A 144,179-nucleotide genomic window follows, 5' to 3' on the forward strand; every position below is an offset into this window, starting at 1 on the left:
AAGATGCTCAATGAAAATCTAAACCATAGTGAGGTATTACTTCATACCAACTAGGATGGCTGTAAACAACAAGACTGATACTAACAAGTGTTGGTGAGGAAGTGGTGGTGTGACGCCACACCACACACACACACAGCTTGCTGTTGGGAATGTAAATGATGCAGTCACTTTGGGAAACAATTTGAAAGTTCCTCAAAAAGTTAAAACACAGAATTATCATTTGGCCCAGCAGTTGCACCCTAGATATATATCTGAGAGATTCAAAATCATATGTTCACACAAGAACTTATTTTAAAATGTTCATAGTAGTATTATTTCTAATAGCCAAAGGTAGAAACAAGCATACATCCATCATCATATGAACGGATAAACAAAATTATTTGGCATTTAACAGGAATGGGTTCTGATACATGCTACAGCATGGATAAATACTTGAAAATATTATGTTGAGAGAAGTCAGACCCATGAGGGCACATATTGTGTGATTCCATGATATGAAATTTTCAAAATAGGCAAATCCACAGAGAGTAGTTTTTAGAGTGATGGAAATGTTCTGGGATTAGATAGTGGTGATGGTCTCACAACTTGTTAATACTCAAAAAACCACTGAATTTTATACTTTAAACTGTGGCATTTTATGTCATATGAATTACATAAATCTAAAAAATTATGCAAATATATTTGAAAAATAAGACAAAATGGATAAATTCTTGGAAAAATATAATCTACAAACTTGATTCAAGAAAAAAATGGCAAGCCTAGATAGTCTGATTATTCAAAATAATTGAAGAAGTAGTTAAAATGACTTTATAGGTGGGTTTCACAAAACTTTCAATTAACTCTTCCAGAAAATAAAAACTCTTTCTATGAGACTAGTATAACCTTACAAAAACAAGACAATGACAATATGAAAATGAAAGATTATAAGCTCATTCCACTTGGAAAGATGCATGATTTCTAAATAAGATATTAGCAAATCAAATTCAATAGTTATAAAAAATGGTAATAAACCATGACTAAGATGAGTCTATTCCAGTGTTGCAGGGATGGTTTAATATTATTAAATTAATAGGTGATACTCATTATTGTAAGTAATTGAGAAAAAATTTAAAATACATCAATAGACATGTAAAAATACATGAGGAGAAGGGGACAGTGAAGGACAGATGGTTGGATGGCATCACCAACTCAATGGACATGCATTTGAGCAAGCTCCAGGAGATCATGAAGGACAGGGAAGTCTGGCGTGCTGCAGTCCATGTGGTCGCAAAGAGTCAGACATGACTGAGCAGCTGAACAACAACAACAAATGCTTCCATTTATATAAAATTCTAGCAAATGCAGAAGAAATTATTTAAAAACAAAGCAAGTCAGTAGTTACCCAAATACGGATGAGAAAGAGAGGGATAGGAAGGAGGGACTACAAAAGGTCACAAGGAAAGTTTTGTTGGTAATGGATAATGTTCATTGTCTTAATTTTAGTAATGGGGTCATCAGATTATATCAAATTGCACACTTTAAACAGATGCAGTTTAATTATGTCAAGAAAAAGCACTTGTTGTAACTTGACTCTAGGAGAACAGAATGATTTCATTTTAGGGAGAAAAACCCTTTTTATTCAAACATCTCAATGGGTCTTTTTGGTTGGGAAAGGTGAGGTTCCTTGGGCTGTCCTAGAAGTGGGTGGAGACCACAGGAGAAATCACTTACTCTGTTTTAAAAAAAAATTATAGAAAGTTTTCACTTTATAGAGGAATCCAGAATTAAGAAAAGAGGAGAAAGAAGTCTTCAGAGAAAGTGGGAAGAATCCATAAAACATGTAGCCAGCAGAGCCTATGGAGAAAGATGGCTGCTGAGAAATTCTCTGGGGCAGAGAGGGTGATAGAACTTTGATATTCATATTTAATTTTTTCTTGGGATTTCCCTGGTGGTCCTGTGGTTAGGACTCAGTGCTCTTGCTCCCAGGGTCAGGATTCAGTCCCTGGTCAGGGAACTAAGATCCTGCAAGCTGTGTGTTATAGCCAAATAATTAATTAATTAGTTCAGTTCAGTTCAGTCACTCAGTCGCGTCCAACTCTTTGCGACCCTGTGGATTGCAGCATGCCAGTCCTCCCTGTCCATCACCAACTTCCAGACTTTACTCAAACTCATGTCCATCGAGTCAGTGAGGCCATCCAACCATCTCATCCTCTGTCGTCCCCTTCTCCTCCTGCCTTCAATCTTTCCCAGCATCAGGGTCTTTTCCAATGAGCCAGTTCTTTGCATCATGTGGCCAAAGTATTGGAGTTTCAGCTTTAACATCAGTCCTTCCAATGAATATTCAGGACTGATTTCCTTTAGGATTGACTAGTTGGATCTCCTTGCAGTCCAAGACACTCTGAAGAGTCTTCTCCAACACCACAGTTCAAAAGCATCAATTCTTCGGTGCTCAGTTTTCTTTATAGTCCAACTCTCACATCCATACATGACTACTGGAAAAACTATAGCTTTGACTAGACAGACCTTTGTTGGGAAAGTAATGTCTCTGCTTTTTAACATGCTGCCCAGGTTGGTCATAACTTTCCTTCCAAGGAGTAAGTGTCTTTTAATTTCATGGCTGCAGTCACACCAGCAGCGATTTTGGAGCCCAAAAAATAAAGTCTCTCACTGCTTCCACTGTTTCCCCATCTATTTGTCATGAAGTGATGGGACCAGATGCCATGATCTTAGTTTTCTGAATGTTCAGTTTTAAGCCAATTTTTTCACTCACCTCTTTCACTTTCTTCAAGAGGGTCTTTAGTTCTTCACTTTCTGCCATAAAGGTGGTATCATCTGCATATCTGAGGTTATTGATATTTCTCCCAGTGATCTTGATTCCATCTTGTGCTTCATCCAGTCTGCCATTTTGCATGATGTACTCTGCATATAAGTTAAACAAGCAGGATGACAATATACAGCCCTGACATACTCCTTTCCTGATTTGGAACTAGTCTGTTGTTCCATGTCCAGTTCTAACTGTTGCTTCTTGACCTGCATACAGATTTCTCACGAGGCAGGTTAGGTAGTCTGGTATTCCCATCTCCAAAAATTTTCCACAGTTTGTTGTGACCCACACAGTTAAAGGCTTTGGTGTAGTCAGTAAAGCAGAAGTTGATGTTTTTCTGGAACTCTCTTGCTTTTTTGATGATCCAGCGGATGTTGGCAACTTCATCTCTGGTTCCTCTGCCTTTTCTAAATCCAGCTTGAATATCTGGAAGTTCATGGTTCACATACTATTGAAGCCTGGCTTGGAGAATTTTGAGCATCACTTTGCTAGCTTGTGAGATGTGTGCAATTGTATGGTAGTTTGAACATTCTTTTCTTGAAGAGATCTCTAGTCTTTCCAATTCTATTATTTTCCTCTCTTTCTTTGCACTGATCACTGAGGAAGGCTTTCTTATCTCTCCTTGCTATTCTTTGGAACTCTGCATTCAAATGCTTTCAAACTCTGCATTCTCCTTTGCCTTTAGCTTCTCTTCTTTTCTCAGCTATTTGTAAGGCCAGACAACCATTTGCCTTTTTGCATTTCTTTTTCTTGAGGGTGGTCTTGATCACTGCCTCCTGTACAATGTCATGAACCTCCATCCATAGTTCTTCAGGCTCTCTATCAGGTCTAGTCCCTTGAATCTATTTGTCACTTCCACTGTATAATCGTAAGGGATTTGATTTAGGTCATACCTGAATGGTCTAGTGGTTTTCCCTAAACCTAGTGGTTTTCTTCAATTTCAGTCTGAATTTGGCAATAAGCAGTTCATGTTCTGAGCCACAGTTAGCTCCTGTTCTTGTTTTTGCTGACTGTATAGAGCTTCTCCATCTTTGGCTGCAAAGAATATAATCAATCTGATTTTGGTATTGACCATCTGCTGATGTCCATGTGTAGAGTCTTCTCTTGTGTTGTTGGAGAATGGTGTTTGCTATGACCAGTGCATTCTCTTGGCAAAACTCTGTTAGCCTTTGACCTGCTTTGTTTTGTACTCCAAGGCCAAATTTGCCTGTTACTCCAGGTAGCTCTTGACTTCCTACTTTTGCATTCCAGTCCCCTATAATGAAAAGGACATCTTTTCTGGGTGTTAGTTCTAAAAGGTCTTGTAGGTCTTCATAGAACCATTCAACTTCAGCTTCTTCGGCATTACTGGTTGGGACATAGACTTGGATTGCTGTCATATTGAATGGTTTGCCATGGAAACGAAAAGAGATCATTCTGTCGTTTTTGAGATTGCATCCAAATACTGCATTTCGAACTCTTTTGTTGACTATGATGATAGCTATTTCATTTCGTCTAAGGGATTCTTGCCCATAGTTCAGTTCGGTTCAGTTCAGTTGCTCAGTCGTGTCCAACTCTTTGCAACCCCATGGACTGCAGCATGCCAGGCCTCCCTGTCCATCACCAACTCCTGGAGTTTACTCAAACTCATGTCCATTGAGTTGGTGATGCTATCCAATCATCTCATCCTCTGTCATCCCCTTCTCCTCCTGCCCTCAATCTTTCCCAGAATCAGGGTCTTTTCAAATTAGTCAACTCTTCACATCAGGTGGCCAAAGTGTTGGAGTTTCAGCTTCAACATCAGTCCTTCCAATGAACACCCAGGACTGACCTCCTTTAGGATGGACTGGTTGGCTCTCCTTGCAGTCCAAGGGACTCTCAAGAAGTCTTCTCCAACACCACAGTTCAAAAGCATCAATTCTTTGGTGCTCAGCTTTCTTTACAGTCCAACTCTCACATCCATACATGACTACTGGAAAAACCATAGCCTTGACTAGATGGACCTTTGTTGGCAAAGTAATGTCTCTGCTTTTTAGTATGCTGTCTAGGTTGGTCACAACTTTCCTTTCAAAGAGCAAGCATCTTTTAATTTTATGGCAGCAGTCACCATCTGCAGTGATTTTGGAGCCCCCCAAAATAAAGTCAGCCACTGTTTCCACTGTCTCCCCATCTATTTGCCATGAAGTGATGGGACCGGATGTGATGATGTTAATGATCATCTGAGTTAAATTCACCTATTCCAGTCTATTTTAGTTCACTGATTCCTAAAATGTCAATGTTCACTCTTGCCATCTCTTGTTTGACCACTTCTAATTTGCCTTGATGGAGAAGGCAATGGCACCCCACTCCAGTACTTTTGCCTGGAAAATCCCATGGATGGAGGAGCCTGGTAGGCTGTAGTCCATGGGGTCGCTAGAGTCGGACATGACTGAGCGACTTCACTTTCACTTTTCACTTTTATGCATTGGAGAAGGAAATGGCAACCCACTCCAGTGTTCTTGCTTGGAGAATCCCAGGGATGGGGAATCCTGGTGGGCTGCCGTCTATGGGGTCGCACAGAGTCGGACACGACTGACGTGACTTAGCAGCAGCAACAGCAGCAATTTGCCTTGATTCATTGACTTAACATTCCAGGTTCCTATGCAGTATTGTTCTTTACAGCATCAGACTTTACTTCCATCACCAGTCACATCCACAGCTGGGTGTTGTTTTTGCTTTAGGTCCATCTCTTCATTCTTTCTGGAGTTATTTCTCCATTGATCTCCTGTAGCATATTTGGGAACTACCGACCTGGGGAGTTCATCCTTCAGTGTCCTATTTTTTTGCCTTTTCATGCTTTTCATGGGGCTCTTAAGCAAGAATACTGAAGTGGTTTGCCATTCCCTTCTCCAGTGGAGCATGTTTTGTCAGAACTCTCCACCATGACCCATCCATCTTGGGTGGCCCTCCATGGCATGGCTCATAATTTCATTGAGTTAGACAAGGCTATGGTCCATGTGATCAGTTTGGTTAGTTTTCTGTGATTGTGGTTTTCATCCTGTCTTCACTCTGATGGATAAGGATAAGAGGCTCATGGAAGCTTCCTAGTGGGAGAGACTGACTGAGGGGGAAACTGGGTCTTGTTCTGATGGGCAGGGCCATGCTCAGTAAATCTTTAATACAATTTTCTTTTGATGGGCGAAGCTGTGTTCCCTCCCTGTTGTTTGACCTAAGGCCAAACTGTGATGGAGGTAATGAAGATAACGGCAACTTCTTTCAAAATGTCCCATGCATGCACTGCTGCACTCAGTGCCCCCAACACTGCAGCAGGCCATCGTCGACCCATGCCTCTGCCGGAGACTCCTGGACACTCACAGGCAAGTCTGGGTCAGTCTCTTGTGGGGCCACTGCTCCTTTCTCCTGGGTCCTAGTGTGCACAAGGTTCTGTTTGTGCCCTCCAAGAGTCTGTTTATCCAGTCCTGTGTACGTTCTGGCAGCTCTATGGTGGGGTTAATGGTGACCTCCTCCAAGAGGGCTTATGCCATACCCAGGTCTGCTGCACCCAGAGTCTCTGCCCCAGCAGTAGGCCACTGCTGACCTGTACCTTTGCAGAAGACACTCAAACACAGTTCTGGCTCAGTCTCTGTGGGGTCTCTGGGTCCTGGTGGGCACAAGGTTTGTTTGAGCCCTCCTAGCATCTCTGGTTGGTAAGGGGTTTGATTCTAAACGGGATTTCGCCCCTCCTGCCTTGCTGGGGCTTCTCCTTTGCCCTTGATCATGGGGTGTCTTTTTTTGGTGGGACCCAACATTCTCCAGTTGATGGTTGTTCAGCAACAAGTTGTAGTTTTGGAGTTCTCACAGGAGAAAATGAGCACACATCCTTCTATTCTGCCATCTTATGCCATCAGTTAATTGATTAATTGTTTCCTATTCTGTGATGGAGTCCCCCTCCACAGTCCCCAAATATTTAGCTAAGTGTGTTCCAGTCACTGGCCTTGAGTTAATGGTGTTTTGGGGAATCAAAAAGGGACAGTCCCACAGATTAGGCAAAACACAGAGAGAGGCAGCAGCTGTAGGAATTGTGATATCAGCTAAGATGAGTGGGAAGCAAACTGGAAGCAGGAATTAGAGAAGCAATGGGAAGATATAAGCATTCCCTTTAAGAACTGCTGAAATGCTAGGGCTGGGGGACAGAGCTTTCTGCAGTATCTGGAAATAAGTATGGAGAAATAAGCCATTTCATTCAAGTATTAAAGGAAACAGCGACTGACTCCAGGGACTAGTGAACTTGGGAATATCCAGTTAAACTTAGAACATTCCTTGTGAAAGGCCACTTGACACCATGTGAGCTACCACACAGATGATTCAGTAGGAACTGGGTCACATTCAGATCATGATGTGAACTGCAGACCTTGCAGTTGTCCCTTGTACTGTTAATCCATCCCTGCTCTTGAGGTCAATCCCTCAACCATTCTGATTCCTCAGGTTGTCAATAACCTACCTTTCTTCCCCTCTCTCTCTCCTTCTCATTAGAAAAACCAAAAATGAAAGAAAAAAAAGCTGGAAGAGTTTTTGTATTTTCACTTTCTCCCAAGCTTCTTTCCTTCCCTGACTGGAGCAGGAAATTACCCAACTCTTTTATTCTGCTGCTGCTGCTGCTGCTAAGTCGCTTCAGTCGTGTCCGACTCTGTGAGACCCCATAGACAGCAGCCCACCAGGCTCCCCCATCCCCGGGATTCTCCAGGCAAGAACACTGAAGTGGGTTGCCATTTCCTTTTATCCTAATCACCTCGTATTTCACCCTAAATATGAGCTACCAGATTCCTCTATTATCTACTTTCCAACTTCTCCCAAATCCCCTGCTTTCTCTAATAAAATATGGTTCACTAGAAATTTCAACTGTGAAATGGCAAGAGAGGGAATAACAAGACAGTGGAGATGGAAGGAAGGGGTTGTGGGAAATGCATTTGCTTGAATTGCCAGTCGTTAGCCATTTGTATGTCCAGACAATGGGCTTTGAAGGGCCTTAATGCTGACATTTGAGTTGATCACACCCCTGATAAGATGCCCGTAACAACCATAACGACCATAACACAACCACCTCACATGTGTACAAATGGCTTATAGCTTATCCACAAGTCCACATGTTCAGCTTGTGTTGCTCACACAACTGTGTTTGGCTGTTATATTATTCTCCTTTCTCACATGAGAAGTGGAAGTTCGGGAAGTTTAAATAGCATGCCTAGTTCTTCTGAATCCAAACCATACTCTCTCTTTGCCAGCTAATATGCTATCCCTAAGTAAGCACCGGTTCTATTTTGATCAGAGATTATTAACCTGGACCCCATGGTCAGGGATAGGGGGTGGAGGGTGCAATAACTCTCAAAGCAAGGAGTTCATAAACTTAATCATTTCTAATTATAATTTAGCCTTTCCTTCCATTACGAATATGGGCAACAGCTGCACCTATAACTTTCTCTCCAGTGAAAACCATGGAAATTTTCATATAAAAGCTATTGTTGCAAATGTCTCAAAATACTGTTTATAGTCATCAGGAAGACTATGATTGTTATTACGTTTGTCATAGAATGCATTAACGATAAGCATGTCTATTAATACACTGCCCCTGTAATATTCTAATAACTGTAATTCACTACCACCGACTTCCTTTGAAATCCTATGGATTTAATGCATTTAAAAACATTCTGAGAAAGAATCCATAGATTTCTCATGATTGCCAAAGGGGCTTATGGTCACGTTCACACACAGGCATGTGCACACACAGACTGAGCTCCTTACCTAAAGGATGAAGCACATGGTCATGAATTGCGTGTTCACCTCGTTCCTGTTTACCATATTGTATCATATATATTTATTACCTTTCCTTCCCTGGTAGCCTGTGAGTCCTCACGAAGCAGGAACGGTACCTTATGTTTCATTGGTTCCTCAGTGCCTAGAACAGGGCTCAGCATTTGCTGAGCTACCATTTATAGAGTGTCTATTTTGTGTAAGGCTCAAGTCCATTGGGTGGGGTAGAAGAATGGCGTGATTCAAAGGAGAGCAAAACTTCATTCACACGCTTGTGTGAGCACTCGTTCATTTGTTCATTTAGAGAACTATCCAGTGGTACTCAGGGCCAGCCACTGTGGTAGGCTCTGGGGACAACAGGAAAAATGAAACCCAACTCCTTATTCTCATGGAGCACCCATTCCATCTTATGGAAAGGAGAGAAAACAAGATTTCTGAAGAGAGACAGTGGGAATGACCCCATTTGTTCTGGGGTCATAGTCATGGGGAAACTCTAGTTCTTACACTTATATGCATCAGTTGTTTCTGGATAAAAGGTTCCTGGGAGAGTCCCCACAGAGGTAGAAAACATGGACAACGATGTCTTTCCTAAGAGGACAAGCCTGTGGGATGTGCGTGAGGACAGATTACCTTGTTGTGTGGTTGCTGGTCCTGCCTAGTAAACTGTGAGAAGTTAGCCCTCCATTGCCCTGGGTGTTTCTGGGACCGGCCTGTCTGAAGACAGCAAAAAGGGTATCTGCCCTCTCTGCAGTTCCGTTTTGGTTCAAGGATTCTATGATGCTATCAGTTAGTCAGAATGTTGCCTAGATACCTTGGGGCTTCTCTTTCTCACAAGAAACCAACCCGAGAGACAAGCAGGCCAGGTGACTTCGAACCTGCCAAATGTGTGCTGAAAGACCAGGTGGTGGGAGAATGTGGTGGCACAAATCCCTGAATCTCTGGGCCAGGTCATCCATCCAGGCAGGATGGCAAAGGGGGAGATCCCAGCAGAATCAGGAGAGAAAGGGACTTGGAGCTGGGGGTACCTTAGGAATAGCAGAACTGGGGAAAGGATAATGACAACAAGGTCTGGGGCTAACTAAGCAAAATCTGTTAAGGTGAAACATTTCCCCAAGGAGGCATAACCTCAAAATACAAAAAGATAATTTTAACAAACCCACACAATATCCTTGAGGAGAGGTATTATGCCAACGCAAAAAAAAAGTTCATTTTGGTAAATCTAGAACCTGTCCACAACAGTATCTCCATACCTATTTCATAAATGTGTGAAAAAATATTTCCTAGGGAACTCCCTCATCTGTCCCCAGCCTCAACTAGACTCTCTCTTACCCTCCCTCCAACCTCCTCCGTTCTCTTTGAATGTCTTGCTTTAGCAAATGGAGACAATTAGCACCATTAAGTACATGAAATAAATCAACTTGGATGATCTGGAATATCAAATATCATTCTACTCAGTTTGTTACCCATGATAATGGCCTAAACTTTTTCTAAGAAAAATTTCTTGGAAGACTTTATTTCAATCATGCCTCTATCTAGGAAATATTTAATAGGAATGGCACAGTGCTGGGTTCACTGGGCCAGAACAAAAATGTTTCTAACAAAGCACTTACAATCTACCAGGCCTGATAAGAAATGTGTACAGATAACTCTGTGACTAGGTAGAAGGTTACAGGTGGTTTAGAGAATGGGAAGCAGGGAATTAAATGAATAGAAAGGCAAAGAGAGAGGACATCCAGTGGGAAAAAGTTCAAGGACAGGCCAATTCCTCTTAGTTCTGGAGGGTAGAATAGAGACAGATGGAGCATGTAGGAGGGGCCAAGTTCCAGAGAGGCAGGGGTCAGTTTGGAAGATGGAAGTTCTTCTGGTCAACTCCTGCTGTTCAAAAGCAAGAGCTGTAGGAGCATGTGGTAAAATGCCTTGGTCACAGGAAGTATTCATTCAAATCAAATTCAGATAATTTGTTAAAGATATTATAGAAAATAGTCCATATATTTTCTCCTTGTTGGTAGGGAGTTTAAACTAGAGAGTTTAAACCACAACTTCTGACTCCATGTGTCTCTTCTTCCACCAACAGAGCATGGAGTTCCCAAGTGATGAAATCATTTCATTCCCAGATGAAATATTAAAACTTCATTCAAAGATTCTTGGGAAATCAAATATTTTTTTTTTATTTACTGGATTTCATATACCTGATAGTCCTTTAAAAAGCTATCATGTGCCACCTGTAAAATGATTAACAGGTGCCCCGAACAGCACCCTCCCTGTCACTCACATGTATTGAGAAACAAATCCTATGGGCACTGATATAACTCACTTTAAGCATGAAGAGTTTCCTATGGAGATCCCTGGCAATCATCCTGGGATGATTTCTTCATCCTGGGGCTGAATGCTCCAAAGTTTTTGTTCTCACTTCATGCTCGAAGTCAACATGACAAGTTAGATTAGATCCCCAGGTAATTACATGAGCCCCTATCGTTCTGAAATGTGCATTCCCAGTAGATGGCCCAATCTGCTATACAAGCCATGACTGAAGCATCCCCATAAGGAATTCAGCCAGCCAGGCCACCTGGGCAGATTATGTATTTGCTTCCAAGTCCAGCAGCCACAGGACCCTAAGCCACAGAAAATTAACAGCTCAGGTCTCAAATGAGAAATTTGCTGAAATGGAAGCTCTCGGGACCAATGCTTTGGTTTTACAAGTTGGTCCATCTTTGGTACAAAGATGGCAAATAGAGTCATTTAATGTTGTTGAAAGCCAGTAACAAAATTCTAAGAGTACCCAAGAACCTGGGGTTCTCTTTTGACCATCCAGAAGGTGAAGCCAGCCAGAAGCTTGCGTGTTGGTCTCTGATTAACTCATCTGCCAGAGGAAAGGCTGGTCAGTAGCCGAAGAACACCAGGCCCAACCCCAGGGGGTTCCTAGTGGTCCCTTTGTGCCTGCTGTAACCTCTTGGCCACAGCAGTGATCAGAGCTGCTCCCTTTCCGCTCCCGTCTTCTGACAGCATGAACATCACATCACACTGAGGAGCTAGTTCTTTCACAGTTTCCCGTAGTATCCGAGAAAAGCTACAGAAAAAGAGAAAGAGAAAACACCATTGGCACTTAATTGGAGCATGTGTCCGTGGTTCCTGCCTTTTTATGAGTAACGTTCCACTGTATAGATGTACCACATTTTGTTTATCCACTCATCAGTTGATGATGAAAATGTAAACTTGCATAGCCATTATAGAAAACAGTATGGAGGGTCTTCAAAAATTTAAAAGTAGAACCAGCACATGATCCACTAATTCCACTTCTGGATATTCATCCAAAGAAAACAAAACACTAAATAGAAAAGATACATGTATTCCTAAGGTCACTGCAGCATTATTTACAATAGTCAAAATATGGAAGCAACCCATGTGCCCATCAGTAGATGAATGGATAAAGAAATATGACATGATACATAACACACACATATACACACAATGGTATATTAGTCACAAAAAGGATGAAATCTTGCCATTTGCAAAAAGATGAATGGATCTAGAGGGAATTATGCTAAGTGAAGTAAGTCAAACAAAGAAAGACATACAGCATGATTTCACTTATATGTGAAACAAAAAACAAAACAAAACAAATGAACAAACAAAACAAAACAGAAACAGAGTTACAGATACAGGGAACAAACTACTGGTGGTCGTCAGGAGGGAGGGGACTAGAGGATCAGGCAAAACAGGTGAAGGGTATTAAAAGGTACAAACTTTCAGTTATAAAATAAGTAAGTTAGGGGGATATAATGTACAGCATAGAAAATATAGTCAATAATACTGCAATAACTTTATACAGTGACAGATAGTTACTAGACTTATGGCGGTGATCAATTTGCAATGTATATAAATATCAAATAACTATCCTGTATACCTAAAACTAATATAATATTGCATGTCAACTATACTTCAGTTTAAAAAAAAGATGGTAAGTTGTTCCCTTAACAACATTAAGGCTTTCAATCCACTAGCATAGGATATCTTTCCATTTATTTAAAGTGAAAGTGAAGTCGCTCAGTCGTGTCCGACACTTTGCGACCCATGGACTGTAGCCCACCAAGCTCCTCCATCCATGGGATTCTCCAGGCAAGAATACTGGAGTGGGCTGCCATTTAATTTCAACAATGTTTTGTAGTTTTCAGTGTACAAGTCTTATACCTCTTTTGTTAATTTATTGTTAAGTATTTTATTCTTTTTGATGCTATTTAAATGGAATTGTTTTCTTAATTTCATTTTCAGATTATTTATTGTTAATGCATAGAAATGCAGTTGATTTTTATATACTGATCTTACATCCTGAAACTTGACTGAATTTGTTTCTTAGTTCCAATAGTTTTTTGTGGATTCCTTAGGATTTCTATATGCAAAATCATATCATCTGCAAACAAAGATAGTTATAGTTTTGCTTTTCCAATATAGATGCCTTTTAGTTCTTTTTCTTGCCTAACTGCCTGTCTAGATTTATACTTGATTCTCCCTTTGAAGTCACATAATTTTTTGACCTGGATCCTATAAGCCCCTCCCTTAAATAAAGACTTGACTGAGAGACAAAACCCACACAATCATCTGTAGGCAGTGTTAGAAGCAGTACAATGTTGAAGAACAGTGGCAAGAGTGGACATCCTTGTCTTGTTGCTAATTTTAAGGTGAAATCATCCATCCAGTGCTTCCCCAGTAAGTATGGCATTAGCTGTGTGTTTTCCACAGATGCTCTTATCAGGTTGAAGGAGTTCCTTTATTCTTAGTTTGTTGAGTGCTCTTATCATAAAAGGTGCTCAGTTCAGTTCAGTTGCTCAGTCGTGTCTGACTCTTTGTGACCCCATGGACTGCAGCATGCCAGGCCTCCCAGTCCATCACTAACTCCCGGAGTTTACTCAAACATGTCCATTCAGTCAGTGATGCCATCCAACCATATCATCCTCTGCTGTCCCCTTCATCTCCTGCCTTCAATCTTTCCCAGCATTAGGGTCTTTTCAAATGAGTCAGCTCTTCACATCAGGTGGCCAAAGTATTGGAGTTTCAGCTTCAACATCAGTCCTTCCAGTGAAGAACAAGGACTGATCTCTTTTAGGAGGGACTGGTTGGAAATCCTTGCAGTCCCAGAGACTCTAAAGAGTCTTCTCCAACACCACAGTGCAAAAGCATCAATTCTTTGGTACTCAGCTTTCTTTATAGTCCAACTCTCACATCCATATATGACTACTGGAAAAACCATAGCCTTAGACTAGATGGAGCTTTGTGGACAAAGTAATGTTTCTGCTTTTTAATATGCTGTCTAAGTTGGTCATAACTGTCCTTCCAAGGAGTAAGCGTCTTTTAATTTCATGGCTGCAGTCACCATCTGCAGTGATTTTAAAGCCCCAAAAACATAAAGTCTCTCACTGTTTCCCCATCTATTTGCCATGAAGTGTTGGGACCAGATGCCATGATCTTAGTTTTCTGAATGTTCAGCTTTAAGCCAACTTTTTCACTCTCCGCTTTCACTTTCATCAAGAGGCTCGCTATTTCTTCTTCACTTTCTGTCATAAGTGTGGTGTCATCTGCATATCTGAGGTTATTGATATTTCTCCCAGCAATCTTGATTCCAACTGGTGCTTCATTCAGCCCAGCGCTTCGCATGATGTACTCTGCATATAAGTTAAATAAGCAGGGTGACAATATACAGCCTTGACATACTCCTTTTCCTATTCGGAACCAGTCTGTTGTGCTAGATTTTATCAAAAGTTTTGTCTGCACCTATTGAAATGAACATATAGTTTTTGTCCTTTGGTCAGGTCTTGGTTCAAAGGAAGAGACTTGCAGGAATCACAGCAAAAATATGTGACCTCAAGGGGAGAATCAAGAAAAGATATCAGTCAGTTATCCTGGATAATTAGTCAGCATCTTAGGAAGGGCTAAGCATCAAGGACTACAGTAATAATATGTTTATCTATATATTTCAGCATGATTAGAAAATTTTACAAGCTGGCTAATACCTTTCTTCATCTACCAAGATAAAATGTAAAACATTAAATAAAAATAAAAGTTGTTATCACTGCCGTCTTTGTAATATGTCACATAGTCTACAGACACTGTTTAACTAAATTCTCCTGTCAACTTATGAGGTAGGTACGATTTTTATCATCCTTTTACAGATAAAGAACTAGGGTCAAAGAGGGTAAGAAACTGGCCTTGGGCCTCCCAGCTTCTAAGCAGTGGAGCCAGGATTCAAATTCACTCTTCATCCTTCTGCCTGCTGATTCTGAGCTCACACTTGACACACACTCTGTGATGTGCAAAATACTTAGTTCTCACTGCTCCCTTTGAGGTCAGGTTGGACTGTGTTAATGATAACCACTTGTATTTACTGCATGTGTAAGTTGCTTCAGTCCTATCTGACTCTTTGTGACCCTATGGACTGTAGCTCTCCAGGCTCCTCCATCCATGGGATTCTCCAGGCAAGAATACTGGAGTGGGTTGCCATGCCCTCCTCCAGGGATCTTTCTGACCCACAAATCGAACCCATGTGTCTTATGTCTCCTGCATTGGCAGGTGAGTTCCACTAGCGCCACCCGAGGACTGTGTAAAGCCCTTTACATGTATGAACTCACCCAATCCTCGAGATTATTTCTGCCTGCCTGATACAGATGAGGAGCCTGGGGTTTAGGGAGGGTGATGAGCACGCCCACATCACAGCACTAGGAAGCAGAGCCCCTTTGTCCGTCAGCCCCAATGGGGTCCACATTCAGCCTCAGCCCCCAGCCCTGAGACTCTGGAGCACTCACTGCGGGTGCAGCTTGTACAGGGTGCCATCCACACCCACGGTGATCCTCATGTGCTCGAGTCCCTGGTCTTCCCTCCTCTTCTCCACGATGGCAGCCAGGCCAGCACCATAAAGCTGGGCCGCCCGCCGGGACACAGCACCGCACACCTCCTTCACCACGATACTATCCTCACATGTGCTGTCCAGGCCAAGCTGCTGCAGGATCCTCCTGACCTGGAGGAGGGCCAGCCGGTCGCTGCCAGCAAGCAGAGCAGGATGTCAAGAGCTATTGCTGGGGCCCTGGAACCTGCTCCCCAGGGCTCACAGTCCCCCATCCCTAGGTGCCTGAGCAGGAGAAGAAATGGTCCCAGCAAAGCCAAGGTTGGAGCAGGATGCCTTAGAAGCTGAGATTCGAGAAGGTCTGTCACCCCCAGGAAGTCCCATCATCTTTAAAGAATAAAGTATGAGCACATCATCTTTTCAGAATCAAAAGTGGATCATTTTTTTTTTATTATTTACTTGGCTGCACTGGGTTTTAGTTGCAGCATATGGGATCTATTTTCCTGACCAGGGATGGAACCCAGGCTCCTTGCACTGGGAGCACAGAGGCTTAGCCACCAGACCACCAGGGAAGTCCCTGAAGAGGATCACTTTTTAACCTAACCTAACTCTTCTGTAACCATTTAGGAATCTAGGGGCCCAGATAGGCTTCTGGCTCCTCAGCTGGGTGCTGTGGTACTGATGTAGCTGGAGAGAGGGAGTAGCCCCAGGACGGGCTCTTACTCTCTATTTTTAAATTTCAATCTGCTGGAGCCTGGTGAGACAGCATCATGTCCCAATATAGGGCCTTTTATGTCCAGCAGGTGAAACTGATCATGAGTCACCTTTCAATCTGAGACAAGAACTTGGTTTCAAAGATGCCCCTGGTCCGGAGACGTTCTGAAATCTGGCCGCGGAAGAGGAGACCCTGCTTGGTCAAGTCGATCAGAATCTGCCGCACGATTTCCCCCAGGTACATCCCACTGGTCATTTTCTCGTACCTGTTGAGAGAAAGAGAGACAAGGTGGGTAAGAGCAGGAAAATCAGTGCTGGTGAGTGGTTCCCAAGAGGATCACATGTCAGAGTGCGGAAGGTGTGCCACTGGCATCCACTAGCTGCCTGGGTCACAGTGGTGTGGAGTGGGCAGCAGGCCCAGAGAAGCGCATGCAGGAGATAGTATGATGTGGGAAGGCTGGGCTTTGGAGACATGTTGAGCAGAAGTCAAGTTCCAGCTCGCCACACATTAGCTGCATGACCTGAGTAAGGACTATAAACCATCATTTATGAAACCAGGAGCAAAGCACTGACCCCACAAGACTGTTGGGAGCCAAGCATCTGGTGCACAGTAGACACTAGGCTAAAATAAGTCCCTTTTCTGGCCCCCAAGCTAGTTTACCTTGGCTTTGTATTTGAAGAAATCTTCTCCACTAGATCTTGCGCTCCATGAGATAACACATTTGAAGTGTATACACACACCAAGGGTGGTCCAAAATATGAGCTCCCTTCCCTCTTCCTACCAGGCTGTGAGCTCCATGATGGAAGGTGCAAGAGAAAAAGAAGCTCTACAATCAACAGGCACTGACCAGGCACTCTGCCCAGGTACATGTGACAGTATTAATAACAGTGAGGTGGAGCTGGACTCCCACTGCCTGCAGGGTCAGATGAAAATCCGAGTGTGCCTGAGGCTTACATGCTGGACTTGCGTTCTCTTAACTGCTCAGGATTTCATCAGTCTAAGGAACCAACACTTAGACAAACAATGGGGACAGCAAAGTAAATCCAAGTATATGCCCCCTAACACTCTCCACTCCAGAAATGAGAACCTCCAATGGATTCAGACACAAAACTTGGATGCCCCAACTTGGAATTCAGGTCCCTTGTGATTTTGGCCCCTGGTTCAGCTGGGCTTACGGTAACTTGCCTGCCTCCCAGCTACAAAGACTAGTGCCAAAGGAAGATGTGGGGCCACCAGGGCTGGTCTTGGTCTTGTCAAGCCTCTTCCTACTGAGTGTTCTCAGTTGAATAGTCAGCAAGGCATCTATGACCCAGGCATCCCATCACATTTCCTAGCTCAACTTTTCCACTTGGATATTGTCTCACAGTCAATCTATATTTTCATCTTGTTTTATATAGAAAGACACTGAGCTTAGTCGTGACAAAGACCACATGGCCTGAGAGTAAAACACTACTCTCTGATCCTTTACAGAAAAAGTATGCCAACCCCTGTGGAAATATATGGGCCCAGGCTAATAATCAGTTCCCCCCACGCTAGCTCTACCCCTTTCTCTCCTACTAAAGAAGCTATATGAGAATGCAAATGAAAATGTACTCTGTTTTGTGTTTGTTTTTTTTAACCATTCATTGTTTTCAGTGTTTTTAGTATGGTTAGCAATTGGAATAACCCTTACAAGTGATTGTGACCCATGCTGGGACATGACGTCATGGCTGAGAACCAGGATTCCCATCCTTCACTTGCAGTTACTTCCCCAACCCCAGAACCACAGAGGTCAGCAACCTGGCAGCCTGCTCTTGAAAGACTGAGGATGTCGACCTCTAAACAGGACTTAGTAGAAACCCACCTTGAGAGGCCCACCATGCCCCTGCCGTGTGACATCGAGGCCACGGTGAGTAGACTTCCTGACAACCTTGGCCTCATTTCCAAGGCCACCCCTAGACCCTATGGTAACCTTATGGTAATTAGAAAAAGGCACACCTTCTGTTTGTTGGAAACTGGTCATAAATTTTGCTGCTGCTGTGTCCATGCTCTAGTTGTGTCAGACTCTTTGTGACCCCATGGGCTGTAGCCTGCCAGGTTCCTCTGTCCATGGGATTTCCCAGGCAAGAATACTGAAAGGGGTTGCCATTTCCGTCTCTAGGGAATCTTCCTGACCCAGGGATAGAACCTGTGTCTCTTGCGTCTCTTGCATTGCACGAGGATTCTTTACCGGGCCATCTTTGCTTTTGCTCAAATTAGACACTTCACTGACATCTGACGAGTTGTCATAAATATACAAACTATACAAATATCTCTAATATGAAAAGGGCACCCCCATAGATCTGCTGAAGTTGGATGACCTACAGAAATGGACACACACCCCCTTCTCACCTCTGTTTGCCAGGATTCAAGGACCCCTCATCCACCTCCTTGTCATATTGGGTATGGATATCATCTAGGCAGCCATTATCTCCAAATCCTCCCCACTCGGTATTAATGCACATCTTCCCTTCATCCCCTTCCACCAGTTCAATGTTTCTCATCTCCTCCATGTAGCACATGTTGCTGCCTGTTCCTAGAAGGAATCACAAAGGGACTTTAGTCTTCAGAAGACACCACTAGGTCTTAAAGAGCCAGCAGGGTACAGTAGATAGGAATTTAGGTTTGGAGTCAGATACAACTGGGTGTGGACTTCAGCTTTATATTTATAGTTGGGTGACTACAGGCAAGTATTTCATCTTTCATAGATCCAATTTCTTCATCTGTAAAAAAGGATCTAAAGCCTGCCTTACAGATTTGTTATCAAAAAAAAAAAAAAATGAGATGATGTCTGTAAGTTTTCTCCACATAGAATTTGTACCTGTGATACCATTATCCTCCTCCTCACCCTCCTTATTATTGATAAGCCATAGGCACACAAAGTGAGCCCCAAGTAGTCACAGAGTTAGCGGAGCTGGAAGGGACCATGAGGAACCATCTAGTCTTGGATAAGCAGACACTTGGTATCTGAAAGCCACCCTCTTCTCCTTTGTCCATGACCTGGTCTCAGAACTATTCTCAAGACAACAGTCCAGGTAATTATCATCTTCAATCAAACAAATCTCACCTCTTTGACCTCCCAGATCTAGCCCAACCCTTCCCATGGATAAGGAAGCTCAAGTCCAGACAGAATAAGAACCTGCCCAAGGTCACAAAGCAGGCAAGGTTTAGAGTGAGATGAAACCTCTCCTTGGCACTGAAGACATCTCAGTATATCCCTGTCTCCTTGTGCTATGCACTACTTACCCTCAGGAAACCCAGACAACCAGCTGGAACAACTTTCTCAGATTCTGTGATTACTTAACCAGTGCCTGCCACTTGGAATGCCCACTGCCCCTGTCTCCACATGTTCAAATGCCACCTGTCCCCTCACCACTTACAGTCATTCCCCTGGAATCTACCCTTGCCCTTAATCACCGCCAGACTTTTCTGGAAGACTCCTAAAATGCCTATATCATACCTCAGGCCACTCCCTGCTCCTCTCCTAGGTTTCTTTCCAACTCTTCCCCATCCTGTGCACCTTCTGACAACCAGAAGAGGTCAGAGAACAGAGGAGGTACAAGTTGGAGCTGGAATGAAAATCTAGCTCTCTCAGCTCCAGGCCAACCAACATGATCCAACTATGGTCTCCCTCCACCAAGTAAAATCTGCCCCAAGGCCCAAATGTGAAAGCTCCCTCTTTCTATGTTATTCTCCTTCCTCAACAGAAAGGACAACCTTGGCTTAGAACCCTTAGGGAAAAAGATATTAAGTAAAGACTTGGGAATTAGGAGACCTGAAATCCCAATCTTAACTTCATCTCAGGCATAGACAAAGCTGGCTTCAGAGCCCCTATGTAATGGAACAATGGCCCCCTGCCCCTCAGTATGTTAAAAGGTAACTTCCAAAAGATCTGATGGGAGCAGGCCAATGGGACATGCCTGATCACTTACCTGCAATCAGGCCAACCTCACAATTACTATCTTCATAGCCACAGGTCATCATGGTTCCCACTGTGTCATTCACAACTGCAACTATGTCCAGGTCAAATTCCTGAAAAGGAAGAGAGCTCTGCTGTAAGTAGGATGTGCAGGCCAGTCTCAAGAGGGGCACATCAGACTGAAGTGGGCAGAGGCCAGAGTCGAGGGCTGGTGTCTGATGACAGAGCACAGGGGCCTTGGGGAAGGACAGGTCAGGTATGAGCTTCAATGCCATATCATACATTTCTCCTCTTGATGGCCTCCCTGAGCATATCCACCACATCTTCCCCTTCACAGTCAGTAGCTTTGAAGCCTTTGGTCCACTCAATGAGTGTTCCCTGAAAGAAAGGAAGGCAAATTCATTTGAGCAATAGTTTGCTGGAACCACTGCACAACCTCAGCATCAAATAGATGCAAGGGACCGCAGCTAACTGCTGGTCAAATGCTTTTGACTGTGCTTCTATTTGGATCCCTAACACTGGACCCAAAGGCACCATGAAGCATGATGCTCAGGCAAGGTCTACTGCTGAGTGGAATAACTGCAGAAATTTACATCAACTCACATTCCCTGGCCATGACTGCACAGAACAAAGACCACTTCTGATTTATCCAATCAATCACATCTTCATGATCAAAGATAAAGCTACAAAATGTTCATCAAAGCATTGTTTCACAGGAAAAATGGGTGGCTAAGGCAGCAAAGAATCTGCCTGCAATGCCAGAGATGTGGTTTGATCCCTGGGTTGGGAGGATCCCCTGAAGAAGGGAATGGCTATCCACCCCAGTATTCTTGCCTGGAAAATTCCACGGATGGAGGAGCCTGGTGGGCTATAGTCCATGGGGTCGCAAAGAGTCAGACACAACTGAGCAACTAACACACACACACACACACACACACATTCTGTCTTTCCAACAACATGGATCTATCATTGTATATCAATATAGGAAATGCTCTATAGCCACAAAAATATAATCCTTTAAGAGAATGTTAGCCATTAGAGGAAGATGTTTACCATACACTGTTAAGTGAACTCACATTAAACAAATACAGATGATGAATTATTCTATTAGTCTTTTAAAAACCACACACACACACTCAAATCTGGAAAAAGGTCTCGAACAATGCATACACCAGAGGGTTGACGGTGGTCTCTTTAGGTGTAAGATTATAGGTACCTTTCAGTCTCTCCTTTTTGCTTGTCCATATTTTCTGATTTTCCTAAAATTAATATGTCTAACTTTTTATACTACCAAGGAAAAGTATTTCTAATTTTTAAAAGATGGTTACACTGTTAGCCAGAAGCAAGAGTTATCTAGCCTCAAACTCCACACCCCTAGAGCTGGGGGTGGGTGAGTGCAGGGAAAGCTGGGGTGTCTAGGCCAGGAGAGCAGCTGGGATAGGAGAGATGGCCAGAAACTCTAATGGCAGTACCCCCAACCCCAGGGGATGAACGGCCACCTCACCCTGAGGCCCTCAGCTCCGGGCTCCCCCTCCTCTCCACAGTCCTTGGGAACCTAGGCTTCGTTGCTCCTTTCCTGGTGAATATATGTAGAACCTTAGAGATTCAACCCCAGTTGAAAAATCTTTCTAATTAGTTACAATTATACAAAATCATATTTTTTTAAAGTCTCTCTTTTTTGAAAAACTACTGGTTACCAGAAGGAAGAGGGGTGAGGAGAGGGGCAAAATAGGTGAAAGGGATTTAAAGATATAAATTACTAGGTATAAAATAAATAAGTTACAAGGATGTAATGTACAGCAAGAGAATACAGTCAGTATTTTATAATAATTTTGTATGGAGTACAACCTATAACAATATCAAATTACTATGTTATATACCTGAAACTAATATAGTATTGTAAATCTATATTTCATTTATTTTTTTTAATTTTATTTTATTTTTAAACTTTACAATATTGTGTTAGTTTTGCCAAACATTGAAATGAATCTGCCACGGGTATAATCCGTGCTCCCCATCCTGAACCCTCCTCCCTCCTCCCTCCCCATACCCTCCCTCTGGGTCATCCCAGTGCACCTGCCCCAAGCATCCAGTATCATGCATCGAACCTGGACTGGCGACTCGTTTCATACATGATACTATACATGTTTCAATGCCATTACATTGCATTTATTTTTAAAGAAAGTTTTTTTTTTCTCCTCAGCCATTGGTGTCTTTGCTCCAAGCTCTCCCTTGGTCTCCCTTCCTTCTTAGTTATGTCTTCGTGAACCTGTCAGAACTCCTGGGAGGGAGGCCTGGAGGCCCAGTGCCCCAAGTCAGGAGGAGCAGCTGTGTGCTGGTGCCTGTGGACCACTCAGGACCATGGACAGCAGCACGTGGCTTTTCCCCCCTCCACCCCCAATTTCCATTTCTATGTGTATTAAATTTTAACAGCAGCAGTAATACAAGAATGCATTACCTTTGCAATGTACACTTAAAAACAGCCAAAATGGTAAATGTTATCTAAATTTTACCACAATAAAAGATGGTAAAATAAAACAAAAATAATGTGTACATCATGGAGACACTGACTGGATCAAACAGAGTCTTAAATCTTTGGTGCCATTCTTATTATCGTCATGAGCTCTCTGGCTGCCTTGCTGTGCTGACCAGGGTTCTCTCTGTAAATTGAAAGTGCTGTTCTGCTTTTACACCAGATCAGATAGCTTGACTGACATAAGCCTCTTAGAGAGCAGGAGGGTACTCTGTTCTCCTTGAGCAGGTGAATGGTGCTTTTATCCAAGAAAGTCATGTGATACATGTTTCTAAATTATTATGAACAATTTATTAAAATCATCATCCATGAAGTTCTTCAGTGTCAACAAAATATGTGTCAATGTGATCAATGTCTCCTGAGAGTCTAATATCAGGAAAGAAATGCATTTCTTCAGAAGCATTGGTAAGCTTTTGTTCATCAGACAATAAAAGCCTTTCAATGTACTGTGTTTCCCTGTTTATAATGACCACCCAGGAAGATACATGTAATATTACACACTAAGAGTTTTATAATTTGCCTTAACTGGTCATTCCCTCCTATCTCTTGATAATATGACTTGACCTCTCTTTTAACAATAATTTTATCCATGTGTCTTTTTATACAACCCGAAAGCATCTTGCAAACTTCAATCCATAATACAGTAATAGTGAAAATGGAACACAATAAATAAAAAAAAGTAAATAGTCTAAATTCTTGATCATGTCTCCCCAGCTGCCCTGAACCTGAGACCCCTAAATAAAGTGAACAGTGACTCAGAGCTGCCTTGAGACTCCCCGGGTGCAGGAGGGAGGCCCGCCAGGCTGGACCGTCTTACCTTGTCAATGCTCGCCTGCCTGCAGGGAAATGAGAACGTGAAGCCCAAAGGCAGCTGGGCTCCCTTGAGGCCCATGTAGTCCAGGAAGTCGGCGATGCACTGCACGATGTGGTCAAACAGCTGCAGGGAGAGAGAGAGCAGCAGTCGTACTGGACGTGCACTGGACGGGGTGGATGGCAGGCTGGCCCCCTGGAGGGTGAACCCCCGGCCGGCAGTTACCTCCTCACCCGTGCCCTGCATGATCTCCAGGGGGATGGCGAAGATCTTGTTGTACATCCGCACTGACCGTCGTCCACTTCTGATTTTTACCAGGAGGACCCGGAAGTTGGTTCCCCCCAGATCCAGGGCGAGGAACTTTCCTTTCTCTGTGGTAGAGGAAGTGAGGGTGGCGTTCCACTAGCATGCACTAAGCAGGGCCTCGTGTGCAGGCATTGGGGGAAGAAGAGATGCCGAAAGAGAGCAGGCCTAGAGCCTGTTGGCCTGAGGTTCGGGGGCCAAAGGGGCGTGCTGGTCAGCAAGCATGGTGTCAGAGCCCTGGGCGGGCATCCTGAGCCCATCTGAGGCCAGCCTGCTTTCCTTGGTGTCTGCTAACAGCCACGCATGATACTTATACTCAAGGAACCTCTGAGGGTGAATCCAGGTCAGGCTACCTGACTACAGTAGACTCGGGAAGGTGCGTCCATTCTGTCTGCAGGGCCTAGAGGAACTGCTCATCCCCAGCCTGAAATGATCTCTGTTCCGCTCTTCCCATCCCTGGATTCCCACACCCCCACCAGACTGATAAGAAACCATATCAAGTCCAACACCCATTACTACCCAGGGCAGCGCCTCTTGCTTCTCTGACATCTCAGGGCATCATAGTCTGTTCTGTGTGTCCCTCCTCTCGCTGACTGCCTCATTCACTCTGTTCTAATCACACTGGTCATTTTACTGTTCCTTGAATTTGCCGAAGCCCTCACACCCGGCCAGCTCTCTTACCTCTGACTCTGCTCTATTTGTCCTCATAGCCCTTTATGACATGGCATCATCTGGCGTTTATTTGCTTACTGTCTGTCAGCCCAACAGAGCAAAGGTTCCATAAAGGCAGGGACTGTGTTTTCTTTACTGCTCTGTCCCTGTGCCCACAACAGAGCCTGACCTATAACAGGTACTTAATGAAACTTTGAGGAATGGAAGCAAAAGGAAAAAAGAGATGAAAGAATGAATAATTGAATAGCGTCTTTTCCTGATCTCATTTTCTCCCCCAAGTAGACTCGAAGGATACTAGCCCTGGAAAAGATCTTTGCTGTTGAGAGACTACAAATACAGCTGTGTAACCCTAAGTACGTCACCTAACTTCTCTGAGTCTCCGTTTTGGCATCCATAAAATGGGAATTATTCTCTCTTTACATAACATACAGAGTGGTTGTGAGCACAAAATGAAACTAAAGAGTCAAAAGCAAATTAAAGAGATGAAGCATTTTACAAAGATCAGTATATCTCGGTGAGATTCACGAGATGCAAAGAGATGAATTACTTGTCTAAAGAACTGACTTCACTGTTCTGTAGCTCCTGTCAGCTGAGCACAGAGGACCAGGAAAAGGATCAAGTATCAGAAAAGTCGGGGCAGAAAATGAAGAGAGGGGAGAGGAAGACAGCCAAGCCCCAGGAGAGAAGAAAGCTGGAGGAAAGGGAGGAAGACCAGCCAGACATGCCACGTGTCCAGATGGTAGCTCCCGGGGACAGCATCTGGGTCTTCACACACATGGAACCTAACTTAGGTATTCTTCACTGCCAGTGCCCTGGATCAACCAAAGAACAGATTCAGCAGAGTACTCTCCCTCCCTCCATTATAGAGACGAACACAAGGCTCTTGAAACAAAGATCCTAACTGGGTTTAAGGAGCTTGGATGGAGCTCCGGGTGGCCCATCAGAGAAGGGAGAGGTGCAGGGCCCACCTGTGCCATCCGGCATCCCACAGACGTAGGTGGGCAGCATCTTGACTGTGGCCAGAGGGTGGGTATCTTTCTTCAGCCCGTACTCGAACTCCACCCGCATCTTGTTCCGAATGCCCACAAGTTGTTCTTGGGTCAGCCGGAACAGAGCCAGCACCTTATCAATCTGCTTCCGCTGGGCCTGCAGCCGGGAGGCCACTGCAGTCACCATGGCAGCCCCCTTGGTGCTGCCACTCTCTGACAGGAGGAAGCGGACATCACAGTTCGGGACCAGTTTCCTCACCACCTTGTGCAGGCGTTTCGGGTATCTGGAGGCAGGGGTGATGGCAAAATATGTAAAAACCATAAAGGCCCAGGCCCAGCCAATAGAAACAGATACAGGTGGAGCAGTGGGACAGCATCCTGGGGAGCCCTGCTGGGCCAAGGCTCACCGCTTTAGTTGCTGGATGGAGGGAGATGATGGGGGTGACTAGGGTAGGGTCCAGGTCATCTGAGGGAGTGGAAGGGACCCTTGGAAGCCTCAAAGAAGTGGTTATTTTATCACTAATATTACAACTAGTATATGGGCTTCCGTGGTGACTCAGCAGTAAAGAATCTGCCTGCAATGCAGGAGCTGCAGGTTCGATTCCCAGGTCGGGAAGATCCCCTAGAGGAGGGCATGGCAACCACTCCAGTATTCTTGCCTGGAGAATCCCATGGACAGGGGAGCCTGGTGGGCTACAGTCCATAGGGTCGCAAAGAGTCAGACACAACTGAAGCAATTTAGCATGCATACACTCATAATATATTGATTGAACATCATCTCTGCCCACAAGGAAAAGGTTTTTTCCCCAGCTCTTCCCAGGTGTACATGCCTGACTGAATTACACCTCTGTTAGTCAGAGGGGCTTTCATTCTCCCTACTTCTGTGTTTTCCTTCCGGTATCCTTCATGTGAACACGGCAAACTCTGCCATCCAGTTATTGCCCCATTTATAACTGGACATATCTTATTTTCCTATCTTAACATAGTGAGTATTCAATAATAGATAGATGAATATAGGGATAGATAGATGGATAAGCACATAGATGGATGGCCTTGGTAGTTCAGGCTATTGGCTTTAGCAAAATCTTCCTTTAAGAATGATCCCCTAAAGCAGCCCTGCCAGCTAGATGAATGTAATCTCTGAATTCACCCTTTGCTCTATAATCTCAGAACCATAGAATATGGTTGGTTCTGGAAACCCAGAAAAGCAGCCTAGTTTAGAAAGAAAACTGGACTCTGCTCCAGGGGAGATTGCTTGCGGAGGGTGTGGGCCGGAGACCAGCACTCACTGGGGGTGAATCTTGTAGAGTGTGCCGTCCACGCCCACCGTGGTCCGGAGCCGCACCAGCTTCTTGTTCTCCCGGAGGCGTGTCAGGATGGCTGCCAGGGCGGCTGCGCAGAGATTGGCCGAGCGGAAGGAGACGATGGTGCTGACGTGCTGGACCGCAATGCAGTCTGCATCGGACGGCTCCAGGCCCAAATCTGTCAGAATCTCTCTCGTATTGGCTAGGCCTTCTTTGTACCTGGCCAGGGGACAGGAATGAGAGGATCACACTGCCCCATCCCATGGGAATCCCCCTCAGAGAGAGTGTTCCCACCTCTCGGGACTGTGACCATAAACAGGCTGGCACATCATCTTATAATAATAATGATGATTCAACAATCATCATGGCGGCCACCACTTATTGCTCACTCACTATGGGCCGGGTGCTAGTCTAAGGACTTGACATGTGTGTTAACTTAGTCCTCACAACAAACCTGGGGGGAGGACCGTCATTATCCTACTGTGCTGAAGAGGGATCTGAAGCACAGACAGGGTAGGTAACCTGTCCATGGCACACGGCTGGTGAGTACAAGGGTCAAGATTTGAACCCCGGCAGTTAGATTAAGGAGCCCACCCTTGTAAGCACCCTATACTGCACTGCCTTTCATAGAAACTCAGTCCCTGCCAAGCTCTGCATAAACAGATTCTGGAAGTCAGATGTCACCCTGCTGAGCTCAGAATCTAAGCTGATTGCAAAGCTCAGGGCAGTGCCAGGGTTTCTAACAGGATCTTGAGTCAACCGGGGCCAGTCAGCCTCAGCAGTCAGCTCCCTACTGCACACCTTTGTGTGAGCTCTTCTCTCTAATCACCAAAGCCAAAGCCAAATGCAATCCCTGACAGCAGCAGGTAGAGAAAATTATTGCTGTAGTGGGAATTCTTAACTTGGATTCCACGCTAGGGCCTTAATGGTTCCAAAGATGCCCTGATATTAAGAGCAGAATTGTGTGCAAGTGTGCATTTTGGGGGTAAAGGGTCCAGAACTTAGACTCTCAAAGGGATCTGCAACCCTAAAAAGGTTATATCACCAGTTTAGGGAGGAAAAAGGCAAAATAAGAAGGGGGTAAACCTCCAACAGCAGAAAACCTGGCTATTGAAACCAACCAGAAGCCACATGTGAGGCATGACAGGCACTGCTAATCCACCTGAAGCTGTGCACAGGTCTGAAATCATCCCGGTGAAGAAGAAGATCTGGTTCCTCCTGTGCACCACTCCCATGAGCACACCATGCCTTGGCTGCCCACCTTACCCTCTTCAGAGTCAAGGTGGGAGGGACCCTGCCAGTAGCTCACCTCTCCATGGCAGCCACATGCCGTGTTTCAATCTTGCCCTTAATGTGAAGAGCAGAGGATTTCTCACCGCCAAACAGGAGGCCTGCCTTGGCCATCTTCAGCAAGATGAGCCTGACGAGTTCACCCAAGTATAGGCCGCTGATCATCTTTTCAAACCTACATTTTGGTGAACAGATAAGTAGCAGCAATGCCTTTGGTTATGCAGCATTCCTTTCCCAAGCCCGTGAGCCATGGCCCATGGTCAGGAACACAAGTAGTGGAAAGGCCTCTTTCCGGGTCAGGAGGCCTCAGTCCTTGCCCCACCTTGAGGTGCCCTTCGGAGCCCAGTGCAGCTCTCGGAGCTGCATTATCCCCGCGTATAAAAGAGGAACACTGAACTAGAGGAAACCTATGATTCTTTTCTGATCACAAAGTGCTTGAGTCCAAGAATCTTTATCTCAAATCACACTCAACTGTGGGGTGCCACTCTCAGATATAAGGAATCTCAACTTCAGAGAATTTAGGTACTTTCCCAAGATCACTAACCACAGCATGACAAATCCTAATTTGAAGTTTTTTCCAACTCCTACATGTTTCTGCCCAAGAGAAAAAGATGTTGCGTCTGTTAGTTGGGCTTAGATCGCCTCAGAGAGGTTCCACAATAATATGAGTAAAATAGATAACCAACAAGGACCTACTGTACAGAACAGGGAACTCTATCAATAGTCTGTAATAATCTATATGGGAAAAAATCTGGAAAATAATGAATATATGTATACGTATAATTGAATCACTTTGTTGTACACCTGAAACTAACACTATAAATCAACCATACTCCAATAAAATTTTTAAACATAGTAATAAAATAAAATCTATAGACACACACAAAATAATATGGATGAAATGTCCCACCACGTTACCCACATGTGGACTTTCAGTCTGCATACAACAAGCAATTACTAACTGTTTCCCAAGTAAACTATTAAATATAATTTTTATTCTGCAAACATAATAAAATACAAAATCAAGGACAACCAGTTTCCTAATCAACTTTATCTATTTCATTATAAAAAGTCTTAAAACACTGCAAAAATAGAAGACAATAGAAAGAAATCCCAGCTGAGCTTGGGATAGTGGAATTATGTTAAATGAAATGAATAGTGTGAGGATGCTAAAGTCCTCACAATGGACCCAGTTCCTTAGGCTGTGACTGTTCTGTGTCACCAGCAGAATGGGTGTGTGCTGGGGAACAAGTACATCAAAAGCAGAAATTCGTTCCTCAGATATTCACTTCTAGTGTTGAGTGGTTTCCAGGAGGTACTTAAAATGTTTATTCACCAGGGCTTCTTGGGAAAATGGTTGATTCCATTGCTGGGACTGGGAAAGTACATGGTGAGCCTGGAGCATCTTACTGTGCAAGAAAATAAGGAAGTACTTAAAGAGTGATGGGAACATGTCAAGAGCACTTAGGGACTAGCTTGAGCTTCCACTGGCTAAATCTGAAAAAAAAAAATTGATAGGAAGGAATGATAATGATAGGAAAAAATGATAACTCATTAAATTATAAAAGAATCCATATTAGTATAAGGAGCAACTTCCCTGGTGGCTAAGACAGTAAAGCGTCTGCCTGCAATGTGGGAGACCCAGGTTCGATCCCTGGGTCGGGAAGATCCCTGGAGAAGGAAATGGCAACCCACTCCAGTATCCTTGCCTGGAGAATCCCATGGACGGAGGAGCCTGGTAGGCTACAGTCCACCGGGGTCGCAAAGAGTCGGACATGACTGAGCTACTTCACAGTAGTGATGGGAACATGTCAAAAGCACTTAGGGACTAGCTTGAGCTTCCACTGGCTAAATCTGAAAAAACAAAATTGATAGGAAGGAATGATAAAATAATGATAGGAAAAAATTATAACTCATTAAATTATAAAAGAATCCATATTAGTATAAGAAAGTAAGTAGAGGAGATAGCTCTTCCTTACAGTATTCCTTACAGTAGAATAGCAACTAATAACTGCAGAGAGAATGATGGATCTAGAAATTCATCAATGGGCGCTAAAACTAGAGAGTAAAAGTTTAATGAAACATAGGATAATTGCATAGTCTCGAAGTATCTCTTCACCAGATACTTATTCATTACAGAGGGAATAACCTTGTGGTGGAAAAACCTCTCGAACATTCCCTTAATCAAGTGATTTGAATTTGTGTCACCAGTAACTGAATAAATATTATACACTTCCAGATCTGATGCCCCGGAAGGACACACACCACTTGTGTGATAGTCCTGCTGAAAATGCACCACCTGAATCCAGTCATGAGAAACGTCAGCTACAAGCTGAGAGACATGCTGTGAAACACATGGTCTGTATTCTTGAAGACCACGAAAAGCAAAAATATATTACAGAAGATTGAAAGAGGCTGAAAGAGATACGGCAGCAACATATAATGTGTGATCCTGGACCTGGACAAGTTTTCTTTTTAAATAAAGGACATTAGTGGGGCAGCTGGTGAGTTTTGAGTAAGATCTATAAATTAGATATTAGAACTGATTAAATGCTAATGTTCTAATTTTGATAATTACACTTTGGTTATATAAGCGAATGCACTTGTTCTCAGGTAATACTCTGAAGTATTTAGGGGTGAAGGGATACTACATTTGCAATTGTAGTCTCAGATGGTTCAGAAAAATGATTTCATTCAGACATGTGTTTATACAGGTGTATGTTTTATACAGGTGTATATTGTATGTGTCTGTGTATATACATATACACACAGATCGAATGTTACTGTTTGGGAATTTGACTGAAAGTTGTACTATTCTCACTACTTTTCTATAAATCTGAAATTATTTTTTAAAATCGCAAACATTTTTTCATTCAACAGACACTTTTTGTTTGTTTTTTAACAAACACTTAAAGCTGCAACAATGTGTAAAGACGCTATGTGTAGAAAGGAAAGGAATTCCCAAGTGTAGCTGCCTTCAGGGAGCTTAGCATACAGTCAGAGCTGAGGCAGACCCTGAAGGCTTATACCACTTGTGGGTGTGGGATGAGAGTGCAGGAAGTCTCCATGAGACCTGAGGCTGGGAGGGACTCACACCAGGTGCTTTGCGATGAGGCCTAGGAGACAGTGAGGTGCAGGGGAGCCCTGAAACACAAATGAGGAATGTGTGCTTCCTCGGGCTGCACTGATTTGCTCTGTGACCATTCATTCCAATGGGCCAAAAAGGCAGGACTTGAGTCACCGGGTTCACAGCTGTTTCTCCCCTGCCTCTGGATTGAATTTGATCAGGGATATGACCTGGGAGAAGTCACTCAGTTTCTTTGGCTTCCCTTTCCTCATCTATCTGGTGAAACTGAAATATCAATACACGCCTTGCCTCTTAAACTCCCTGTGACGGAGAACAAGCGACAGCTAAGGAGTCTCCCAGGTATGAAGCGTACCTGAGTGAGTGGACAGTCACTGGTGCCGATGCCCAGATTACAGCACAGGGTACTCACAGCTGCTTCCCGGGGTTAAGAGAGCCGAGGTCCAGCTCCCGGTCGAACTCAGTGCGGATGTCCTCCAGGGCCCCGTCGTCCCCGAAGGCCCCCCACTCGGTGTTGACGCACATCCTCCCCTCGTCACCCTCCACCAGGTCGATGTTGCTCATGTCCTCCATGTAGCACGCGTTGGTGCCGGTACCTGGACGAGGGAGCAGAGAGAAAACGGACAGACGCGAGGGCTCCCAGCTGGGCAAAGACAGAGGAAGCCCTCAACCGCCCGAGAGTCCTCTGAAAGCGCCACAAAGTGCTTTTGATGCACTCCCGGGGCTGGTTCCTGCTGAGGGAAGCAGCTTTGGCAAGCCCGGGAGTTCATGAGGAATGAAGCTGACATGTCAAGTCCACACTTGTCGGGGTGTTAATGGTGTGCTGTTATGAATGGAGTCAATTGTGAAGAAGTCCCGATGAATATGTATGAAAGCTGACTGAGCACATTTACCGAGAGGACGATGAGTAAACTGAATCTCATGTTTTTAAAAATTCACCGACTCACTAATATTTTTAATCCTTTCCCTGTGCCACTTAGCCTCTTCTCTATTTGATACTAAAAATATTCCTTACTCATAGCTTGCCACAAATTGTTCCTAGCATAAGCTACATCCTTATCTTTGACAGTGATGAGCTATCACATAAGAGAGCAACATGCATTATTCAAACATAAATTCGCTCCAAGGAAATGCCTCAAACACTTGAGTAGTGAGGAGTGGCTGCAGATAGGTACAACCTGTTTGAGATATATTGGGATGATGGAAGCGTTCCAGCTGGACTGTGGTGATGATTACAAAACTCTATAAATTCACTAAAATCACTTATTATTACCTAAATGAGAGGGTTTTTATGCTTCAAACCCCATGCTTCAAAGGTAGTCTTTGTTTGGCCGTGACACGTGGCATGTGGGATCTTAGTTGGCCAACCAGGGGCCAAATCTGTGCCCCCTGCAGTGGAAATGTGGGGTCTTAGCCACAGGATTACCAGGGAAGTCCCAGTAAAGCTATTTTTGTTGTTGTTGTTATTGTTGTTTTAATTTTAAGTATCTTTCCCTGGCTGATGTTTAGTCTCAGGATTTTAAAGGCAACATGAGAAATAAGAGACGTAGGCAATCAGATTGTAATACAATATCCGGAAAAGGCTTTTCTCAGAAAAGTACAGACACTGGCACCCACTTAGCAGGTTATCAGACAGTCAGTAAGACAGACACAGCCGACCGTGGCAGGTGCCATGCGGGGCAAGCGCCAGGCCCATTCTGAGGTGTGAGGCTCCAGGAACTGGAAGGCAAATCAAGACCCCCAGATGTAAAGATCCTACTCTTTGGGAAAGTCAGACTGAGGAGAGTGAGATGCAAATTAGGAAAAAACAAGTCAGAAAACTTTCCCCAATAGTAGTAAAGGAATAGGAGGGTTGAAGAGACATTTGAGAATAGCCTATAAATCCAGTCCATTTGGCCTTACTGACCCCACACAGCCCTTTTCATGGACCCCTCCGGGAGGGCCCCCTTCCAGCTCAGGTGTTGAGACCACCCACGGACACTCCCACTTTGCTGTGGCCCCCCTGGTCCTGCGCCACAGAATGCAGTGGCCTCTTGGCTGGCCTTAGCCCCAGTAGTCGATTCTCTACACAGCAGCCAAACGAGCTTTTCCAAAATGCACACCCCACTTGTCCATCCACCATCCAAGGTCCTCTAGTGCCTTCTCTCCCGTGGGTTTAAAGTCAAAGACCTTCCAGGGACTGTGTCCCACGTCCTAGTTGATCTGCCCAGTCCCAGCCACTCTTTCTCACCCGAGTGGCCTCACTCGCTTTGATTCACAACCATTCAGCCTTTTAGGGCTCCTCAAGCAGCCCAGACTCATTCCCCTCTCACAGGCCACAGGATTTGCTTCCTCTCCATCTCTGCTTTGCTCCCTCCTGCTCATCACGGAGGTCCCTGCTCAAATGTCAGCCCTCGGTGAGGTCTCACCTCACAACCCCACTGCCCTCCCTCTCAGTCACATCACCCTGGTTTATATTCCTCATCACACTAACCACCTGAAATGTGATTTGTTTAGGCCATTTTGGTCTCTCACCCACCTCTGCACTGAAAATTTCACTGAGTACAGGAATCTTTGGGACTCTCACCATCGAGAATCCAACACAGAGCCCAAGGCCTAGCACACAATGGTAACTCAGTAAACACTTGTTGAATGAATGCGTGTATTAATTTTCTATCTCCCTATGTTGCTTCTTCTAAGTAGAAACCACCAATACTCTTCCCACAGAATTTACTCAGAGTTTCCTGAAACTAAGCCCCAAACCAGCCCCTTTCAACCCACCTCCAAAGAGCAAGGCAAATTGAGTTACCAATGATGACACCAACTTCGCAGTAGGGATCGTCATAGGCACACGTCATCATGGTCCCCACGGTGTCGTTGACCAAAGCCAGGATGTCCACATCTAAGTCCTGTTGGAACACAAGTCCCAGAGGGCATCAGTGTGTGGGAGAGAGGCACTATTTCCTTATTTTTCCCCATAGGGGAAGCAAAAGTAACGAAGGTGCCTGGCTGAGAGAATCACTAGATCCTGTCTTCTGGGCCTGCCTGTAAGAAAAAAGGCCTTTGCCCCACAGCCGTTGTCTGCCTTCAGTCAAGACGTTCTGACTTTTCCTGCTGACCCCTAGATCCTACACACCTGTGACTCAAGATGAACTAGCAAAACAGGAAAGAACTGTTAGGGAAATTAAAATGGAGGTAGTCTTGTTCGAGATTCAAAATTAGGGGAGCAGGCCTCTGACTGACTTCCGACCTTGGCAGAACTACATGTCTGCTTGCAAGCACACTGGTGGTTACCAGCAAGTCAAGTGGCACTTTAGATAAGAAAAGGAGTGGGTCTTGGACTTTCTTAAGCCCCTGGAGACCTCACTAGTCCCCCAGGGTCTAAGGAATCTTAAGATTCACAAGTTGAAATGAATAGCATGTAAAAGTTAAAGGAAAACCAGAGCTGCATTTTCATGAGAAAAACGGTTAATAGTATTAGTTTGCAGGCTGGAATTATAAGCAGAAGCCCCTGCTTATAAGCAGAACTGCGATTTGAAGTCTCACCCATGGTGCGGATGCACCACCTTGGACCCTTTTCCCAGCTGGGGCTCCAGATTGCTATTACTTGGGACTTCCCAGTGTCATTCAAGTGTGGACGTAGGTTGTCGGCCCAATTTGGTGATGTATACACTGTTATTCCTCTCTATTGTTTCTGTTTCTTCTAATGACCGTATATTGAAATTAAGTTATATAATCTTCTAGAAAAAATTTAAATTGTTAAAAAAAAGAAAGAAGGACTTTGTCAAGGTTTAAGGTTCAGGGGAGAAAAAGAGCAATTGAGACTAAAGAGTGAATGAAACCCATGCTCCTGTTTCATGGGTGAAGACCTCTGAGCAATGAAAACATGAGGGACAGATCTCCAGGACTCCAGCCAGTGTTTGAAGAACGCTGAGGAATCATGTTTATCCTAGGAGGAATGGTGCCTCCAGGAGAAAACACCAAAGTCCTCGCCCACAGGGACATTTTAACCAGCCGCAGCCAAGTCCTCTCCGTGAGCAGCACGAGGGGTTTTCTGTTCTATCAAGTCAACTAGGGTTATTGCACCACGGTTCCACAATGTTTGGGAGAGCATTTTAAAGCAAAATGAAAACAATAAGAGAAAAAGTATACAAAAGACTATGATAGCAACTTTAAAGAGAAAAAAGACTGGAAGGGTATACTTCAAAATATTTCTCACATTGTCAGTGTAACAAGTCAACTGGGTTAATTTGTGTACTCAGCTCAGCCAGGAGCATGGCTTGCTTTAATAGTTCTTTAAATTATTGTAAAATGTATCCAACAAATAGAGATATTCAGTGAGTAGGGTGCGGAAAATGGGACAGAGAACCAGACAGGAAAGAAAATGACCTTTCATGCTTCAGAGAGGAAAGGTGAGGGCTGGAGCATCACGCAGCATCAAGTCTAACCAAGACCCCCTGAAGAGGCTGTGGCAGCTGGGGAGGTCCCAGGGAAGTATTGGGTCACCCTTCAACAGTAACTGCCACATACCAGGCCCACAGGAGGGTTTATCCAAATTGGCCACATCTGTGCTACAGTGAGAACTTTCTTAAGATCAAGTCCCTCTCTGATTCTCCTTCGAGGGCAGACACGGCAGGAGACAACCCTTCCCCACCCCCACAAGAGATAAGGGCCAGAACTAGGGGAGCTCCCCACACTCAGATGGGTTCCTTACCTGGTGTCTTTTCATAGCATTCGTCAGAGAGCTCACTACGTCTGTGCCCTGAACTCCCCTCGCCTTAAACTTCTTCGTCCATGAAAGCAGGATACCCTGGGGGAAGATATTAGATCCAGACAAAATAAAGAAGGCACGCAGTTCTGAAAATGAGCTGCAGAAATTTCATGCTTACTACAGTGGGTCCTCTGTAGCCTTCTGTTTAAGTTGAGTCACACCAATTCTTTCATTTCCTTAGAGGCCTTTTCTAATAATTTTGACATGTGTATTACTCTCATCTGAGCAGTTTAAAATATTATACACAGGGGCAGAAAGAACAATGGCTGCAGAGTCAGAATGCTTGGGGTCACAATACACTGTTCAAATAATTTAACCTCCCTGAGCCTCAGTTTACTCATCTGGAAATGGAAACATCACCTCCCTGCCACAGGAGTGTTCTGATGGAAGTGCCCGGAATGTGGCAGACACATGATGTGTGCAGAATGTCTAGTTTGCCAGGTCCACAAACAGAACCAACGTGTTACCTTGTAAGACTCTTCTGGGGACTTAATTCCAACTTGGAAAAATGGATCTCAATATGCATTATCAATTATCTGCTTACAAGTGGTATTTCTCAAAGAGTTTCATGTCTAACATAGCAAATAATCACAGGATTTTTCAGACTGAAGGAGAACTTGCAGATTAAAAAATGCCCAAGGTTACCTAGTGGAGAGGAGTTGAGCCCAAACTTACAAACTCCCTGACTAGCCCCACCCCCTCAGCTTATGAATAAAGCAGACAAGCTTCAGAAAAGAAGGAAGATGCTCCAAGTCTCGTAGTCAGTGAAGGAGACAGCCCAATTGGTATGCAGGTTTCTGAAACTAACCCCCTCCCCCACACCCCTCTAACCCCCCACCCCCACTTCAGAGATCAGGTTTTTTTCCCTGCACCACAGCGCTACCTAGTGGTAGCTCCCCCTAACTTCTGCCCTCTTGGGCTATGGTAACTCCTGCCCCGCTGGACAGAGGAGTGAGAGATTGTTTGGTGGTATCCCCTCAAAAAGGATGCCAGGGACAATGTGGGACCTGTTAAGGGGAGATATATGGCGGAGTGGGGAATAAATGCATGTGACATAGTGTTAAGTGGGGAAAAAAAGCTGTACATACAGCATAGCACCAGTATTCAATATAGATACAATTGCAAGGGGCTCAGACAGAAAAGAATCTGCCTGCAATTCAGGAAGCCCAGGCTCAGTCTCTGGTTGAGGAAGATCCCCTGGAGACGGGAATGGTTACCCACGCCAGTATTCTTGCCTGGATATTTCCATGGACAGAGGAGGCTAACAGGCTATAGTCCATGGGATCCCAAAGAGTCAGACACGACGGAGTGACTAACACTTTCATGACTGCAAGGAAAACCCAATAATTCTAGTAGTGGCTATCTCTGAAGGTTGGGATTAGAGGAGATTTCTATTTTCTTCTTTAAAGTTTTCAATTCCGACCTTCTTTTCTCTCTCTTTCCCCCCCTACCTTTAAGAAATATTGCCATTTTATCATCAGAAACATACATACACACACAGAAATTTTTCTTTGATTAAGACTTTTCTGTTTCCTCATTTAAACAAACAAAACAACAACAAAATGACCTTGTCCTTTAAGTCCAATGCCCTGATCTTCTTTAATCGTTTTTTAGTGTCACAAAGAATCCTCCTCAGTCACACCCCCTCATGAAGTCTTCCCTTTCCCACCTCCTTCTGTACCTACATGGTTGATCAGACTGCACCTTCTCCAAAGCCCTTATTTTCATGTCACAAATTTACATGCAGCAAAATCATGGTTAAACAGCTATGCCCACTCTTGGTTGTTATTACTAATGCATTTCCTTATGACTGAAACTTTTCTGCTTTAGACTTCTCTGAAAGGCAACCTGGGAGGAAATTTTATAAAATGCAAGTAATTCAACTAGACTTGGAAGAGAAACATTTGCACCTTTACTTGATATAATCAAGCCACCCTTTCCTAGTTTAAATGTCATCCGAAAACTCTCCTTGGGATGCAACACAAAATGGGTCAAAATGCTTTCAGGCACCTGTTGGTATTTTTTTAAAAACAACTGTATTTACTTACTTCTGGGCGGGGGGTGTGTGGCATGCTGCACAGCATGTAAAAATCTTAGTTCTCTGACCACTGATCAAGCCTGCACCCCCCTACACTGGGAGCAGAGAGAATAAACCACTGGATCACCAGGGAGTCGCCTGGTGGCATTTTAAACAACATTCTAGAGCTCTGTCTTTTTGGAAAATCAGTGTGGTCAGAGAGTTTGTGAGCTTGGGCTGAGCAATTCTTGGCTGTGTGGCCTTGGATAAGTCTCTTAACCTCTCTGAACTGCAGTTTCTTCAAATATAAAATTGAAATAATTTTATCTGCCTCATACGATTGCTTTGGGATTTTAATGAGGTTATACACATGGAGGGTTCAACACAGCACAAGTGTAAAAATCTGAGGTGTAGTCTATCATCATTATCATAACCTTCCTTCTTCTTAAGGTCTCTGTTCCTAAGCTCAAATAAGAGGTGTTTAACTATCTGGAGAATTGAGGCCTGATTTCCTGACTCCCCCCACTGCCCCTACTGACTTGGGGGAACTCTGTCCTTTAAACTTGCAAAGACAAGCAAAGCTCCACCTGGCCTCTTCTAACTTTCCTGAAACCTTTACACTATTTCCACCCCCCACCAATTCTTTCTTTAGAAAATAACTAATCAGTAAACCTTAGCCCATATCCTGTATAGATAGATAATGGTAAATTCCCATTCAATGGAACCCGGTAAAAGATTGATTACACCTTTCAATTGTCAGATAGTTATCAAGCAGCTATTAAATATAAGACACTGCGCTTGAAACCCTAGAAATGGACAGGAAGAACAATATAAAATAGTGCCTGCCCTCCAGAAATATCTGTTCAGTTGAGGGACAAGGTACAAAAGCATGAAGAGACAAGTTGTATGGGGACATTCATTAAAACTGAAGCTACCATTGATGCACCAGGCGCAGTGCTCAGCACATTACAGAAGCTTTGTCTAAGCTTCACCTCAGCCCAGCGAGTAGACAGTATCCCTGTTTTACAGATAAGAAAACAAGGGACCCAAGAAGTTAAGTAACTTGCCCAGGGGACACAACAGGTCCTGAGCCATGATTCAAAGCCAGGTCTATTAAATGTGAAAACCCACTCCCTTTCCACTATCCCATAATCAATAAACGTCTCAAGGCAACAACATCAAACACATCCCAAGTCAAGGTGGGTCCATGGATTGGCTGTGAGCTGGGTGCCATGACCTGTCTGGGCAGCAAGAGTTCAGGGACCATCACCCCAGGCAGGAGACCTGACTCAAGACAATAGCCTCCTGGCCCCAGAAAGCTCCCTGTCCTGTTATATGGCCCCTTATTTATTTTCACAGATTCACGTAAGATCAGGTTTACCTTCTCCCCATTTACAAACTGATAATCTGAGGCACAGAGAGGTGGATTACCCGAGTGCCCAGCTGGCTAATTGCACAGCTAAGAGTACATCCCAGACACCAGGTCTGCTCAGTAACACTGTCACTCCAGGGACCCCACCTCAGCCCTCCTCCTAAGGGTTCACTGTAGAGGGAGACTCCCCCAGCCTTCCCCTTCTTATTCTAGTTAACTGTGTCAGTGCTTCCGAGTGTGGTCGCCAGACCAACAACATCCATACCACCCAGTGAATATTAAAAATACAAATCTAAGGCTCCATTGGTTAAGAAACTCCTGCATGGGGCCCAGCAATCTGTGTTTAACAAGCCCACCAGGGGTTCTGACTAAACCAAGGTCTGAGAACCACTGAGCTTGGTGGTGAAACCATTTCATTCCTTGTGCTGCGCCCAGGGTAAATGTAAACTCAGGGCAGCCGTGGTACCATATTCTCTGCCTCACTGTTTAAAAACAAAGAAAAAACAAACAAGAAAACTCCTGCTGATCTTTCCTGTTCCCAGCCTGACCCCCGCACATGCCACATTCTCCAGCCCCAAACCCAAATCCTACACAGCTTATTCCCTCCCTTGCACCAGTCTTACCTCTTCTAATTTAGTCTGTTTGCAGGGAAAGGAAAAGGTTAGGCCAAGAGGTAATTTCTTCTGCATCAGTTCTTTGGTCTTCATGAAATCTGCCAGACAGTCAGCTACATATTCAAACAGCTGCAGGGAAGAGAAAGCATAACACACAGGGCTAAGGTCATCCAGAAACTTGGTACCAAGGACCACCTTCACAGAGCCCCCGGCCTTGGTACCTCTGTGCCATTCCCTCGGATGATTTCATTGGGTGTTGGGTAAAACTGACTCTCCATCTGGACATTTCGTTTCCCCTCTTCAGAGACTTGTACCTTCAAGACTCGAAACTTGGATCCTCCAAGATCCAGGGAGAGAAATTCCCCATTTTCTATGAAAAATATAAACCCCCAAAAGTTATCATTTACTGAGAGTCTGCTATACACAAGCTCTGCATTAGAAGTTGGACTGTGATAAATACGAACTCTCACACCCCCACAAGCCAGGTATGCCCGTGTGCCAAGATTCTAGAAGTGTGACTGTTGATTTGCACCCTCCCAGTGAAGGGCAAAGTTGGGGTGTGACCCAAGTCTGCCTGCCTCTGGCGCCTCAGCCGTGCCCACTGGGAATAAATGTGTTCACTGGGAGAGGGGAAATGTGAATGCACTTTTGGCAGGCGGTAATAGAAATGTGCCTTGAGAGACTTCTCTGGTGGTACAGTGGATAAGAATCCGCCTGCTGATGCAAGGGACACGGGTTCAATCCCTGGTCTGGGAAGATTCCACATGCTGCAGAGCAACTAAGGCCACGCACCACTACTGAGCCCACGCACTGTAACTACCGAAGCCCATCATACAGAGCCTGTGCTCCGCATCAGGGGAAACTGCTGCAATGAGAAGCCTACCGAAGCCCATCATACAGAGCCTGTGCTCCGCATCAGGGGAAACTGCTGCAATGAGAAGCCTGCAGGCATCAGGGGAAACTGCTGCAAAAAGAGCCCATCATACAAGCCAGAAATTAAAGCCCATCATACAGAGCCTGTGCTCCGCATCAGGGGAAGATGCAATGAGAAGCCCGCACACCGCAACTAGAGAAAGCCTGCAGGCAGCAAAAAGACCCAGCACAACCAGAAATTAAAAAAGAAAGAAAGAAACGAGCCTCGAGGATGGAGCTTATTCTGGCACACCACAACCACCACAACCAGGAAGGGAGAGTTGATACTCCACAAAACGCAAATAAGGCAGAAAAGACAGGAGGATTTCAGGCAAGAGAAACCAGCTTCATACAAGCCTCAGTCTCACGGACAGAGAAAATACTCTAGGAGGGAAGGGAGACAAACACCTAATCCTGGCCCTTAAGGAGCCAAGGATGCTTAATATTTTGGGCCAGAGTCATTCCAAAAGGAGAAAATGTAACATGACCTAGCCCAGTATAAGACAGATGCTATTAATAAGATGGCAGAAATGACACACGTGTTGGGGTGGGGTGGCCCACCCTGATGACTTCAACTCAGTCATCAGCATCCAGCCAGCCAGAATTCCTGCCTAGGACCCTGCCAGTGTCTTTAGCATCAGCCACAGATATGGGATGAGAGCTCATGTGTGCAGACCCTTGAACCAACAAGTCTTTGTACAAAATTAACTGTGCTGGAAAACTGGCTGCACATGACCAGGCATACTTCATGACATATACCCAAGGCATGTATAAATGAAACTCCATGCACACCAATCTGGTCACCCAAATGGCCTTTTTTTGGTACCATGTGACCCTAGACACAGCTGCCTGAATCTAAGGGACCAGCTGGCCATTCGGATTCATTCCTTGTAAAATGTGAAATAAAACACAGAGGGAAATTGCTAGTAAAAACAGAAATGGAAGTGTCCTGCACATCAGAGATCAGCTGGTAGCCAAGGTGGCCGCATGGTACACTGAAACCATAGACATTGGGCTTTCCTGCCCTGGCTTGTGCTATGTCTGGCTTGTGCCCCTCTTCCTTCTCCACTCTCTAGTGCAGCATCTCCCAAAGGTGCACAGGGACTGAACGAGTAGATTTCTGGAGATTCACGATCTCCAAGGGGAGAAGCCTGGGAAACTGTATATTTAGGAATTACCCATTGAAGTGAAAGTGAAGTCGCTCAGTTGTGTCTGACTCTTTGTGACCCCATGGACTGTAGCCTACCTGGCTCCTCCATCCATGGGATTTTCCAGGCAAGAGTACAGGACTGGGCTACCATTTTCTTCTCCAGGGGATCTTCCTAACCCAGGGATCGAACCCAGGTCTCCCGCATTGTAGGCAGACACTTAACCGTCTGAGCTACCTGGGAAGTCCCCCAGGAGCTTAGGCAAGTGTGGAACCTTTGCCCCAGTGCAGACGTCTGGGGCCATCAGCTGATAACACAGAGGCGGCTGGTCTCACCCACAAGGCTTAGCCTCCAGGCAACCTAGGAGGCTGCCTGGAGGCAGAGGTCAAGAAGAGAGGCCACTGGAGAGGGGCCTAAAGAATCACTGACACATTCAAATCACAAGATGGGCACTTCCTGCCCCCCTTCCCTTGTGACTGGTGGAGAAGAAGGCACAAATCACAACCATGCTTTTAAGGCTCTTGTAAGAACAGTCAAGTGCAGCTCCCCGACTGACAGCTGGGAGGTAACTAAGGCTCTATCAGCTTACCCGCCTCAGGCAGGTGCAGATGGAGGAGGGGAAACTAGAGAGTGGGCCAGCTCTGAAGGATTTCTTCTGGAAACTGCACACATTTCAGAAATGGAGGCCCCAAGAGATTAGGAAATAATCCTAAAATCAGATCAGGAGCTCACAGGAGCTCCATAGCACTTGGGACATCTTGGAGAGTTTCGAGCATTCCTTGTACATGACCTCATCTGATGCTACCAAACCTACAAGTTGGTGGACAAACTGGCCACATCTCTTTTACTAATGAGAACAGGGGTACAGTGGTTCTGGGACTTTACAAAGGCATATGGCTCCATAAGGACTCTGGGCCCAGGGACCTCACTGCTGCAGAATCCCTGGTGAGACCGATTGTGTTAGTGAGAGGCTCTGAGGAGACCATGAAGACAGGAGGTGGCATCTCCTGGCCTGATGAGGAGGTAATTTCTAAAACTTGGTCAGTTTCACTTCCAAACCTTCCTGAAGCAGCCAGCAGCCTCCAGACCATTGAAGGCCACTTTCCCTTGCTTCTGGGGACACACCTCCACAAGAAGAGCCAAAGCACTGGAAGCCAGGAGGACTCTGAGCTGGTGCTCCCAACACACACATACCTTATGACCAGGTGCTTCTCTGAATGGCCCCAGAGGACCCATCAAGGACCACAGTCTTCTCAGCATTCTCAAAGAGCAGTGTCAGAACTCAGCAGAGATTTCAAAGCAGGACTGTCTCTCTTCAGAGCTTGTGTTTCTCCACATGGTACAGTGCCCATGCCGCACAACCCCCACCAGCGAGGGAACGGGTCTTTCCCATCACAGTTCCCAGGAGCCTCTCACATGGCAGAGTCAAGCAACTTTGGCCTATGTGTTCTCCCAGAGGGGCCCAGAGCCCTGCTAATCCAATCAAACATCCCTGAGAGCTCCCTAAACTTTAGTCCTTGCTCCCTCGAAAGCCCCAAAGCCCCTGCTGGAGCTTGGTTGGAGCACTGAGACTCTGACATTGGGGGGAACCCCTTGGCCCTCATTGCTCTCATCTGAGTTGGGGATAAGAGCTCCACCATGGGGTTCCTATGGGGATTGTATGAGACAGCGAGTCCCTAGCATCCCATGACCACAGGAGGTGTGTAGTAGATACCAATTTCTTTCCTTCCTATGGCTTTACCCAGAGGCTGAGAGTAGAGCAGTTTGATGGCAAAATAATAGTTCCCACAAGATGTTTACATCCTGATCATGGGTCCTATGAATATATTAAGTTCTGTGATAAGAAGGAACGAAGGTTGCTGATAGAATCAAAACTGTTCATCAGTTGGCCTAATGTAATCACAGGGTTTTAAAGTATGCAAGAGGGAGGCAGAAGGGTCAGAGTCAGAGATCTGAAGATGCTACACTGGGGCTTGAAGATGGGAAGTGCATGAGCCAGTGAACATAGGAAAAGCTGGGAAATGCGAGGAAACAGAGAGACTCTTCCCTAAAGCCTCCGCAAGGAATGCAGCTCAGCCACATCTTGATGATAGCCCTTGATTATAGACCCATCTCAGACTTCTGACCTCTGGGGCTGCAAGAGAATAAATGTGTGTTGTTTAGAGCTACTAAGTGTGTGCTAACTTATTATAGCACCAAGAGAGAACACATTTTACAGATAGAAAAATCAAAGCTAAACATTTTGCCAAAGGTCAGTGATCAATGACAGATCTGGGCCTAGAACTCAGGTTTCTTCAATTACCATTTAGTATTTTTTCCACTATTCTGTCTTCCACTACTTGCTATCTGTAGCCCAGAACCTAGGTACTTAGGAGTGAAATGCCATTTACTATCCGTTCTGCAAACATTTCAGGCCTAGTCTGCATCCAGGACTATGCAGCACCAAAGCACTGTTTGAAGAAGATGCAGACTCTGCCCTCAGGTCGCATTGGTCCTGTGGCGAGACTCGCATACACAGCAGGGTGACAAGCGCCTAACCCAGCATGGGTTGCTTCCCAGGTGGTCAGTGATCTCTACACTCAGGTGGGAAGGCCAGGTTGGTGTTCATTAAGGGGAAGAGTGTTGGGATGCTCCAGCAGGAGAGGGAACAGAATGTGTAGGGCCAAGGCAGGCAGGGAGAAAGCAAGATGTATTGGAACTTTGGCTCCAAACTTTTGATATGGAACATTACTGGAGTCGGGAAGGTGGGAGGGGGGAATGTGGAGAGAGGGCTTGGAGAGGTAAGCCAGGAAACAGGAGACAACTTCAGGTACCCATCAGCCAAAAGGGAGCCAGGAGGAGCAGTGTCCCTGGCCGCCCCCAGCCTCACTCACCCGAGCCGTCTGGAATGGCCCTGACGAAGGTGGGCAGCATCTTCACCGAGGCTGTGGGGTTGGTGTCCTTCCCCAGGCCCTTCTGCATTTCTGCCTGGAACCGAGCCATGATGTCCAAAAGGGTCTCATCGGAGAGGCGCATGTGGTACAGGAACCTGTCCACCTGGAACAGAGTGCAGAGTGATCAGGGTTGGCTGCTGGGGGCACCTGCCCTCCATTCAAGGCTATTAATTCCCACTCCAGGCAGAAAGCTGCATTCCTGACTCAGGACAGCTTCTTTTTTTTTTTTTTTTTTAAAATTTATTTATTTATTTTTGGCTCTGCCAAGTCTTCGTTGCTGTGCACGGGCTTTCTCCAGTTGCGGAGAGCAGGGGTCACTCTCCAGCTGTGGCGTGCAGGTTTTTCACTGTGATGGCTTCTCCCGAGGAGCACAGGCTCTAGGCTGAGTAGCTGTTGCTCGTGGGCTCAGCTGCCACACAGCATGTGGGATCCCCCCGAAGCAGGAACTGAACCCATGTCCCCCGCATCAGCAGGCAGACTCTCAACCACTGGACCACCAGGGAAGTCCCTGGGACAGCTTCTTGATATGGATCCCCAAAGGTCCCTTGCCTGACCCCTCGCTGAGCTTAGAACAGAATTGAATGGAAAACTGAGGGGTGAGGGGTAGGGACTTCTTCTTCTGAAGGACAAGCCCTGAGGAAAAAATGGTTCCCCCACTTTTCTGATGGGACAATAGAGGGGCAAAAACAAGGACTCGATTTCTAATTCCTAGTTCAAGGTCCTCACCATTTTCCCATTGGCTCTCCACTGGAAGAGACTAGCTTATAGAGTGAACCTCAAATTCCAAAACAAGGAAGCTTTCTTTTATGCAGTGATAATAATAGCTATTCACATGTCTCCCCTTGTTTATGGGCTGCTAGGAAGCTCAAAGCCAAATTCAGTTTCCAAGTACAATCTCTGAAAGTGAAGTTGCTCAGTCGTGTCCGACTCTTTGCGACCCCATGGATTGTAGCCTACCAGGTTTCTCCATCCATGGGATTTTCCAGGCAAGAATACTGGAGTGGGTTGCCATTTCCTTCTCTTGGGTATCTTCCCATCCCAGGGGTCGAACCCAGGTCTCCTGCATTGTAGGCAGACGCTTTACCCTCTGAGCCACCAGGGAAGTCACAATCTCTGAAGTCCAGTGCTTTAAATTTCCTTTTTAACTGAGGTTGTTTTAACTAAGATGAAGTTTAATTTTTAAAGCCAGCTCAAATTGCTATTAGAAATGAGTGGATGTCACTCACATAATCAGAAAATTGGGACAAAGGACAAACACCCCAATGGAGGAAAGATAAAAATTATTCTTGCTGTACACAGTCCATTTTAAGGTAGGAGTCACATCTTACTACCTGCCTCCCCATGCTAACACGAGTCACTCGGTGGTGTGGCTTGGACTCCCAGGACTCGCTGGGTTGGAGAATCAGAAGGGACAGTGGGACAGGCGCCTTGTAGTGCCACCCTGCTTTATATACTGAACAGCCTTGCTATTCATCCAAGTCACAAGAAGGCTTAATCTGGGCACATTCCTGTAGGAATTGCTTCCCCACACTTTTCCCTAAGGCTAAGAACATTGGTTGCAGTCTGAAAAATGCTTTTGTGTGTGATACCTCATCTAATCTCCAAGATATCCATTTGAGTCTCTTGCATTGTGGGCAGATTCTTTACCATCTGAGCCACCAGGGAAGCCCCTTGAGGCAGCCAGGTAAGGCCAAAATGATGGCTCCTAATTGAGAGATGGGGACTCCAAGGCTCAGAGCCATTAGGAGAGCTGTATGTCAGGGGCAGCACTGGGATTCTAATTCCTCCATGTTCCTCACTCCAATGGCCTGGTTTTGCTTCACAGCTTTGTGCAGGACCCACGAGTCCAACAGACAAATTATACCAAAGCCAGGGGTCACATGACCTTTATCATAAGACAGGTACCCAGCCTTCAGCCAAGCCTAGAGGGCAGGCATCTCAGTTCAGTCCAGAGCCAATATGGAGTCCTAAGCCAGTGAAGTGGTCCATGGCTTTTGGGAGCCTGGGGGCCAGAAAGAGGCCAGAAGACCATCAGAGAGCCATTAACAAAAGAGGACAATTGGGCTGTCAGCATATTTGAGGAGATAGGATGGAACCAGGTCATGCTTCATTAAGGGCTTTCTGTTCGCTCGGAGTCTGTTTATGACTAATTGGTTGGCACAGCAACAGACAAGGAGACAGCCGACAGAAAGGACATGACCCAAGTAATTGGGGCTCAGAGAAGGGTGAGATGTGCCCCTCAGAAACTAAACTTGCTCTTTTACCACCCCAAGGCCCTTCAGACAGTGGCCCTGAACCTACTGCTCATTTCTTCCCATCCCCAGAGTATAATGAGCTTCTCTAGGCATTCCCATAGCATCATCCTTTGTAAGTAAGGAATGGTTTTGAGACCCTTTGGAGTCATTTGCCAGCTGATGTTTAAAAGAGTCATTCAGGACTTGGGGTTACTACTCCTGCTGTTTCAATAAGTTAAAGTTATGTCCAAAAAAAATGTCAACTGGTATGGCTTTCTTGTTTTGTATATATATTTTTTATCTTCCACAACACCTGGTAAAGTAGCTAGAAAAGAAGAATGAAACCTATGTTGGGACAACAATGCTATATTTTAAACCCAAACAGGTGATTTGAGGACTGTATAACCAGGAACACACATTGCAGGCACCAAAGAAGGTACCTGAGGGCCTACTCAAGTGAGTCACTCACTTGTGAGTCACTCCAAGCCTACTCTTGGAGTGACTCACAAATCATACGACATGAGATATTTTCTAAACAAAAGAACCAACAAGTAGCACATTTAACATACAAAGAGCAAATTCAAAAATGTAAGCTCAAAGCTGCTGAATTACAGAATGTGGGAGCTGGAAGGGACTTTACAGATCACTTAGTCCAAAGGTCCCATATTATGAAGCTAGAGTCATAAAATGGTTCAACTCTTGGACCCAGTGATTTCACTTCTGGAAACCTACCCTTAGGAAACAATCCCAAATATGGAGAAAATTAAATGCATGCCTGTGTTTAACATAGCAATACTTTAATTGGCAAAAAGTGTTTGTGAAAGTAGCTGAATGTCCAAAAAGATGGGGAAGTTTAAATTATGGCATATCCAACTTGATTGAATATTGTTATTATTTAGTCACTAAGACTCTTTTGCAACCCCATGAACTGTAGCCCAATGGCTCCTCTATCCAAGGAATTTTCTGGGCAAGAATATTGGAGTGGGTTGCCATATCCTTCTCCAGGGGATCTTTCTGACCCAGAATTGAACCCACATCTCCTGCATTGGGAGATGGATTCTCTTTTTAAAATTTTATTTATTTTTTAATCGTGGCAGGTGGATTCTTTACCATTGAGCCACCAGGAAAGCCTGAACAGAATATTAGAAAGGTCTTAAAATGATAATTATGGAGAAATCTATATACATGGTTACGATATAACAGTAAGTGAAGGACACAGATCCAGAACAATATGCACCATATAACTATAAAAACATCCACTGTGAAAAAAGACTACAAAGTCTTCCACATGGCAAATATGACAGTGTTTATGAGAAGGATGGGACTAAAGGTAACATCTCTACTTTTTGCAATGTTGACTTACTAAACTGTAAAAAGTACACATAGAAAACCCTAGCCAGTCCTCTCTTTTATGAATGTACAATCTACAGGTCAGTGACCAAACTCAGCTCAATGCTATCCCTAGGTCAAATAATGTCAATGCATGGAATTGGAAAAGCAGCTGTAAGAGTGGTTTCTCCTCTCTCTTCTTATCTTCCCTCTCTCTTTCCCTTTATTCTTCCTTTCTGTTTTATTTTCATTTTAATGTTGGTATAAGCAGGTTTCAAAAATCGTCCCAGGTTTTGAATACTAACACTTGCGGGCAAGTAGGGCCCAGGATCTTGACAACTCTCAAGGAAGGAAGCACAGAAACTCTGGAGGGGACTGGCTGCTTGACCAGGAGGGAGAACGAGCCTGTGCCTTTTGACCAGATGTATTGTCACCATGAGGAGGCTGAATGAGTTGTTCTTTCTCTAAACCTGTGACTCATCCAGGCAGCTCATAAAACCTTGCTATGCCAGACACCTGCTGGCCCACTCACTCCAGGTGGCTGGAAAATGTTCCTGAATATCCTTGCTCACCTCACTCTTAACTTTCTCCCCAGAGAGAGAGGGGTCACCTCCAGGCCTTGACAAACACCGATCCTCCTCCCAGAAGGACCGAGAATAGATTGTTGGAGGCTGCGTACCTTGCCTCCTGGGCCTGCACCTGTGCTGGTGGACAAACACGTCCAGCCTGATTCCAGGGTGTGACTAAAGGTTAACCACCACAACGGGGCCCAAGGAAATGAAACTCATTTGCTAGAATTGGAGGTATAGAGGTTGCAAAGGCTCCCCTTGGGGGCTGGAGAGACACCATGCAGCTTGCATCTTGATTAAGAAGTAAATGAATTCTTAAGCAGTGCTGTTTAGCACTTTTCCACCTCCTTAAGCTAGTAGAGGGCTCCATGAATCTAATTGATAAATGAAAAGTCAGATAACTTAACTCTGACTGATTTACAATATTTCCGGAGAAGCAAGTCAGCTCCCTAATGAATGTAGGGAGGGAGGTTATCCCACCCAGTGCAGGAGGGCTGCCCAAAGGTGCCATGCTTCCTTCCTTCCAGTTTGAAAGGCTAGGAAGCATCATGACACAATGGAAAGAATGCTGGAGGAGGAGTCAGAAGCTTGGGTTTAATCCCTACTCCACCTTAAATACCTGGGTAATCTTGGCTAAACCAACCTACTGGCAGAAGGAGAAGAGGAAAACAGAGGATGAGATGATTGAATGGCATCACCAACCTGATGGACATGAGTTTGAGCAAGCTCCAGAAGTCGGTGATGGAAGTCGGGAATTGGGAAGCCTGGCATGCTGCAGTTCATGGGGTCGCAAAGAGTCAGACACGACTGAGCAACAGAACTGAACTGACCTGCTGGGAGGACCTCTGGTCTCTAGATTCTTGTGCCCAGAGCCCTGCCATTGGTATGGCTAGAGTGGCAGGCTGGCCTCATTCCAGGCTGCCAAGAGAGAATGCTGTTGGCCTCCAGCCTTGGCAACTTTTAATCAGCCCACCTTGGAATCAGTTCCATAGATAGGTTTCTTGGGCAAAGTGGCAAAATAATGCACATCATTAACAGCACACACACCCCTGGCAAACAGCACATACCAATAATTTATATTTTGATTACTATACGTGGAATCTCACACCCCTTTTGGTGTTTGCATTTATATCTTTTCAAGCACGTGAAGAATCACGTGAATTACTTCTAAAGTTCTCAAAGTCTTTAAAAAAACAAAACAAAATGATTCTCCTTTGTATCCCTCCCTCCTAAACATCTCTCACATCAAACACAATCATCTCCAGGCTTTCTACAGACTTTCTCCTCATCCCCTTCCCGTCTGGTGTCTGCCAGGAATTTTTGAGTGAAACTGAAGGCTCAGGACACTATGCAATGTACAGCTGGTGGGAGATTTACCTCTTTGTCCCCTTCTGTGAGTTTTTTTTTTTTTTTTTTTTAACCACTCCTGTGTCCCTTGTGCCTACTCTAATAAGCTCTCTTAAATCTTTTTACACGTAGGGGCCAGTTTATCAGGGAAGACAGAACCAGGTGTCTCTCAGCTCTGAGAGTGCTTACCTTCTTGATCTGGTCCTCCTTCAGCTTGGTGAAGTAAAACGCCATCAAGTGTACCGCAAACATTTTCTCCAAGTATGGTTTCTCCTGAGGTGAGCAGAGGTTTCCGTGCCGTGTTACTCCCACGTCTCTGGAGAGCTGCCCACTTCCAGTCCAGCCTGGAGGCTTCCGGGGAACTAGGTGCTACAGATTAAATACTTGTGGGCTGCTCAGTTCAATGATTAAACTTCGCCCCCAGTCTCTGGTCCCTCCCTCCAGCACGCACTAGATTGTCTAATAGGAGGCTTGAGGTGGTAGCTGAAGGTTGGTGGAGGGCAGGCAAGGGGTGAGTTGCTTGAGTCTTTGAGAACTGGGTGTCACAAAATCTCGTTGCTAAGCAACGTGCTCAAGCTAGTGCCCCACCAAGCCCACTCAGCTGAGGAAAATCTTCTGAGGAGTTGACCATTAAACAAAGCCAACTCCCAACCGGCTGAGCTGCTCTGCAAAAGTCTAGTCTCAGGCTTTTCTCTTCGGTCCTTTCTTCTCAACACAGGGACGTAACTCTTGGATCCCTGCTCTTCTAGAGCACTACCTTAATTAAGACTAAGTATTGCCCTGGTCAGAGATTTCAAGAATGTTGGGGCAAATTCCTTCATTTGTGACAGATCAAGATCTCTTAGCTAACAGCCTGTGGTAATGGAAAAAAAAATCAATAAAGGTTTATCTTTTCAGAATGGCAAGCCAGAAAACCTTCATTTCCCAGATAAGGAACTAGGGGGAAAATATCCATGAGAAGGAATGAAATCACCTGTATTCATTGTACTCACTGTGCTATTGGCGAGAAAAATCGAAGTCACAAGCAGGAAATGTCTCAGGCCACTAGGATATTTGGTTCATGTATCTCACGCATCATACTTGATGTGAGAAGGGCCCATAAAGGAGCCAACATATGGGTACGACAGACCTTGCATTCTTCCTAGAGTCGTTGGTCAGCTAATAAAACCAACAACAACAATGTTAACAACAGTAGCTAACATGGATGGAACACTTACTATTTCCATTTTATAAACGTGAACACTGAGGCCCAGAAAGGTTAATTTACTCAAAATCACAAAGCTTGCAAACAGTACAATGAAGAATCGAATCCAGGAGTTTCATTTCAGGGCCCAGCTTTTAACCAATACATAGCATTGCCTTTCTTCTTTTTCCACATGATAGATAATTAATAGCTACTACTAGCAGCAGCGTTCTGTTGGGTTATTGTCAAGAATTCCAACTCCAGTTGACCCTTGAATAACATGGGGTTTGAACTGCATGGGTTCACTTATATGTGGATTTTTTTCAACAGTAAATACTACAGTACTCCATGATCCAGGGCTGGTTGAATCCTGCAGGTGTGGAATCGCAGATACGGGGGAACCACATACATGGTGGGCTGGCTGTTAACTGTTAAATTTTAGACTGCATGGAAGATCTGGTGCCCCTAACCTCTGAGTTGTTCAAGGGTCAACAGTACTCGGAAAACTAAACACAGAGGTATCACTACAACAGGATCTTCCCAGTGGCGGGAAATGGCTAAATAAGGAAATTTCTGAGCACAAGGTCCCAAACACTAACCAAACGCTTCCTAAAATTAGCAACTGCCTGATGTAAATGACGGTCAGATGGGCACCCCAGTGTTTCTCTGCTCCCATAGGCACCTGCTCTACAATACAAAGGGAAAACACTGTTTCCTGGTCAGCTCAACAGCCTCAGTTTTGTTTGCTTTTCAGCAGCATAATCTCATTAACCAAAACAATTTCCAGACAATTGCCAGGGTGAGAACCTTCGACAGCTGCCTCTTCAGAAGGCATTGATTCTCCAGTCAGTGCTCACTGCCCATCCATCATGTGGATAGCCACTAGAGGTCTAGCTTGAGCCCAGGATGCTCGATTACAATTACTCAAATGCTTTTCTCAGATTGATATAAAACCCTCTCCCAGACTGAGAAACTATCCTTTTCAGTGTGTTTACCCCTCAGACTCTGAATGCTTTCAGCTCCCCTGTCATTCCTACAAGCAAGCAAAGGTTAATCTTCTGTTGTTGACACTCCTCGGCATGTGGAATTGTTGGTTTCCTGAGACAGATCGTGTTGTCCCTGAGTCTACACTGGCTGAGGATAACATCCCAGGCAGGTCACCTGCCCATGAGGGATAACAGCATTGTCCTAATTCCTTCATTGAAAAAGTAACCTCTGAGGTGCAGTGTGGCACCGAGATCATCGATCTACTCGACATGGGAATAAAGGGTTACGATGACTCGTGGACAAAAGGAACGAAGCTATAACCAAAGATCTCTGCAATCTTGTGGTTGCTTCTATGTGCCAGATAGGCAGCCTCTGGAATTTTAATCAGGCAAAAGACACCTGAGGATTTTCATCTGCTGTATCATTCCATTTTTTAATCTAAGCACATTAGCATCGATTCATACATTCCAGGTCTGAGTTGGATGACTAAATCAAGAAGCTTAATGACTATAAAAGTCATATGTATTTGGAGTCATCTAGCTCAGCCCTCTCAACTTATAAACACTGAATAATTAGATTGTTTTGCCATCCTTCATCTGATTATTTCAGTATAACCGTTGGAATTATTCACCCTTATTAGAGCTCTGTGGGGGACTTCCCTGGCAGTCCAGTGGTTAAGACTCCACACTGCCACTGCTGGGAGCACAGGTTCAGTCCCTGGTCAGGGAATTAAGATCTTGCCACAGCAAAATTAAAAAAAAAAAAAAAAAAAAAAGCTCCATGTAGCTATACACAAGTCTTATAAGCACTTAGATTTTGCTTAAGAACACCATTTGAGGGTTGGCCAGCTAAGTGACAATTTTTTTTCTTTTTGTTCAGTCGCTAAGTCATGTTCGACTCTTTTACAACCCCATGGACTACACTGCCAGGCTCCTCTGTCCATGGGATTTCCCAGGCAAGAACACTGGAGTGTGTTGCCATTTCCTTCTCCAGGGGATCTTCCTGACACAGGTATCAAACCCACTGTTTGCTACATTGGCAGGTGGATTTTTCATGGCTGAGCCACCAGGGAAACCGAGTAACATTTCAGTGAAAATGTATTATCTGTCTGGCCCAAACCTTCCGTGTAAGAAGGAACTTTGACATCTATACACACTTCTGTTTCCATAGAGCTGGCCCCTAGGGGAAGGCCTAAAGACAATATCTACTTTCCTTTAAGTACTGAGCATAGCAGAAAGATAAGAAATCCAGCAGAATTTACCTATTATTTAGTAAACCCTTGTGTAATGTTTACTGGGTGTTTTACAATACTAATTCCCATAGCAACTATCATTCTCTTCTATTTTACAAATAAACAGGCACAGAGCCCGAGTGGTACATGGAATAGATATTTAAATGCAGGCAGTATGGCTTCATCTTCATCAAGAGGCTTTTTAGTTCCTCTTCACTTTCTGCCATTAGGGTAGTGTCATCTGCATATCTGAGTTTATTGATATTTCTCCGGCAATCTTGATTCCAGCTTGTGCTTCTTCCAGCCCAGCATTTATCATGATGTACTCTGCATATAAGTTAAATAAGCAGGGTGACAATATACAGCCTTGACGTACTCCTTTTCCTATTTGGAACCAGTCTGTGAAGAAAGCTGAGCGCCAAAGAATTGATGCTTTTGAACTGTGATGTTGGAGAAGACTCTTGAGAGTCCCTTGGACTGCAGGGAGATCCAACCAGTCCATTCTGAAGGAGATCAGCCCTGGGATTTCTTTGGAAGGAATGATGCTAAAGCTGAAACTACAGTACTTTGGCCACCTCATGCGAAGAGTTGACTCATTGGAAAAGACTCTGATGCTGGGAGGGATTGGGGCAGGAGGAGAAGGGGAAGACAGAGGATGAGATGGCTGGATGGCATCACTGCCTCGATGGACATGAGTCTGAGTGAACTCCGGGAGTTGGTGATGGACAGGGAGGCCTGGCGTGCTGCGATTCATGGGGTCGCAAAGAGTCGGACACGACTGAGCAACTGAACTGAACTGAAATGAACTGAGTGTGGCTTCAGGGTCCATGCTTATCCACTGTCCTCCACTGGCTCTTGCTAACCCGGAAGCAAAGCACAGGGGAAATACGGAACCCAAGCTAGGGAAACGGGCCCAGTGGAAAGTGCACAAGCCCTGGGTTCCCAGTTTGGCTCTGCCCTGTTTGAAGACAAAGGGTCCAAGTTTGAATGTGTAAAGTGTTCATAGTTCCCTCAGTGGTCATTTGGAAAATAAAAGTAAATGAGATCACATAGGAGAAGTCATGCATCCCACAGTGGACACGCTAAAAGCATCTCTTTAAGCCGTCACCTAGCTACAAACCCCTTCTTAAAATTGCTGTTTCATCTCATCCCATTTAAGCCCTTAGGATAAGAAAATACATGGCAGCCCTTTCAGTACATTCAGTAAAACATAACTACAAACCATGATATTACTTATTTATGGAATCCAAAATATAAATTAGTGAATAAAACAAAAAGGAAACAGACTCACAGATATGGAAGATAAACTAGTGATTATCTCAGAGGAGAGAGAAGGGGGGAGAGAAGATAGGAGTAGGGGGAATACAAACTACCATGTATGACATAAATGCAAATTTTAAAAAAAGTCTAAGGTGAAAGTTCCATGGCAGAGACTCCTAGAAAACAGTAAAGGATAATAAAGGTCTAGTGAAATCATTATAAAAAAAGGGAGAAAGAAATGAGCTATGAGGATATATTGTATACCACAGGGAATGTAGCTAATATTTTATAATAACTACAAATGGAATGTAATCTTTTAAAAATTGTGACTTGCTAGTTGTACACCCGAAACTTGTATATAATATTGTACATCAGTGATACCTCAATAATAAATATTAATAAATAACTTGAATAAACCTAAAAAATATTCCATAACCAAAACCACTAAAAGTTACTAGTTTCACTTACTGGAATTATAGAAACAATTAGTAATTTTATAATTATTTTATTCCTGTTACTAAAGAAAACAGGTCTTGAATTCTGTCCTTGATTTTTTTTTAAATAATATGTACAAAGTTAAGATGCCCCTAATATAAGTCAGTCTGACGTGCTGGTATTCCACTTGCTGCCAAAGAATAAGAAAGAGAGTGTGTGAAAGAGCAAACTACCATAAAAGAAAGTCAGTGCAGAAACTTCCAAACTCTGCCAGCAGTTGCAGTTGCTATGGTGTTTCCATGGGAGCAACCACAAATGAAGCTGAAATGTTAACTTCAGCAAGTTTCAAAAAAATACTACTGATAGTTTATTTATTTATTTTTTTACAGGTTTATTCCTGACCCAAGAGCATCCAGGGAACACTCATGAAGAAATGAGCATGTATATTAACTATAGTTCTAAAAAAAATAATTAAATAATACAGCTCTATGTACAGTTGTGATAAAAACAATGTACAGTTGATTTCTTTCTTTTTTATTAATTTTAAAAATAGGTACATATTATACAGATAAATGATACCTAAATTTGAGTAAAGACAAAAAAGAAATCAACTGTACATTATTTTTTATCACAACTATACATTAAGAGCTGTATTTGCAAAATACATAAGCATGGCATAAATCCACACAAACAAGAGAACTTAACTGATTTTGGAAGACAGAAAGCTGACAGAGAAGATTAGCAGGGGAAACACTGATACCTAAGTGCCTGCAGAGAGTGATTCCACCAAGAAATGAGTAATGACATCTATAACTCTAGAACTGCTCAGAAACTGGAGGCCTTGATACTTCAGAAAAGCGAGAGGAGAGGAAAAAAGAGATTGGCTAAAACTGTATATAACAAGGCAATTAGGTCCCAGGTATGCTCCTCTGCCTAGAGCAATGAGTGACCATCGCATCCCACCCCCTAGAGGAGAACAGGTGTTTATTCTTTGGAGAGATTGAATCCAACAACCTCTGGACCTGGGACCATTAGGCACCATGGGAAGTGGGAATGAGGTATGAGACAGAAAATATGGCCATCAAATTAAACCCTCAAGTCAACAGTGAGACCCTAAACCACTTATTTCCAATTTCCACCACCAAATATTTATCTGAATATATCCCTTTCTTCCCCCACTGGGAGGAGTTGGGGAATCCAGTTTTTCTTCTGGTAAAATTAAATGACCTCAGATATGGAAAAGGCAAAACAGTAGAGAGTAAACAGACCAGTGGTTGCAAGGGGCTGGAGAGGAGGACTGAGTAAGGGAAGCACCGAGAAGTTTTTAGGGCAGTGAAGCTCTTCTGTGTGATCTGTAATGGTAAGTACATGACACAAGGGTGCTCGGGGCTGGTGCACCGGGATGACCCAGAGGGATGCGATGGGGAGGGAGCTGGGAGGGGGCTGCAGGATGGGGAAAAATAAAAAAAATAAAATAAAACAAAAAAAATACATTTGTCAAAATCCATACAACTTTATAGCATGAAGAGTGAATTTAATGTATGTGAATCTAAGAGAATACTTAGGAGATGATGGATGTAATGGGAATGACAAAATAACACTATTATAAATGTATAAATAGCCTCCCTGAAGGGGATGGGAAGAAAAGACACTGACCTGAGTAACTTTGGAAATGAGTGAGTCCTATGGTTGGTAAAGTTGCTTTCCCCAAGAGCATGACTTAATAATTCTGGAATCATACATGTACAGTCATCTCTTAGTATCTGTGGGGGATTAGTTCCATGACCCCTCAAAAATACCCAGGAGACTTACCCGATACCATTCACAAAAATGAACTCAAAATCAATACCTGAAGCCATAAAACTCCCAGAAGAAAACATAGGGGAAAAGATCCTTGACATTGGTCCGGGCAGTGATTTCCTAGATTAGTCACTAAAACACAGGAAACAAAAACTAAAATAAACAAGTGGGACTACATTAAACTAAACAGCTTCTGAATAGCAAAGGAAACAATCAATAAATTGAAAAGACAACCTATAGAATGGGAGAAAATATTCATAAACTATGTATCTGATAAAGCACTAATAACCAAAATATATAAAGAACTCATGCAATTCAACAGCAAAAAAAGAAAATAATCTAATAAAAAATGGGCAAAGGACCTGAATAGGCATTTTTCCAAAGGAGACATACAAATGTCCAACAGATCTATGAAAACATGGCCAATATCACTAATCATCAGTGATATGCAAACCAAAACCACAGTGAGATTTCATCTCACACCTGTCAGGATGGCTTTTTGAAAAAGACAAGAGATAACAACATTGGTGAGGATATGGAAAAAAGGAGAGCCTTGTGCATGGTTGGTGGGATTATAAATTGAGACAACCATTATAATGGAAAACAGTATGGCAGTTTCTCAAAAAAACTAAAAACTGAACTACCATATGATCCAACAATCCCATTCCTGGGTATTCATCCAAAGGGATTGAAATCAGTATCTCGAAAGCATATCTGCACACCCAGTTCATTGTATCTTTACTCACAATAGCCAAGATATGAAAACAGTCTAAGTGTCGGTCAGCAGTTGAATGTATAAAGAAGATGTGGTATATTTATACAACAGAATATTATATGGCCATGCTGCTGCTGCTGCTGCTAAGTCGCTTCATTCGTGTCTGACTCTGTGCGACGCCAGAGACGGAAGCCCACCAGGCTCCCCTGTCCTTGGGATTCTCCAGGCAAGAACACTGGAGTGGGTTGCCATTTCCTTCTCCAATGCATGAAAGTGAAAAGTGAAAGTAACGTTGCTCAGTTGTGTCCAACTCTTTGCGACCCCATGGACTGAAGCCCACCAGGGTCCTCCATCCATGGGAGTTTCCAGGCAAGAGTACTGGAGTGGGGTGCCATTGCCTTCTCCACAATCAATCTGCATCAAAACCCAAAGCATTACCCATGTAAACAGAGCTTCCTATTAGCTTGCTGCTACTGCTAAGTCACTTCAGTCGTGTCCAACTCTGTGTGATCCCACAGACGGCAGCCACCAGGCTCCCCCGTCCCTGGGATTCTCCAGGCAAGAACACTGGAGTGGGTTGCCATTTCCTTCTCCAATGCATGAAAGTGAAAAGTGAAAGGGAAGTTGCTCAGTCGTGTCCGACTCTTAGCGACCCCATGGACTGCAGCCTACCAAGCTCCTCCATCCATGGGATTTTCCAGGCAAAGTACTGGAGTGGGGTGCCATTGCCTATTAGCTTAATTTACTTTTAAATAGGAACATAGCCAAAGACTACTAGACACTCAAGACAAGTTTCCAACAACAAAGGCAGAAACCACACAAGAAAGAAAAAGGAAACAAGAAAATTTAAGACAAAAACTATAATATCATTAGGTAAATAAAGAGATTGATTGCATTCATGAAACAAGAACAAGATGATAACCAAAAATAAGAGTGGGAGCAGGGAGTGGGAGAGGAATTATATGACACACACAAAAAAATTCTGTACTTTTTCCTTAGCAAGAATTTTAAGCTCAAAATGAGAAATTTATCTTTGAGCCATAACTGATAAAAAGTTTATATGAATTTTTAGAGAACATCCTAATAAAACTTCAGAGAATAAAGATACACTCTAACAAATTTTCCAATTATTTTTGATAGTATTAAACTTTCATATTCTCTGGTTACATTTTACAGCTTTTAATTAGCTTTGCACAGTTTAAATTCTGCTAGTAAGATAATGGCCTCTGAGAAATACTATACTGTACCAGGACTGTCTGCAAATGAAATAGGGATAAGACATGCACCCATACATTGTAAACTTTAACAATACAAGATATGATGTATTAAGTTGGTAAGGGAAGAAGAGCCTTACCCTAGAAAATAAGCATGCTCAGCTGCTTCAGTTGTGTCCAACTCTTTAAGACACTATAGACTGTTCCTGCCAGGCTCCCCTCTCCATGGGATTCTCCAGGCAAGAACACTAGAGTGGGTTTCCATGTCCTTCTCCAGGGGATCTTCCTGATTCAGGGATCTAAGCTGGGTCTCCTGCATTGCAGGTGGATTCTTTACCACCGAGCCACCAGGGAAGCCCAGAAAATAAGCAAGAAAAGCTAAAATCTTTCAAGATCAGGGCAAGAATTATAGTTAAAAGAATATGTGAAAACACATGAGTTCTAATATTACTAAAAATTAAATAGCAGGAGTCAGAACTGATAATTCAGCTGAAATAATTTATGTGAATTTATATATATCATTGGATAAAAAGTCACAGTATATGGACCAGGTGGTGATGAAATTAAATCATTGTGCAGAATTTAGGAGACTACATCACGGGAGGTTATTCTTCTATCACCACAAGACAGAGACTCTGCTCGTGGCTGACAGCCACCAAGAAAAGGCCAGTGCTGAAAGTACCTCCTGTCTAAGAACTCGGGACTGTCAGAATGCCAGTATTCTCAAAGCAACCTTCCTACACTGTTGGTAAGAATATAAATTGGTATAGTCACTATGGGGAACAGTTGGAGGTTCCTTAAAACAAAAAAAAAAAAAAAAAAATTACCATAGGATTCAAGGATCTCACTTCTGGGCACATATCCGTAGAAAACCATAATTTGAAAATATACCATGCACCCCAATGTTTACTGCAGCACTGTTTACAACAGGCAAGACATGGAAGCAACCTAAGTGTCCACTAACAAATGAATAGATTAAAGAGGATATGGTAAATATATACAATAGAATATTACTGAGCCATAAAAAAGAATGAAATAATGCCATTTGAAGCAACATGATCGACCTAGAGATTATTATACTAAGTGAAGCCAGCCAAAATATCAAATATCATATGATAATGCTTATATGTAGAATCTAAAAAAAAATGAAACAAATGCACTTATGTACAAAACAGAAATAGACTCACAGACATAGAAAACAAAACTTATGGTTACCAAAGGGGAAAGGAAGGGGGAAGAATAAATTAGGAATTTGGGATTAACACATTCACACTACTATATACAAAACAAATAACCAATGAGGACCTCCTATATAGCACAGGGAACTATAGTCAATATTTTGTTATAACCTATAAGAGAAAAGAATCTGGAAAAATATATGTGTATATATATGTATGTATGTGTGTGTGTGTATATATATATATAATATTATATATTATATTTATATTATAAATATTATTTATAATATATATTTTTATTATTAATATAATTAATACAATATATTATATTATAATTATATACTATAATTAATATATTTATATATTATAATATATATATAAAATATAAATATATATATTTTTATATATATAAAAACTGAATCACTTTGCTATACACCTGAAACACAAGATTGTAAATCAACTATACTTCCATTTTTTTTTTTAAAATGCCAATATTCTCATAACAAGCCACAAAAGTCTTACCTTTTTTCTCTCAATTGCCATACTCCCCTTTATTCTTCTGAATTGTGATTCTTAGCAAATGTGTATCTGAATCTCTCCTCAGACGCAGACATTACACTGTTTATTGTCACTCCTCTTATTTTCAAAATAAAAAGGAACTATCAAATAATAAGGATGTCTAAGAAATGAAAACTCTCACAGAAAAAATTAAATCTTCAAGGGGTTAAAATTGGAGACATTGCCTAGAAAGTAGCCAAAAGGTCACAAACACAATTTTAAACACGGATTTAAAATTAATAACTAATTTATTTAATTAACTTATTAATAACAAAACAAAAAGGAATAATAGCTATATCAAAAGAGAAATGGAGAAAAGGAGCAATTTAAGAAAGCTAAATCCTCATCTAATATAACAAGAAATCAGTAGCTAATGCTTTAAAATGATGACGAAAGAGTTAGCAGAGGATGTATATTATGCAGTCAATGAGGTAAATATGAGACGAAATAGATAACAGAGTTGAAAGTGATTGTGGTTTTTAAAGCTGTGTATGTATTCCTTTGACAAGAATTACTTTTAAAAAAGTGGCTTAAGCTTCCTTGGCTTATGTGTATAGCTAGAGGTAAGCTAATGTACACAAGTGTGACTTAGGGGGAAGTTCTTACTTTCAAGGGAGCTTTGTTTTGAATTTCTATTATACAGTACTTTTAAATACATGTGATCAACATCTATTTATCAATTTTTAAAGAATAACAGTGAGTGATGAACATGTTAAGAAAATGAAAATGTAGCTGTTAAGAGGAAAGAAAAAGGCAATTTGTGGACATTACAAATTACTTAAGGGACTTTAAAAAATATATATGATCTCGACCTAATTACAAGCACTTGAGAAAAAAGCGATTTCCCAGCAGGAAATTATCAGTTTCGCTGCATTTTACAGGTGTGTCAAAAAGCAGTTCAAAGTAGTCACCGGGTTACAAGCCTTTACCAAAGCCTCTACCAAAGCCTCTATAAGCACCAGAGGCTTTTCAAGGGCCTGGACTGCTTAGGGAGCACTTGATATTGAGACTCTGGGCGGATTCTAGGAGTGTAGCCTAAAGGACTTCAAAATCGCCTCTTCAACCCAAATTTGCCAGAAGTAACTTCTTAAATTCAGTCTTCAAAGCCTGATCCTATTTGCAAAGCTTTTTTCCCCCCGTCTCTGGCATCTTTTTGCCCATAAAGACAACTGTCGCTTATCACCTCTATGTGGAAGTGTCCTACTATGTTGAGTGACAGGCTTTTAGATAATAGTGCTAATTCAGAAGGATGTTTACAAACATTGCTATCTCTGTTCAAGTGTATGTATTTTATAACCTTTGAAATACAGAAAGGAAATAGCCTAATTCATTTATCCATTTTCTTCTCTTATTAAACCACAACTTTTCATTATATACTCATAGGTTTGTTTCGAATTGGACAAAGAATGACTACATCATTACAGATTCCCAATTTCGAGGTGTTAAGAATCATTGGTGGTTCCTGATGATAGCTTTGTGATTCACAAGAAGTCATTTTTCAAAAGGCTCAATTCCATTTTGTAGATTCACATTTGTCCCTAAACACAACGTACAATGCTTTACAAGTCATTGGTTATTATTGTTAACCAGTAATGTATTAACCACATTTTACTAAGTTCAGTTCAGTTCAGTCGCTCAGTCGTGTCCGACTCCGCGACCCCATGAATCACAGCACACCAGGCCTCCCTGTTCATCACCAACTCCCGGAGTTCACTCAGACTCACATCCATCAAGTCGGTGATGCCATCCAGCCATCTCATCCTCTGTCGTCCCCTTCTCCTCCTGCCCCCAATCCCTCCCAGCATCAGAGTCTTTTCCAATGAGTCAACTCTTCGCATGAGGTGGCCAAAGTACTGGAGTTTCAGCTTTAGCATCATTCCTCCAAAGAAATCCCAGGGCTGATCTCCTTCAGAATGGACTGGTTGCATCTCCTTGCAGTCCAAGGGACTCTCAAGAGTCTTCTCCAACACCACAGTTCAAAAGTATCAATTCTTCGATGCTCAGCCTTCTTCACAGTCCAACTCTCACATCCATATATGACCACAGGAAAAACCATAGCCTTGACCAGACGGACCTTTGTTGGCAAAGTCATGTCTCTGCTTTTACTACGTTCCCTAGATCTATACTGACAGAACTGAAGTCAGTATCTGAGTCTCAGTCCATATTCAGTGCTGATGTTGAGCTGAATCCACGATAGTTCAAGGAGGGTTTTCAGACAAGTGTTTCAAAACCTGTTAGAAAACTTCAAGAACAAAAAAAGTTGTGTTTTGGAAAGACTGAAAACAGGACCAGCTTGCCCATAAGGCCAAAAAGAAAGTGACACGTCCAACTTTTAGCAGAGAAGAAAGATTTGTTTTCACAGTGACAATTTTAAACATACTGCAGAGAATTAATTAGGACCACTCCAATTATATTTTTCCTTTTTTGTTTCATCTGATTTCATCTTTCTTTAATCTTATTCTGCCTAACCACAGAGCTCTTTCCCCCCACAGACAGGACAGGTAAAAAGTAAACTATCACTAGTATTTATAAATACACTTTAGCTCAATGTTCGAGCAGCTAACAGCACCCCCTCTCCCCACCCCTTTTATCTGAGGCTTCACTAACATTTAAACTTGCCTGAGTTTGCAAGTGTCTTGCCTAAAGTGTCTTCTCTGACTTACCAATTCGGACTTCCAAACTGGAGAGAGTGGGAGAATTAATAACACGCTAAGTGACGTACATGGGCATGCGTGTGCAGTCCTGTCTGACTCTTTGTGACCCCATGGACTGTAGCCCGCCAGGCTCCTCCGTCTATGGGATTCTCCAAGCAAGAATACTGCAGTGGGTTGCCATGACCTCCTCCATGGGACCTTGCCGACCCAAGGATCGAACCCACGTCTCTTATGTTTCCTGCATTGGCAGGCAGGTTCTCTACCACTAGTAACACCTGGGAAGCCCAAGTGATGTATATCCTCACTTAAATATGAAACCAAATCCATTATCCAATTCAGTTCACAGGTATCTTTTGACACCACTTAGGCAAGAAAGGGCTATGTCTGCTACGATGTAAGTCACAGTGGAAAGCAAGTTCCATAAGTTAAAGTTGCTCAAACACAAAATATTAAAAGAAACATGCCCTTCCAGGCATTTCACTACTGATTATACACAAGTAAGGGAGAAAGATAGTCAGTGCCACCTGTTCAGCTTTTACTTCTATAAAGGCAAAGGTTAGAAAAATAAAGATTGCTATCTCAATTAAATACCATCTGAACTCTGAACTATTGAAGAAAAAGTCAGAGAGAGATGACTAACTGCAAACTTGGCTATTCCTTGACCCAAATGGAACCAAATCACTTTAATCCCCAGGCTGTAATCAGCCTCAACTTAGCAGTTGCTCAAGAAATAAGTTCTTCCAATGACCTAAGAGCTCAATTCACAGCCCAGAATGAACTCAAACCTTCAGGTTCCTTTATAAAACACTTCCTATATACCAGGACTTTAATGTCATGAGATGCCATTTAACCTCCCAAACAACTCTAAGTAGGCATTACTAGCCATCTTTTTTGAATGTAAGGACCAAGCCATAGAGAGGGCAAGGTCACTGAGCTGGTAGTGATGACAGAAGCTAAACCACGGTGTGTCCAACCCCAAAGCCTGTGTCTTTAAGCTCCTATTAGCTGTGTCTCCAACCAAAGCTTAAAACACTACTGGACAAGTGAAGGCCGCTATGCATCAGACTGGCCTTTGGACATGAGAAGACCCCTCATTCCACGTGATATACCCCACCAACTACTCCCATTTGCTTTCCTTATTCTATGACTTTCTAGCATTTATCTCTGAAATCACATCTATTAATTTCACATTCATTTGTGCTTCTACTCTATTCTAGGCACCATACATATAGCTGTGAACTATACAGACAACAATATTTGCCCTCATAGAGCTGACGTTGTTTATTTGTTAACTTATTCTTATCTGTCACCATACCAAATATAATCTCCATGAGGGCATGGATATAATGTTTCATTTATTACATATTTACAGCACAGAGAAGAGCCTCTGGTATGTGGGTACAACAGACAGCAATGTTTGCCAAAGAATTCCACCTGTGACATCCTCGCAAAGGTGTAGGGAAACTGGTCAAAACAATTCACCATGCTGATTTTATCCCCATGCAGAGTTCCTCAGAATGCATTGTCTTAGTGCTATACTACAAATGGCCATTAAATAAAGCTTTGAATAAACCTCTAAGACATGAAACAAATAGTTCAGTTATCTTTAAGAGTTCATTTTTCTTAGCCAAAAACGCAGTAAAAGATAGCCACAAAACCACAGCAGGCAGTAAATGCATGTAAAGATAAAAGGAGCTTAAAATATTTTTATTTGTAAAAATAGAAATCAAACTAATCTGAATCAGGTTCTTTCTTCTTTCTTCTTGTCCCTTTTAAGGAAGTCCCAGTTTCTAGTCTTCCTTTGCCCTGTTCGGTTTTTTGTGTCATCCACTCTCTTTCCAGCTGTTTCAGCATGTCTGCAGTGAGGAGTCCTTGCTGCACCAACCTGGAAGCAAGGGATTTCTCTTCTGCATCAGGGCCGAGGGGCTCAGCAGCTTTACTCCCCAAAGCTTTGGTGCCCCGATTCCTTCTGCTTTGGCTCTTTGCTGCAGCTGACAGACGGGACTGGCTCTCTGCTGACAAGTTCTGCAAATTCAGCAGTTTGTGTGTCTCTGAAATTTTAATCAGTTTGGTGATGTTGTGTACACCATCTTGGATAATGCCATCTAGTTCTTTCTGGAGCTCTCGAACCAGGCTGGCATCTGGAAACATATCTAAAAACCGGTAGCTGGAAAGAAAAAAAACACATTACATGATAGGAAGAGTTCTTAGGGCAGTTGCTGGACTACTGTCAATGAAGTGACTAAATCTTGATACTGATTCATTCCAAATATTCTGTTCTTGCAAACTGTGTCCAGTGCCTTTGCTCAACCTTTATTTCTGCCCCCAGCTCATGTAAGGAATATGTTGTTATGAGAGTTGCTCACCACTCCTATCTTAAGTGATTCTGATCTGCTTCCCTAGTGGGACATGCCCCTCCTTTGGGAATGACTGATCTACAGCAGTCCCTCTTAAATCATGATACAGACATGAATCACCTTGAAATTTTATTAAAATGTAGAGTTTTATTAAAGCTGGAGTAGGCCCAATATTCTCTATTTTTAACAAGTTTCCAATCAATACCAATGCTTTTGGTCCAGGGACTACTATTTGCATAGGATTTAGTAGAGTTTCTCACCTACTTAACTAGAATCATAAGAACTCTTAAGTCATTTTTGGAATGGGTATAAACCAGGCTCAGCTGCCTAAATGGACAATAAAACACCTTGCAAGTATGTGCCTAATTTGAAAGTGTAAAAGACCATCATAAAAACTTTTGATTTGTCCTATTACTTGGAAAAAATGAGGCGCATAATGGAAAAATTTGGTACCTTAGCCATAGGTAAAGATCCAAGACATCGTGGACAGCTTCAAGATCCATGAGGTCTTTAATATTCTTAGGTGGAAGTAATGGCCATTTAATATATCGGCGTAACCATGAGAAGGTTAGGGGCTCATTCCTGCTATACTGTCTGGCAAACTAAGACAGAAGAAAGGAATTTGGCAAAAGAATCAGAATTCACTTTAGTCTGTGACCCTCCCCCGCCCCCCAAAAAAAGACAGCATAATAAAATGTTAACTGTGGCTGTTATCTCAATAGGCAGGCTGGTTTCTCTCCTTCTTTACACTTTTCTATATTTTAAAGAACATTTCATGCTCTTTAAAGTTTGTGTTTTGTTTTTGTCATTGAAAGGAATGATTTCCTTCTTTTTCCAAAACCAGGGCAATAAAACGCCTATGAACTAACCTTCCAGGGACTGCCTGTTAACATTTACGAACATTTTATGTTCTAAGTTCCAAGTTACAGGCAGACAGTACCCAGAGACTTCTGTCCCTTCATGTAATAGTCCTATAGCCTTAAATAGGAGCTTGTATTTTGTCAATATCATCCCTTATTATATTAAAAAGTCTTTGAGGGATTTCCCTGGCGGTCCAGAGGTTCAGACTCCATGGTTCCACTCCAAGGGTGTTGGTTTCGATCCCTGGTTGGGGAACTAAGTTTCCCTATGCCACATGGCATGGCCAAAAAAAGAAAAAGAAACTCTTTAAGCTGACTTGGTACAAGGTTGGCCATGAGTCAATCAAACTAGTAAAGAGACTCTGCCTCTTCACTAGTCGTATGGTTATAGAGTTCTGGCCAAGTCACCACTGTGATTCAACTTCTTCAATACCATATCACCACACCTTCTTGAACCCCAAGACATTCAAATCATGCTGCCTCCCAAACAACGCTAGATGCTATTATGCATCACAATATCTATAGGAGATAATAAAATTATGCAAAAACTAGCAAGCATAAGTTTACAATCTTTAGCTTCAAGGATAAGGTGATTTTTGAAAGGTTCATTTCTTAATTAGGGAAAATTATCTCTAAATATTTAACCTAAGCAAGATCAAAACTTTAGAAATGCAGGATAGTTTTCAAATAACTGTGATTAAATGTTACAATTTTATTTGTTTCAGTCTGGTTCATTCTGCTGTTTAATACATGCCAGGTAAGAATGGCCATGAAGAATGGAAACGTGACCACGTTAACCTGCTAATAAGCTGCTTCTGCTGCTGCTAAGTTGCTTCAGTTGTGTCCGACTCTGTGAGACCCCATGGACAGCAGCCTACTAGGCTCCCCCATCCCTGGGATTCTCCAGGCAAGAATACTGGAGTGGGTTGCCATTTCCTTCTCCAATGCATGAAAGTGAAAAGTGAAAGTGAAGTCGCTCAGTCGTGCCCGACTCTTAGCAACCCCATGGACTGGAGCCCACCAGGCTCCTCCGTCCATGGGATTTTCCAGGCAAGAGTACTGGAGTGGGGTGCCAACATGCCAAAACACAGTTCTCTTACAAAAGCAGTGGTTTACCATTTAGGCCACAAACAACTAGCGGAAGCCCAGTATGTGAGTATGGAGCTGCTGAGAGACAGAGAGGGAGAGAGACCCATCCAAGAGCCAGCCCTAAAGGAGCTCCAGGGAACAGTTCCTAAACTACTTCCTAAGGGGCATCAGAGACCATTAGCGGAATTGAGCTCTTTTATTCAGTAATAATGGAGATAAGGAAAATCTCCAGATTTCACATTTTAACCTGTAAACACAACACATAAGCAACTATTGGCTTCTAGACTCCTTACTCCTTAGTAACATGCTGCTATTTTATTAGAGAGCAGTTTGAAGGATGGTTTAAATGGGGTCAGGCCCGTGGGCTCCAGTTCCATCCAGGTCAGTTCTTTGCTATGTTTTTAATATTTGGCAGCACTGCACAGCATGTGAGATCAGTTCCCCAACCAGGGATCAAATCCACACCCCTTGTACTGGCAGCACAGAGTCTTAATCACCGGACTACCAAGGAAGTCCTCGGGTCTTTTAAGTTTAAGCCTTTGTTCCATAAACTTCAATCTTATGCTGGTTAGCTCTCTCACAAACACCAGCTCTAAGAAACATATTTCTTAGGTAAATACCTGGACATGGAACACCTCTAAGACATATTCAAGGAAAAAGACAAACTGCAGACTACTTCATTATGGCATTTATGGAAGAACACACCCACCCAACAAAAACTAGAATTTCTACTCCTATGGGTATGTAGGCAAATGTAACAGAAAAGGTCTGCAAGAATAGCTGATATCAGCTATTACAGCAAAGCTGATAACAGCACTTATGTCAGGGTGGCAGCCCAATTTAACCTTCTCTAATGTTTTAATTTTGTGCAAAAAAGTACTTGTGTATTATTTATAAAATTTTAAAATAATTTAAAACATAAACTTAGATTTGATCCAAACAAAGCTAATAAGCAGAATGTTAACAGCTATAAAAAAAGATGGCAGTGAAATGACATCAATGAATCAGGAAAAGATTTAAAGAGACGACCTCTGGGCGTAGTGGGGCAGGGAGAGCGTGCAGAGCCAACAGGGGGAGCAATGGCCCAGAGACAGCAGAGAACACGGCGAGACTGCAAGTTTAGCTTCTGCTGCCTTTGCCCACCCCTTGTTTGGGTGACTCTTGGGATCAGAAGTCAGAGATGTGTCTCTCTACCCAAATGAGTTAAAAGAAAAGGGGCTGGAACCTTGGCACCAAATTCACACAAAGAGCCATCCCTGACGGTTAACAGAACTGATACTGCTGCCGCCATTGACTCCTAAGCCCCATCCCTTCCAGAATACATGCCCCAACACCAACAAGGAAAAAGTGTATCTACCATCAGGCAGACTCCTTTCGCTCAAAATATTATGTTTAATTATTTTTATTTTAGCTTCTGCAAAAAGGCTACCACATAAAACCAAATACAAAGCAAGAATTCTCTCCCCACCCCCAAAACTATCTGAAAGAACAAAAGAGTCATGTTTTATTTAAGTTCTTACACAGTGTTTCATATAAAAGGGTACACTGTCTTATTTCTTTATTCTGATTAACAAAATATTGTTTGGGGAAAATGCATCAACCCGAAACAACTCAAAATATCAAAAAGATAAAGGCTTACCTGCAACAATGAAGAACAGACGAAAGGCTGCTTCTTGTTGATAGGGGCTGTGCAGAAAACATACCTCACTCGGAGACTTAACGGAATATGCTGGATCAACTCTGCAGAAAATTTAAAATCATCCATATTGCAGACAAAATACTGCCCATCAACTTGTGAAAAGTCTACAAAAATATCCTGGGAGGGAAAAATACATTAATTACTGGACTACCTAGCTGGGCATGAATAAAGTACTCAAGTCTGTAAGAGACAATCACTTTAATACGTTAACAGACGTCTAGAAAGGCTTGCTTAATTCACTGCCTCCTCAAGCTAACAGACGTCCTTATCAGCCTTCTCAACCTGAAATACTCAGAAAATTCCTCAGGATAAAAGCCCTAAAACTTCTGAGAGAAAGTTTCCACTTTCAAGATAAACTTCATGAATAGCAACTTCACAAAAACAGACTATCCAGTCATGTTCACAAGGTTAACCAGTAATTGTCTGACACACCAACTTTTAAATGTTTTTATTTTTCCCAACAAACGACTGAACTCATGCCCCTGCATTGGGAGCACAGAGTCTTAACCATCAGGGAAATCACATACTGACTTTTTTAGAAAAGAGATTTAGGAGTTTCTACTTACAATGAGATTAGAAAGCGTTGTGTCAGGGAGATGGTAGGCAAACATTTCAATCTGTTCAGCAGTTGGATGAAGACCAGCTGCCTTGAGTAAAAGAAAAAACAACCATAAGCTTATTTTTTTTAAGCGTAAGTTTTCTTAAGTTATTTCAAGATAAAGTCCTATATTTGGGATAGGCCCTTGCCAAATGAGTTAAGGGACAAGAATTTGAGTAAAACAGAGACAAGCATCATATTTTGCCATTTATTACCAACTACCAAGTACATCCACTACGGAATTAATTTTCTGCTTATATTTTACTTATATTCCTAAACTCTCTGGTGATCTGACAGCACACACAAGTACACATAGCGCTTTCCAGGGTCTCAATTCTCTCCATTGAACAAAACAAAAAAGGAAAACCCAATCACTTTAACCAGGGCAAAAAAACTGACATACATATATAGAAGAGAAAATGTCTAAACTGGAGACCAGTTATCTCTTTACCTGAATATTCATAATGTCAAGAATTGCCCACAGTTAGAGCCAGACATCCTGGAATGTGAAGTCAGGTAGGCCTTAGAAAGCATCACTACAAACAAAGCTAGTGGAGGTGATGGAATTCCAGTTGAGCTATTTCAAATCCTGAAGGATGATGCTGTGAAAATGCTGCACTCAATATGCCAGCAAATTTGAAAAACTCAGCAGTGGCCACAGGACTGGAAAAGGTCAGTTTTCATTCCAATCCCAAAGAAAGGCAATGCCAAAGAATGCTCAAACTACCACACAATTGCACTCATCTCACACGCTAGTAAAGTAACGCTCAAAATTCTCCAAGCCAGGCTTCAGCAATACGTGAACTGTGAACTTCCAGATTTTCAAGCTGGTTTTAGAAAAGGCAGAGGAACCAGAGATCAAATTCCCAACATCTGCTGGATCATTGAAAAAGCAAGAGAGTTCCAGAAAGACATCTATTTCTGCTTTATTGACTATGCCAAGCCTTTGACTGTGTGGATCACAACGAACTGTGGAAAATTCTGAAAGAGATGGGAATACCAGACCACCTGACCTGCCTCTTCTGAAATCTGTGTGCAGGTCAGGAAGCAACAGTTAAAACTGGACATGGAACAACAGACTGGTTCCAAACAGGAAAAGGAGTATGTCAAGGCTGTATATTGTCACCCTGCTTATTTAACTTATATGCAGAGTACATCATGAGAAATGCTGGGCTGGAGGAAGCACAAGCTGGAATCAAGATTGCTGGGAGAAATATCAATAACCTCAGATATGCAGATGACACCACACTTATGGCAGAAAGTGAAGAGGAACTCAAAAGCCTCTTGATGAAAGTGAAAGAGGAGAGTGAAAAAGTTGGCTTAAAGCTCAACATGCAGAAAATGAAGATCATGGCATCCAGTCCCATCACTTCATGGGAAATAGACGGGCAACAGTGGAAACAGTGTCAGACTTTATTTTTTTGGGCTCCAAAATCACTGCAAATGGTGATTGCAGCCATGAAATTAGAAGACGCTTACTCCTTGGAAGGAAAGTTATGACCAACCTAGATAGCATGTGCAAAAGCAGAGACATTACTTTGCCAAAAAGGTCCCTCTAGTCAAGGCTATGGTTTTTCCAGTAGTCATGTATGGATGTGAGAGTTGGACTATAAAGAAAGCTGAGCGCCAAACAATTGGTGCTTTTGAACTGTGGTGTTGGAGAAGACTCTTGAGAGTCCCTTGGACTGCAAGGAGATCCAACCAGTCCATCCTAAAGGAGATCAGTCCTGAATATTCATTGGAAGGAATGATGCTGAAGCTGAAACTCCAATACTTTGGCCACCTGATGCAAAGAGCTGACTCATTGGAAAAGACTCTGATGCTGGGAGGGATTGGGGGCAGGAGGAGAAGGGGACGACAGAGGATGAGATGGCTGGATGGCATCACTGCCTCGATGGACATGAGTCTGAGTGAACTCCGGGTGTGGGTGATGGACAGGGAGGCCTGGCGTGCTGCAATTCATGGGGTCGCAAAGAGTCGGACACGACTGAGCGACTGAACTGAACTGAACTGAAGCATTAGAAAGAAAAAAAGAAAGAGAATGGGAAAAACAAAGAGGAAAAGAAGAGAGAGATGAATCATGGGAGGGAGGAAGAGAATAAACACAAGAAAGGAGGTACCCAGGAGATGGGGAGGTCCATTATCAGCTGCACTCTTTTTTTTAAACATTTAAAAAAATATATTTATTTGGCCACATCAGGTCTTAATGGTAGCACATGGGATGTAGTTCCCTGACCTGGGATAGAATCTGGGCCCACTGCATTGAGTCTTAGCCATCAAACCACCAGGGAAGTCCCACAGTTATACTCTTAACAAAAGCTACAGAAATGATTCCAGCCACAGCTGTCCTCCAGGAACTTTCCCTCATGTTATCTCATTCATATACCCTTTTACTTGAGATCCCTAAGAGTAAGATAAGCCCTATTAAGTGAATTTTCCAGGCAAACTTTAAATTGTAATAGTTTGTTTAAAATACATACATGTCTGCCTCATTAACTGCACTAACCAAAACTTAACCTTGCCCTTAATGATTCAAAGCTGTATAGCTCAATGCTGTTTTTACCCAACATGCAAAGGTTTCTTCTACTGTCAAGTTTCTGGCAATTTTCAGTCTGCTGACAAAGCTATGTGCCCACCTGAAGCAACCAGGCCCCAATCCCCACCTGTTAAATTACAGGAAGAATTAACGTAAAATCAGGTTTACTAAACTCGTTACATTATTGCTACGTTTATAAAATCTGGATCTTTCACTTGCATACCATTCTCTAACCAGGGGCTCTCTATTAGGCCTCTCAAAAGCAATAAAGCAGGGTTTTCTTTCATTTTAAATGTTTTTCTTTATTTCGTTGCACCGGGTCTTAGTTAGCACGTGCGGGATCTCTTAGTTGTGGCATGTGGGATCTAGTTCCCTGACCAGGGATCGAACCCAGGCCCCCTGCACCGGGAGCATGGAGTCTTGGCCACTGGACCATCAGGGAAGTTCCGAAGCAGGGCTTTCTTGACATGATTTTCACGGCACAAAATTTTCTTTGGCTTATTTGTTTCCAGGTATCTGAGGTGAAAGTCTGGAAAGGGAGTGAAGGAAGGAAGGACTGTCCTTCACAGAGAAGAGGTAATTAATTACTATGTTAATTAAACCTTACCTTTATAGGATCCACAGGCCTATTCAAAATTTCCTTTAATAAACTGAGGTCTTCTCGATTCATTGTTGTAACCTCTCCTTCTTTAAATTTTGAACTGAACCTACCAGCTCTGCCAGCAATCTGCAAGGCTTGAGAGGTGGTGATTGGTTCTATTTCTTTCTCTCCCTTTTCATTGATACTTGGCTTCATAAGGGAGTAAAAAATAATTCTTCTTATGCTCCTGAAATAGAAATAAAGATGATCTCATGAGCTGCTATCTGAAAAGTCGTCCATCATTTGGTTCATTGTACAAAGGCTCACTCTAATTCTAGTTAGGCCTACTTGCAATATTGCCCACTGTTTACAAAGTAAGGTAAAGGGGTTTGTCAGTAATTATTTTTCTTTCCCTTAAATAGCATTTTTTACTAAAAATCATCAAATTATTCATTTAAGTGGGTGAAAAGTATAATACATAAATTATACTTCAGTAAGGCTCTAGAAAATAACTCTTTTTACAAATAAACCATACAAGGTCTTCTTAGGCTACTTTTAAATGCTGCTGCTGCTAAGTCGCTTCAGTCGTGTCCGACTCTGTGCGACCCCATAGACGGCAGCCCACCAGGCTCCACTGTCCCTGGGATTCTCCAGGCAAGAACACTGGAGTGGGTTGCCATTTCCTTCTCCAATGCATGAAAGTGAAAAGTGAAAGTGAAGTCACTCAGTTGTGTCCGACTGTTATCGACCCCATGGACTGTAGCCCACCAGCCTCCTCCGTCCATGGGATTTTCCAGGCAAGAGTACTGGAGTGGGGTGCCATTGCCTTCTCTGACTTTTAAATGCTAGCTTCTATTAATGGCTTTGAATAGCTCATCCATAAAGGTATAGCTGTTTTCATTTCCCACAGAGGAATATTTATGTTTAATATTGTTAACCCCTGAAGATAATGGCTAGCCCCACATGCCGACTGAGACACTGAAAATAAAGTGAGGTAACATAATAGGTATTAAGATATTAAGAAGAGGTGGCAAGAATACACAGAAGAACTGTACAAAAAAGATCTTCACAACCCAGATAATCATGATGGTGTGATCATCAACCTAGAGCCAGACATCCTGGAATGCGAAGTCAAGTGGGCCTTAGAAAGCATGACTATGAACAAAACTAGTGGAGGTGACAGAATTCCAGTTGAGCTATTTCAAATCCTAAAAGATGATGCTGTGAAAGTGCTGCACTCAATATGCCAGCAAATTTGGAAAACTCAGCAGTGGCCACAGGACTGGAAAAGGTCAGTTTTCATTCCAATCCCAAAGAAAGGCACAGACAAAGAATGCTCAAACTACCACACAATTGCACTCATCTCACACACTAGTAAAGTAATGCTCAAAATTCTCCAAGCCAGCCTTCAACAGTCCATGAACTGTGAACTTCCAGATGTTCAAGCTGGATTTAGAAAAGGCAGAGGAACCAGAGATCAAATTGCCGACATCCACTGGATCATTGAAAAAGCAAGAGAGTTCCAAAAACACATCTACTTCTGCTTTATTGACTATGCCAAAGCCTTTGACTGTGTGGATCACAACAAACTGTGGAAAATTCTGAAAGAGATGGGAATACCAGACCACCTGACCTGCCTCCTGAAAAATGTGTATGCAGGTCAAGAAGTTAGAACTGCAGTTAGAACTGGACATGGAACACAGACTGGTTCCAAATCGGGAAAGGAATATGTCAAGGCTGTATATTGTCACCCTGCTTATATAACTTATATGCAGTGTACACCATGAGAAATGCCGGGCTGGAGGAAGTACAAGCTGGAATCAAGACTGCTGGGAGAAATATCAATAACCTCAGATATGCAGATGACACCACACTTATGGAAGAAAGTGAAGAAGAAATAAAGAGCCTCTTGATCAAAGTGAAAGAGGAGAGTGAAAAAGTTGGCTTAAAACTGAACATTCAGAAAACTAAGATCATGGCATCTGGTCCCATCACTTCATGGCAAATAGATGGGGAAACAGTGGAAACAGTGACAGACTTTATTTTGGGGGGCTCCAAAATCACTGCAGATGGTGACTGCGGCCATGAAATTAAAAGACACTTTACTCTTTGGAAGAAAAGTTATGACCAAACTAGACAGCATATTAAAAGCAGAGACATTACTTTGCCAATAAAGGTCCATCTAGTCAAAGCAATGGATTTTCCAGTAGTCATGCATGGATGTGAGAGTTGGACTATTAGGAAAGCTGAGCACCAAAGAATTGATGCTTTTGAACTGTGGTGTTGGAGAAGACTCTTGGGAGTCCCTTGGACTGCAAGGAGATGTAACCAGCCCATCCTAAAGGAAATCAGTCCTGAATATTCATTGGAAGGACTGATGCTGAAGCTGCAACTTCAATACTTTGGCCACCTGATGCCAAGAACTGACTCATTGGAAAAGGCCCTGATGTTGTGAAAGACTGAGGGCAGGAGGAGAAGGGGATGACAGAGGTTGAGATGGTTGGATGGCATCACCGACTCAATGGACATGAGTTTGAGTAAACTCTGGGAGTTGGTGACGGATAGGGAGGCCTAGCGTGCCGCAGTCCATGGGGTCACAGAGTTGGACACGACTGAGCGACTGAACTGAATTGAACTGAACATAATAGGTTAGCAGTGGTAGGGAGCAGCACTTAAAAGTCCAAGTGTTATGTGATATTTTAATTTTATTCCTTTAGGTGTGAGCAAGATAAATCTAGGATCTATACTACAATACCCATTCACCTAAGCCAAAGAGTTTGGTCATTCTAATGCCATTGAGAAGTGTTTAAATTGCTATCTAACCCACTGAATATCCACGATTATTAAAAACAAATTACTTACAAATTAAGTCCCATGCCAATTGCATCTGTAGCAACCAGGATTTTGCATGGATCATCAGGATCATTAAACTTTTTTGCTTGAGCAAGTTTGGTCCCTAAAATAAGAACAGTTTATGTTAAATTAATGTTCTCTGTCTTTTACTACATCACACTAAGTAGTATCTTGTAGTGTCTTGGAAACCCTCACCTCCAACTGTCCATTTTATGGATAAAACTCTCACTGTTTCAAACTTAAATATTATTCTCAAATAGTCACTTATTCTTTTATTTCTATTCCTCTAAATAACCTCACAAAGAGCAACACAGTCCCCTACCACACTAGCTATATCATTTCTGAGGACACTTTTAACAGATTTCTGGTAATATTTTAAGAATATTACCAGGATCATATTTTAGTGACATTTCTGTAAGAAAATCATCAGCTCAACATTTAAAATACAGTCTACTAATAACAACAATTAACAAGAGCTATAGATAATCAAAATACTTCTATCATCATAAAGATGACTAGAGAAGTATGTGCTTTATATCACAAATTATACACCAAGCAACTTAATTCAGTAGCTCACTGTGTTATCGATACGTATCTCAAAATACATGGCAAAAACAAGAGACTTCATATCCTATCATGAGGAAAGTCAATAATTACCAGGAGGGAGACTGCCATATATAACAGCTGATTCCAATCCCCGAATTTCAATCTGTCGACTCACAGAATAAATATCATTCTTGCTAAAACAGACAATGCAGTCCCCGGGCCGAAGGTTGTCTAAGGATTCTAGTGCGTGATCCAGCACAGAAATGGGGGTAAGCCTTTTATAGGTTCGAACCTATAATAAAAGACACGATACTGTAAAATAGCATACCTAACGGAACTTCTTATGACTAAGCATTGTGAAAAACTCACAAAGCAGTCAAGTAGCTAAAAACTGCTAAAGTTAGACAAGTTCCAACATTTTCAAGAGAAAACACAGAAAAACATTTATTTTGGTATTATAAGTGTTACCATCAGTTCTCATTGGTATTTCTAAATTAGTAAAGTGTTACAGAGAATTTCATAAATTTTCAAAGCACTTTCATATATATTTGATTTGTACAGGAACTTGCTAAGTTCAGAAGGGTTATTAACTGTTACTTCCAGTTTATGAACAAGCAAAATAGAGTCTAATAAGTGATCAAGCCAAAAAAAAGAAAAGATCAGGTCTGATGAGGATTTTTCCAGCTGTAGCCTTTTGTGATTTGCCTAAAAACACAAAGTGAGTTAACAGCAAAACCAAGACTGAAACCCAGAATTTCTTCCACTATACTCCACTATCTCTCCTTGAAAACTGAGTACAAAACTAAAGTAATGGACCAGTTTTTAAATATTTCATTTTATTATAGAAGTCTGGTAAAGAAAGCAAAAAGTAGGAGTAAGCAGAAATGAGTTGCTTCCTATTCTAGGAATGTGAAAAAAGGATACAAACCATCTCTAGCAATTAGATATCTATCAGAGTACCCAGTATCTGACATTTGAGACTTTGAAAATTACAAACTTTTGCTGAGCCTCCAATTTCTAACATTCCAGATTTACTTAATTCTAAAGAGATCTGTTCAAATTCCAAAAGGTTCTGTCAAGAAAAGGTAAGGAATCTGCTTGGACTTTTGAAGACTTAGGGTGTGAGAACCACTCGGTCAGAACTTTAGATCATGAGGTTCAACCAACTATGCATGATCTAGTCAACTACAGGGCAATGAAGCTGATCTTTCAAGTTCTCACTTTGCCATCGTCTGGGGCCTATGAAGCCACTGCCTGGGTACTCTGGGTACTTGCTATGCCACCTTGAGAACAAGGCATATAATTGAGTACCTCCACATCCTCCCCAGTTGTGTACATAAGCTCGGTAACCATGTCAATTGCAGCAGATTCTCCACACAAATGGATTTCTTCAGCACAGAGTCCTGTTAAGTGCAAAATTGGGATTTTTTTTTAAATTTTAAAGATACAAAAGTAAATATGTAATACTTCACATACCCAAAATACTTTGCTTACCTACTGCTTTACAACTTTAAGAAGGGTTATCATAAATGCGATCTCTGTGATTCAACCCTGAAAACAAAAATCTTCTAGTGGGCAAAATTATCACCATTTTTACAAATCTTAGGGTTTTTAAGCTGCTGGGGCCAAGGTTTTGAGTCTACTAGATGGTGAAGCCAGTCTGAACTAGAATCTGGCATTTTGATGGTTAGCACTGAACATTAGTCCTATACTTTTCTTTTCAAATCAGGCTCCATGGAATCACTGAGGTGACTTGGGGGTGGGGGGTAGGGGCTGGTGGGTAGAAGAAACTCCAAGATCCTTACCACTTAGCATATACACTTTCATCCATTTTATATTACAGGTTTTTGTGTACACTCTTGGTTTAAAGAAAGAGTTCACCTATTTGTTTGTAAATTTGAAAACACCTGCCCTACAGCATGCTGATCAAAAATTCACTCCAAAGATCAAGCAGGAGAAATGTTCATTCATGTCCGTGGACTTTAAGAAGTCCACTTCCAGGAGCCTATCTTAAAGAAATAATAAATAAAAAGTTATGGCTACAGAGATTTTTTTATTGCATCACTAATAATAGGGAAAAATGTTCAACTCTTTAGGACAAATTACAACTGGTCTCCCACGTCCACAGGCTTGACATTGCAGATTCAACCAGTGGTGGATCCCCTGGTTGAATTCATGGATGCAGAACCCATCCACCTGGAAGGGATCTGAGCATCTGCAGAGGTCCAGGGACCAATATTCCACAGATACTGAAGGAAGACTATAGCACAGCTCTTCAATGGATAATATACAACATTAGTATGTAGTATGAAAAAAAAGTCTATGAAAAAGCACTGAAAAAAAAAGCAAGATACAAAATTTATATATTCACAAAACACCATAAAAATGAGAAAAAAAGATTGTCAGGAAACACCAAAAGGTTACTAGTGGTTGCGTAAATATGATAATATTTGAACACTTTTATTAAATGATTATGTTTTATAATATAAAAAATAGACCTATAATTAAAATATTTAGAAAATTAAAACTCACACCTAGCTGACTTTTTTGTTTCGTTTGTGTCAAGACAGGATCTAGCTGGCTCTATTTGGCAATGCCCAGCACATAAATGCCTCCCAGTGCAGATGTCACAAAGCACAGATTTTACAGTATTAACCACCAACCTAGCAGCGCCCTGGTCCACGCCCATCCTCTGGCTGGATCTTTAATCATCTGAATTTCATCAATCACGGCCACTTCATCTTAAAATAGAAAGTTATCGTGAGCAAGACAATCTACTTCAATAGTATTACAAACAAATCACAATATCAAAATTCAAGCTTTCAACACCACCATAATCATCATCATTACTTACTATGTGCTTCTTTGCTGGCAGGCTTGTTCTAAGCGCTTTAAAACTGCAACTCATTTAATCCTCACAATACACCCACTAAGTGTCATCATTACTTACATTTCCTTTTTTTAAAAATCTCATACTTGTATTTTTAATTAAAAAAAGAAAATTGGGGGGCGGGGGGTGGGCAACTTCCCTGGTGGTCCGGTGGCTAAAAGTCTGAGCTCCCAGAGCAGGGGCCTCAAGTTCAATCCTTGGTCAGGAAACTGGATCCCACATGCTGCACCTAACAGTTCACCTGCCACACTGAAGCTCAAAGACCCCATGTGCCACAATTAAGACCCAATGCAGCCAAATAAATGATTAAATTTTGGCAGCACCATCCGGCGTGCAGGATCTTAGTTCCTTGAACAAGGATTGAACCCATACCCTCGGCAGTGAAAGTGCGGTGTCCTAAAACACTGGACTGCCAGGGACTTCCCCTACATTTACATTTTAAAGAAGAATAAACTGAGACCCAGAGAAGTTAAATCACTCCAAAGATCAACCAGGAGAAACGTTCATTCATGTCCGTGGACTTCAAGAAGTCCACTTCCAGGAGCCCATCTTAAAGAAATAATAAAAAGTGATGGCTAAAAAGATTTTTTATTGCATCACTAATAAAAGGGAAAAATGACCAAAGTGTAATATTTTGAAACATAAAATTCAAACCCAGACCGTCTCTACTCCACTGTCTCCCAAACTGAGCATGTTCAATTGTCCTATTTTTTGCAATCTCAGAAGAAACCTGGAGAATCTGCCCAATAAGAATATATCCATACAGCAGTGAAAGCAGCTCCCAGGACCAAGGAATAGATAACCCTGCTGTAAATGAAGCACCTTAGGAACCCAGATGGGTGTTAGGAGAAGCGGAGTGGAAAGTGTAATTCCCTGAGCTATAGCTCTGCTCATTCTTTGGGGTTTTAAAGTTCATTACTATGATAAAAAAAAAAAAAAAAGCCTCATTTTATTTTCTAATGCCAAAATGCTTCCAACCATATTATATTTTTCTTTTTAAGTCACATAAATTATATTTTAGTTCTCTTCCCAAAATACCAAAGATTTGAGAGGAACATGTTTTAAAGAAAAATTTAATATGCCCACAATGACACTGAGGAAACAAAAGAAAGCTAATTTTATACTGAAAAACCATTAGATTAAAAATTACTTAGCATATCTGAGTGTATACAAATAAGATTAGAAAAGAGGGGGGCAGAAGAGGGAATTTTGATTTATAAGTGCTATTTTAATATTTATAATGTATTACTTTTAGAATATATTGATTTTTAAAAACTATCCATTTACTCAGAAAGTTAAGATTATTAAAATGAAAAAAGCAAGCTACTAAACAGTACATAATGTATAATCCCCATTTTAATATACACACCCCCAATGCACATGTAAGCATATGCATATGAACACAACCTAGAAAAACATACCACAGAATTAATACTTATTGATTCTGGATGGATGGAATTGGGAGATTAATATTTTTTTCTTCTCTTTGCATTTATTTTTACATTTTCTACAATGAAGGAACGATTGTCTATATAGTAAGGAAAAAGTTAATTTTCACTTTAAATGTTTTTAAAACTACCGTACTTATACAGAAGTTCATTGTGGTACTATATATAATAGTGAAAAACTTTAAAACAACCTAAATACTATTTAGTAGAAGAATAAGGAATAAATACATTTAGTCATAATATGGAATATGTAACATTTTAAATGAATATATGCGATATATATATATTTATGATACATATACATGTAAATAAGACTAGATCTAAATACATGTGTAGAAAAAAAAGCAAGTTGTGGAGCAATAATACAATATGATTGTCGTGTAAACATTTTAAAACACAAACTATAGTATTGATAGGTAATATATAATAGTGACGCCAAAAAAGACAGGAAAGGTATATACCAAATATTTGACAGCAACTGGATCACAGAGGGGAGAGGAATTGAACTGTGGAGTGACACAAAGGAAAATTCATGTGTTAATATTTCAGTTCTTTTAAGAGAAAAAGGGAAAGAAAATTCAAGAGCAAACATGATGGAAAGTTTGGCATTTTTAAGTAGTAGCAGCAAATACTGGGTATTTGCTGTTACTAGTCTTTGCCTCAATTACAAATTTTTTTCACAATAAAAAACACATTCCACATGTTCATCTGTATTTTAAAATTAAAAAAAGACTGAACCATAAAGTTCTAAAATAGTAGATACATACAAGGAGTTGTAACGCTGCACATCTCGACAGTACAGGCAACATGGGCAGCCTGTTTACCATCTGGGTCTACTGAGACACGCTCTTCACCTGTTACCAAGTCACACGGCACCCCCTAGGATGACAAAAAGAAAACTGGAATTATCTCCACCTTGAAAACCACAGCAAAAAGAAGATGTGGATGTTTAATAGAGTATTCCTTCTATTAAATATAGAGTATTTAATAGAGTAGGTCAGCAAGGTCCTCCAGAGAAGGGAATGGCTCCCCACTCCAGTATTCTTGCCTGGAGAATTCCAAGGATGGAGGAGCCTGGCAGGCTACATACAGTCCACGGGGTCGCAAAGGGTTGGACTCGACTGAGTGATTAATGCTTGCACTTGTTTTTCTTTTCACTTCCTTCCATTACATCAAATTTATTTGTCTAATACTTGAAACAAATATTCCCAATCCTCTAAAAAAATTTTTAGTAAAAAATAAAAGCCACTTTCATATAACCTATGTACACTTGGAACATCTCAAATCAGCTAAATTCTCAGGTAACAAAAGCAATTGAAGCACTTTTATTTTTTAAACTTTGTACTGAATTTTCTTGGTGGCACACTCGATGGGAATCTGCCTGCCAATGCAGGGGACAAAGGTTCGATTCCTGGTCCAAGAAGATTCCACATGCCATGGAGCAACTGAGCCAGTGATCTAGGGCCCCTGAGCCCCAACTACTGAGTCTGAGCGCTGCAACTAAAGAAGCCCACATGCCTAGAGCTCATGCTCTGCAACAAGAGCCTTCCGAACCAAGGCAATGGTGCAACTAACTAAATAAACTCTGTATTATGTCAATAGTTCCTGTACTATTTTAGCTTATTAAAATGAAATTGTTTCTATGTTCAAGAAAAACATTATGAGTAAAATTTAAGAATATAAAGACTTGCTAATATATTTCTTTGAGAAAGACTCATATCAGTGCTATGGTACATATGTGAGTAGCCAACTACCCCAATCCACTCAGAACCGAGGGATAACTCAGGACAAAGACCATTTGGTAATAAATCTGGGAAAGTCCAGGCAAACTGGAACAGCTGGTCTCCCTAATGGCCTGAAACTAACGAGGAAACATCAGACATCCAAACTGAGGGACAGCTTACAACACGACTGACCTGTAATCTTTCCAGCTGTACCAGTTACGAAACACAAAGACTGAGGAACTGTCCCAGATTAATGGGGAAACTGGAGACATGACAATACATACAGCAGAAGTCCCTGAAGGGAATGCTGGAGGTGGCGGGGGCACAGCGGGGAGGGGAAGCGGAGTAGTGGTGGTGTTACTGAACAACTGGCAAAATTTGAGTATGGACAGTGGATTAAATAATGGCATTCTATCAATATTAAATGTCCTGCTTCACATGAATATCCTGAAGGTTTGTAAAAGAAAGTCTTTGTTTTGCAGAAATACTTCTAAGTATTTATAAACAAGAAGGTATTATGTATGCAAATTATACAAATTATCCAGAACATGATGCAAACTATCTACAAAACTGGTTAATCTCACATTATAAAGTCATAATAAAACAATGAACCAAAATGTGGCCCCTTTTCTGAAATGATGCCTCAGACCACAGACCATTCAGTCCTTTTCAGGTTGGAAAGCTGGCTTCAGTCTTTGTCATTAGTTCTAGCAATTACATCAAAGGTTTAATCGTAAAAAAAAAAGGTAAATTGAATACAACATAGTGGGTAACTCTGAGGGGGTAAAGGAGGGGTTCAGAGAGAGTTTCATCTGTATCAATAATATTTTATTTCCTGCTTTTTTTTTTTTCTGGTTATGCCACACAGCTTGTGGGATCTTAGTTCTAACCAGGGGTTGAACCCAGGCCCACGGCAGTGAAAGCATGGAGTCCTAACCACAGGACCACCAGGAAATTCCCCAATATTTTATTTCTTAAAAAAGTTAAAAAAATAAGTAAGTATGGCAAAATGTTAGACTCTGATGGGAGCTGGGTAGTGGACCCAAGTTATTTGAATGTTACTCCTTCATTTCTCTGTATATGTGAAATACTCTAATATTGTATTTCACTCATTCTAATACACATATTTTTTCACATTTTAGTATCTCTAAAACCAGGATATCTCTTAACAATGGGTGGCATGTCAGAATTCAGTTGGCAGCATCAGCTTCTTTCTCAGTTTTGCATAAAATAATAGTACATCTTACACTTGATGGCCTTAAGTTAAAGGCAATGAAATATGGCACTTTTTGTTGATAGTAAATTACTACTACACACACCCTCTCCCTTCACCCACTACACTCTACATTCCCCCAAATTAGCAAGAAAAAGAGAATATTTGGTAATATACTAACAGCAGCATTACTCTTTTCGAAGATCTCATGTGCCAGTAGTTTTAAAGGGCCACAATACACTCCAGATTTTGCTGACAAGTATTTCTGGATTGCATGATAAGTCTTTCCACTGTTTGTGGGACCTGAATGGAATATTATCTTCCGATGTATGGCTCTAGCTTCTGGGTACCTAAAACATGAGTAGAGAAACTGCTTAATTCCATTAACCTCCAAATCCTGGCAAAGGTATTAACTGAAAAAACTTCCAATGAAACATCCTCTTAACATTCACAAAATAGCAGCATCTTTGAAAAACTAAATTAAATGGTGAGTTTCATGTCCACACCAAAATGACTGCTTTCCAAGAATGGCATTTACTAACTAGAGGACAGAAAAACCCAAATGCAAATTAATTTCTTGGATATTCTTGCCATTGTACAAATTCCTTTTCCCCAAGAGTTACTTAAAATAAATTTAAACTGCTATCAGCTCCAGAGATATGTTCACATTATTTTCACATTCTCTACATATGCCCTAGAAGTAAATATTCCCAGGCTTCTGAATTTTAGCATACACAATAAAATGACTGAATCTGCTGCTTCTGGCCATGATGAATGGTACTGGACTTGACCTATCATGATAAACAACTACAAAACTGGACAAAATAGATATAGCAGCTCCCTGGGGATATGGACAAGAGGCAGTGCAGGACTATAAGCTCCAAAAGAAAGAAACACTTGAGATGAGCCCTACTGGACCCCAAGAGGCACAGGGAGGTGGAACCCAAGCAAGTTAAAATAGTCCCACTGAGCTGAGCAGTAGAGATCAAGATTAAAGCTGCTGAAGCAGCTGGAATCTGAAGGCCTGAGTGTGGAAGAGAAGAAAGGTGCAATAGAGAGGGAGCCTTGTAAGTCTGTGTGGGGGTTCCTTGGGTCCTTGGCCAATGGCTGGGCTGAACACACGCAGGGCTTAGTAGTGGACAGCTTGCTAAGAGTTTAAGTAGAAAGTCTCAAAGAAATGGCAAAGTGCTAGGAGATGTTAGAGTTCCAGGCACGGTGGTGGTGGAGGGAACTGATTAACAGCATATTCAGTTGAGACACCAGAAAGGTCCCACTTGAATTCTAAGGACAACCAAAAGACCTACTCTAGATCTGCCCTAATAAAACCTTAAACCAAGCTTGATTAGGATTTAGGAGGAGATACCAGCTAACTGCCTACCAAAACTCATCGTGTATTTTTCTAGAAAAAACAAAACAATCTAGACTATTTGATTTATCATCTAGTATACAATAAAAAAATATATAGTGTTCACTAATCTCCCAAGATCAGAAACTGAAAATTTCAAATCCACAATAAAGAAACTAACCAGTTAGGTGGTATTCTTAGGTCACTGATTTTTCGTAGATCATCCTTACATTCCAACACAGGAAATATTTGTTTTGCATGTCTCAAGAAAAATGGAAATAAGTCATCCACGTGAGCTGGAAAATAAAACACTGCATTAATCTGTGCAAGCTAAATGTTATTCACAACTGAACTTAATGAAAGCTTTATTCTTAGTGAGCTAAGTTAAGGGGACATTGTCAGGAAAAAAGGTAAACCCTAGAACAAGGAATGCTATCCTTTCCTGAGATCCTGCTTTGCCTTATGTTTTCTTCCTTATTTCACTTGTATTTTCTAGGAAAGCAGAAAACTTTGGCTGTCAACAACCATGTTCCACTTGTTCAATGCACCAGCGCTGATGATCAGCACTGATGAAAGTTAAAGTGAAAACAAAGAACCTTGGGGTAACTCCCTGAGAGTCCAGTGCTTAGGGCCCAGTGCTCACACTGTCAGTGCCCTGGGATCTATTCCTGGTTGGGAAGGTAGGATCATGGACAGCAAAAAACAAAACAAAACAAAAAACCTGGGAATATACATTAGCAAGAAGGCTCCACGGTTACTGAAGCAAAATACAGGACCCAGATGCAAGTAGTTTTTAAACTACAGATACCACTGAGAAACAAAATGTGAAAGTGAACTGACTTCTCAGCCAGGAGTCACCACACCTTATGGCTTTGAGGCGGGGGCTGAGTTCCATTCTGCTCTGTGTCCCGGTTCTACCTCAGTGCCTGGCCCAGGGCAATGTTCTAACAGTCAAATACAGAAAAACATAACCAAAGTCAAACCGCCCTTAGGAATAAAATAATGATATTTCTACATTTTTTTCTTTTACAGCAAGAGGTCTGTCAAAGTTTGAGGGAGAAAGAAGTCAGTGGCAAAAACTGATGGAATCTGTATTGTATTAATTCTACCCTGTGTGAGAGTTCATTTCACCGAGGCCTATACTAGTGAAGAGCAGATGGTGACAGATCGAGGTCCCAGTCCTCCTCCAGTCTAAGACACATAGGTGACTTAGTAACCAACCCAGGCCTGCTATAAAGCAAAAAGACCTAGAAGGCCTCCTATGAAAGCACCGAATTATTTACAGAGGATGCTAACAGGGCTTATTCTAAAGCAAATAAGCTAATGAGAAAAAAACAAAAGAAATAGCAAGTATGTTCAGAGGATTTTAAAAAGTCTCTAAACACTTGCCTGCACTGAAGCAAATATCATTCAAAATAATGTGAATGTCCACATCCAGAGAATGAGACTGCATGATATAGTTTCGAAAGCTTATGAATGCTTGGTGGAAGAGACGAGCTGTGGGAAACACAAAATCAAAACAGGTAGGACTTAGTTTTCATTTTATTTTTCATTTCATTTTCATTTTCTCATTTTAAAAAGTACATACACACATCACACATAACTCGTCGAAGTGTCTTTTTCCTTTCTTGTAGTACAGCTGGTTTGTTATGATCTGGGCTAAAACTGAAATTCTAGTACAACACGAAGGAAAGCTGAACACACAGCTGCTTTGCCATGTGTCTGGCTCACCAACTGCATACTGACGATCTCCTGCCCAGACAGAGGCAAAAGTCAGGGACGTTCTCCATATTATAACTATGAACTTATGTTCAGGCCACACAAGGTCCCACACAATAATGAAAAAGCTGTAATCTAAGCAGCAATAAGGTATCTCTAATGGAAATGGTATTAGCCTTACCATCGAGTCCGTAATCAGCACTCAGTTTCTGAATTTCTTTCCTCTTGTAAAACTTGTCTAAGACCTTCTTTACTTCATCTGGAAGAAAGATAACAAAATTGAACATACGTTTAACATTTGTCTTCTAGATAGAGAAATACCCCCAAAGTAAAAGAAATTTGGAAGTCCTAACACTCAAGGCAGTGGTCTACTGAGTGTTGCAAGAACTTGAAGGTGGGTTAGTTGATCACAAACTTTTTATGGTTTAATAGTGTCAAGAAAAAGTATAAAGTCCAACAATGCAATCAACATTCCCGTTATACTGCAGAAGTCTAAGCAAGGTGCCATAGGACTGGCATCACCCTATCCTCCACCGGGCCACTGTTAGATACACATGTTCTGTTTGGTTTACTCACAACCATTCTGCACATCTAATAGTGAGCAGCGAAAGGCTATCTTTTAGCTGAAAGATAACCAATACTGCAAGGGGCAGATCCTCATGCTTTTATGTGAATGACTAAAGGAGCCACGGATAACCTTTAGCTTGAAGATGATTTGAGGGAGAACAAATTAGTGGCATAACTAAAGTCAGTGGGAAGTGAGGGAAACAGATTTCGGTGGAATTTATACAAGAACTTCCTAATAATTAGAATAAGAAAAGGGGTTGCCTGACAAAAGTACCAGCTGTACTCAAGGAAGGCTTAGATGACTGTATTTCAAGGGTGACAGCAGAGAAATTACTATGCTGCAAAGGAGATTGAATTAGATGCCTGCTGAAATGCCACTATCAATCACTGATTTTACAGGTGAAAATACTTTAAATTAATCAAGCTTAGATTGCATTAACAACTTAAAAAAAGAGAGAGGTTTAGAACATTTATTTATACAGTAACCTAAAAATACTTATTTTGTTAAATCCTCACATCAACCTATGTTATATAGTTGGGGTAGACTATCTGGCCTCCTAGGGAAACAGTTTTCCCAGCTTCCACACATCAGATTCTACTGTAGGGTAATTCCATTTTTTAAATAGCAAATGTTTAGTACAAGTGATACTAATTTACACTTATTCATCCCTTCACACTTTTCAAAGTGCTTTGCCAAACATGTTATAATGATTTTCACAATCCAGAGATACAGGCAGAGAAAATATTATTTATATTTTAGCATTTGGGAAATGGACAAAAGGTAAGTAAACTGTAAATTGTTCCAGTCAGTTAAGTGATGTATGACTATCACAAATGTGCAACATTTTCTGCTTGTAGTCAGTCTACCCTTACTTGCCTAAGTGTATTATGATCAACCAGAAAAAAAATGATATATACATTTACCTATATATGTGTATATATATATCGGAGAAGGCAATGGCACCCCACTCCAGTACACTTGCCTGGAAAACCCCATGGACGGAGGAGCCTGGTAGGCTGCAGTCAGTGGGGTCGCTAAGAGTCGGACCCGACTGAGCGACTTCACTTTCACTTTTCACTGTCATGCATTGGAGAAGGAAATGGCAATCCACTCCGGTGTTCTTGCCTGGAGAATCCCAGGGACAGCGGAGCCTGGTGGGCTGCCGTCTATGGGGTCACACAGAGTTGGACACGACTGAAGTGACGTAGCAGCAGCAGCAGTGTATATATATGATATATACATATACTTATATATGTGTGTTACAATCAACCAGAAAAATGTGTATATTTTATACATATATATTATTATATGTAACTTTCATATATATATATATATACACACACACACACATACATAGGCACCTACTTGTGTGACTAGAAGAGTGCTTGGAAAGTAGCACATAGTAGGTATTCAATAAGATTTGTCGAGGATAAAAACTGTACTTCATAAGGGTTTTTAGGAAGATTAAATGGGCCACATGTTTAAAACAGTACCTGTCTCTAACACTCAGTGTTAGCCAATGTTATTTTTTAGAAAAAGAAGGAACCACAGAGATATTCTAGGCAGTGGGAGTAGCATTATGTAAAAAGCCCTGGAGCACAAGTGCCCATTTCATCAATCTGGCTGAAAGGAGGAGAGTGGTGTGCAACAAAGCTTCTCCAAGAGCTACCCAGGCCAGATCAGGCAGGGAGTGAGGACCCTTTCAAACTGGGGACAATGGAAAAGCATTAAGCAATTTTTTGCAGGGGAGCCACAGGATTAGATCTTGCCATTTGCTGATGCTAAGCGAGAGCTTTCTCTCTGGAGCCCTGGATGATCAGGGTACCTTCCACCTTTGGTAAGCTCACCCTTATTGTGTTCTACCTTGTAGCATAGTTGGTCATCCATCGGTCCTTCCTCCCACAAGGCTGTAAGTTTCTGGAGCGGAAGAGATCTGGATCTGAGTCTGGTTCCTCTTTGCAACCACCATACAGCCTAACAGTGTCTGGTTTGCGTAGGTACCCAGTCAATGACAAAAAGTCCTGAAAGAAGTCTTCCTCTGGCTTTTCACCACCCCACTCCCTTGTCCCTTCTGGGAGCAATAGTAATAAGCAGCGGGCGGGGGGTGGGGGTGGGGGTGGGGAGACTATACTAGAAAGTCAGTCGTGCACCCAACGGCTCAAAAAAGATGAATCGTCCCGTCACAAGGGGACTTAGATCATTCCCAGGGGAACAGTGAAAGGGAGAATGCCAGTTCAAGGGCAGCACATCAAAGGATCAATCAGACACAATCCCAAGCCTTGAGGGGCTCAAAACCAGCAAGGGAGGCAGGCACTGAGGCACAATGACAAAGTTCGAAGGGACCTGGGTCTCCAGGGGATGGAAAAGCAGCTTCCTCGGAGAAGCGTCTCAGCCCTGCACCAGCCACCCTCGCCGCCCTCTCCAGCTCCTGCACTCACTCTTGTCCAGAGGGCGGGTTAGCTCAGCCCCGACGTCGCCATCTGCGCTAGGACCCTGAGGTTTCACAGTCAGCGGCACGAACAAGGACGTGTTTGGAGCTTTGGAGCCTCCGGAGGCAGAGGAAGAGGCGCAGGCAATAGCAGGAACGCGTCCCAGAGCCCCAGGAAAGGGCCCGGTGTGGGCGCGAAGGGCAGAGCAGACGGCTGCCCGGTGGCCAGCCTGGCGCCCCGCGGGGAGCCGAGCCCACAACAGGGCACACCGCGGTAAGGACATCGAGACTGCAGGCTCCAAAGGAGGCGGGCTGGAGCAGCCTGGGGACGCGGCGGCGGACAGTGACGCGCGGCCACCGACAGTGACGCAAACCGCCAGTGCCTGAAGCTCTCAAAGACCCAGAGCAGGGGAGCTGCCCAAGAAGAGGCCCGATCAATAAGGAAAAAGCAGAGCCGGAAAATTGCTCATAAAGGGGAGTAAAAACTTCGAAGTGAAAATCAGAAAAGATACGTTCCTGTAAGTCCTTGTTTTCTTTTATCGGAGATTGGCGACAGCTTTCTTTAAAGAAAATAATCAGGCACCTTTGGGGATGTCACACATGAGAGACGGGGGCCGGTGAAGTGTGTCACGTGATGTTAGCAAGCTGGCCCTGAACGGGTAAGTGTTCAAAGCACGTGGGCAGTGCTGTGAGCTGTGTGGGTGCCACTGGTGGAGATGCGGGTGCCTAGGATGTAGCGCCAGCGTTCCTTGCGGATTGGAAACTCTGAAGAGCATTTCCCTTAAGTTCTTTGGATAATTAACTTTAGTTTCCGGATAGAGTAGCGTTAGAGAACATATCTTGATCTACCCTCAGGACCGTAGAAGTTCTATGAATTGCTAAGGAATTCTATGAGTTCTTAGGTAAACCCTTTGTATGACATGCGTGTAAATTCTTGTACTTTAATAGGAGCAGTGTACATCATCTGCTGCTATGTTACAAGCGCGTAGCAAAAATATGTCCTACCCAGGCCAAAGTTGTTTCTTTTGCATTAGTTGGATACTGTTTCATATGAAGTTGAAACATATTAAATTCAAGGTAGGCCGTTGCATTTTCCATATCTCTTTATTATACTTAAAACATCAATGCCTTGCAACTTGAAGGAATATGTCACGTGACCTTTAATAAGTGTGTGTCAAGCAGGATTTCAGTAACAACGTTATATGCCTTTTATTCACTGGATACTTTTTAAACATCAGGGATTCAAGTAGACAGCCTCTTGCCCTCAAAGAGATTCTGATCTGGTTTTGGTCATATGAAGGGTTAACGTTAACTAATGGAAATATTTATTATACAATATATAAGTTAAGTATATGATTATATAATATATAAGCTAATTATTATATAATATATAAGCTAATGAGAGGTCAAAGAACAATTCACGTCAAAACTACAGGCCAGTTGTTAGTTATGTCATCATTTCTCAAGTCCATACCTCATAGGGTGCCAGGTGCAACTGCTGTCACAGGGCTAAAATTGTATCGTAATTGTGTCTCAAGTAGTTCTCAAGCTTTAGGGGCGTTTAAGAGTCATCTGGAAATTTTGTTAAAATTGTTAGGGCCCTACTTCTGGAGTTTCTGATTCAGAATGTTTGGGGTAGTGCCTAAGATTGGAATTTATGTTTTCAGGTGGTACTGATCCTGATGGTTTGGGGACCACACTTTGAGAACCAGTGCTCTGGGTTACCGGAGAAGGCAATGGCAACCCACTCCAGTACTCTTGCCAGGAAAATCCCATGGATGGAGCAGCCTGGTGGGCTACAGTCCATGGGGTTGCTAAGAGTCGGACACTACTGAGCGACTTCACTTTCACTTTTCACTTTCATGCATTGGAGAAGGAGATGGCAACCCACTGCAGTGTTCTTGCCTGGAGAATCCCAGGGATGGGGGAGCCTGGTGGGCTGCCATCTATGGGGTCGCACAGACTCGGACACAACTGAAGCGACTTAGCAGCAGCTCTGGGTTATAGTTCCTTCAGGGTAGGGCCAGGGCCAATAAAATAGCACTCAAGAAGCACTCAGGAAAATGCTGAATGTGTGTGTGAAAACAAATAAATGTGGAACAGGGAAGGGAAGTGGGAGAAATGAAGATATCTCTTGTGGTGCGGAATAAAATAAGCAAGTTCTCTCTTCTTTGCCTTTGCTGTTAACAAAACCTGGTTTATGAAGTTTCACAAAATGCATTCTAGATTTCTCCCCCTCACATCTCCCTACAAATTCTGTACTTTGACATTTCTGGCATTTTTCTAATGTAAGGTTATCATGATCTAGATACCAAATTGTTCATCATGGAAGGGGTCTCAGAGCTTATCTGGTCCAGTTTCCCTATCTTAGGAAGGGAGCCAACTATCAAATGCATTTGTAGAACTTGTAGTGTCCACATGGTCCTGCTCTGCTGTCTTGCTTTCTCTCCAGGACCAGATAAGACTCCTAGAATCTAGTCTATTTCCTTTATTCTAAGTTGCATTAACAGTTCTTACCATAATGTTACTACATGTAGGCAGTTTTTTCTTCTAAAGGAGGCCACTTTAATTTTATAATCACTCTCTGGGAAAATAAGTGTCATCCATTTTCTCAAATATTTTAATGTGCAGATAAGCACAAAGTATAGCAAAACAAAACAGGCTGAACCCCCATGAGCTATACTAAGTCCATACAATTAAAAAGTCTTCTAAAAGTGGGGTTAACAGTCTTGGAGATGTGCCTGGCATGACTTGTCAACATAACAAAGGGACATGTAACACTTTGACTTAAGATACGGAGATGGTGTCAGACAAAAATGGCCTGGAGAGTCTTAACTGAAGGGCTGGCATAAGGGAATGAATTCTCCAAGGAGTCTGGCTAACTGGAGCTGAAGGTGTTGTGTAATAAAGAATTAGAACTTTTCCTGCAATTGAGTCACTAAAAGATTTTGATCAGCGGAGTGACTTAAGAATTACGCTCACAGAAGACCTCAAGCCTAAAAAACAATGTTGTTTAAGGGTGCATATTTTCCTCACTCTGCCTTTATCTGATTTGAAACTGTAAAATGTTACATTTCAATCCAGGTGCATATAAACCTGCTGGAGAGGGCCTTTATGTATGTCCAGATTCAGCTGAATATAAAAGGAATTAAAGACTTTGCTAACTCAGAGGGTAATTAGAATATTCCAGCTACTTGATCCACATTAAAGGGATCCAGAATACATCACTGTGGCATAAAATTTTTAATAGAATGCATTTGAGTTCCTGAAATCCTGTCTGCCTAAATGCAGAGCGTCCCAGAACTCCACTGGCATTAAATCCCCTCACAGGGAGCAAACTGGAAGGATTAACTCATCACCATGAGAAACTGGCGTTAACACCTAAACGGACTTTGGTTACAGAGTGCTCCTATCTACCACCTGTTCTCCTAAGGACCCTTTATCTTTCCTAAAAGTCACCCACTTTCCCATTAGTGCTCTTTTCTCCCCACAGCTTCCCCTACTAAGTCAGTTTAAGTGTCCTTCGCCCCCATTCCCCAGCAAGATGGTAAACAACCCCCAAATTCTAACCACTCCTGTAAGTCACATTTTTGTGAACATCCTCTAACTCAATTAGAATCCTTTTCTTTTGCTAATCTATCCGTTTAATAGTAGGCTCTCAAACACAAAAGAGAGCAGAGAGAAGTTTTTCCTCCCTAGCAATTCAGAACAATGAAAACTTCACCAGTGAGAGAAATAACTAATTAAATGGTTCGAACAGTGGTTCTCGATCCTGGGTGGTTTTTAAACGCTGATGTCCGAGCCCCTGAAATTCTGATTTTATTGGCCTGAATAGGATCTGGCATGATTATTTTTTAAAACTCCTAAAAGTGATTTGACCATGCAGCCAGGGTTGAGAACCACTGCATTAGATATTGTATTCTAACAGACACAATTTTTTTTCAGTTCATTTCTAATTAACTGGTTAACTTTTTTACAGTTCACCAAATACTGTTCAAATTTTTATTTTTCAAATTGGTTATGCACGAAGTCTCAAGCAAGCTGAATAAGCATCCTATTTATGACAGTGTTTTAAGCCACCTAGTTAAAAGTAATTATAATAGATATTTAAAAGTGAAATTATTTGTAAAAACTTCTAATTATCACAATTACAGCTTCTTAAACTAGTGAGCAATTTTGTCCTCAAAGATAAATATGACAATGAGAAGATATTTCAGAATATAAATATTTTAATCATTCAAATAGCAAGCTTAATATCTGTTTCAAATTCTTTATTATACATCATGGTTGCACAATTTGAGGCTGGTTAAATACAATTGGTTTCCAATTTTTCTTTGAATATTTTCCAGATTACTACATGCAAGTGACCATGAAAATATTTGGCATTTTAAAATTTTGAAACTCTGAACAGGCACTTACATGAAGGAAAACATTTTCATTCACAGATATCCACATTTATAACCGGTGCTCCAGCACATGGAACTTTTTGCCAGTTAAGAAGTTGGTTACTAACCATTTTTCAAAGAGCCACAGTAGTAAAATAGGCTTAAAGAAATGTAATTTGGGTTACTTAGTTTACTCATAAAGTAAGGTTAACTGACAAGACTTGCACTGAAGTGTATAAAAAAATATTTGTACAAAAACCAATGAACCATAAGTGAAAGCAGTTTCATACATCAGGTTTTAGTTCCTACACCCCGTATTTAGTGTATCTGAGATCAGACCCCATGCATAGCATAAAAACAGATGACTGCAACCTTCTTTTTTAGAGGCTCTGAACAATGCTTGAATTTAATGTTAAAAGAATTTAAACATAATGGACAAAGAAGTTTAAATTTGGGTTTGAACTAGTCAAGGTTCTGATTTAACAATGTGAAATTGTCCAGATCTGGGTAACTACATGCTTCACCAGTTCTCCTGAGTGCCCTCATCCTCGAATTTTCTCCTGAAAAGAGAATATTTGCAAGAAAGTTTATATTTGCATACATGTGCTAAAAAGATTCCTTAAATCAAAAGAATTGTTTTCAAAGTATTATGGAACAATCATATAATTTTAACAAATTCTAAACTGCCAACATAGAATCCACTCCACACTGCAGAAAACATACAGTGGTACCTGTTGGATAGCAGTAGCAAAATGGTTACTTAATATGGTCCCCCCCCTCAAAAAAAAGCTGCAATGACATGCTACATAATCCCTTAGGGGAAAAATTTAATATACCACAGAAGGTTTCAAAGAGAACAAAATTCAGGAAGCCATGGAATGGTAGACTCAGATGCACCTACAGTGAAACACTCGTATGCACGTCTCAAACACATATAGAAAAACATAAATGTAGTTTTCAAAAATATTGAGATGCCGTGTTTTAAATCTTTGCAGGCTGTAAGGGCCACTCAGGTTTTCTAATTTTATTTGAATACAAATTTTTTTGCATGTAGAAAGAGCAAGAGGTAATCATTAGCATGAAAAAGGAGAAGAAAAGAATTTATAATCAACATTATGCAGAAAAAAAGCACAAGTACAAATACCAACCTACTCACATGAAAATATAATGTTTATGCTGATGTATATCTGAGTGCTTATTATCAAATCAAAGTGTGCAGTTAAAAAAACAAATAAACAAAAAAACGGCAGTTTAAGAAAGTTCCAGTGTTTCAAAGAAAGCACTTTTTAAAATGTATATACACGAAGAACAGTTATGTTGTAAAATAAATTCAGCACTGTAAGATAAAGGAAGACTATCATAAATGGAGTTTTGGCCTTTTCCCTGCCCTACACGCTGCAACCATCTTTAACCTGCCAAACCTAAATCTCAACGGATATAGGAGGTTTTTTTTCTTTTTTTTCTCCCATTCAGTTCACATTTCAGGCTGCTCAGCAGATGCCTGTGATTCTGGTGATTCAAATCGCTGGTGAAAGTTTGTTCTCTGTTTCCTCAGTTTTTCAGGAGCTTTTCTCCACAAAATGATCTCCTAGAAAACAAATGCATGATAACAAATTAACATCCTCAAATTAATATTCTTGTATTATGCCTTAAATTTTCACCACAGAAATAATGCACTTCAATTTTAACCATAACAAAACTAACTTCTTCCCTACAAAAGCTCTCTTCCTGATGGACCTACTTTCTTCCAATTCTAATAATGGGTCTCCCCTTCTGCCAAGTCTGCACCCCCAACAACATCTATGTACACCACCACTATGAATCCAAACTGAAACAAAGGTCTAGCTGCTACTGCTTTAAAGAATTCCTAAAATCTGTCTTTTAGTTTGTTTCCCCTGTCCTTACCCAAATTCAAGCCCCTGTCACTAAATACTTCAGCTTTCTGATAGATGGCTCTCCCTCCCTTGCCTGAAACCCTTTTTTAACCTGTCCTACCCATCATTGCCAGACTAGTCTAAAACATTGCTTGGATGACTCTTCAGTAGCTCTCAGTTCCTCCAGGATAAATCTCCAACCCAGTGTTCAAGGTCCTCCGCAACTTTTATCCAATTTACTAATATCACTCTTCCCTACCAAGGTCCCAGTACCCAGCCAGCCGAACTGGGTTACTCTCTGCCCTTAGAGGCACTTCAAATTAAACTTTCCCTCCATCCTCCCCTTTATATTCTTCAAATTTCTATTCCTCTGCCTGTCTTACCCTAACCAATCCTTCCTGAGAGCTCTTCTCAACTCTTTTTGAAAAACAGTAATTTATTTTTGGCCGTGCTTGGTCTTTGTTGCTGTGCAGCCTTTTTCTCAAGTTTCAGTGAGCAGGTGGTGGTGGTGTAGCCGCTCAGTCGTGTCCGACTCTTGTGACCCCATGGACTGTAGCCCGCCAGGCTCCTCTGTCCGTGGGATTTTCTCCAGGCAAGAATACTGGAGTGGGTTGCCATTTCCTTCTCCAGGGGATCTTCCTGACCCAGGGATCGAACCCCAGTCTCCCATGTTGCAGGCAGATTCTTTACCAACTAAGCTAGGAGGGAAGCCCTTTCTAGTTGCTGTATACAGGCTTCTCATTGTGGTGACTTCTATTGTTGCGAAGCACAGGCTATAGGGCACATGGGCTCTAGAGCACAGGCTCAATAGTTGTGGCACACAGGCTTAGTTGCTCCTCGGCATTTGGGATTTTCCCAGACCAGGGACCAAACACTGCATCGGCAGGCAGATTCTTTATCACTGAGCCACCAGGGAGGTCCATCTTCTCAATTCTTTAAATTACTTGCTCCATGAAGTCATGGCAGGCTGTTTGTTTTTTAACCAACATAGCAGAATTTAAACATCTAAATGAATGACTATGGGAGGCATATACTATTCAATAGGGTCATAATATGTAATTGATTTGAAAATTGTAAATTTCACATAAACTAATTTGAAGTTATAAATCACTTATGTTTAACTATATAGCATTATGGCAACATTAGCAAAGTAAGTTTTCTCTCTTCCAAATTGCTGTCAAACCATTATTTAAGTTTTCCATTAATTATATAATTTTTTTTCCCACAAATATGCAATGTGAGAATTGTGAGGAAAAACTATGTTTAAAAAGGTGGCTTTTATATTCTTCACAGTCCTCAGCACAGAAGGCTTTCTTTTTTCCCCCTAGAATAATTTCCAATTTAGCTTTGAACACTCAACTGACATTCAAATATTTATTACTCTGATACAGAACAGAGAAGACCATTCTAATCACAGGCTTTACTCAAAATTCACCAAAAGCTTTTAATTGATTTTCAAATAAGAACAAGTTTTATGATAAATGTATTTAAAAAGTAATAGATTTGGGTCATCTCAAAGACATTTATAAAAGGATTGTTTAATTAGGGAAAAATGGAAAACTGAAATCCATCAAGTGGATGCAGTCATGAAAAATGAAAGGAAATCTTTATTTGTTGATAAAGGAAATCTATTCAAGACACTATTGAATGAAAAAGCAAATTAAAGATCAATATGATATGATCTAAAAACAAATATGATCTAAAACATAGATATGATCTAAATCATAATATGATCTAAAAACAAATATGATCTAATATGATCATATATGAGCATAATATGATCTAAAAACAAATATACAAATTTGTCTGGAAAACTATCACAATGGTGGTGGAATTTTTTTTGACCTTTATTTTACTGTTTTTTGCCTGGTTTTTTAAAAAAACAAATACCAGATATTGTTTTTATAAAAAACAAAAGTTTCAAGAGAAAAAAAATAGAAGCCCTGCCAAATTATAGCCCATCCTGGAGTCCTGCAGAATGACTGATCACAACAGAGATCCATTCATGCCTTACTTCTGTGTCACACTTTCAGTGTTTTCACTTACGTAGAAACCCCCGCTTGCTCAGTACAATAAAGCTTAGAAAAGTGAGTGCTTTCCAGGTGCTTTTAGAACCACCACAGAACAAAATACCATGTAGGTGGCACCATACCTGCTGCTTGAAGTACCTTCTGTCTTCTTCATCAACAAGGACTAGATTCAAAAAGTACCTTACTGAAAATTTTTTGTTCACATCTCTCATTGTTGGAGTTGGGTCATATCCTGCTAAAAATAGTCTTATTGGAATTGATTCACCTGAAAGAAAAGCAATTTCTATTTAGTTCTAAAGGATGACCAAATACAGTTACATAACACCTAAAACTAAGTATTATAAAGACACTAATGCTTCGGTTCCTCCTGAGACAGGAGCGTAACAAAAACTTTAGACCAGAGTTTCTTAGTCTTGACACTACTGACATTTTAGGCCTAATAATTCTATGTTGTGGGTAAGGTCATATACACTGTAGGAAGTTCAGGGCATTCCTGGTCTCTGCCCATAAGATGCCAGTTAACAGTCCCCAAACATGACAACCAAATGTCTCCAGACATTGCCAAATTTCCTGTGGGGAGGAGGGGGTAAAAGTGCACCTAGTTGAGAACCACCAGCTCTAAAGTCAAATGCCTGGATTCGAATTCTAACTCCAGTCAAGTATGTCCATCCTATAAAGGGTCTATAAGGACTATATGGACTGACATATGTAAAAGCTTAAAACAGTGCCAGCAGTTAAGTTCCACTCTAGCACTTTTGTCACTTTCAAGCTTTCATGAATTTTGCCATTTCTCATCATGTGTGTAAATTCTTGAATACTTATTACTGACTAGATTGCTATTTTTGGTGACTTGATAGCTTCTCTTTTCCTAAGAGTAATTATTGGCATATTCTGTTTTGAATTCTTTTTATGTAATACTTTTCTTATGTGTATCTATTTCCTTAAAGATATACAACCGAGGGCATGGAAAGGGAACCAGGGAGAAACCTCAGGTGAAACAAACATGCCCTGCTCCAGACCAATCATGGGTGCTAGCCCTAATTTATATAGGGCAGGCTGGGGGGAGGAGACAGAAAGTACAAAAAGAGGGAGCCAGATGGGTTGGGGCCACTCCTTCAGGGGTCAGCCCACCCTCATGCCTTGAGGGGTGTACTATCCTTTGTTTACCAAGTAAAACTAAGCTGTAACCAGAGGCGGGGAAAAAGGATATACAACCGATTTCTTTACATAAAAACTTGTGGCTGCTGGAATTTTACTAAGTAATGCTGCATAACACACAAGTACACAGGCATGAGTTTCGAAGTCAGAAAGGCCCAGGCTCAAACGCCAACTCTGCAATGATTAGCTCTTGAAGGAAACCAGAATATGTCACCAAAAAATGTGCCTCTTTGACATTAAAATTATTCGTGAGCTGAAGGCAATTAAGCAGCAGTGAAAGCAAAAAAGAATTCCCCTATTCTGCCTAAAGGCAGGATATCAATTATTTTATTGGCGACACCCTCTCTTTAGCCCAGGGATGGCACCAGAGGAATCTGCAAACAAGCCGACTCTGCTAGCTTCCTCCCTCATATTTACCTTCCCATAGTCTGTGCCCTTGGAAGCCTAAGCTGCTTTCCTTTTGCCCAGTTGTTTCTCTCCAAATTTACTGTTCTTTTGAAGATGCTATATAAGCTGAAATGCTAAGTTACTGCTTTGAGTTACTTTTTTGTTTTTTTTTTCTCCTTCATGAGGAGAAGGCAATGGCACCCCACTCCAGTACTCTTGCCTGGAAAATCCCATGGACGGAGGAGCCTGGTAGCCTGCTCCTGAGCGACTGAGCGACTTCACTTTCACGCTCCTGCGTGATATGCACTGCATGCATTAATAAACTGTTTCTCTCTCATTAATTCTGTTAAACAATTCTAGCTGAAAATCTAAGTGGGTAGAGGTAGTTCTGCCTACCTTAAGTTTTTAACCTCTACATCTCAGTTTCAGGGATAAAATAAGGGTTGCTGCTGCTGCTGCAAAGTCGCTTCAGCCGTGTCTGACTCTGTGCGACCCCATAGACGGCAGCCCACCAGGCTCCCCCGTCCCTGGGATTCTCCAGGCAAGAACACTGGAGTGGGTACCACTACCTACCTCAAAGTGTATATGGAAGGGAACTTCAGAGCGCCTGAGAGTACAATGCCTCATCAGTAGCTGGCACTCAATAAATGGTTAACTGCTTTTTGAAGTAATTACTAACAGAGTAAGAAAAGCCAAAGACATAAATTTAAAATGATAAATACTGGCTTCATTATCTTAGATACTAAAAATTATTTAGTAAGGGAGCTGCTTATTTTCTTGGGGGCTGTACAGAATTCCAAAATCCCACAGAATGAATGCTCAGCTATACTGTACCTTATGTTCAGCATGAGTAAAAAAAGATTTACAGAGAAACTCTTTTAACAGAAGACAAAATATTATAAATTCAGAACTAGGGAACAGATATACATCAAAGTCTTTCCTAAATTCTAAATTTAAGCTGCATAAGAAAATTAAACCTTATTTCAAACCAGAAAGTACTACTACAGTCTCCTCAGTATTTATACAAAGATGATCTTAAAAATCATTGTAAAAATCATTTTAAGAATTCACATATTCACACTGAATAAATACTTTCAAGCTAAACTGCCATGAACACTGCTATCTGCACTCCCTATAACACAAGAGAAGCAAAAGAAAAGCTCATTACCTTTAACTGGTGCGCCATCCATTATTTCATATTTAGCGATTGTTTCTGTTTCTGTTGTGGTACTGGGTCCTAGGCAATAATGTAAATGATATCAATTTAAATATTGCTAGAATATAATTTCCAGGCTTATACCTTCTTCCTATTTTCTGACTACATTATTTTAGTCCTAACTGACTTTCCCCCTTTTGTGAAAATGTTGATCATTCTTTTCTATTTCTTGATGTACACTTATTTACCACCCAACTGAGGTCTCAGTCCCTTCTTCTCAAAGGTAATTCAGTAGACGCCTGAAGAACTGCAGGGGCTGAAGTGCTTCACTGTACACACATGAAAACCTGCATGTAATTTACAGTCCCTTCTCTGTATCCTCCACTCCTCCCTATGCACAGTTCCTTCCTATGCAGATTCAGCCAACTGCAGATCATAAAGCTCGTAAAATCTACTACTAAACAAAATCCACTGTAAGTGGACTCACGCATTTCAAACCTCATGTTATTCACAGGTCAACTGTATACAGCTCAGAAATAATAAGGAAGTCTCCAAAGACTTCCTTCCATCATTTCTAATATCTGCTAAAATAGAAACCAGGAAGGCACAGCAGTGCACTGACATGCTAGTTTTCTCTGTAACACCCAAAATGTCTTTTCTTGTTAACTTTAACAGAGATAAAATATCAAAGTGAATGCTTAATTGACAGTTGTTTTGAAGAGTCAATGACACAAGTTTTAAAAGTACACCAAAACACATGGTAATGATCCCAATGTTGTAAAGTATATAACATGCAAAGACTAAGCTCTGTTCTGGATTATGAGTACAAATATTTCTTATTTAAAATTTTCTAGAACACCCAAACATAATTTTTATAACTAGAAAAAATGTTTAAATAACTTTTTTAAACAACAAATGGGAAACTGAAGTTTGGTTTTAATATCTTTAAATCACTTTAGCAGATAAAAAATGGAGATTAAGAAATTACAGATGTTTATGACTATCAATTACAAATTCTTAAAAAGTGGTGCCTAAAATTCTTTTTAGCAGAAAACCAGGAAAATTAAAGGGAACAAATTAAATCTATATACTAATTAAAACTAGGGGGAAAAAACAGGCAATTCCTTGGCGATCCAGTGGTTAACACTTTTCACTTCCACTGCAGGGGGCATGGGTTTGATCCCTGGTCAAGGAACTGAGATCTCAGAAGCCCCATAGTGCAGCCAAAAAAAAAGGAAAAATTAAAAAGCAGTTATGAACCAATAAATGATTTAGGGTAACTCATTAGCTATCTGGAGAAAAGTAAAGCTGGATCCATAAATTCCAAATCAATTAAAACTTTAAACAAAATTCCTAAACTACAATATATTACTTTAGTAGAATCAAGCACAGAAGATTATTTTTATAACCTCAATGTAAAAAAGGCCTTTCTCACTGTGGCACAAAACTCAGAATCCGTAAAAGGAAAAACTGACACAGGTGACTTACACAAACATCAAGAACTTCTACATGGTAAAAACTACCACAAGCAAGACCAATGGGAAATTTTGCTGCTCTTAATACAGAGAATGGGGTTGATTTCTCTAACATATAAAGAGTTTCTACACTTCAAAAGGAAAAGACTAATAATCCAATAGAGATGCGGCAAAGGATACGGATAGGCAGTTTATAGGAAAGAAATACAAATGGCTTTTATACACATGAAAACATACTCACCCTCACTCGAATGAGAAAAATGAATCAAAAGTACAATGGGGAGCCTTTTCCCCATGAGACCAGGAAGCTTTATAACACTGTGCTTATGAGAACACACGGAAAAAAGGCACCTTCCTACATTCATTGCTGGCAGTAATGCAAATTGGTACGGTCCATAAAGAGGACAAACTGATAGTATTAATCAAAATTACAAATGAATAAACCCTTGGAAACAGCAACTCCACTTCTCAGATTTTATTCTGCATGTAAACCAACACACGTGAAATGATATTATTAACTGGAGTGTCTCTAAAGTACGCACTGCACATAACCACTTGACTAAAAGGAAGGGTGTAATAAAGAGGCACCTGCATGTGTATGAATAAATGTTTAAACGATTTTAAAACTTGTATCACCTATGAGTAGCTGGAATGCATAAATAGGACACTTTTTACTGTATAATCATTCATATTTTATTTTTAAACCATGTGAATTATCTACTCAAAAACTAATTTTTAAAAAACATAAATGAGTAACTCACTGCCAGCAATATTAAATATCAAAGTTAGTATCCAAGGTAGATATTTAAGTTTAAACAGTATTTTAAGATTTTAAAATTTCAACTAAAATGAACTTCAATTCAAGAACCCTTTAACTTACCAATTCCTGTGATCTCTTTTTTAATCAGTTGTAACTCCATATGTTGGATTTTTATTCTTACTAATAAGAAGTAAATTTTTCCAACAATCACATCCTTTAAATGATACCTTTAAGGGAAAGAATATTTGTCATTTACTAAATATCAGTTTACAAAACAAAGAGTGAAATATGTCCTGAAAAGGTTTATTAGGTATCTATAGGATAATTACTATTTAAGAATACCATTCTGACTATTCATGTATTTAATGTTCCTTTTTTTCAAGAGTATTCATCATTTTACTATAAAAATTAGGAAAAAAACTTTTACTTATCATCAATAAACCTCAGAGGGTAAACTTAGCCAGAGTAATTGTTAGTCACCTATTTAGAGGTCAACTTCATTTCTAAAGAACTTAAGCGAGGAAAATTAAGATTTTTATGCCTGAAAATGTTTGGCATATGAAGATGTTCCGAACATTAAAAACTTTATACATGTGTTTAGTGTATTACTCCAAGTGCTAGAATAGCACAGTTAAAAAATCACCTGGTCACAAAGAGACCTTCTCTAGGTTTGAATCTCAAAATAATATCCCAAGAGTTGACTAATGCAATTATGTCTCTCTGAAGGGAGACTTCCAGTGACAAGTTTTAGGTCCTAAACTAATAATTTTATCAACAATATAATTTAAGACTCTGAACACATGTGTATCACAATTTCAGTGATATAAACTGGGACATGACAAGCAATAAATATCATGTAGTGCTTCCCAATGGTTAAGAATTCACCTTGCAATCCATACGACACAGGTTTGATCCCTGGTCTGGGAACATCTCACATGCTATGGGGCAACTAAGCCTGTGAGTCCCAGCTACTGAGGCATGCTCACCATGAAGCCCAGGCTCCACAACAACAGAATCCACTGCAATGAGAGGCCCACACACCTCAACTAGAGAGGAGACCCCCCACAGCAACAAAGAGCCAGCACAGTCAACAACAAATAGATATATTTTTTAAAAATTCATATACCAGAAGAGTGCACAGGAAGAAGATAAAAGAATGAACATTCATTTCTTCAACAAACTTTAATGAAAAAATAAATAAAAGGGAAAACAAACAGATTTAAGTATCAAAAAACCAAATGTTTTTTGATTAGTGTGTTTGTTAAGTGAGTTTGCATCCACTGGATTTGAACAAATCGTTTGGATACCGACAGGAACAAACTTTTATAAGTCATTTAAGGAAATGAATACTTACTAGATATGTGAACATGTTAAGAAATTATTAATATTTTTAGATATATACTTTGGTGAAAGTTTAAAAAGACAATAAATAAAATAAGAGCCCATTTCTGAAAAAACACAATATATATAAATACATATACCCCCTCCCATGGAAAGCTATACAAAAGGATATTAATAGTGGTTAAGTGGTAAAGGTGAAAATACGTGGTATTTTTATTTCCCTTGACTTTTCTACATTGTCAATTTTTTTAATAATAAAAAGGTATTGTTCATGTAGTCAGAAAAAAGCATTTTTGCTTATTTTAAAGAGATGACCAGCTGAAATGATGCCAAGACAGTAAGATAAACTTTCACAGATTTACAGGATTAGCTGCCTTCTGAGATGGTGAGATCCTCTATTAAAAAATGGCCAAGCGGAGTCTTACCATAGAATATGAAAGACATCCGCACCAAGTCAAATTCCTACTAAAACAAAACCAAATTCCTTCTAAAGTTTCTTTCTTTCAGTTCAGAGATTCTGATGGTCTCTTAACATCAGATTAATGTTGACTCTATCCTTTCTTTGACCAATTTACAAAGACATAAAAGGTTTATTTCTTAATTTTCCCTGACCATTTATCTGTTTGTAAAAGGTACTTACTTTGATTTATTATATTCAAATTCAATGTGTAGACAATCTTCAATGCCCACTTCCATCTTAATCGAGTTGTTGACATCAGGATAGGTAGCAAGCTGGTGAACAATAAGATCATACTCTTTTACCAAATCTGTCAGTCTTCTTACTATGGTCACTTTAAGAAAATACCTACAAAAGTCAATGGAGAGGACAAGTTAAACCTCCTGTGAGATATCTCAGTGTTTTAAATAAGCAAACTTTAGCTTTCTCCTTCCTGAAATTCCTTAGGGATCAATTTACTCCATTTGCTTCATGAAGAAATTTTCATTTTTAAATAAATGCCTTCACCATGGAAAAAATACAAAGTTCAATTTTAAGAATAGTGGACATACGTTTTAGATCAATTTGGAGTACTACCATCAAGCTTATTTGAGGACATCTCTCTGGATGGATTCTTTTTTTCTTTTTTTTCTACATCACTTTTTAACCATAAACTAAATGAGATTCATTGAGAAACTAATGGATTTAGAGGGTAATTCCACTTACAAGACAAATGAAGTATCTAAGAAACTAAGGTACATACAAGGGAAGTATGTGACTAAAACTTCTCATAATGGGATCCTCTGAATCCTATAGAGGGCTCCCCAGGTGGCACAGTGGTAAAGAATCTGCCTGCCAATGCAGGAGACCCAAGAGATGCAGGTTCGATCCCTGGGTCAGGAGGATCCCCTAGAGTAGGAAATGGCAACCCACTCTGGTATTCCTCCCTAGAAATTTCCATGGACAGAGGAGCCAGCAGGCTATAGTCCATGGGGTCGCAAAGAGTTGCACATGACTGAGCATGCGTGCGTGCACACGCACACACACACGAACACACACACAAATCTGATAGAAGGATCTTATTACATCAGATCTGCATTAGCCAGAAAAAAAAAAATATATATATATATATTTGACAGAATTTTCAAAATCTTAAGTCTTCCAGTCCAAAATTATAATTAGAATTTCAAGACATTCAACAGTAGTCATTACTTTCTGTTTTGTGTATCATAAACTGTAGACAAAGTCCATTCATACCTTAAGCGGACATTGGCACCGATGTAAGATTCATATGGCTTTTCAACTTGCATAAATTCAAAATCATAACTTCTGCTCTGAGTCAGTTCTCCAGGTAAGGCTAGTTCTTTCACTAGGTTTACAAATTCGTGAGTATTACTCTTGTCATTGAAAAGCTCTAAGAAATTTAAAAAAGTGAAAGACCAATTATGTTTGATATCCATCTCATCAAAACCCAAACTTCTACTTCCAGAGCAAGTAATTTTTATCAAAAGAATTTCTTGGATTTGCCTTCATTTTAAATACCAGAGCTATGATCTGAATTCCATTATCCTATTTCACTCCACATGGGCTTAAAAAAATTCAAGTGGCATAGCAAAATAAAAATTTCTGTTATGAAAGAATTCAATCCTTTAGTGTAGTTAGGTAGGCTTTGCCCAATAATAAGCTGTTTAAATTGCTACATTTCCAGCAATTATTTGAACTTCATCCCTTCAAGACAAAAAATGCTTTGTTGTTTTGCTTTAGTTAGGCAAATATATTACCCTGATAAAACTATACTAAGTAAAAGACTAAAATCAACTATCAGTTAATTACCATAATTTGCCCCTTAAGTATAATCTCATCCAAAATAGATATCTAAACAAACATCTACCCATTCCAATTTTGATACTTTCAAAATAGACAGTAAAACTTAGAAAGCTAGGATCTATTTTCTTTTCTCGTTCTGCATCTGCAGTACCCAAAGATTTATATAGTTTAACTCCTGCTAAAGCAAGAAATATATGTATGGAAACATACACAAGTTGATCTAAGTCAAGAAGAAATTACAACTTTCCTTTTCACAGGGAATTTTCTGTTAACAGGTGAGTCTGGCTACAGGTATAAACTAAGTTAGGAAGACAAATGGCATGAGTAATTAGCAGGTGAAGGATGAAGGTGACACTGCTAATTGTGAATACAGCTGGTGAAAAACCTAGGCAGATGGAAATTTCAGGGAGTCAACTAATTTACTTGAATTATTTTTCAAGGCTGGTAGCTTACATAACTCCTTTCACTTTTAATAATCAGATTTCATCACAAGTAAAGGCAGCATGAGTCAAATATCATTTAATATAATTAAAAGAAACATGATTATTTAATGTTTATAAAATAAATCCTTTTATTATGCAAAATCAATTCCTTCTTTCCATAAAACTAAACTCTAATTCAATTATTTAACTGCCATATCAAACTCTCTTCAAACTCAGTTAACAACAAAAAAAGTAATACTATTTTAAAACTCACCAATTTGACCTACAAATTCAATTCTAATTCCTTGGTGCTCTAGCCTCTTTCCAGGTTGCTTAAAGGCTAGGTTCACCTGCCAAAACATGAAATTTTAAGAAATGTTAACAATCCTTTGTGGGCCTACTAGCAGATTCCTTCCAGATGAATGTAATATATAAATACTTCAGGTGTTCATTTCTGAAGTCTGAGAAACCACCACATACCTAGATTATGATGATCTTGTACCTCCAGAGAAGGTAAAACTTACTCCTCTACAATCACTAATGAACTTATACGTACATTTAAAGCATCTGCTTTGTTAGGAAGCAGTGTTTCTTTAGAGCTGGAGAACTACAAAGAATCAATAAAAGGGAAAACTTTCGACTATTCAAATACGTTTTCTGGTCAAATAAACAATTCTATAATAGCATTTTAATATAAAGGTTATTAATAATTCCAAAAACTGACCTAAAAGATCACTTTCAGCTTTTTATAACCAACCATATATTGCTATAATTTTTGATATTAAAAGCAACAGTTATTGCCCTGAGTCTGCTATTCATCCTAAAAATAGAATGTCTAAAGATTTAAATTTTAAGTATGATATATCTTACATACTTTTGAAATAAAGTATATAATCTAAAATCCCTAAATTTGTATCTGCTAAATGGAAACCTTATTACACATTTTAATTTGACAAAATATAAAGTACACAAATATTAAAAACAAAATTTCAACCATTTAAAGATTAGCTAAAAAACAAAAAAACACATACTTCCAGGTTTGTTCTTTACTGTAAAAAATATTGGTAATGTGACTCTTAAAAGCTGTTCTTTCAAACAATGCTTCTCAATAGAAATCAAGGACCAATAAAAAGAAGTTCAAATACTTGTTTATAAACTATGTAATTAAAATATTCATACTACTATATCTTCAACATCTATAACCAGGGTGGGTTTAGTTATTCACCTTCCAAATTAATATGTCAGAAAAAGAAGTAAATAATTAAATTGGAGTATATCACATGATGGAGTATAATTAAAATAATAAGGTCAAAGAATTTTTAATGATGTGAGAAGATGTGCATGATATGTTACATGTAGGAAGCATGGTCAAACTGTATACAAGTATAATGCCAATTATATCTTTTAAACTACAGAAAATAAAAATTCTATGGGTAATTTTGTTTCCTTCTTTACACCTGTTTTTTTTTTGACAAACAGCAATTAAGTTTAACTTTAAAAAGTATATGCTACAGGAGTCCCAAGACAATTCAATGGGGAAAGAATATTCTTTTCAACAAACGGTAGTAGAACAACTCAATCTCACCATACAAAACAAAGAAACTGGATCCCTACCTCACATCACACACAAATATTAATTCAAAATGTAGCAAAGACCTAAATGTAAGAGCTACAGTTATGAAATTCTTAGAAGAAAACACAGGTGTAAATCTTCATTATCTTGGATGGGAAACTGTTTCTCAAATGACACCAAAAGCATGAGAAGTGAAATTTAAAAAAAAGATAAATTGGACATCATCAAACAAAAAACTTGTGCTTCAAGATACCATCAAGAAAATGAAAAGACAACTCACAGAAAATGTCTGCAAAATATTACTGATAAAGGACTTGTATCTAGACTACATAAAGAACTCTTACAACTCAATGATCAAAAGACAGACAACCCAATTAAAAATGGTCAAATGATATGAACAGACTTTCCCCAGAGATGATATACAAACAGCAATAAGCACATGAAAAGATGCTCAGTATTACTCATCATTAAAGGAAATGCAAATCAAAACCATATGACCACTTTTCACCCACAAAAAAATAATACAGACAATAATAAGTATTGCCAAGAACGTGAAGAAACTGGAACTCTCATACATTGCTGGAGAGAATATAAAATGGCACAGCTGCTCTGGAAAAGTCTGGAAGTTCCCCTAAAAGCTAACACATGACCCAGCAATTCCATTCCTAAGTCTACACTCCAGAGAAATGAAAACAGTCACACAAAAACGTATACACAAATGTACAGAAATATTCTTAATAGTCAATAAATAGAAACCCAAGTATACTTAACTGGAATGTCCTCAACTGAAGGATGAAGAAATGTACATCCACATACTAGACAGATATATACTAAAACATCATTCAGCCATAAAAAAGAATCGTGCTTTGATAAATGCTACAACATGAAAGAACTTTGAAAACATTATGCTACATGAAATGAGGCAGACACAGACAGATCCTGTATAACCACTTATAGGAAATAGAAGAAGCCCAGAACAGGCAAATTTACAGGGAAAAACAGTAGACTAGAGGTATCCATGGACTGGGAGAAAAGGGAAAAGGACAGCTATTGCTTAATGAGTACAAAGTTTCTGTTCGAGATGATGAAAAAATTTCAAAATAGTGGTGATGATTGTACAACACTGTGAATGTGATTAAGGCTACTGAATTATAAACATTAAAAATGGTTAAAATAGCAAACTGTATTATATTTTTGACCAAAAATTTTCTTAAAAGTAATAAACCTTGAAGACATCATGCTAAGTGAAAGGAGCCGAACACAGGCCACACGTTGTATGATTCTATTTATACGGAATGTCCAGAATAGGCCAAATCCACAGAGAAAGAAAGCACATCTGTAGATTAGTGGATGCTAGGTGTCTTAGTTCACTCACGCTGCTGTAACAAAAAACCACAGACTAGGTGGCTTAAAAACAACATAAATTTACTGCTAACAGTTCTGGAAGCTGTGAAGTTCAAGATTAAAGCACCAGCAGATTTGCTGTCTGGGAGAGTTTGCTTTCTGGTTCACAGATGGCTGCCTTTTCACTATGTCCTCATATGTCAGAAGGTGCACACAAGATATCTCTGAGGACACTAATCCCATTCATGAGGGCACAGCCCTCATGACCTAATCATTTCCCAAAGCCACTCCCCCTCCCCCTCCACTCGGCCCCACCCCACCTACAAGTACATCATACTAAGGATTAAGTTTTAACACACAAATCTTACATACAAACATTTAGTATATGGTGCCAAGTGAATGACTGCTAATGTTATGGTTTCTGGGTGATGAAAACATTATGGAATGAGCTAGTGATGACAGCTGCACAACTGTGCAAAAGTAGTAAAAATCTCTTAACTGTATATACTCAGTAGGGTAAACTTATGTGAATTATAACTCAATAAAGCTATTTTTTTTAATAGAAATGAAAGTATATATCACAAATAAAACAATGGAATAGAACAGAGAGGCTGAAACAGACTCACACAACCTCTGGTTACTGACAGAGGTGATGCTACAATGCAGTGGTGGAATGGATGGCTTTTTCAGTACATGTCCTGGATCAATTAGATATCCATATGGGGAAAAAAATAATAAGTAGTCTTGACTCTTATGTCATAAAGACAAAATCAATTTCAAAAAACAGAGAATCTAAATGTGAAATATAAAACTACTTAAAATTATAGGAGGAACAGGAGAATATCTTCATGACCATAAGGTAGGCAAAGATGTCTTAAATAGGATACAAAAAGCACTACCAAAAAGGAAACACAACATTTGTAGAGTATATTATTATTATTATATATTATACATTATACATTTGTCCAAACCCATAGAATATACATCACCACAAGTGAACCCGTAGGTAAACTACAAACTTTGGGTGACTATAATGTGTCAATGTATGTTCATCCTTGATCAAAACTGTACCATTCTAGGCACTGATGTCGATAATGGGAAACCTCTATACCTCCCTCTCAATTTTACGTAAATCTAAAACTACTCTTAGAAAAAAACCTGGAAAAAAAAAAAAAGGTATACATAAAAAAAAAAAAGTATACATAGACAGCTCACATGTCACGAATATTCTTGCTCTAGGTAGGATGTCAGGTCTTCCAGTCTCTAAGATTTTTTTTTTCTAATACATGAAGTATTCTTCCTACAATGCATAACAAAGTTTGGAAACCAATGATTTAGTCCAACCTCAACTTACAGGTGAGATCCAGAAAGTTAAATGACTGCCCAGAGCTACCTATCAAGACCGTGGTAAAGTCCAAGGCTAGATCTTCCAACCCCAGCCCAATGATCTTTTAACTATATTCAGACATTTTACAAAGCCTAGACTAGTGTGGTAAGACTTGTTTTTGGTGGTGTTATGTCTATAAATTTTGAAAATCTGAGGTTCAGTCTCTCCCTAGAAAAACTAGATTGGTATCTCTACCCCTTCTACTCAAAGTGAAGTCGCTCAGTCGTGTCCAACTCTTTGGGACCCCGTGGACTGTAGCCCACCAGGCTCCTCCATCCATGGAATTTTCTAGGCAAGCATACTGGAGTGGGTTGCCATTTCCCTCTCCATGGGATCTTCCCAACCCATGGATTGAACCCAGGTCTCCTGTATTGCAGGACCCTTCATATAAGGTCTTTATATTTATGTATAAAATGTCTGTATTACTAAAGATATGGGGATATATTACAAGCAATTTGAAAAACAGAAATGAGTTAAATATCCAACAGTAGGGAAAAGGTATGCTTAATATATTACCTATACATAAACATTAATTAATGCAGAGAGACTAGGAAGAAACACATTCAAATTTTAATAGTGAGTTATTTCCATATGATGGGACTATAGATAATTATAATTATTTTATAATTATTTTATTTCCCAAACTGTTTACCATGTGTATGTATTACCTTAACGAACAGGAGAGAAAAACTCTTAATATTTTTTTAATCATTTATATTTAGAAAAATTATTTCAAACATTTTATGATTTGATTTTATCTAGGATATTACCATTCTTCAGTATCACAAATTAATGAGTAGTAATCATATTCTGTAAGGTATAAGAATAATTCTTGGTAAGGAAAAGGGGGAAAAAGTTAAACCACAGAAGGTATCACAAATGTATCTGACCATGCATGGACACATTCTAAATGTGCTTAAATCCTCTACAGAGTATCAAGAAATGAGATACAGACACAACGGCAGTAGTACAGACTGATAACCTATAAAGATGAGAAAAAACTTTTAGAAAGCTGTCCGTCTAGTCAAGGCTATGGTTTTTCCTGTGGTCATGTATGGATGTGAGAGTTGGACTGTGAAGAAAGCTGAGCGCCGAAGAATTGATGCTTTTGAACTGTGGTATTGGAGAAGACTCTTGAGAATCCCTTGGACTGCAAGATCCAACCAGTCCATCCTAAAGATCAGTCCTGGGTGTTCAGTGGAAGGACTAATGCTGAAGCTGAAACTCCAATACTTTGGCCACCTCATGCGAAGAGTTGACTCATTGGAAAAGACTCTGATGCTGGGAAGGATTGGGGGCAGGAGGAGAAGGGGACGACAGAGGATGAGATGGCTGGGTGGCATCACCGACTCAATGGACATGAGTTTGAGTGAACTCTGGGAGTTGGTGATGGACGGGGAGGCCTGGCGTGCTGTGATTCATGGGGTCGCAAAAAGTCGGACACGACTGAGCCACTGAACTGAACTGGAGAATTATCCCCAATCTCCATAACTCAATTAAAGGAGAAACAAACTTTGAGTGGATCACAGCCCCACTGTAGAAACTGTCTTATGTTAAACAGACTCACATGGTCACAAACACAAAATTCTGCACACAGTTTAATTTAGACTCTGCCCAGTAACCATTCCTGCAAGTGTTCTGTTGAATCAAAGCTTCCAGCTGACATTCTGAAAAACATTTTCCATCTCTAATAAAATCATTCAAATTTAGATACAGCACAAGCCACTTTCATGACTAATTCTAATATTCTACAACTAGATAATTCTCCAAACAGAATATTTACCTTTCCTGAAACAGATTCTCCATCATAGAAAAGATAGTGCTTTTCTACTTTGCCATCTTCAGTTTTCATTTCCGCCATTTTCCTGGTTTCCCCATCATTAAGGACAACGTCGATCTCACAAATGGGACCAAAAAATCCTCCAAGAAAACTCTAAAATAAAAGAAAAATTCTCACAATTGTTTTGTCAGCACTACAGTTTAAAATTCAAACTTGATTACCTATAACCTGAAGTTAACCTATGAATTCAGGATGAAGTAAGAATTCATACCAAATACTGCATCAAAACTAAATAAATTTCATACAATATACATAAAGCTAATGCTGCACTGTACCCTTAAAAATTTATTGCAGATAAATTTGTTCTCTACCACAATAAAATAGCGCCCCCCAAAACTAAAGAAATTGAAACACACTATAATTTCAATCATTTCTACAAGTAACCACTATAATCAAATTCTAACATATACCAAAAATCTAAAAAATTAATCTTAACATCTGGATTGAAAGTTACCTTTAGTTATACATCTTTGAGGTTCTTTCATTATACTGCTATAATGAAACTCATACAATCCCAATTACTCATGAATTATTACAATGTACTACTTATGGAAAGCCTACTGCTATATAAGTCTGAACAGGATATGTTACATTGTGTAAACCCTTGAAATAAAACTGGCTCTATTTCAAGGGTTTACACAATGTAACATATCCTGTTCAGACTTATATAGCAGTAGGCTTTCCATAAGCAGTACACTGTAATATAGAACAGTCTTATGGACTCTGTGGGAGAGGGAGAGGGTGGGAAGATTTGGGAGAATGGCATTGAAACATGTATAATATCATGTATGAAACGAGTTGCCAGTCCAGGTTTGATGCATGATACTGGATGCTTGGGGCTGGTGCACTGGGATGACCCAGAGGGAGGGTATGGGGAGGGAGGAGGGTTCAGGATGGGGAACACATGTATACTTGTGGCAGATCCACTTCGATATTTGGCAAAACTAATACAATATTGTACAGTTTAAAAATAAAATAAAATTAGATTGGGTACCTAAAAAAAAAAAAAAAAAAAAACTGGCTCTAATAGAGGAGACTAATTAAATTTGTTAATTTTTCTAAACAAAGTGTATAAGCCTTGTTCTGTAAATCCTGAATATGACAGAAGTAAAAGAGACAAAGATCAATTGCTTATGAATGGCAAAACACATTAGCTAGAAATAATACAGAATCCATTGGCTATTCCAATGTCAGATATAGTTGTGGATTATTTTTTGCCTGCTATAAAAGCTAGTTTTCTAGTCTTTTTAAAAATTTACACAGAGTTATCTCTTAAAAACATAAATCTGGGGACTTCCCTGGAGGCCCAGCGGTTAGGACGTCATGCTTCCATTGTACCGGCACAGGTTCAATCCTTGGTTGGGGAACTAAGATTTGGAATGCTGTGCAGTGCAACAGAAAAAAATAAATAAATAAACCCAATCATATCCTTCAATATGCTGGTGGCAGTATAAATTGGAACAACTACTTTAGAAAATAGTTGGCATTATCTGGTACAGCTAAAGATATATATATACATCAATGATCCAGGAATTATACCCCTAGGTATCTACCCTAAACAGAAACTTACACACATAAACCAGGAGACCAATATAAGAATGTTCATAATATCATTGTTCACAACTGGCCCAATTAGGAAATAATCCAAATATTTATCAATGAGAAAATGGATACATATATTTTTATCTATATTCATACAGTGGGCAATGGAATCAATTACAGGACAGAAAACAAAGATGAATCTCACATACACATTGAGTGAAGAGACCAGACACAAAAATACACACTGTATTATTCCGTTTACTAAAAAATCAAAAACATGATGCACATTATAGTGGTATTAGAAGTCAGGAAGTAGCTGGAAGAAAGCACTGGGGTACTATTAATGTTCTGTTTGGTTTTATCTGAGTGCTTAATACACAGGTATATTGACTTTGTGAAAGTTCATCAGGCTGTACACTTACTTGTGTACTTTTCTATAGTTAACACTTACTTTAATGAAATGCTATTTTAAACATACACATATACAATGTATTCCATAACATGGCCTATACATATCTTGCTCTATTCATCCCTCCAGCCACACCAGCCTCAAATGATCCAAGTTCTCAAATACGCCCAGTCTCCTCCTTGTCCTAGACCAAGGAATCCTAACAAAGTCATCCTTTCACTGTGACTCACCTCCACAAAGAGGCCTTCCCTAACTTCCTAATCAAAACTGAATTCTCCAAATTTGGGAAGTGCAACACCATGTAGGTTTACTTCATCATTTATTATAAAAATGTTAGTCGCTCAGTCATGTCCAACTCTGCAACCCCATGGACTGTAGCCCACCAGGCTTCTCTGTCCATGAAATTTTCCAGGCAAGCGTACTGGAGTGGGTTGCCATTTCCCTCTCCATGGGATCTTCCCAACCCATGGATTGAACCCAGGTCTCCTGCCTTGCAGGCAAACTCTTTACTGTCTGAGCCACCAGGGAAGCCCATTTATTTTAATCTGTGTATTTACTGAGTACCTGACTCCCCAACTGAACTATAAACTTCATGAGGACAGAGCCCTTATCCTTTGCTCAACACTGAAGACTCAGTGGCCAGGGGCAGCACGTGGCATTTAGTAGAAGGCATTCAAACACTTGTTGATTGTTAATTCTGAGTAAAACACATACTGTCCTGATAATAAAAAATAAATGGATACATAAAAGAAATGAGCTAAAACTTGGCATGTTTGGTAAGACCCGCCCTCCCCCAGGAAATTGGCATTGATGCAGTAGTAAAGTCTAGAGCAAGGAGCTTGAGTTAAGGCTCAGTTCTGTGCTCAGGAGGAAGGGTAACAGCAAACAAGCTAACAATCCTGCTAAGGCTATGTGGATCACAGGGTGATACAACTAATATGATGGACGGAGACTGTTTTCCTAAATTCTGAGCTTGCTTCTTTGTTTTTTGGGTTTTTTTTTTTTTTGGCTACACCACACTGCTTGTGGCACGTTGGTTATCAAACCTGGGCCCTTGGCAGTGAAAACACAGAGTCCCAACCACTGGACCACAAGGAAAGGATTATAATTTCAAGAAAGCAACTCAATGAATTACCAGATTAGTACTTATACTCCAAATATATAAAAAGCAAATTTTCCTTTTGACAAGATGTTTTGTCCCTTCCTAGTTAGCTTTCATACCCCCAAGTTTTAAACTCAAAACTTGCTCAAAATGGTATACATTCTCCTAAGAGCTACAAATATGAGAATGTACAGCAGGTCAAAATCAGTCAGCTGGTATTTACTAATCATCAACTACCTGCAAAGCACTGATCCAGCAAAGGGGGCAGGTAGTGGGGAGCTGCTGTGAGAGAAACAATTATGAAAGAATAGATGATGTCAGTCTCAAAATTTTAATTATAAAACCGAGGCAGGAAAATAAAATTTATTTTTTTTATTCCCCCTTAATACTTCCTAGAGTTAGTTCCAGGAAAAATGAGATTTGAAAACTGTAAGAACTGTTTTACAAATGAAACAAAATATTATGGTCACTTTTTCCCACATACATAATGCTTAACATATACAACTGAACTGGGATTTGAAAGTTTATATTAAAATATCAATAATCAAAAATAAAATGTCAAAGTTGCCACTAATTAAAATGGTATAAAACAGACTTAAAAGTACATAAACTTCACAATTAACTAACGACAATTAGTAATTGTAAACAATAAGTCTTGTTTTGACCCCATATGTAAAACTTAAAAATTGTTAGGCACTAAAAATATATAAAAACTATCTGTTGTCCTCAATCATTTTCTGCATGCACGAAGTATTTCATAAATAGTGGTTAGGACTCAGCACTTTCACTGCCAAGGGCACAGGTTTGATCCATCCCTGGTCAGGGATCTAAGATCCCACAAGCCACCTCGTGTGGCCAAAAATTAAACAAATAAAGTTTGTATTTCAAGATGTGCATCTTCTTGCACATCCTATCATTTCAAACAAAATGTTACAAAATTTAAATCTTTTAAAAATTATTCACAGTCAAATGATAATACTTCTAATTTATATAAAGAGAGAAAAATACAGAATTGTCAGAATGGTGAGGACTACAAGGCAAAGGAATAAAAGCCGTAAAGAAGGTTAGGATATATTAACATACACTTCTGCTGAAATTACAAGAGGCACTTCTGAAATCTTAAGAGAAAGACTGCCAAGATCTTTTAGAAAAGATACCTTCAAGTATGTATTCAAAATGTGGGATTTTCAGGAGCAATATTAGAAATTATACAAATTAAAACTCTTAGGTAGCCTTTAAATAAAAAGATTTTTCACGTAATTTGTAACCCAACATTGAGCATTACTATCTAGCAAAATTACAAGTGGATGTTAAAAGATGAATTTTATAGCCCTCACTGAAGAAATTTCACTACATCCTTTGGGTGTAAAGAAACGCAACTCAAGGTGAGGCAGAAGAGAAGCTCTCAAAATTTATTCACTTAGTGCATACAGGAGCAATGAAACAGCAAATTTTCATACATATATTATTACACTTGTGCCTATTTCAGTGTTTCCGAGCTTTACAATTGTATTTGTTTCACGAGTAACTTGAAAATAAAAATTGTTCTTGAAAATAATGCGTTAAAAGTAGTAATTCTAAATGTAAGCAAAAAATAGGGCCTTTTACGTTTTCTTTGCAAATTATATTCAATTAAAGAAGCCATCTCTAAGCCCCTGACTAGTCAAGGTCCCCCAATACTTCCTTCTTATCACAGCTGTTTTGTTTCCACGTTAAACAAGACAAATGTTTATCTCCTTCTGGACTACAAGCTATAAGAGAGCAAGGGCTGATTCAGTCTTGCTCAGAGCCCCTGGGAGCGCCTAAGTATATCTGATGAAAAAAAGAGAAAAGGGCTCGAAGTTTAAGAATGAACATTTTCTGTGCTCCTTTCTTTTTTAAATTTAAAACAACTCGATTCCTGACTTTAAAATGTATTCATCAAATGTAACTTTTTCAAAAAATAAACCTAGCTTAGTCTTTAAGCCAAAAGTCTCAAGCAGCTTACGGAACTGGGTGAGCTCTGGGAAACCAAGTACTATTAAATGAAAGTACACAGTAGGCGCTCAACATATGCATGCTAAGTGAACCAAGTAAATGAATACTACCATACAATGAGTGAAATGAGATCCAATCTAGAGGAAATCGCCAACACACACAAAGCTAAATGCCATCGTGCTCACGCTTGTGCTTCCCACTAACTGTGGTTAAAGTACTGATTTCCCTCCCTCCTCTGCTCCCTAGGCCACTTCAACATCCCGAAGAGATAAGTTTCCAGAATGGCTTGGTGAAGGAAATGAGAGCCAACGTTTAAACCAGGGGGCACGAAACTACTGCCTTTGACTTAAAAACGTCCTCCCCTCCAACGTCCTTTTCTTTTTCTCTCTCATTCTACAAATGTCAACGTTAAGGCTAACCTGGGGTCAGGAAATCGCAGGGTATCACCATATGCTAGTTTAAAAAGAAAAAAAAAAGACTCAAGGAGCTTGGTAAATTCAACGTTTACCAAGCTCCTGATCAACACTGGAAGAGAGTGACCAAGTCCACCGAGTCCCGAACTGGGGGACTCTTGGGTCACCCCATCTGAAAGGAAGTGAGGCTGCCCAGGAGGAGCAGAAGGTCTGGCTACCTTGGAAGGGGAGGCGGTGGCGGGCCCGCAGAGGCGGGATCCGAGTACCCAGCCACGGCCCCCCATAGCCGATCGAAGAACGCTGGCAGAGGCTCCGACATGGCCAGGAGAACGCCTCGTCACCCGCAGGTAGTCGGGCCTCGCCGAGACCGGGAAGAAGCGGCGCAGCCCGCTCTTCCCTAGCCCCGCGGCGGCCAGACAGGCCTAACCCGGCTCCCCGCCCTGCCCGCCTACCCTCTCCTGCCGCTCCCAAGAGCCGTTCCCGCGACATCGGGCCCGCCGTTGGCCGTTCCGCCGCACGCTCCGGGACAAAGGCTGCGGGCGAGCGCGCGGGCGGCCGTGCACTCACCATTGTCAGCGCTGCCGCCGCCGCCGCGTCCCCCCCACTTCACGCCTCTTCCTTTAGGAGAACTCCTAGCCCCAGTTCCCTCCTCCCAGGCGCCCGTCACGTGACCTCAGGCCGCCGGCCGCACGTGACCCGTCCTCTCCTTTCCTGCCCTCCCCTAGAGCAGGCCCCCTCTGGGCCTCTCGCCCCACCCTACTGGCCAGACTGGCCCTCCGAGGGGAGGCCGTTTGGAGGAGGGGCCTCGTGCTCCACCCCACGGCGGAGGGGGCGGGGTCACTGGGACGGCGTCAAGGGGGCGGGGCCAGGGCGGACCAAGGCTCCCCAGGTCCTCCGCGCCCTCCTGTCATGTGACAGGCGGTTCCCTGACTGACTTTTTTTTTTTGCCACACCCAGTTCCTCTTCTTGGTGGAAATTTGAGCTGCTGGGAAAGAAGGTAGAAAGAAGGTTCTTGCGGGAGGCTGTCCCTGCGGATGGGTTATGGGGCCGCGGAGTTGAAGGGTAGCTGTTACCCGAGGCCTTGTTTCGTTAGACCTTGCAGGAGACTGGCTCCCTCAATTCAGGAAAGAGGCATTCTGCCACCATTCTCGAGCTTTGCCTAACTTATATCCTCTCCCTCAGACAGCTTCTGAGTTTTGAGAATTTATTAGCTTTGTCACCTCTGACAGTCCCCACCCCCGAAAAAGAGTACTACATCCGTTGCTTCGAGAGATACACAGATGGCTGGTGAAGTATCAGTCTCGAGCTGTGCCGGACTCAGAACAGTTGTACCGCCCTGCCATTCCGTCACGGGTAGAAAGCGTTCCTGAACAGTCCGATGATGCTGCTCGAAAGTACTTTCAGTTCAGTCGCTTAGTCGTGTCCGACTTTGCGACCCCGTGGACTGCAGCAGGGTGACAATATACAGCCTTGAGGTACTCCTTTCTTGAAGCGCGTCCTAATCATTGTAGTGGAAGTTTAGAGGACATATCCCTGAGTGGAATACTGTTTTAAGATATCAGAATTTAGTGTTGCGCTACCACAGCGCACTCTATCTATACAAGACCAAAGCAGGAAAAAAAGAGTCTGAACCCACCGGTTTTCCCATCATAACAAAACCACATCAAGTTTGTTAAGCAGGGTCATTAAACAAGTCTCAAATTTAAGAGGCTAGAAATTAGAATATGGTCTCTGACCACAACAGAATTAAACTAGAAATAACAAAAAGCCAGAAAATCCACAAATATTTGGAAGGTAAGCAATGTAATTCTAAACCTCTAAATCAAAGAACACTTCAATGGGAATTTTTAAATGGTTTGAACTGGAAGATAATGAAAATACGATCTAAGAGAATGTGTGCGATGCAGTAAGAGTAGTGTTTAGAGGAAGATCTGTAGCTTTACATGCATATATTTGAAAAGAAAGTTTTATAATCTAAGTTTACATCAGGAAGCTAAAAGCACATGTGGGTTGGGGAGCAGCAAGGGATACATGAGAATTTTGTACTTGCTGTGGGTCTAAACCTGCTCTGAAAACTATATTTTAACAAAGCCCTCACCCACTCCAGCGTTCTTGCCTGGAGAATCCCAGGGACCGCGGAGCCTGGTGGGCTGCTGTCTCTGGGGTCGAACAGAGTCGAACACGACTGAAGCGACTTAGCAGCAGCAGCAGCAGGTATATAGTCAAATGATCTTTGACAAAGGTGCAATGATGACTCATTGGGAAAAGGACAGTCTGTTCAACAAATGGTGTCAGGAAAATTGGGTATCCACATTCAAAAGAATGAACTTGAACCATTATATCATATATAAAAATTAATTCAAAATGGATTAAGGACCTAAACCTAAGACCTAAAACTGTAAAACTTCTAGGAGAAAACATAGGGGAAAATCTTCAGGACCTTGGACTTGGCAATGAATGATTTCTTGTTTATGACACAAAAATCATGGACAACAAAAGCAAATACAGACAAATGGGGCTACATCAAACTTAAGAACTTTTATGTGGGACATCCCTGGTGGTCCAGTGGTTAGGACACTGCCCTTCCACTACAGGGGGCATGGGTTTGATCCCTGGTAGGGGAACGAAGACCCTGCATGCCATACAGCATGGTCAAAAAACAAAACAAAACCATTTGTGTATCAAATGACATAGCAGAGTGAAAAAGCAGCCTATGGATGGAGAAAATATTTGCCCATCATATGTGTGATAAGACATCCAGAATATCTGAAGAACTCCTACAACTCAGTAGCCAAAAAATCAAATAAACTGATTTAACAATGGACAAAGGACTTGACAAAACATTTCCCAAAGATGATACACTAATGTTCAACAGGCATATAAAAAGATACTCAACATCACTAATCATCAAAGAAATGCACATCAGAACCACGAAATACCACCTCACACCCATTAGGATGGCTACTGTTAAAGAAAAGAACAAATATAGATGGGGATGTAAAGAAATGAGAATCCTTGTGCACTATTGGTGAGATTGCAAAATGGTTCAGCCCTTATGGAAAACAGTAGGGTGGTTCTTTGAAAAAGTGCGAATGGAACTACCATATGATTTAGCAATACCAGTTCTGGATGTATATCCAAAAGAATTGAGTGTAGGGTATTTGCATACAAGTTGCACAGCATATATTAACATTCCTGTTCATTCATAATAGCCAAGAGATAGAAGCAACCCAAAGGTTCATGGACAGATTAATGTTAATCAGTCTTTAAAAGAAAGAAAATTTTGTCATATGCTACAACATAGATGAAACTTGAAGTCATTATGCTAAGTGAAATAAGCCAGTCACAAAAAGACAAATACTGTATGATTCTACTTTTATAAGATACCTGAAGTAGTGAAAGTCATAGAAATAGAAAGTAGGATAGCAGTTACCAGAGACTGAAGGGAGGAGAAAGGGAAATTGCCATTAAATAGGTTTTGTTGTTGTTGTTCAGTTGCTCAGTCATGTCTGAATCTTTGTGACCCTATGGACTATTGTCTTCCCTGTTATTCACTATCTCCTGGAATTTGCTCAATCATGTCCATTGAGTCAGTGATGCCATCCAACCATCTCATACTCTGTCAACCCCTTCTCCTGCCCTCAATTTTTCCCAGCATCAGGATCTTTTCCAATAAGTCAGTTCTGTGCATCCAGTGGCCAAAGTATTGGAGCTTCAGCTTCAGCACCAGTCCTTCCAATGAATATTCAGGATTGATTTCCTTTAGAATTGACTGGTTTGATCTTGCTGTCCAAAGGACTCTCAGGAGTCCTCTCTAGTGCCACAGTTTGAAACAATCAATTCTTCAGTACTCAGCCTTCTTTATGGTCCAGCTCTCACATCCATACATGATTACTGGAAAAACCATAACTTTTAATAACTTTTTAATATGCTGTCTAGTTTTGTCATAGCTTTTCTTGCAAGGAGCAAGCATCTTTTAATTTCATGGCTTTAGTCACCACTTTCAATGATTTGGGAACCCAAGAAAATAAAGTCTGTCACTGTTTCCATTTTTTCCCCTTCTATTTGCCATGAAGTGATGGGACCAGATGCCATGATCTTAGTTTTTTGAATGTTGAAGTTTAAAGCCAGCTCTTTCACTCTCCTCTTTCACTTTCATCAAGAGGCTCTCAGTTCCTCCTCATTTTCTGCCATTAGAACAGTATCATCTGCATATCTGAGATTGTTGATATTTCTCCAAGAAATCTTGATTCCAGCTTGTGCTTCATCCAGCCTGGCATTTTGCATGATGTACTCTGCATATAAGTTAAATAAGCAGGGTGATAATATACAGTCTTGACATACTCCTGTCCCAATTTGGAACCTGTCCATTGTTCCATGTCCAGTTCTAGCTGTTGCTTCTTGACCTGCATACAGGTTTCTCAGGAGACAGGTAAAGTGGTCTGGTATTCCCATCTCTTGAAGAATTGTCCAGTTTGTTGTGATCCACACAGTCAAAGACTTTAGTGTACTCAATGAAGCAGAAGTAGATGTTTTTCTGGAATTCTGTTGCTTTTTCTGTGATTCAGAGGATGTTTGCAATTTGTTCTCTGGTTCTTCTGCCTTTTCTAGAAATTCTTGGTTAACATACTGTTGAAGCCTAGCTTGAAGGATTTTGAGCATTACCTTCCTAGCATGTGAAATGAGTGCAATTGTCTGGTAATGTGAACATTCTTTGGCATTGACTTAAAAAGACATCAAGTTATAGGTTATTAAATATTTTGGATACAAGTCCTGTATTAGATATATCAATTGCAAATATTTTATCCCAGTCTATAGCTTTACTATTTATTTTCCTAATAATGTTTTTGGATGACATGAGAATTTTGGCTTTTACATTTAGCTATGTGATCCATTTTTAATTAAACTTTTCAGATAATGTGAGGTAAGATTTTAGAGCTTATTTTTGTCCACATGGTTCCAACACCACCTGTTGAAAAGAATTTCCTTTCCCCATAAACTGCTTTGGTGCCTTTGTTAAAAATCTGTTGACTACAGGGACTTCCTTGGCAATCCTTTGGCTAAGACTTGGTGCTTCCAATGCAAGGGGAACAGGTTCAATCTCTGGTCAGGGAACTAAGATCTCACCACATGCCTCCCAGCACCTGCCCCCCAGATTTTTGAGTATGTGATTATGGATTTATTTCTGGACTTTTATTTCTGTTTTGTTGATCTATTTGTCTTTCTGCAATACCACATTGCCATGATTACTATAGATTTATAGTAAGCCTGGAAAGGTAAGGAAGGGTAGTTACTCCAAATTAGTTCTTTTTCAAGAACATTTTGGTTGTCCTAAGTTCTTTGTGTGTGTGTGTTAGTTGCTCAGCTGAGTCTGACTTTTTGTGATCCTATGGACTGTAGCCCACCAGGCTCTTCTGTCCATGGAATTCTCCAGGCAAGAATGCTGAAGTGGTTAGACATTCCCTTCTCCAGGGGATCTTCCTGACCCTGGGTCTCCTGCATTGTAGGCAGATTCTTTGCTGTCTGGACCACTAGGAAATACCTTGTATATAACTTTTTGAATGGTTAATTCACTTTTATTTTTCTTAAGGCTGCTGTGATTTTTGTTGGGATTGACTAAACCTTTAGCTCTATTTGATCTTCCCTGGTGGCTCAGATGGTAAAGAATCCACCTGCAATGTGGGAGACCTGGATTCGATCCCTGGGTTGGGAAGATCCCCTAAAGAAGAGAATGGCTACCCACTCCAGTATTATGGCCTGAAGAATTCCATGGACAGAGGGCCCTAGCAGGTACAGTCCACGGGGTGGCAAAGAGTTGGACACTACTGAGAAACTTTCACACTTAGCTTTATTTGAGGGAAATTGACTTCTTAACAATATTGAGCTTTGCAACCCATGAACATGATATATTTCTCTATTTAGGAAGGTCTTTAATTTTTCTCAGCAGTGCTTTATAATTTTCAGTGTAAAGCTCTTGCACATGTTTTGTTAAATTTATCCCTGAGCATTAATATTTTTATATTACAAATGGAATTTTAAATTTTCATTTTCCAGTTTTTCCATGCTTGTGTGTGTGTGTATGTGTAAGAGACAGAAAGATATTCCATATTGACTTTATAACTTGCAATCTTGTTACATTTCTTTGTTAGTTTCCTCCCTTCTCTTTTCTCTCCTCTTTTCCTGAATCTTATATTCATCATATTGGGCTTCCTGGTTGATTTTGTCATTTTCTTTCTTTTTCTTTCCTATTTTCCAAAGCCAGAAAGACAATCTCACCAAGATGGTTAGATAGCATCACAGACTCAATGAAAATGAATTTGAGCAAACTCTAGGAGGTAGTGGAGGACAGAAGAGCCTTGTGTGTCACAGTCCATGGGGTTGCAAAGAGTCAGACATGATTTAGTGACCGAACAACAACAATGGCAACTCTGTTTGAAATAATACACGTTTATTGTTGTTTTAAGCCACTGAGTTTTGAGGCAATTTATCATACAGCAATAGATAACTAATAGATGTTATATTTTTTATTTCCAAGAACTCTTTTTATTCTCTGACAGTCCCATTTTAATAGCATGTTGTCCTTGTGAAGATAAAGAAACAAAACATCCAGTAATCAACACATAAACATCTAAAATTGCAGATTTTTTCATAAATCACTGATGTAATTTCCGTTGTATCAGATGATATATCAAGTAGCTGAATGATCGTGATAATAAAGTTCCTGATTCCTATGGACCACAGATAAATCATACTATTCCATTATAAGGTGAGAAGATAACTAATGAGACGTTAGTCCACAAATAATTATTGATTTAGTGCCGTGATTCTCAAGAAAGAAAGAAAGAAAAAAAGTGAAGTCACTCAGTCGTGTCCGACTCTGCAGCCCCATGGACTGTAGCCTGCCAGGATCCTCTGTCCATGGGATTTTCCAGGCAAGAATACTGGAGTGGGTTGCTATTTCCTTCTCCAGGAGAGCTTTCCAACCCAGGGATTGAACCCACGTCTCCCGCATTGTAGGCAGACGCTTTACCATCTGACCCACCAGCGGTCTCAAGAGGAGAGGATAATTCTCCTCAATGGATATTTGGCAATGTTTGGAGACATTTTTAATTGTCAAGTCTGGGAGAGTGCTACTAAGATCAGAAATGCTGCTAAACATCTTAACAATGCTCAGGACAAGCCCCTACAACAAAGAAATATCATGTCCAGAATGTCAATAATGCCAAGGCTGAGAAACCCTGGGTTAGTATAAATCTAAGAAGACAAACAGAATTACGGAAGATCAATTATATAATATTTTAAGCAATGACTTGAGTGGTAAAACAGACTACATGCTGAGGGAATAGAGACACAAAGCTTCAGCAAAATCACTCACTCCCTTCTCTTTGCTACCTTAGCATTTTGTTTATAACTGTTAAAAATTGGGGAAAAAAGCATAATGTAATGTATTACAGTTATTTGTTTCCCCCACTGCTGCTGCTGCGGCTAAGTCGCTTCAGTCGTGTCCGATTCTGTGTGACCCCATAGACGGCAGCCCACCAGGCTCCCCCGTCCCTGGGATTCTCCAGGCAAGAACACTGGAGTGGGTTGCCATTTCCTTCTCCAATGCATGAAAGTGAAAAGTGAAAGTGAAGTCGCTCAGTTGTGTCCGACCCTCAGTGACCCCATGGATTGCAGCCCACCAGGCTCCCCCGTCCCTGGGATTCTCCAGGCAAGAACACCACATTGTGAGTAATCTTAACTGTTTATTCCTAGTATCTTGGTCCTTAGTACATTTTTGTTGATTGCATAATATGAGAAAAAGTGACTGTGAATTAGAGGGGTACAGAAAGTTCAAACTGGGAAAAAGCCCAACCCTTCCCCTTCCCTCATACTCTATAATTATGGCAAATGATTGATTTTTAAAAAAGGTAAAAGAGTAAGAATGAGAAAGAACATGGGTTATATACTATTTCCCCTATGTGCTTGAGAATAGTTACTTTTATCTATCTATCTTCTTTTGTGCCAGGCAAGACTAACATATAAACACATGTATACCTGTGGCAGATCATTTTGATATATGGCAAAACCAATACAATATTGTAAAGTTAAAAAAAAAAAAAAACACTCTAAGCTCAAGGTCAAAGTCTAGCTTGGAAATTCCCTGTTAGTCTACTGGTTAGGACTGTGAGCTCTCATTCCGGAGGGCTGGAGTTCAGGAGAACTAAAATCCCACAAGCCTTGAAGGTACAGCCAAAAAAAAAAAGGACAAAAGCTGTCTGGTGTGTCTTTGTTTCCCTTTGTATCTTAAGTGCCTAGCACAATACCTGGCTATGCCAGGAATCTTTAAAATAATCTTAGGAGGTAGCTGTAACACATATTCATGATTATGATTTTTAGGGGCTTTGAGCTAATCAAATCTCATACATTGCCTCATTTAATCTTCACCACAACCCTATGGGCAAATGTTGTTAACCTGTAGTACAGATCATAATAACAGCTTGTACATTTATTGATCACTCAATGACCTTGTTCTAAGCATTTTAAATACATTACTTAATTTCAACAAACCTATAACGTAGTCACTATCATCACCTTAAATTTTTTTAATTTTTTTAAATTTTATTTTATTTTTAAACTTTACAATATTGTATTGGTTTTGCCAAATATCGAAATGAATCCACCACAGGTATACATGTAAACTGAGGTACACAGAGGTTGAGTTAACTCATCTGTTGTAACTTAGTGACAGCTTTGAGCCCAGGTGATCTGATTTCAGAGGCCACACAATTGCCCTCCCTAGACAAACTAGCAAAATTAACTAACTTGCCTTAAAAGAGTGAAGTAAAGGGTGAAATTGGTACTTAAGCCAGGACTTTGAAATTCTAAAGTTCATACTTCTTTTATTAATCTAATTACTTGCCTAAACATAGACATATTCTACATTTTCTTTGTGGCAAGTTTAAGAACTTTCTCCAAAAAAAGGTCATTTTTTAATTAAAAAAATCAACCTAGATTATCCTTTCCAAAAGTGTAAAACCTTGTACTTAACTAGAAAATGCAAAAATAGTATGTGTACTTTCTAAAACATGCCTTATTTTTCCTGCTGCGTTTTTGGGGAGCCCAAAAATAGGTCTCATGACAGTAACATCCTACTGGGCGTAAAACTCTAAATTCCTGTTAAATAAATCACAAATTTATTCATGGAAAATTCAAGGTATAACTTAACAACTGTCATCAGAAGTAAGATGCTATAAAGATAATTCCTATGAGTTGGATCCTATGAAAAGCAAACCCATAGAAGAAATTTATTAGGGATTGTCCTTGGGATCAATGCCTGTGGATGATTGGAAGGAAGCAGGGTTAGACAGGCATAAACTGAGCTGCAATGGAATCACAGCAAAGCTTCGTATGACACCATAAAAAGTTCTGAAGTAGCTGTCCCTTCAGAGTTGCCCCAAGGGGAGCATGAAGTCTGAAACTTTATACTGCCACATACAGAAGTCTTTGGCTGTGAGCTGTCCTAGGAAGGGAGTATGACTATCAGCCGGCCTTCTCTGTAGCTGGGGGAATAAGTCCTCTGATTCTCAAGGGGGAATCTGGGCAACACAGTACAGCACAGTCCATCCTTGTGCCTCTCAGATCTGTTTGCTCCATATCAATTCTGGAAGCAGCTTCTTAAGGACACTGGAGATTTCTTGGGGAAACTTATGAGGGGAGGTTCAATGGAATGAACTGCAGCTGCTTCTGCTGCAGCTGGTAGCAAGATATAATTGATACTCATCAAATTTCTCCTTTGTTAGCAGTGTAGGTTTTTCTTATCCTTAGCTACTTACATCACTAGTGGTCTAGACGGCTTAGTTGGAGGATTGATGTATACATTTAATCATGAGGATATGAGCCTCTGGTTACCATACATTTCTCAGGCCTGACTGCTAAATTTGTCCATTTACCATCAAAACTGGGTAGTTCAATTCAGTTCAGTCGCTCAGTCATGTCCTACTCTTTGCAACCCCATGAACTGCAGCATGCCAGGCCTCCCTGTCCATCACCAACTCCCGGAGTTCACCCAGACTCACGTCCATTGAGTCACTGATGCCATCCAGCCATCTCATCCTCTGTCGTCCCCTTCTCCTCCTGCCCCCAATCCCTCCCAGCATCAAAGTCTTTTCCAATGAGTCAACTCTTTGCATGAGTGGCCAAAGTACTGGAGTTTCAGACTTAGCATCATTCCTTCCAAAGAAATCCCAGGGCTGATCTCCTTCAGAATGGACTGGTTGGATCTCCCTGCAGTCCAAGGGACTCTCAAGAGTCTTCTCCAACACCACAGTTCAAAAGCATCAATTCTTCGGCGCTCAGCCTTCTTCACAGTCCAACTCTCACATCCATACATGACCACAGGAAAAACAATAGCCTTGACTAGACGGACCTTTGTTGGCAAAGTAATGTCTCTGCTTTTGAATATGCTATCTAGGTTGGTCATCACTTTCCTTCCAAGGAGTAAGCATCTTTTAATTTCATGGCTGCAGTCACCATCTGCAGTGATTTTGGAGCCCAGAAAAATAAAGTCTGACTCTGTTTCCACTGTTTCCCCATCTATTTGCCATGAAGTGATGGGACCGGATGCCATGATCTTCATTTTCTGAATGTTGAGCTTTAAGCCAACTTTTTCATTCTCCACTTTCACCTTCATCAAGAGGCTTTTGAGTTCCTCTTCACTTTTTGCCATAAAGGTGGTGTCATCTGCATATCTGAGGTTATTGATATTTATCCCGGCAATCTTGATTCCAGCTTGTGTTTCTTCAGTCCAGTTTCCATGATGCAGCGTTTCTCATGATGTACTCTGCATACAAGTTAAATAAGCAAGGTGACAATATACAGCCTTGACGAACTCCTTTTCCTATTTGGAACCAGTCTGTTGTTCCATGTCCAGTTCTAACTGTTGCTTCCTGACCTGCATACAGATTTCTCAAGAGGCAGATCAGGTGGTCTGGTATTCTCATCTCTTTCAGAATTTTCCACAGTTTATTGTAATCCACACAGTCAAAGGCTTTGGCATAGTCAATAAAGCAGAAATAGATGTTTTTCTGGAACTCTCTTGCTTTTTCCATGATCCAGCAGATGTTGGCAATTTGATCTCTGGTTCCTCTGCCTTTTCTAAAACCAGCTTGAACATCAGGAAGTTCACGGTTCGCATATTGCTGAAGCCTGGCTTGGAGAATTTTGAGCATTACTTTACTAGCATGTGAGATGAGTGCAATTGTGTGGTAGTTTGAGCATTCTTTGGCATTGCCTTTCTTTGGGATTGGAATGAAAACTGACCTTTTCCAGTCCTGTGGCCACTGCTGAGTTTTCCAAATTTGCTGGCATATTGAGTGCAGCACTTTCACAGCATCATCTTTCAGGATTTGGAATAGCTCAACTGGAATTCCATCACCTCCACTAGCTTTGTTCGTAGTGATGCTTTCTAAGGCCCACTTGACTTCACATGCCAGGATGTCTGGCTCTAGGTCAGTGATCACACCATCGTGATTATCTGGGTCGTGAAGATCTTTTTTGTACAGTTCTTCTGTGTATTCTTGCCACCTCTTCTTAATATCTTCTGCTTCTGTATTAGTCCATACCATTTCTGTCCTTTATCGAGCTCATCTTTGCATGAAATGTTCCTTTGGTATCTCTGATTTTCTTGAAGAGATCCCTAGTCTTTCCCCTTCTGTTGTTTTCCTCTATTTCTTTGCATTGATCGCTGAGGAAGGCTTTCTTATCTCTTCTTGCTATTCTTTGGTACTCTGCATTCAGATGCTTGTATCTTTCCTTTTCTTGTTTGCTTTTCGCTTCTCTTCTTTTCACAGCTATTTGTAAGGCCTCCCCAGAGAGCCATTTTGCTTTTTTGCATTTCTTTTCTATGGGAATGGTCTTGATCCCTGTCTCCTGTACAATGTCACGAACCTCATTCCATAGTTCAACAGGCACTCTATCTATCAGATCTAGGCCCTTAAACTGATTTCTCACTTCCACTGTATAATCATAAGGGATTTGATTTAGTTCATACCTGAATGGTCTAGTGATTTTCCCTACTTTCTTCAATTTAAGTCTGAATTTGGCAATAAGGAGTTCATGATCTGAGCCACAGTCAGCTCCTGGTCTTGTTTTTGCTGACTGTATAGAGCTTCTCCATCTTTGGCTGCAAAAGAATATAATCAATCTGATTTTGGTGTTGACCATCTGGTGATGTCCATGTGTAGAGTCTTCTCTTGTGTTGTTGGAAGAGGGTGTTTGTTATGACCAGTGCATTTTCTTGGCAAAACTCTATCAGTCTTTGCCCTGCTTCATTCCGTATTCCAAGGCCAAATTTGCCTGTTACTCCAGGTGTTTCTTGACTTCCTACTTTTGCATTCCAGTCCCCTATAATGAAAAGGACATCTTTTTTGGGTGGTAGTTCTAAAAGGTGTTGTAGGTCTTCATAGAACCGTTCAACTTCAGCTTCTTCAGCATTACTGGTTGGGGCATAGACTTGGATTACTGTGATACTGAATGGTTTTCCTTGGAAACGAACAGAGATCATTCTGTCGTTTTTGAGATTGCATCCAAGTACTGCATTTCGGACTCTTTTGTTGACCATGATGACTACTCCATTTCTTCTGAGGGATTCCTGCCTGCAGTAGTAGATATAATGGTCATCTAATTAAATTCACCCATTCCAGTCCATTTTAGTTCGCTGATTCCTAGAATGTCGACATTCGCTCTTGCCATCTCTTGTTTGACCACTTCCAATTTGCCTTGATTCATGGACCTGACATTCCAGGTTCCTATGCAATATTGCTGTTTACAGCATCGGACCTTGCTTCTATCACCAGTCACATCCACAGCTGGGTATTATTTTTTCTTTAGCTCCATCCCTTCATTCTTTCTGGAGTTATTTCTCCACTGATCTCCAGTAGCATATTGGGCACCTACTGTCCTGCGGAGTTCCTCTTTCAGTATCCTATCATTTTGCCTTTTCATACTGTTCATGGGGTTCTGAAAACTGGGTAAGGAAGTACTAAGAGAAGCCTGAGTAGATTTCAGTGGCTTTCAAAGATAGTCCTCCGTGTCCCTGTTGTGTAGCAGCAGCCCTCTCTCCTCTTGATGATCAGGTCCATTGCCCCCACCTAGACGATTACTTCATATTGACTGTTGAACCCTTGGCAAAAAGAGCTTAAAGTGCCCGAGTGATGACAGTCATAGCTTAAAGTTCAATAGGATTCTTACTATGTCTGTCTACTGGTAGAAACATTTCCCCAAATATATTATAACATCTAAATCTGCAAAACATAGTTGCAGGAATCGGAAGCACAAATTCCCCAAATAGGCTTGATGTTAAGTTTGTCCTATCCTACTTCCACTCCTTGGTTCCTAGAGCTATATATTCTCTACATATTAAGGATAACATAAATGTTATTGATTTAGCATGTATATTGCATCCTGGCAGTTGGTGTGCAAAACTCAGTATGTCATATCCAAGGTGGTACCCCAGCTGTGCCTTCAGTAGGTCCTTCCATCATTCTATCATGTTGGTGGCATCTAGAACCAGTGGATCCTATTTTCATGTGCCACTGGTAAATCTCTTTGCTGTAGAGTAGGTCATTTGGTCTGACACAATGTTATACATGAAATCTGTTAGTGGATCAAACATTCTGTAAGCCCTTAGATATTGATGCTGGTGAAGGCCCCAAGAGTAGCAAAAACAAATATATACCTAGAATACATATCTATTCCTATTAAAACAAATCTCCGGCATATCTGAAATGGAAGGGGCCTAAGGAGTCAACCTGCCACCAGAGTCTCCTTGAAGAATAGCTCCATATCAGCAACACAGCAGTGAGCTCTGTTACAGATATGGGACAAACAAACATCTAGGTAAATTTGCCCTGGTCAGTGGGTGGTTATCAGCCTCAGTCTCTGTATTATGGCTACTCCTCCATCAATTCACTGTGCTATCATTAGGGTAGCCCATTACAGAGACTGACTGATAACCACCTAAGTCATTTTATTTACCTGATTGTTTAGTGCCTCTTCTGTACTGGATGTGTTCTGATTGACATTTGACCCAAAGATTTTCACACTTGGCATCTTCTCTCATTGACCCATTCATGTGCTGTTGCAGGACTCCTAGTCCTCAGTCGTCCAATCTTTTCTATTTTAGGCCCCTTGTTGTTGTCATTGTTCAGTTGCCTTCACCAGCATCAAATCTACCAAAACATTTACCAGAATGTTTGAACCACTAACTGTTATTTGGACTACTTCTCTTTCTATACAGGGTAAATAACTAGGTACACCACTTGAAGCTCTATTCATTGGGAGTGTTTCCCCTCACAGCTGTTTTCATCACTACTCCTGATGTGAGCAGAGCAGCTCTCCTGATGGCAGAGCAGCTGTACCTTTTTTTATTATTATTATTTTATTTTTTTAATTGGAGGATAATTGCTTTAAACAGAATTTTGTTATTTTCTGTAAAACCTCAACATGAATCAGCCATAGGTAGGATAGGACCCACCCTTTTGAACCTATTTCACACCTCCTGCCCCATCCCATCCCTCTGTTTTGAGATTTAGCCCTGTTATAGTTTCCTGAGCCAAACAGCAAATTCCTGTAGACAGACAGGTAGTAAGAACCCAAGTAGGATGGTAGGTATTGCAAGAGGGCATCAGAGGGCAAACACACTGAAACCATTTTCACAGAAAACTAGTCAATCTAATCACAGGTGGGGACAACAGCCTTGTCTAACTCAATGAAACTAAGCCATGCCTGTGGGGCACCCAACAGGCGGGTTATGGGGACTAGATTTGACAGAATGTGGTCCACTGGGGAAGGGAATGGCAAACCCTACCCAGTATTCTTGCCCTGAGAACATGAACAGTATGAAAAGGCAAAATGATAGGATACTGAAAGAGAAACTCCGCAGGACAGTAGGTGCCCAATATGCTACTGGAGATCAGTGGAGAAATAACTCCAAAAAGAATGAAGGGATGGAACCAAAGCAAAAACAATACCCAGCTGTGGATGTGACTGGTGATAGAAGCAAGGTCCGATGCTGTAAAGAGCAATATTGCATAGGAACCTGGAATGTCAGGTCCATGAATCAAGGCAAATTGGAAGTGGTCAAACAAGAGATGGCAAGAGTGAATGTCGACATTCTAGGAATCAGCGAACTGAAATGGACTGGAATGGGTGAATTTAACTCAGATGACCATTATATCTACTATGCGGGCAGGAATCCCTCAGAAGAAATGGAGTGGCCATCATGGTCAACAAAAGAGTCCGAAATGCAGTACTTGGATGCAATCTCAAAAACGACAGAATGATCTCTGTTCGTTTCCAAGGAAAACCATTCAGTATCACAGTAATCCAAGTCTATGCCCCAACCAGTAATGCTGAAGAAGCTGAAGTTGAACGGTTCTATGAAGACCTACAACACCTTTTAGAACTACCACCCAAAAAAGATGTCCTTTTCATTATAGGGGACTGGAATGCAAAAGTAGGAAGTCAAGAAACACCTGGAGTAACAGGCAAATTTGGCCTTGGAATACGGAATGAAGCAGGGCAAAGACTGATAGAGTTTTGCCAAGAAAATGCACTGGTCATAACAAACACCCTCTTCCAACAACACAAGAGAAGACTCTACACATGGACATCACCAGATGGTCAACACCAAAATCAGATTGATTATATTCTTTGCAGCCAAAGATGGAGAAGCTCTATACAGTCAGCAAAAACAAGACCAGGAGCTGACTGTGGCTCAGATCATGAACTCCTTATTGCCAAATTCAGACTTAAATTGAAGAAAGTAGGGAAAATCACTAGACCATTCAGGTATGAACTAAATCAAATCCCTTATGATTATACAGTGGAAGTGAGAAATCAGTTTAAGGGCCTAGATCTGATAGATAGAGTGCCTGTTGAACTATGGAATGAGGTTCGTGACATTGTACAGGAGACAGGGATCAAGACCATTCCCATAGAAAAGAAATGCAAAAAAGCAAAATGGCTCTCTGGGGAGGCCTTACAAATAGCTGTGAAAAGAAGAGAAGCGAAAAGCAAACAAGAAAAGGAAAGATACAAGCATCTGAATGCAGAGTACCAAAGAATAGCAAGAAGAGATAAGAAAGCCTTCCTCAGCGATCAATGCAAAGAAATAGAGGAAAACAACAGAAGGGGAAAGACTAGGGATCTCTTCAAGAAAATCAGAGATACCAAAGGAACATTTCATGCAAAGATGAGCTCGATAAAGGACAGAAATGGTATGGACTAATACAGAAGCAGAAGATATTAAGAAGAGGTGGCAAGAATACACAGAAGAACTGTACAAAAAAGATCTTCACGACCCAGATAATCACGATGGTGTGATCACTGACCTAGAGCCAGACATCCTGGCATGTGAAGTCAAGTGGGCCTTAGAAAGCATCACTACGAACAAAGCTAGTGGAGGTGATGGAATTCCAGTTGAGCTATTCCAAATCCTGAAAGATGATGCTGTGAAAGTGCTGCACTCAATATGCCAGCAAATTTGGAAAACTCAGCAGTGGCCACAGGACTGGAAAAGGTCAGTTTTCATTCCAATCCCAAAGAAAGGCAATGCCAAAGAATGCTCAAACTACCACACAATTGCACTCATCTCACATGCTAGTAAAGTAATGCTCAAAATTCTCCAAGCCAGGCTTCAGCAATATGCGAACCGTGAACTTCCTGATGTTCAAGCTGGTTTTAGAAAAGGCAGAGGAACCAGAGATCAAATTGCCAACATCTGCTGGATCATGGAAAAAGCAAGAGAGTTCCAGAAAAACATCTATTTCTGCTTTATTGACTATGCCAAAGCCTTTGACTGTGTGGATTACAATAAACTGTGGAAAATTCTGAAAGAGATGAGAATACCAGACCACCTGATCTGCCTCTTGAGAAATCTGTATGCAGGTCAGGAAGCAACAGTTAGAACTGGACATGGAACAACAGACTGGTTCCAAATAGGAAAAGGAGTTCGTCAAGGCTGTATATTGTCACCTTGCTTATTTAACTTGTATGCAGAGTACATCATGAGAAACGCTGGAGTACATCATGAGAAACGCTGGACTGGAAGAAACACAAGCTGGAATCAAGATTGCCGGGATAAATATCAATAACCTCAGATATGCAGATGACACCACCTTTATGGCAAAAAGTGAAGAGGAACTCAAAAGCCTCTTGATGAAGGTGAAAGTGGAGAATGAAAAAGTTGGCTTAAAGCTCAACATTCAGAAAATGAAGATCATGGCATCCGGTCCCATCACTTCATGGCAAATAGATGGGGAAACAGTGGAAACAGAGTCAGACTTTATTTTTCTGGGCTCCAAAATCACTGCAGATGGTGACTGCAGCCATGAAATTAAAAGACGCTTACTCCTTGGAAGGAAAGTGATGACCAACCTAGATAGCATATTCAAAAGCAGAGACATTACTTTGCCAACAAAGGTCCGTCTAGTCAAGGCTATGGTTTTTCCTGTGGTCATGTATGGATGTGAGAGTTGGACTGTGAAGAAGGCTGAGCGCCGAAGAATTGATGCCTTTGAACTGTGGTGTTGGAGAAGACTCTTGAGAGTCCCTTGGACTGCAAGGAGATCCAACCAGTCCATTCTGAAGATCAGCCCTGGGATTTCTTTTGAAGGACTGATGCTAAAGCTGAAACTCCAGTACTTTGGCCACCTCATGCGAAGAGTTAACTCATTGGAAAAGACTCTGATGCTGGGAGGGATCGGGGGCAGGAGGAGAAGGGGACGACAGAGGATGAGATGGCTGGATGGCATCAGTGACTCAATGGACATGAGTCTGAGTGAACTCCAGGAGTTGGTGATGGACAGGGAGGCCTGGCATGCTGCGATTCATGGGGTCGCAAACAGTCGGACATGACTGAGCGACTGATCTGATCTGATCTATGTTACATATGGTAATTAAGTTTTCATGTTACTCTTTCCATGCATCTTACCCTCTCCTCCGCTCTCCCCATGTCCATAAGTCTATTCTTTATGTCTGTTTCTCCACTGCTGCTGCTAAGTCGCTTCAGTCATGTCCGACTCTGTGCGACCCCATAGACGGCAGCCCACCAGGCTCCCCCATCCCTGGGATTCTCCAGGCAAGAACACTGGAGTGGGTTGCCATTTCCTTCTCCAATGCATGAAAGTGAAAAATGAAAGTGAAGTCGCCCAGTCGTGTCCAACTCTTATCGACCCCATGGACTACAGCCTACCAGGGTCCTCTGTCCATGGGATTTTCCAGGCAAGAGTACTGGAGTGGGGTGCCATTGCCTTCTCCTGTTTCTCCACTGCTGCCCTGTAAATAAATTCAATACCATTTTTCTAGATTCTGTATATATGTGTTAGAATACAGTATTTATCTTTCTCTTTCTGACTCACTTCAGTCTGTATAATCGGTTCTAGGTTGAACCACCTCATCAGAACTGCCTCAAAGGCCTTCCTTTTCATGGCTGAGTAATATTCCATTGTGTATATGTACCACAACTTCTTTATCCATTCATCTGTCAGTGGACATCTAGGTTGCTTCCATGTTCCAGCTATTGTAAATAGTGCTGCAGTGAACAATGGGATACATGTGTCTTTTTCAATTTTGGTTTGCTCAGGGTATATGCCTAGGAGTGGGATTAATGGGTCATATGCTGATTTTATTCCTAGTTTTTAAAGGAATCTCCATACTGTCTTCCATAGTGGCTGTATCAATTTACATTCTCACCAAGAATGCAAGAGTGTTTCCTTTTCTACACACCCTCTCCAGCATTTATTATTTGTAGACTTTTTGATGATGGTCATTCTGACTGCTGTGAGGTGATATCTCATTGTAGTTTTGATTTGCATTTCTCTAATAATAATGTTGAGCATCTTTTCACATGTTAGCCATCTGTATGTCTTCTTTGGAGAAATCTCTGTTTAGGTCTTTTTCCCACTTTTTGATTGGATGGTTTTTCTGGCATTGAGTTGTATGAGCTGCTTGTATATTTTGGAAATTAATCCTTTGTCAGTTGTTTCATTTGCTATTGTTTTCTCCCATTCTGAGGGTTGTCTTTTCACCTTGCTTATAATTCCCTTTGCTGTGCAAAAGCTTTTAAGTTTAATCAGGTCCCACTTGTTTACTTTTTTTTAAAATTTCTGTTACTTTAGGACGTGGGTCATAGAGGATCTTGCTTTGATTTTTATCATCGAGTGTTCTGCCTATGTTTTCCTCTAAGAGTTTTATAGTTTCTGGTCTTACATTTATGTCTTTTTTTTTTTTTTTTACATTTTTTTACATTTACGTCTTTAATCCATTTTGAGTTTATCTTTGTGTGTGGTGTTAGAAAGTGTTCTAATTTCATTCTTTTACATGTAACTGTCCAGTTTTCCCAGCACCATTTATTGAAGAGGCTGTCTTTGCTCCGTTGTATGTTCTTGCCTCCTTTGTCAAAAATAAGGTACCCATAGGTGCATGGGTTTATTTCTTGGCTTTCTATCTTGTTCCATTGGTCTCTATTTCTGATTTTGTGCCAGTACCATACTGTCTTGATGACTGTAGCTTTGTAGTATAATCTGAAGTCAGGAAGATTGATTCCTCCAGTTCCATTCTTCTTTCTCAAGACTGCTTTGGCTATTTGGGGTCTTTTGTGTTTCCATATGAACTGTGAAATTTTTTGTTCTAGTTTTGTGAAAAATGCCATTGGTAATTTGATAGGGATCACACTGAATCTGTAGATTGCATTTGGTAGTATAGTCATTTTCACAGTATTGATTCTTCCTACCCAGGAACATGGAAGATCTCTCCATTTGTTTATGTCATCTTTGATTTCTTTCATTAGTGTGTTAAAATTTTCTGTGTACAGTTCTTTTGTCTCCTTAGGTAAATTTATTCCTAGATATTGAATTCTTTTTGTTGCAATGCTGAATAGGATTGATTCCTTAATTTCTCTTTCTGATTTTTCATTGTTAATATATAGAAATGCAAGTGATTTCTGTGTATTGACTTTGTATCCTGCAACTTTGCTAAATTCACTGATTAGCTCTAGTAATTTTTTGATACTACCTTTAGGGTTTTCTATGTACAGTATCATGTCATCTGCAAACAGTGAGAGCTTTACTTCTTTTCTGATCTGGATTCCTTTTATTTCTTTTTCTTTTCTGATTGCTGTAGCTAGGACTTCCAGAACTATGTTGAATAATCATGGTGAAAGTGGACACCCTTGTCTTGTTCCTGATCTTAGGGGAAATGCTTTCAGTTTTTCACCATTGAGAATAATGTTTACTGTAGACTTATCATATATGGCCTTTACTATGTTGAGGTAGGTTTCTTCTATGCCCATTTTTTGAAGAGTTTTAATCATAAATGGATGCTGAATTTTGCCAAAGGCTTTTTCTGCATCTATTGAAATTATCATATGGTTTTTATCTTTCAAATTGCTAATGTAATGTATCACATTGATTGATTTGCATATATTGAAGAATCCTTGCATTCCTGGGATAAACCCAGCTTGATCATGGTGTATGAGTTTTTTCATATGTTGCTGAATTCTGTTTGCTGAAATTTTGTTGAGGATTTTTGCATCTATGTTCATCAGTGATACTGGCCTGTAGTTTTCTTTTTCTGTGTTGTCTTTGTCTGGGTTTTGGTATCAGGGTGATGGTGACCTCATAGAATGAGTTTGGAAGTGTTCCTTCCTCTGCAATTTTTTGAAAGAGTTTTAGAAGGATAGGCATTAGCTCTTCTCTAAATGTTTGATAGAATTCTCCTGTGGAGCCATCTGGTCCTGGGCTTTTGTTTTTGGGGGAGTTTTTTTTTTTTTTTTTTAATCACAGCTTCAATTTCAGTGCTTGTAATTAGGTTGTTCATAACTTTAATTTCTTCCTGGTTCAGTCTTGGAAGATTGAACTTTTCTAAGAATCTGTCCATTTCTTCCAGGTTATCCATTTTATTGCCATATAGTTGTTCATAGTAGTCTCGTATAATCCTTTGCATTTATGCATTGTCTGTTGTAACCTCTCCTTTTTCATTTCTAATTTTGCTGATTTGATTCTTCTCTCTTTTCTTCTTGATGAGTCTGGCTAAAGGCTTGTCAACTTTGTTTATCTTCTCAAAGAACCAGCTTTTAGTTTTATTAATATTTACTATTGTTTCTTTCATTTCTTTTTCATTTATTTCTGCTCAGATCTTTATGATTTCTTTCCTTCGACTAATTTTGTGGGGGTTTTTTGTTGTTGTTGTTGTTCTTTTTCCAGTTGTTTTAGGTGTAAAGTTAGGTTGTGTATTTGATGTTTTTCTTGTTTCTTGAGGTAGGATTGTATTGCTATAAACTTCCCTCTTAGAACTGCTTTTGCTGCATTCCATAGGTTTTGAGTTGTCGTGTTTTCATTGTCATTTGTTTCTAGAAATTTTTTTATTTCCCTTTTGGTTTCTCCAATAACTTGTTGGTTATTTAGAAACGTGTTTAATCTTCATGTGTTTGTGTTTCTTACAGTTTTTTTCTTGTAACTGATATCTAGTCTCTTAACATTGTAGTCAGAGAAGATGCTTCAATTACAGATGAAGATGCTTCAAATACAATTTCAATTTTCTTAAATTTATGTTTGATTTGTGATCCAAGATGTGGTCTATCCTGGAGAATATTTCATGTGCACTTGGGAAGAAGGTGTATTCTTCTGCATTTATATGGAATGTCCTGAAGATATCAGTGAGATCCATATCATCTAATCTATCATTTAAGACTTGTGTTTCCTTATTAATTTTCTGTTTTGATGATCTGTCCATTGGTGTGCTGCTGCTGCTGTTGCTGCTTGGGGTGTTAAAGTCTCCTACTATTATTGTGTTACTGCCAATTCCTCTTTTTATGTCTATTAGTGTTTGTCTTATGTATCGAGGTGCTCCTATGTTGGGTGCATCAGTTCAGTTCAGTCGCTCAGTCGTGTCTGACTATTTGTGACCCCATGAATCGCAGCACGCCAGGCCTCCCTGTCCATCACCATCTCCCAGAGTTCACTCAGACTCACGTCCATCGAGTCGGTGATGCCATCCAGCCATCTCATCCTCTGTCATCCCCTTTTCCTCCCACCCACAATCCCTCCGAGAATCAGAGTCTTTTCCAATGAGTCAACTCTTTGCATGAGGTGGCCAAAGTACTGGAGTTTCAGACTTAGCATCATTCCTTCCAAAGAAATCCCAGGGCTGATCTCCTTTAGAATGGACTGGTTGGATCTCCCTGCAGTCCAAGGGACTCTCAAGAGTCTTCTCCAACACCACAGTTCAAAAGCATCAATTCTTCGGTGCTCAGCTTTCTTCACAGTCCAACTCTCACATCCATACATGACCACTGGAAAAACCATAGCCTTGACTAGCCAGACCTTTGCTGGCAAAGTAATGTCTCTGCTTTTGAATATGCTATCTAAGTTGGTCATAACTTTTCTTCCAAGGGTGCATAGATATTTACAATTGTTACTTCTTCCTCTTGGATTGATCCCTTGATCATTATGTAGTGTCTTTCCTTATCTCTCGTAATCTTCTTTATTTTAAGGTCTATTTTGTCTGATATGAGGATTGTTACTCTAGCTTTCTTTTGCTTCCCATCTCCATGGAATATATTTTTCCATCCTCTCACTTTCAATCTATATGTGTCTTTGTGTCTGTAATGGGTTTCTTGTAGACAGCATATATATGGGTCTTGTTTTTGTATCCATTCAGCCAGTCTGTGTCTTTTGGTTGGTGCATTTAATCCATTTACATTTAAAGTAATTATAGATATATATATTCCTATTCAGTTCAGTTCAGTCGCTCAGTCCTGTCTGACTCTTTGTGACCCCATGAATCGCAGCACGCCAGGCCTCCCTGTCCATCACCATCTCCTGGACTTCACTCAGACTCACATCCATCGAGTCAGTGATGCCATCCAGCCATCTCATCCTCTGTCTTCCCCTTCTCCTCCTGCCCCCAATCCCTCCCAGCATCAAAGTCTTTTCCAATGAGTCAATTCTTCCCATGAGGTGGCCAAAGTACTGGAGTTTCAGCTTTAGCATCATTCCTTCCAAAGAAATCCCAGGGCTGATCTCCTTTAGAATGGACTGGTTGGATCTCCCTGCAGTCCAAGGGACTCTCAAGAGTCTTCTCCAACACCACAGTTCAAAAACATCAATTCTTCGGTGCTCAGCCTTCTTCACAGTCCAACTCTCACATCCATACATGACCACAGGAAAAACCATAGCCTTGACTAGCCAGACCTTTGTTGGCAAAGTAATGTCTCTGCTTTTGAATATGCTATCTAGGTTGGTCATAACTTTTCTTCCAAGGAGTAAGCGTCTTTTAATTTCATGGCTGCAGTCACCATCTGCAGTGATTTTGGAGCCCCCAAAAATTAAAGTCTGACACTGTTTCCACTGTTTCCCCATTTATTTCCATGAAGTGATGGGACCGGATGCCATGATCTTCGTTTCCTGAATGTTGAGCTTTAAGCCAACTTTTTCATTCTCCACTTTCACCTTCATCAAGAGGCTTTTGAGTTCCTCTTCACTTTCTGCCATAAGGGTGGTATCATCTGCATATCTGAGGTTATTGATATTTCTCCCGGCAATCTTGATTCCAGCTTGTGTTTCTTCCAGTCCAGCGTTTCTCATGATGTACTCTGCATACAAGTTAAATAAGCAGGGTGACAATATACAGCCTTGACGTACTCCTTTTCCTATTTGGAACCAGTCTGTTGTTCCATGTCCAGTTCTAACTGTTGCTTTCTGACCTGCATACAGATTTCTCAAGAGGCAGATCAGGTGGTCTGGTATTCCCATCTCTTTCAGAATTTTCCACAGTTTATTGTGATCCACACAGTCAAAGGCTTTGGCATAGTCAATAAAGCAGAAATAGATGTTTTTCTGGAACTCTCTTGCTTTTTCCGTGATCCAGCAGATGTTGGCAATTTGATCTCTGGTTCCTCTGCCTTTTCTAAAACCAGCTTGAACATCAGGAAGTTCACGGTTCACATATTGCTGAAGCCTGGCTTGGAGAATTTTGAGCATTACTTTACTAGCATGTGAGATGAGTGCAATTGTGTGGTAGTTTGAGCATTCTTTGGCATTGCCTTTCTTTAGGATTGGAATGAAAACTGACCTTTTCCAGTCCTGTGGCCACTGCTGAGTTTTCCAAATTTGCTGGCATATTGAGTGCAGCACTTTCACAGCATCATCTTTCAGGATTTGGAATAGCTCAACTGGAATTCCATCACCTCCACTAGCTTTGTTCGTAGTGATGCTTTCTAAGGCCCACTTGACTTCACATGCCAGGATGTCTGGCTCTAGGTCAGTGATCACACCATCGTGATTATCTGGGTCGTGAAGATCTTTTTTGTACAGTTCTTCTGTGTATTCTTGCCACCTCTTCTTAATATCTTCTGCTTCTGTTAGGTCCATACCATTTCTGTCCTTTATCGAGCCCATCTGTGCATGAAATGTTCCCTTGGTATCTCTAATTTTCTTGAAGAGATCTCTAGTCTTTCCTCTTCTGTTGTTTTCCTCTATTTCTTTGCATTGATCGCTGAGGAATGGTTTCGTGTCTCTTCTTGCTATTCTTTGGTACTCTGCATTCACATGCTTATATCTTTCCTTTTCTCCTTTGCTTTTTGCTTCTCTTCTTTTCACAGCTATTTGTAAGGCCTCCCCAGACAGCCATTTTGCTTTTTTGCATTTCTTTTCCATTACCATTTTCTTAATTGTTTGGGGTTGATTTTGTAGCTCTTTTTTCTTCTCTCGTATTTCTTGGCTATATAAGTCCCTTTAACATTTGTTGTAAAGCTGGTTTGGTGGTATTGAGTTCTCTTAACTTTTGCTTGTCTGAAAATCTTTTTATTTCTCCATCACTTTTGAACGAGATCCTTGCCAGGTACAGTAATCTTGGCTGTAGATTTTTCCCTTTCAGTACTTTAAATATATCCTGCCATTTCCTCTGGCCTGCAGAGTTTCTGCTGAAAGATCAGCTGTTAAGCGAATGGGGTTTCCCTTGTATATTACTCGTTGCTTCTCCCTTGCTGATTTTAATACTCTTTCTTTGTGTTTAGTCTTTGTTAGTTTGATTGATATGTGTCTTGGTGTGTTTCTCCTTGGGTTTATCCTGTATGGGACTCTTTGTACCTCTTGGATTTTATTGACTGTTTCCTTTTCCTTGTTGGGGAAGTTTTCAACTATAATCTCTTCAAAAATTTTCTCATATCCTTTCTTTTTCTCTTCTTCTTCTGGGACCCCTATAATTCAAATGTTGGTGCATTTGATATTGTCCCAGAGGTCTCTGAGACTCTCTTCAGTTCTTTTCGTTCTTTTTACTATATTCTGCTCTTCTGAAGTTATTTCCACCATTTTATCTTCCAACTCATTGATTCATTCTTCTGCTTCAGATATTCTTTTTTTTTTTT

The 144,179-nt window shown here is 41.0% G+C and overlaps 3 protein-coding genes across 4 annotated transcripts; all 3 read right to left on the reverse strand.

Moving 5' to 3' along the window:
- Window positions 1–10,749: 10,749 nt before the first annotated feature.
- On the reverse strand, window positions 10,750–50,660 carry HKDC1 (hexokinase domain containing 1). The gene is made up of 18 exons (XM_005906353.2): window positions 50,455–50,660; window positions 44,727–44,889; window positions 40,015–40,163; window positions 39,803–39,922; window positions 35,734–35,829; window positions 33,829–33,928; window positions 31,453–31,636; window positions 27,975–28,130; window positions 26,651–26,884; window positions 25,341–25,645; window positions 23,623–23,768; window positions 23,404–23,523; window positions 20,336–20,431; window positions 20,067–20,166; window positions 18,487–18,670; window positions 16,226–16,381; window positions 15,364–15,597; window positions 10,750–11,636 (listed from the first exon to the last, which is right to left on the reverse strand). Exons 1-18 carry the CDS (start codon window positions 50,515–50,517, stop codon window positions 11,489–11,491), a joined length of 2,754 nt encoding a protein of 917 aa, XP_005906415.2. The 5' UTR covers window positions 50,518–50,660; the 3' UTR covers window positions 10,750–11,488.
- Window positions 50,661–61,123: 10,463 nt separating this feature from the next.
- On the reverse strand, window positions 61,124–90,300 carry SUPV3L1 (Suv3 like RNA helicase). Its single transcript, XM_005906352.3, has 15 exons — window positions 89,944–90,300; window positions 87,119–87,196; window positions 86,608–86,715; window positions 85,400–85,514; window positions 84,055–84,223; window positions 81,704–81,815; window positions 79,262–79,339; window positions 77,910–78,001; window positions 76,710–76,890; window positions 76,062–76,155; window positions 73,227–73,446; window positions 70,052–70,132; window positions 69,426–69,602; window positions 66,291–66,439; window positions 61,124–65,647 (listed from the first exon to the last, which is right to left on the reverse strand). Exons 1-15 carry the CDS (start codon window positions 90,215–90,217, stop codon window positions 65,212–65,214), a joined length of 2,364 nt encoding a protein of 787 aa, XP_005906414.2. The 5' UTR covers window positions 90,218–90,300; the 3' UTR covers window positions 61,124–65,211.
- A 3,844-nt stretch (window positions 90,301–94,144) lies between these two features.
- VPS26A (VPS26 retromer complex component A) lies at window positions 94,145–119,494 on the reverse strand. Of its 2 annotated transcripts, none has more exons than XM_070364868.1 (9): window positions 119,339–119,494; window positions 113,272–113,421; window positions 107,459–107,534; window positions 106,193–106,349; window positions 105,140–105,304; window positions 103,279–103,385; window positions 100,936–101,004; window positions 98,345–98,487; window positions 94,145–95,906 (listed from the first exon to the last, which is right to left on the reverse strand). In XM_070364868.1, exons 1-9 carry the CDS (start codon window positions 119,339–119,341, stop codon window positions 95,793–95,795), a joined length of 984 nt encoding a protein of 327 aa, XP_070220969.1. In that variant the 5' UTR covers window positions 119,342–119,494; the 3' UTR covers window positions 94,145–95,792. The 2 variants fall into 2 exon arrangements, with proteins under 2 accessions (XP_070220969.1, XP_070220970.1); XM_070364869.1 differs by having other exon boundaries at window positions 119,224–119,368.
- Window positions 119,495–144,179: the final 24,685 nt, after the last annotated feature.

Source organism: Bos mutus, chromosome 28 (assembly GCF_027580195.1).
Source record: "Bos mutus isolate GX-2022 chromosome 28, NWIPB_WYAK_1.1, whole genome shotgun sequence".
Lineage (NCBI taxonomy): Eukaryota > Metazoa > Chordata > Mammalia > Artiodactyla > Bovidae > Bos > Bos mutus.

Excerpts from the sequence above, each read along its gene's own strand:
- HKDC1 (XM_005906353.2), bottom strand. The coding sequence starts at position 50,517 with ATGTTTGCGGTACACTTGATGGCGTTTTACTTCACCAAGCTGAAGGAG. Across the intron at positions 39,923-40,014 it reads TCCGAGGGAATGGCACAGAG|CTGTTTGAATATGTAGCTGA; the intron begins GTACCAAGGCCG and ends TCTTCCCTGCAG. Across the intron at positions 33,929-35,733 it reads ATGCTATGAAAAGACACCAG|GACTTAGATGTGGACATCCT; the intron begins GTAAGGAACCCA and ends GTGTTCCAACAG.
- SUPV3L1 (XM_005906352.3), bottom strand. The coding sequence starts at position 90,217 with ATGTCCTTACCGCGGTGTGCCCTGTTGTGGGCTCGGCTCCCCGCGGGG. Across the intron at positions 86,716-87,118 it reads TGCTGATTACGGACTCGATG|CTCGTCTCTTCCACCAAGCA; the intron begins GTAAGGCTAATA and ends TGTTTCCCACAG. Across the intron at positions 66,440-69,425 it reads TCTGTTCTTCATTGTTGCAG|TTTGCCAGACAGTATAGCAG; the intron begins GTAAGCCTTTAT and ends CTTCTGTCTTAG.
- VPS26A (XM_070364868.1), bottom strand. Across the intron at positions 101,005-103,278 it reads AAAAGAGATCACAGGAATTG|GACCCAGTACCACAACAGAA; the intron begins GTAAGTTAAAGG and ends ATTATTGCCTAG. Across the intron at positions 98,488-100,935 it reads GGATGGCGCACCAGTTAAAG|GTGAATCAATTCCAATAAGA; the intron begins GTAATGAGCTTT and ends CTTTTCTTTCAG.